The 130914-nt window shown below is 47.6% G+C and overlaps 2 protein-coding genes across 3 annotated transcripts; one reads left to right on the forward strand and one right to left on the reverse strand.

Moving 5' to 3' along the window:
• Positions 1 to 5672: 5672 nt before the first annotated feature.
• On the reverse strand, positions 5673 to 26531 carry PEBP1 (phosphatidylethanolamine binding protein 1). The gene is made up of 4 exons (XM_038763233.1): positions 26339 to 26531; positions 17880 to 17989; positions 14139 to 14239; positions 5673 to 6018 (listed from the first exon to the last, which is right to left on the reverse strand). Exons 1-4 carry the CDS (start codon positions 26474 to 26476, stop codon positions 5801 to 5803), a joined length of 567 nt encoding a protein of 188 aa, XP_038619161.1. The 5' UTR covers positions 26477 to 26531; the 3' UTR covers positions 5673 to 5800.
• Positions 26532 to 47361: 20830 nt separating this feature from the next.
• On the forward strand, positions 47362 to 118763 carry WSB2 (WD repeat and SOCS box containing 2). Of its 2 annotated transcripts, XM_038763341.1 has the most exons (9): positions 47362 to 47406; positions 66638 to 66806; positions 77416 to 77645; positions 77738 to 77869; positions 86218 to 86318; positions 96447 to 96619; positions 100700 to 100813; positions 111077 to 111184; positions 118477 to 118763. In XM_038763341.1, exons 1-9 carry the CDS (start codon positions 47379 to 47381, stop codon positions 118637 to 118639), a joined length of 1218 nt encoding a protein of 405 aa, XP_038619269.1. In that variant the 5' UTR covers positions 47362 to 47378; the 3' UTR covers positions 118640 to 118763. The 2 variants fall into 2 exon arrangements, with proteins under 2 accessions (XP_038619269.1, XP_038619270.1); XM_038763342.1 differs by lacking the exon at positions 100700 to 100813.
• Positions 118764 to 130914: the final 12151 nt, after the last annotated feature.

The raw sequence follows: 130914 nt of genomic DNA on the forward strand, positions 1-130914 counted from the left end.
AGCTCTCAGGAGGGATTTGAAGGGAGGAAGCGAGCGAGCTTGGCGGATGTGCGGAGGGAGGGAATTCCGGGCCACGGGAAGGACGTGGGCCGGGGGTCGACGGCGGGAAGGGTGAGAATGAGGCCCGGTGAGGAGGTGAGTGGTGGCAGAGGAGCAGAGCGGGCGGGATGGGCTGGAGAAGGACAGAAGGGAGGTAAGTAGACATGACTAGAAATAAATAGCATTTGATGATGGTGATGGTTGCGGTGTTTGTTAAGCGCTTACTTAAGCACTGTCCTAAGCACTGGGGAAAATAGAGATCACCATGATGGACACGGTCTGTTAGCCAATGGGGACTTGGTTATTCATTCATTCATTCATTCATTCAATCGTATTTATTGAGCGCTTACTGTGTGCAGAGCACTGGACTAAGCGCTTGCGAAGTCCAAGTCGGCAACATAGAGCGACGGTCCCCACCTGACATACATTCATTCAATCGTATTTATTGAGTGCTTACTGTGTGCAGAGCACTGGACTAAGCGCTTGGGAAGTCCAAGTCGGCAACATATATAGACGGTCCCTACCCGGCATTCATTCATTCAATCGTATTTATTGAGCGCTTACTGTGTGCAGAGCACTGGACTAAGCGCTTGGGAAGTCCAAGTCGGCAACATAGAGCGACGGTCCCTACCCGACATTCATTCATTCAGTTGTATTTATTGAGCGCTTACTGTGTGCAGAGCACTGGACTAAGCGCTTGGGAAGTCCAAGCCGGCAACATAGAGCGACGGTCCCTACCCGACATTCATTCATTCAGTCGTATTTATTGAGCGCTTACTGTGTGCAGAGCACTGGACTAAGCGCTTGGGAAGTCCAAGCCGGCAACAGATAGAGACGGTCCCTACCCGACATTCATTCATTCAGTCGTATTTATTGAGCGCTTACTGTGTGCAGAGCACTGGACTAGGCGCTTGGGAAGTCCAAGTCGGCAACATACAGAGACGGTTCCTACCCAACAGAAGGCTCACAGGCTAGAAGGGGGAGACAGACAACAAAACAAAAAAAAAATGTAATAATAACAATAATAATATAATATTCATTCATTCATTCAATCAATCATATTTATTGAGCGCTTATTGTGTGCACAGCACTGGACTAAGCGCTTGGGAAGTCCAAGTCGCCAACAGATAGAGACGGCCCCTACCCAACAGCGGGCTCACAGTCTAGAAGGGGGAGACAGACGACAAAACAAATTAACAAAATAAAATCAATAGAATAAATATGTGCAAGTAAAATAGAGTAATAAATACGTACAAAACAAATGAACAAAATAAAATAAATAGAATAAATATGTACAAGTAAAATAGAGTAATAAATCCGTACAAACATCTATACATCTATACAGGTGCTGTGGGGAGGGGAAGGAGGTAGGGCGGGGGGGGATGGGGAGGGGGCTGAGTGTGGGAAGGCCTCCTGGAGGAGGTGAGCGCTCAGTAGGGCCTTGAAGGGAGGAAGAGAGCGAGTTTGGCGGAGGGGCAGAGGGATTGGGGGCATTCCAGGCCCGGGGGAGGACGTGGGCCGGGGGTCGATGGCGGGACGGGCGAGAACGAGGCCTAACGGTGAGGAGATTAGCGGCGGAGGAGTGGAGGGTGCGGGCTGGGCTGGACAAGGACAGAAGGGACGGGAGGGACGAGGGGGCGACGGGATGGACGGCCTGGAAGCCCAGCGGGAGGAGTTTTTGTTTGATTTGTAGGCGGATGGGTGTCCGCTGGAGGTTCTGGAGAAGCGGGAAGAGCTGGCTCCGTAGCTCCTCTTCCCCTGGGAGCTGGGGGGGACGCACCTCCAGGCCGCATCCGACGGGACCCACTGGGCCCCGGCTCCCCCAGACACGGACCCGCCTCTGGGCCCCACGGTCACCCGCCCCAAACCCCTCATCAGCCCCCTTGGAGTTTCATAATTTATTAATATTTGACTCGTACCTATCTATTCTATTTATTTTATTTTGTTAATATGTTTGGTTTTGTTCTCCGTCACCCCCTTCTAGACTGCGAGCCCTCTGTTGGGTAGGGACCGTCTCTAGATGTTGCCAACATGGACTTCCCAAGCACTTAGTCCAGTGCTTTGCACACAGTAAGCGCTCAATAAATACGATTGATTGATTGATTAATAATAATCATCGTAATTGTGGTATTTGTGCAGCGCTTACCACGTGGCAGGCACTGTACTAAGCGCTGGGGTGGATCCAAGCGAATAGGGTTGGACCCGGGCTCTTTCCGCTAAGCCACGCTGCTTCCCCATAATAATTACAGTATTTGTTAAGCGCTTAAGACACGTCAGGCACCGTACTAAGCGCTGGGGCGGATACAAGGAAATCAGGTTGGACACAGTCCCTGTCCAGCATGGGGCTCGTGGTCTTCATCCCCATTTTACAGATGAGGGAACTGAATAATGACAATGATGATATCCGTTAAGCGCTTACTTCGTGCCAGGCACTGTACTAAGCGCTGGGGTGGATACAAGCAGCGTGGCTCAGTGGAAAGAGCCCGGGCTTGGGAGTCAGAGGTCATGGGTTCTAATCCCAGCTCCGCCAACTGTCACATATTTATTCGATTTATTTTATTTTGTTAATATGTTTTGTTTTGTTGTTTGTCTCCACCTTCTAGACTGTGAGCCTGCTGTTGGGTAGGGACCGTCTCTAGATGTTGCCAACTTCTACTTCCCAAGCGCTTAGTACAGTGCTCTGCACACAGTAAGTGCTTAATAAGTACGATTGAATGAATGAATGTTGGGTAGGGACCGTCTCTATATGTTGCCAACATGGACTTCCCAAGCACTTAGTCCAGTGCTCTGCACACAGTAAGCGCTCAATAAATACGATTGAATGAATGAAAAGTCACTTCACTTCTCTGAGCCTCAGTTCCCTCATCTGGAAAATGGGGATGAAGACTGTGAGCCCCCCGTGGGACAACCTGATCACCTTGTAACCTCTCCGGTGCTTAGAACAGTGCTTTGCACATAGTAAGTGCTTAACAAATACCATTATTATTATTATTATTATTATGAGCAAATCAGGTTGGACACAGTCCCTGTCCCACAGGGGGCTCCCAGTCTTCATCCCCATTTTCCAGAGGTGGTAACTGAGGCCCAGAGAAGTGAAGTGACTTGCCCAAGGTCACCCACAGCTGACAGATGGAGGAGGCAGGATTAGAACCCATGACCTCCTGACTCCCAAGCCCCGGCTCTTTCCACTGAGCCACGCTGCTTCTCATTAGTATAAATCCATCTCCGGATGGGTACTTCAGCGCTGTGGGCCGGGCGTGGGGTAGAGAAGCAGCGTGGCTCAGTGGGTAGAGCCCGGGCTCGGGAGTCCGAGGTCGTGGGTTCTAATCCCAGCTCCGCCGCTCATCAGCTGGGTGACTTTGGGCAAGTCACTTCACTTCTCTGGGCCTCAGTTACCTCCTCTGGAAAATGGGGATGAAGACTGTGAGCCCCACGTGGGACAACCTGATCACCTCGTCACCTCCCCGGTACTTAGAACGGTGCTCTGCACATAGTAAGCGCTTAACAAATGCCATTATTATTATTATTCTCTGGGCCTCAGTGACCTCATCTGTAAAACGGGGATTAAAGCTGTGAGCCCCCCATGGGACAACCTCATCACCTCGTCACCTCCCCGGCGCTTAGAACGGTGCTCTGCACATAATAAGCGCGTAACAAATGCCATTATTATTATTATTATTATTCTCTGGGCCTCAGTGACCTCATCTCTAAAATGGGGATTAAAGCTGTGAGCCCCCTGTGGGACAACCTGATCACCTCGTCACCTCCCCAGCGCTTAGAACAATGCTCTGCACATAGTAAGCGCTTAACAAATGCCATTATTATTATTATTCTCTGGACCTCAGTGATCTTACCTGTAAAACGGGGATTAAAGCTGTGAGCCCCCGTGGAACAACCTGATCACCTCGTAACCTCCCCGGCGCTTAGAATGGTGCTCTGCATATACTAACCGCTTAATAAATGCCATTATTATTATTCTCTGGGCCTCAGTGACCTCATCTGTAAAACGGGGATTAAAGCTGTGAGCCCCCCGTGGGACAACCTCATCACCTCGTCACCTCCCCGGCGCTTAGAACGGTGCTCTGCACATAGTAAGCGCTTAACAAATGCCATCATTATTATTATTATTATTCTCTGGGCCTCAGTGACCTCATCTGTCAAATGGGGATGAAGACTGTGAGCCCCCCATGGGACAACCTGATCACCTTGTAACCTCCCCGGCTCTTAGAACAGTGCTCTGCACATAGTAAGCGCTTAATAAATGCCATTATTTTTATTATTCTCTGGACCTCAGTGACCTCATCTGTAAAACGGGGATTAAAGCTGTGAGCACCCCATGGGACAACCTGATCACCTTGTAACCTCCCCGGTGCTTAGAACGGTGCTCTGCACATAGTAAGCGCGTAACAAATGCCATTATTATTATTATTCTCTGGACCTCAGTGACCTTACCTGTAAAACGGGGATTAAAGCTGTGAGCCCCCCATGGGACAACCTGATCACCTCGTAACCTCCCCGGCTCTTAGAACAGTGCTCTGCACATAGTAAGCGCTTAACAAATGCCATTATTATTATCATTCTCTGGACCTCAGTGACCTCATCTGTAAAACGGGGATTAAAGCTGTGAGCCCCCGTGGGACAACCTGATCACCTCCCCGGCGCTTAGAACGGTGCTCTGCATATAGTAAGTGCTTAATAAATGCCATCATTATTATTATTCTCTGGACCTCAGTGACTTTACCTGTAAAACGGGGATTAAAGCCGTGAGCCCCCCGTGGGACAACCTGATCACCTCCCCGGCGCTTAGAACGGTGCTCTGCACATAGTAAGCGCTTAACAAATGCCATTATTATTATTATTCTCTGGGCCTCAGTGACCTCACCTGTAAAACGGGGATTAAAGCTGTGAGCCCCCCAGGGGACAACCTGATCACCTCCCCGGCACTTAGAACGGTGCTCTGCACATAGTAAGCGCTTAACAAATGCCATTATTATTATTATTCTCTGGACCTCAGTGATCTTACCTGTAAAACAGGGATTAAAGCTGTGAGCCCCTGTGGAACAACCTGATCACCTCGTAACCTCCCCGGCGCTTAGAATGGTGCTCTGCATATAGTAACCGCTTAATAAATGCCATTATTATTATTCTCTGGGCCTCAGTGACCTCATCTGTAAAACAGGGATTAAAGCCGTGAGCCCCCCGTGGGACAACCTGATCACCACGTCACCTTCCCGGCGCTTAGAACGGTGCTCTGCACATAGTAAGCGCTTAATGAATGCCATTATCATTATTATTATTATTGTTATTATTATTATTCCCTGGGCCTCAGTGATCTCATCTGTAAAACGGGGATTAAAGCAGTGAGCCCCCCGTTGGACAACCTGATCACCTCGTAACCTCCCCAGCACTTAGAACGGTGCTCTGCACATAGTAAGCACGTAACAAATGCCATTATTATTATTCTTATTCTCTGGACCTCAGTGACCTCACCTGTAAAACGGGGATTAAAGCCGTGAGCCCCCCGTGGGACAACCTGACCGCCTCGTCACCTCCCCGGCGCTCAGAACGGTGCTCCGCACGTAGTAAGCGCTTAACAAATCCCATCATTATTATTATTAACGGACAGACGCGGGTTGATTTCCTTCACGAGACATTTATTCGAGTCGGAGCGCGAGGGAGCGGACGAAGGCGGCGAAGCATGGGTCGGCGGGTGCCCGGGAGGGCGGCGGGGGCCGGGCGGCGGGGCCGGGCCGGGCGGCCTCTACTTGCCGGCCAGCTGCTCGTAGAGCCTGGGCACGTAGTCGTCCCACTGGGCCCGGTAGCAGGTGCCGGCCGCGGGGGCGTCCAGCCCGTACTTGGCGCGGAAGGCCGACACCTTGAACCTGGCCCGGCCGTCCCCGGACCGGTTGCCCAGCACGGGCTCGTCGCAGGCGAGCGGCCCCGTCTGCTCGTACACCAGCCACACGTAGCGGTGCAGGCCTGGGCATGTGTATATTGTACATATTTATTACTCCTCTATTTATCTATTTCATTGGTACATATTTATTCTACTTATTTGGTTAATATGCTTCTAGACTGTGAGCCCACTCTTCTAGACTGTGAGCCCACTGTCTCTGTATGTTGCCAACTCGGACTTCCCAAGCGCTTAGTCCAGTGCTCTGCACACAGTAAGCGCTCAATAAATACGATTGATTGATTGATTGATTGTGAGCCCACTGTCCGGTAGGGACCGTCTCTAGATGTTGCCAACTTGGACTTCCCAGGCGCTTAGTACAGTGCTCTGCACACAGTAAGCGCTCAATAAATACGATTGATTGATTGTGAGCCCGCTGTCCGGTAGGGACCGTCTCTAGATGTTGCCAACTTGGACTTCCCAAGCGCTTAGTCCAGTGCTCTGCACACAGTAAGTGCTCAATAAATACGACTGAATGAATGAATGAATGAATGGAGTCCAATGCTCTGCGCACAGTAAGCACTCAATAAATACGATTGAATGAATTAATGAATCAGGCCCGGCCGTCCCCGGACCGGTTGCCCAGCACGGGCTCGTCGCAGGCGAGCGGCCCCGTCTGCTCGTACACCAGCCACACGCAGCGGTGCAGGCCTGGGCATGTGTATATTGTACATTTTTATTACTCCTCTATCTAGTTCATTGGTACATATTTATTCTATTTATTTTAATTGGTTAATATGCTTCTAGACTGTGAGCCCACTCATCTAGACTGTGAGTCCACTGTTGGGTAGGGACTCTCTATATGCTGCCAACTTGGACTTCCCAAGCGCTTAGTCCAGTGCTCTGCACACAGTAAGCGCTCAATAAATACGATTGATTGATTGATTGATTGATTGTGACCCCACTGTCCGGTAGGGACCGTCTCTAGACGTTGCCAACTTGGACTTCCCAAGCGCTTAGTCCAGTGCTCTGCACACAGTAAGCGCACAATAAATATGACTGATTGATTGATTGTGAGCCCGCTGTCCGGTAGGGACCGTCTCTAGATGTTGCCAACTTGGACTTCCCAAGCGCTTAGTCCAGTGCTCTGCACACAGTAAGTGCTCAATAAATACGACTGAATGAATGAATGAATGAATGGAGTCCAATGCTCTGCGCACAGTAAGCACTCAATAAATACGATTGAATGAATTAATGAATCAGGCCCGGCCGTCCCCGGACCGGTTGCCCAGCACGGGCTCGTCGCAGGCGAGCGGCCCCGTCTGCTCGTACACCAGCCACACGCAGCGGTGCAGGCCTGGGCATGTGTATATTGTACATTTTTATTACTCCTCTATCTAGTTCATTGGTACATATTTATTCTATTTATTTTAATTGGTTAATATGCTTCTAGACTGTGAGCCCACTCATCTAGACTGTGAGTCCACTGTTGGGTAGGGACTCTCTATATGCTGCCAACTTGGACTTCCCAAGCGCTTAGTCCAGTGCTCTGCACACAGTAAGCGCTCAATAAATACGATTGATTGATTGATTGATTGATTGTGACCCCACTGTCCGGTAGGGACCGTCTCTAGACGTTGCCAACTTGGACTTCCCAAGCGCTTAGTCCAGTGCTCTGCACACAGTAAGCGCACAATAAATATGACTGATTGATTGATTGTGAGCCCGCTGTCCGGTAGGGACCGTCTCTAGATGTTGCCAACTTGGACTTCCCAAGCGCTTAGTCCACTGTTCTGCACACAGTAAGCGCTCAATAAATACGATTGAATGAATGAATGAATGAGTCCAGTGCTCTGCACACAGTAAGCGCTCAATAAATACGATTGAATGAATGAATGAATCAGGCCCGGCCGTCCCCGGAGCGGTTGCCCAGCACGGGCTCGTCGCAGGCGAGCGGCCCCGTCTGCTCGTACACCAGCCACACGTAGCGGTGCAGGCCTGGGCATGTGCATATTGTACATTTTTATTACTCCTCTATCTATTTCATTGGTACATATTTATTCTATTTATTTTAATTGGTTAATATGCTTCTAGACTGTGAGCCCACTCGTCTAGACTGTGAGTCCACTGTTGGATAGGGACCGTCTCTATATGTTGCCAATTTGGACTTCCCAAAGGCTTAGTCCAGTGCTCTGCACACAGTAAGTGCTCAATAAATACGATTGAATGAATGAGTCCAGTGCTCTGCACACAGTAAGCGCTCAATACGAATGAATGAATGAACGAGTCCAGTGCTCTGCACACAGTAAGCGCTCAATACGATTGAATGAATGAACGAGTCCAGTGCTCTGCACACAGTAAGCACTCAATAAATACGATTGAATGAATGAATGAATGAATGAGTCCAATGCTCTGCGCACAGTAAGCACTCAATAAATACGATTGAATGAATAAATGAATCAGGCCCGGCCGTCCCCGGACCGGTTGCCCAGCACGGGCTCGTCGCAGGCGAGCGGCCCCGTCTGCTCGTACACCAGCCACACGTAGTGGTGCAGGCCTGGGCATGTGCATATTGTACATTTTTATTACTCCTCTATCTATTTCATTGGTACATATTTATTCTATTTATTTTATTTGGTTAATATGCTTCTAGACTGTGAGCCCACTCATCTAGACTGTGAGTCCACTGTTGGGGAGGGACTGTCTCTATACGTTGCCAACTTAGACTTCCCAAAGGCTTAGTCCACTGTTCTGCACACAGTAAGCGCTCAATAAATACGACTGATTGACTGATTGATTTGTTTTGTTGTCCGTCTCCCCCTTCTAGACAGTAAGCGCTCAATAAATACGACTGAATGAATGAATGTGCCAAGCACTGTGAGCCCGCTGTTGGGTAGGGACCGTCTCTAGATGTTGCCGACTTGGACTTCCCAAGCACTTAGTACAGTGCACTGCAGACAGTAAGCGCTTAATAAATACGATTGAATGAATGAATTAATTAATTAATTAATCCAGTGCTCTGCACAGAGGGCGCTCAATAAATACGATTGAATGAATGAATGAGTCCAGTGCTCTGCACACAGTAAGCGCTCAATAAATACGATTGAATGAATGACTGAATGAGTCCAGTGCTCTGCACACAATAAGCGCTAAATAAATACAATTGAATGAATGAATTAGTCCAGTGCTCTGCACACAGTAAGCGCTCAATAAATACAATTGAATGAATGAATGAATGAGTCCAGTGCTCTGCACACAGTAAGCGCTCAATAAATACAATTGAATGAATGAATGAATTAGTCCAGTGCTCTGCACACAGTAAGCGCTCAATAAATACAATTGAATGAATGAATGAATGAGTCCAGTGCTCTGCACACAGTAAGCGCTCAATAAATACAATTGAATGAATGAATGAATTAGTCCAGTGCTCTGCACACAGTAAGCGCTCAATAAATACGATTGAATGAATGAATGAATGAGTCCAGTGCTCTGCACACAGTAAGCGCTCAATAAATACGATTGAATGAATGAATAAATTAGTCCAGTGCTCTGCACACAGTAAGCGCTCAATAAATACGATTGAATGAATGAATGAATGAGTCCAGTGCTCTGCACACAGTAAGCGCTCAATAAATACGATTGAATGAATGAATGAATTAGTCCAGTGCTCTGCACACAGTAAGCGCTCAATAAATACGGTTGAATGAATGAATGAATTAGTCCAGTGCTCTGCACACAGTAAGCGCTCAATAAATACGACTGAATGAATGAATGAATGAGTCCAGTGCTCTGCACACAGTAAGCGCTCAATAAATACGATTGAATGAATGAATGAATTAGTCCAGTGCTCTGCACACAGTAAGCGCTCAATAAATACAATTGAATGAATGAATGAATGAGTCCAGTGCTCTGCACACAGTAAGCGCTCAATAAATACAATTGAATGAATGAATGAATTAGTCCAGTGCTCTGCACACAGTAAGCGCTCAATAAATACGATTGAATGAATGAATGAGTCCAGTGCTCTGCACACAGTAAGCTCTCAATAAATACGATTGAATGAATGAATAAATTAGTCCAGTGCTCTGCACACAGTAAGCGCTCAATAAATACGATTGAATGAATGAATGAATGAGTCCAGTGCTCTGCACACAGTAAGCGCTCAATAAATACGATTGAATGAATGAATGAATTAGTCCAGTGCTCTGCACACAGTAAGCGCTCAATAAATACGGTTGAATGAATGAATGAATTAGTCCAGTGCTCTGCACACAGTAAGCGCTCAATAAATACGACTGAATGAATGAATGAATGAGTCCAGTGCTCTGCACACAGTAAGCGCTCAATAAATACGATTGAATGAATGAATGAATTAGTCCAGTGCTCTGCACACAGTAAGCGCTCAATAAATACGATTGAATGAATGAATGAATGAGTCCAGTGCTCTGCACACAGTAAGTGCTCAATAAATACAATTGAATGAATGAATGAGTGAATGAGTCCAGTGCTCTGCACACAGTAAGCGCTCAATAAATACGACTGAATGAATGAATGAGTCCAGTGCTCTGCACACAGTAAGCGCTCAATAAATACGATTGAATGAATGAATGAATCTGGCCCAGCCGTCCCTGGGGGCAGTTGCCCAGCACGGGCTCGTCGCAGTCAAGCGGCCCCGTCTGCTCGTACACCAGCCACACGTAGCGGTGCAGGCCTGGGCATGTGTATATATTCCTTCATTCAATCGTATTTATCGATCGCTTACTGTGCGCAGAGCACTGTACTAAGCGCTTGGGAAGTCCAAGTCGGCAACATCTAGAGGCGGTCCCTACCCGACAACGGGCTCACCGCCTAGAAGGGGGGAGACGGACAACAAAACAAAGCATGTGGACAGGTGTCAGGTCATCAGAATAAATAAAAATAAAGCTAGATGCACATTATAAACAAAATAAATAGAACAGTAAATATGGACAAGTAAAATAAATACAGTAATAAATCTGTACAAATACATACAAGTGCTGTGGGGAGGGGAAACAGGTAGGGCGCTCCCCACAGCACATGTGTGTTTGTACATATTTATTACTCTATTTTATTTGTACATATTTATTCTATTTAATTTTGTTAATACGTTTTGTTCTGTTTTGTTGTCCGTCTCCCCCTTCTAGACTGTGAGCCCGCTGATCGGTAGGGACTGTCTCTAGATGTTGCCAACTTGGACTTCCCAGGCGCTTAGTCCAGTGCTCTGCACACAGTAAGCGCTCAATAAGTACGATTGATTGATTGTCGGGTAGGGACTGTCTCTAGACGTTGCCGACTTGGACTTCCCAGGCGCTTAGTCCAGTGCTCTGCACACAGTAAGCACTCAATAAGTACGATTGATTGATTGTCGGGTAGGGACCGTCTCTAGACGTTGCCGACTTGGACTTCCCAGGCGCTTAGTCCAGTGCTCTGCACACAGTAAGCGCTCAATAAATACGATTGATTGATTGTCGGGTAGGGACCGTCTCTAGACGTTGCCGACTTGGACTTCCCAGGCGCTTAGTCCAGTGCTCTGCACACAGTAAGTGCTCAATAAATACGATTGACTGATTGTCGGGTAGGGACTGTCTCTATATGTTGCCGACTTGGACTTCCCAGGCGCTTAGTCCAGTGCTCTGCACACAGTAAGCGCTCAGTAAATACGACTGAATGAATGAATGAATGGGCCGGCGGCGGAAGGATGGGGGCGGCGACAGGACGGGAGAGCGGGGTGAGAGGAGTCTATCCCACCCCCGCCAACCCACCCCGCACCCCCAAACCCCAAGAAGAAGAATCGCGGCTTATAAGCTAAGCGCTCACTACGTGCCGGGCACCGTACTGTGAGCCCCACGGGGGATGACCTGATTCCCTCCTATCCACCCCTGTGCGTACAACATTCATTCAATCGTATTTATTGAGCTCTTACTGTGTGCAGAGCACTGGACTAAGCGCTTGGGAAGTCCAAGTTGGCAACATCGAGGGACGGTCCCTACCCGACAGCGGGCTCACAGTGCTTGGCACATTCATTCATTCAATCGTATTTATTGAGCGCTTACTGTGTGCAGAGCACTGTGCTAAGCGCTTGGGAAGTCCAAGCTGGCAACATATTCATTTTTCATTCATTCAGTCGTATTTATTGAGCACTGACTGTGTGCAGAGCACCGTACTGAGCGCTTGGGAAGTTCAAGTTGGCAACGTATTCATTTTTCATTCATTCAATCTTATTTATTGAGCACTGACTGTGTGCAGAGCACTGTACTAAGCGCTTGGGAAGTCCAAGCTGGCAACATATTCATTTTCACTCATTCAATCGTATTTATTGAGCACTGACTGTGTGCAGAGCACTGTACTAAGCGCTTGGGAAGTCCAAGCTGGCAACATATTCATTTTTCATTCATTCAATCATATTTATTGAGCGCTTGCTGTGTGCAGAGCACTGTACTAAGTGCTTGGGAAGTACAAGTTGGCAACATCCAGAGCCGGTCCCCACCCGACAGCCTAGTCTAGAAGGAGAAGCGTGGCTCAGTGGGAAGAGCCCGGGCTTTGGAGTCAGAGGTCGTGGGTTCAAATTCCGGCTCCGCCAGTTGTCAGCTGGGTGACTTTGGACAAGTCACTTAATAATAATAATAATAATGACATTTATTAAGCGCTTACTATGTGCCAAGCACTGTTCTAAGCACTGGGGAGGTTACAAGGTGATCAGGTTGCCCCATGGGGGGGCTCACAGTCTTCATCCCCATTTTCCAGATGAGGTAACTGAGGCCCAGAGAAGTGAAGTGACTTGCCCAAAGTCACACAGCTGACAGTTGGCGGAGCCGGGATTTGAACCCCTGACCTCTGACTCCAAAGCCCGGGCTCTTTCCACCTAGCCGCGCTGCTTCACTAACTTAACGTCTCTGGGCCTCAGTTCCCTCATCTGGAAAATGGGGATGAAGAATGTGAGCCCCCCGTGGGACAACCTGAACACCTTGTATAATCCCTCTAGTGCTTAGAACAGCACTTTGCACATAGTAATAATAATAAGAAGAATGGTATTTATTAAGCGCTTACTATGTGCAAAGCACTGTTCTAAGCGCTGGGGAATTTACAAGGTGATCAGGCTGTCCCACGGGAGGCTCAGTCTTCATCCCCATTTTCCAGATGAGGGAACTGAGGCCCAGAGAAGTGAAGTGACTTGCCTGAAGTTATACAACTGACAACTGGCGGAGCCGGGATTTGAACCCATGACCGCTGACTCCAAAGCCCGGGCTCTTTCCGCTGAGCCGCGCTGCTTCCCTAACTTCACTTCTCTGGGCCTCAGTGACCTCATCTGGAAAATGGGGATGAAGACTGTGAGCCCCCCGGGGGACAACCTGATCACCTTGTATCCCTCCCCTAGCGCTTAGAACAGTGCTTTGCACATAGTAAGCGCTTAATAAAGGCCATTAATAATAACAGAAGGGGGAGAACCCGTGACCTCCGCCTCCAAAGCCCGGGCTTTCTCCACTGAGCCTCGCTGCCCTAAGTAGAACAGTGCACAACCTGATCACCCTGTATCACCCCCTTAGCGCTTAGAACAGTCCTTTGCACATAGTAAGCGCTTAATAAATGCCACTAAACTAAGCGCTTAGTACAGTGCTCTGCACACAGTAAGCGCTCAATACGATTGATGATGATTAATAATAATAGAAGGGGGAGAACCCGTGACCTCTGACTCCAAAGCCCGGGCTTTTTCCGCCTCTCTTCCTGCCGGCGCCTCGCTGCCCTAAGTAGAACAGTGCTTGGCACAGAGTGGGCGCTTAAGAAACACCATTATTATTATTATTATTATTAGAGAATATTATTATTCTCTAATTATTATTAGAGAAGCAGCGTGGCTCAGTAGGAAAGAGCCCGGGCTTTGGAGTCAGAGGTCACGGGTTCAAATCCCGGCTCTGCCAACTGTAAACTGTGTGACTTTGGGCAAGTCACTTAACTTCTCTGTGCCTCAGTTACCTCATCTGTAAAATGGGGGTTAAAACTGTGAGCCCCCCCCCGGGACAACCCGATCACCTTGTGATCTCCCCAGCGCTTAGAACAGTGCTTTGCACATAGTAAGCGCTTAACAAATACCATCATTATTATTATTATTATTATTATTGTTATTATTATTATTATTATTATTAATCGGACCGGTCTGAGAGGCGGGGGAGCCGCCCGGCCCCGCTCTCACCTGTCCCCTTGGGAGGCCCGGAGCCGATGTAATCCGACAGGACGCGGCCACTGCCGATGTCGCTTCCTTTCATGTTCACCACCAGGAAATGGTGCCATTCCCTGGCCGGGAGAAAGAGGAAGACGGGAATGTCAGGAACGCCGCCGTCCCACCCTCCTCCCCTCATTCATTCATTCAGTCATATTTATTGAGCGCTGACTGTGTGCAGAGCACTGTACTAAGCGCTTGGGAAGCCCAAGTTGGCCACATCTAGAGACGGTCCCTACCCGACGGCGGGCTCACGGTCTAGAAGGGGGAGAACGTGCCGCACAATCCGGCGTCCATCAGCGGTGCCTCCTTCTCCCCCGTCCCGCCGTCGACCCCCGGCCTCCCCCCCGGGCCCGGAATGCCCTCCCTCCGCGCATAGGAGAAGCGGCGTGGCTCAGTGGGAACAGCCCGGGCTTTGGAGTCAGAGGTCATGGGTTCAAATCCCGGCTCCGCCAATTGTCAGCTGGGTGGCTTTGGGCAAGGCACTTCGCTTCTCTGGGCCTCAGTTACCGCATCTGTAAAATGGGGATGAAGACTGTGAGCCCCGCCATGGGATAACCTGATCACCTTGTAACCTCCCCAGCGCTTAGTACAGTGCTTTGCACACGGTAAGCGCTTAATAAATGCCATCATTATCATTATTATCCGCCAAGCTAGCTCTCTTCCTCCCTTCGAAGCCCTACTGAGAGCTCACCTCCTCCAGGAGGCCTTCCCACACTGAGCCCCCTCCTTCCCCTCCGCATCCCCCCCGCCTTACCTCCTTCATCTCCCCACACCACCTGTATATATATAAATATATTATATTATATTATATATTATGTATATTTATAAATATATTTGTACATATTTATTACTCTATTTTACTTGTGCATATTTATTCTATTTATTTTATTCATTACTATGTTTGGTTTTGTTCTCTGTCTCCCCCTTCTAGACTGCGAGCCCGCTGTCGGGTCGGGACCGTCTCTAGATGTTGCCGACTTGGACTTCCCAAGCGCTTAGTACAGTGCTCGGCACACAGTAGGCGCTCAATAAGTACGATTGAATGAATGAATGAATGAATCAGACAGTCAGAGAGACAGAAACAGAGACAGAGAGACAAACAGAAAGAGTGAGAGATTCATTCATTCATTCCATCGTATTTATTGAGCGCTTACTGTGTGCAGAGCACTGTACTAAGCGCTTGGGAAGTCCAAGTTGGCAACATCTAGAGACGGTCCCGACCCGACAGTGGGCTCACAGTCGAGGAGGGGGACAGAAGCAGGGAGAGAGAGACAGAGGCGGCTGAGAGGCAGACAGAGAAACAGAGGCGGAGAGACGTCAGAGAGAGTCAACTTGTCCTTCCCAAGCGCTTACTACAGTGCTCTGCACACAGTAAGCGCTCAACAAATACGACTGAATGAATGAGTGAATGAGAGGACACTCCGACGGCGTCGGGGGACGCGTTCCCTGCCCGCGGGGGGACAGAGAGAAATTACGAAAAGTGCTTTGGACACAGGAAGCGCTCGGTAAATACGAGCGAATGGTATAGGCCGAAGTAATAATAATAATTTGCTAAGCGCTTACTATGTGCGAAGCGCCGTTCTAAGCGCTGGGGAGGTTACAGGGTGATCAGGTTGTCTCGCGTGGGGCTCCCAGTCTACATCCCCATTTTCCAGATGAGGGAACTGAGGCCCAGAGAATAATAATGATAATGATAATAATGGCATTTATTAAGCGCTTACTATGTGCGAAGCGCTGTTCTAAGCGCTGGGGAGGTCACAGGGTGATCAGGTTGTCTCACGTGGGGCTCCCAGGCTTCATCCCCATTTTCCAGATGAGGGAACTGAGGCGCAGAGAAGTGAAGTGACTTGCCCAGAGTCACCCAGCTGACAAGTGGCGGAGCCGGGATTTGAACCCATGACCTCGGACTCCCAAGCCCGGGCTCTTTCCACCGAGCCACGCTGCTTCTCTAAGTACCGTGGGGCCGAGGGGGCAAACGGTATTACCCGATAGAGCCAGGCCCGGCCCCGGACGGCAGCATGAGTCAGAAGGACCCGGGTTCTAATCCTGCTGTGACGCTCGTCTGCTGTGTGACTATGGGCAAGTCACCTCTCTGGGCCTGAACTCCCTCCTCTATAAAATGGGGGTGAAGCCCGTGAGCCCCACGGGGGACGGGGACTGTGTCCAACTTATCTTGTATCTTGGATAATAATAATAATAATGTTGGTATTTGTTAAGCGCTTACTATGTGCCAAGCACTGTTCTAAGCGCTGGGGAGGTTCTAAGGAGATCAGGTTGTCCCCCGGGGGGGCTCACAGTCTTCATCCCCATTTGACAGATGAGGGAACTGAGGCACCGAGAAGTGGCTTGCCCAAGGTCACGCAGCTGACAAGGGGCTGAGCAGGGATTCGAACCCATGACCTCTGACTCCCAAGCCCGGGCTCTTTATACTAAGCAGCTGTGTGACTTTGGACAAGTCACTTCACTTCTCTGTGCCTCAGTTCCCTCATCTGGAAAATGGGGATGAAGACTGTGAGCCCCCCGTGGGCCAACCTGATCACCTTGTCACCTCCCCAGCGCTTAGAACGGTGCTTTGCACATAGTAAGTGCTTAATAAATGCCATCATTATTATTATTATTATTATTATTATTACCTGAAAAATGGGGATGGAGACTGTGAGCTCCCCGTGGGACAACCTGATCACCTTGTAACCTCCCCAGCGCTTAGAACAGTGCTTTGCACGCAGTAAGCGCTTAATAAATGCCATTATTATTATTATTACCTGATAAATGGGGATGAAGACTGTGAGCCCCCCGTGGGCCAACCTGATCACCTTGGAACCTCCCCAGCGCTTAGAACAGTGCTTTGCACGTAGTAAGCGCTTAATAAATGCCATTATTATTATTATTATTACCTGAAAAATGGGGATGAAGACTGTGAGCCCCCCGTGGGACAACCTGATCACCTTGTAACCTCCCCAGCGCTTAGAACGGTGCTTTGCACATAGTAAGCGCTTAGCAAATGCCATCTTTATTATTATTATAAGGAGCTTGGACAGGTTTAGGTGGAGAAATGGCACGGCCTAATGGCAACAATCCACGCCTGGGCGTCGGAAGGTCATGGCTCCGCCACTTCTCTGCTGTGTGACCTTGGGCAAGTCAGTTGGTCTCTCTGGGCCTCATCTGCAAAAGGGGGATTCATTCATTTATTCACTGTACTTCCCCAGCGCTTAGTCCAGCGCTCTGCACACAGTAAGCGCTCAATAAATACAATCGAATGAATGAATGAATTCAATCGTATTTATTGAGCGCTTACTGTGTGCAGAGCGCTGGACTAAGCGCCGGGGAAGAACAAGTTGGGAACCCGCGAGCCCCACGCGGGACAGGGACCGCGTCCAAACCCGTTTGTTTTGGGCAGGCTCAGCTCGAGGAGTCGGTGGGACACCCAAGGGGAGCTGTCATTCATTCATTCATTCATTCAATCGCATTTATTGAGCGCTTACTGTGTGCAGAGCACTGTACTAAGCGCTTGGGAAGTCCAAGTCGGCAGCAGATAGAGATGGTCCCTACCCGACAGTGGGCTCACAGTCTAGAAGGGTGTCCTGAAGGCAGGAGGAAACGGGAGACTGCGGAGCGAGGGAGAGGGCTCAGGGATGGAGATTCGGGCGTCCAGCGCAGAGGCGGGAGTTGGAGGAGGCAATATTTGGGGTGCGCCCCACGCCCCCGACTCACCTGAACTTGGGGTCCTGGCGGCTTGGAGCGTCCGGGTCCGTGAGCACGAGAGTGTACAGTTTCTGCGGGTCGCAGCCTTCCCACGCAATGCTCACCGGCCTCTGCTGCACCTGAAACCATTACTCTACTTTACCTTTTTTTTTTTAAATGGCATTTATTAAGCGCTTACTATGTGCAAAGCACTGTTCTAAGCGCTGACATACTTACTATTGTATTTTGTTAATAATGCGCCTATAGCTATCATTCTATTTCTTCTGACAGTTTGGCCCCCTGCCATGCTTTGTATCGCAGCCTTCCTACGCGATGCTCACCGGCCTCTGCTGCACCTGAAACCACTACTCTATTTTATTTTATTTTTTTAATGGCATTTATTAAGCACTTACTATGTGCAAAGCACTGTTCTAAGTGCTGACATATTTACTACTGTATTTTGTTAATAACGTGCCTATAGCTATCATTCTATTTCTTCTGACAGTTTGGCCCCCTGCCATGTTTTGTATCGCAGCCTTCCCACACGATGCTCACCAGCCGCTGCTGCACCTGAAACCATTACTCTGTTTTCCTTTTTCTTTTTAATGGCATTTATTAAGCGCTTACCATGTGCAAAGCACTGTTCTAAGCGCTGACATATTTACTACTGTATTTTGTTAATAATGCATGTATAGCTATAATTCTATTTCTTCTGACAGTTTGGACACCTGTACACCCGTCTCCATGCTTTGTATCGCAGCCTTCCCATGCGATGCTCACCGGCCTCTGCTGCACCTGAAACCGTTACCCTATTTTATTTTATTTTTTTAATGGCATTTATTAAGCACTTACTATGTGCAAAGCACTGTTCTAAGCGCTGACATATTTACTACTGTATTTTGTTAATAACACGCCTATAGCTATCATTCTGTTTCTTCTGACAGTTTGGACACCTGTCTCCATGTTTTGTATCGCAGCCTTCCCACGCGATGCTCACCTGCCACTGCTACACCTGAAACTGTTACTCTATTTTCCTTTTTTTTTTTTAATGGCATCTATTAGGCGCTATGTGCAAAGCACTGTTCTAAGCGCTGACATACTTACTATTGTATTTTGTTAATCATGCACCTATAGCTATCATTCTATTTCTTCTGACAGTTTGGCCCCCTGCCATGTTTTGTATCGCAGCCTTCCCACGCGATGCTCACCGGCCGCTGCGGCACCTGAAACCGTTACTCTATTTTATTTTATTTTAATAGCATTTACTAAGCGCTTACTATGTGCAAAGCACTGTTCTAAGCACTGACATATTTACTACTGTATTATGTTAATAACGCGCCTATAGCTATCATTCTATTTCTTCTGACAGCTTGGCCCCCTGCCATGTTTTGTATCGCAGCCTTCCCACGTGATGCTCACCGGCCGCTGATGCACCTGAAACCGTTACTCTATTTTATTTTATTTTTTAATGGCATTTATTAAGCGCTTACTATGTGCAAAGCACTGTTCTAAGCGCTGACATATTTACTACTGTATTTTGTTAATAATGCGCGTATAGCTATAATTCTATTTCTTCTGACAGTCTGGACACCTGGACACCCGTCTCCATGTTTTGTATCACGGCCTTTCCACGCGATGCTCACCGGACGCTGCTGCACCTGAAACCATTACTCTATTTTATTTTATTTTTTTAATGGCTTTTATTAAGCACTTACTATGTGCAAAGCACTGTTCTAAGCGCTGACATATTTACTACTGTATTTGGTTAATAACGCACCTATAGCTATCATTCTATTTCTTCTGACAGTTTGGACACCTGTCTCCATGTTTTGTATCGCAGCCTTCCCACGCGATGCTCACCGGCCGCTGCTGCACCTGAAACCATTACTGTATTTTATTTTAATAGCATTTATTAAGCGCTTACTATGTGCAAAGCACTGTTCTAAGCGCTGACATATTTACTACTGTATTTGGTTAATAATGCGCCTATACCTATCATTCTATTTCTTCTGACAGTTTGGCCACCTGCCATGCTTTGTATCGCAGCCTTCCCACGCGATGCTCACTGGCCGCTGCTGCACCTGAAACTGTTACTCTTTTATTTTATTTTTTAATGGCATTTATTAAGCGCTTACTATGTGCAAAGCACTGTTCTAAGCGCTGACATATTTACTACTGTATTTTGTTAATAACGCGCCTATAGCTATCATTCTATTTCTTCTGACAGTTTGGACACCTAGACTCCCATCTCCACGTTTCGTATCACAGCCTTCCCACGCGATGCTCACCGCGTATGTAAACAAAACATATTAACCAAATAAAATAAACAGAATAAATATGTACAAGTAAAATAAATAGAGTAATAAATATGTACAAACATATATCCAGATGTCAGCTGTGTGACTTTGGGCAGGACTCCCCCAAGGGCTTAGCACAGTGCTCTGCGGCTCAGTGGAAAGAGCCCGGGCTTTGGAGTCAGAGGTCACGGGTTCAAATCCCGGCTCCGCCACTTGTCAGCTGGGTGACTTTGGGCGAGTCACTTCACTTCTCTGGGCCTCAGTTCCCTCATCTGCAAAATGGGGATGAAGACTGCGAGCCCCACGGGGGACAACCTGATCACCTTGTATCTCCCCCAGCGCTTAGAACAGTGCTTGGCACATAGTAAGCGCTTAACAAATGCCATCATTATTATTATTATTCACTGTGAGCCCCCCGTGGGACAACCTGACCACCTTGTATCTCCCCCAGTGCTTAGAACAGTGCTTGGCACATAGTAAGCGCTTAACAAATGCCATTATTATTATTATTATTATTCACTGGGAGCCCCCCGTGGGACAACCTGACCACCTTGTAACCTCCCCAGCGCTTAGAACGGTGCTTTGCACATAGTAAGCGCTTAATAAATGCCACCATTATTATTATTACTATTAAGTGCTCAGTACAGACCACCGAGTCACTGCAGAGAATTACGGCTGCCGCTTTAAACACGCAGCCCGGGGCTCACGTGGGGCGGGTCTGGCCTTGAGCGAGGGGGCACGGGGGTTGCAACGCAGGGAGTTGTGCAAATAGTGGCAGAGAAGCAGCGTGGCCTAGTGCCCAGACTCCCCGCCTGGGAGTCCGAAGGTCACGGGTTCTAATCCTGCCTCCGCCACTTCATTCACTCATTCGTTCGTTCGATCGTAGTTATTGAGCGCTTACTGTGTGCACAGCACTGGACTGAGCGCTTGGGAAGTCCAAGTTGGCAACATAGAGAGACGGTCCCTACCCAACAGCGGGCTCACGGTCAGTCCGTTTCTCCGGGCCTCAGTTCCCTCTCCTGTAGAATGGGGATCAATCAATCAATCGTATTTATTGAGCGCTTACTGTGTGCAGAGCACTGGACTAAGCGCTTGGGAAGTCCAAGTTGGCAACATCTAGAGACGGTCCCTACCCAACAGTGGGCTCACAGTCTAGAAGGGGGAGCCAGAGAACAAAACCAAACATACTAACAAAATAAAATAAAAATAGAATAGATATGTACAAGTAAAATAAATAATAATTAATAAATACTAATAAATAAGAGTAATAAATACGTACGAACATATATACATATATACAGGTACTGTTACATATATACAGAATGGAACCAGTGAGCCCCCCACTATGGGACAGGGACTGTGTCCATCTCCATTTGCTTTGTGTCCACCCCAGCGCTTAGTACAGTGCCCGGCACCAAGTAAGCGCTTAACAAATACCATCATTATTATTAGTAGTAGTAGTAGTAGAATTATTATTATGCGAATCCCGGCTCCGCCACATGTCTGCTGTGTGACCTTGGGCAAGTCACTTCACTTCTCTGGGCCTCAGTTCCCTCATCTGTAAAATGGGGATTAAGATTGTAAGCCCCAAGTGGGACAACTTGATCACCCTGTATCCCCCCCAGCCCTTAGAACAGTGCTCTGCACATAGTAAGCGCTTAATAAATGCCATTGTTATTACTGTTATTATTATTAAAATGGGGATGAAGACTGTGAGCCCCCCATGGGACAACCTGATCGCCTTGTATCCACCCCGGTGCTTAGAACAGTGCTTTGCACATAGTAAGCGCTTAATAAATGCCATCATTATTACTGTTATTATCATTAAAATGGGGATGAACACTGTGTGCCCATGTGGGACAACCTGATCACCTTGTATCTACTCCAGTGCTTAAAACAGTGCTTTGCACATAGTAAGCGCTTAATAAATGCATTATTATTATTGCTAAAATGGGGGTGAAGACTGTGAGCCCCCCGTGGGACAACCTCATCACCTTGTATCTACTCCAGCACTTAGAACAGTGCTTGGCACATAGTAAGCGCTTAATAAATACCATTACTATTATTATTGTTATTAAAATGGGGGTGAGGACTGTGAGCCCCACGTGGGACAACCTGATCACCCTGTATCTCCCCCAGCGCTTAGAACAGTGCTTGGCACATAGTAAGCGCTTAATAAATACCATTATTATTACTACTATTAAAATGAAGTTGAGGACTGTGAGCCCCACGTGGGGCAACCTGATCACCTTGTATCTACTCCAGCGCTTAGAACAGTGCTTGGCACATAGTGTTGTCCACAGCGGACTTGACATGACTGACTCCATTTTGTATACGCTGACAGTAACCCTCCATTTCTGCAGGCTGAGAGAACAAGTCTGTTAACAGATGCCTTCAAGGCCATCCACAAGTAACCCCCATCCGAAGAGAATTTACACCCCTATTACCTACCTATGCAAGTCCATAGGGCACAAGAATTTACATCCCTATTACCTACCTATGCAAGGCCATAGGGCACAAGAATTTACATCCCTATTGCCTATCTATGCAAGGCCATAGGGCACAAGAATTTACATCCCTATTACCTATCTATGCAAGGCCATAGGGCACAAGAATTTACATCCCTATTACCTATCTATGCAAGGCCATAGGGCACAAGAATTTCCATCCCTATTGCCTATCTATGCAAGGCCATAGGGCACAAGAATTTACATCCCTATTACCTACCTATGCAAGGCCAAAGGGCATAAGAATTTACATCCCTATTACCTATCTATGCAAGGCCATAGGGCACAAGAATTTACATCCCTATTACCTATCTATGCAAGGCCATAGGGCACAAGAATTTACATCCCTATTGCCTATCTATGCAAGGCCATAGGGCACAAGAATTTACATCCCTATTACCTACCTATGCAAGGCCATAGGGCACAAGAATTTACATCCCTATTACCTATCTATGCAAGGCCATAGGGCACAAGAATTTACATCCCTATTACCTATCTATGCAAGGCCATAGGGCACAAGAATTTACATCCCTATTGCCTATCTATGCAAGGCCATAGGGCACAAGAATTTACAACCCTATTACCTGTCTATGCAAGGCCATAGGGCACAAGAATTTACATCCCTATTACCTATCAATGCAAGGCCATAGGGCACAAGAATTTACATCCCTATTACCTACCTATGCAAGGCCATAGGGCACAAGAATTTACATCCCTATTACCTACCTATGCAAGGCCATAGGGCACAAGAATTTCCATCCCTATTGCCTATCTATGCAAGGCCATAGGGCACAAGAATTTCCATCCCTATTGCCTATCTATGCAAGGCCATAGGGCACAAGAATTTCCATCCCTATTGCCTATCTATGCAAGGCCATAGGGCACAAGAATTTACATCCCTATTACCTATCTATGCAAGGCCATAGGGCACAAGAATTTACATCCCTATTGCCTATCTATGCAAGGCCATAGGGCACAAGAATTTCCATGCCTATTACCTGTCTATGCAAGGCCATAGGGCACAAGAATTTCCATCCCTATTACCTATCTATGCAAGGCCATAGGGCACAAGAATTTCCATGCCTATTACCTGTCTATGCAAGGCCATAGGGCACAAGAATTTACATCCCTATTACCTGTCTATGCAAGGCCATAGGGCACAAGAATTTACATCCCTATTACCTATCTATGCAAGGCTATAGGGCACAAGAATTTACATCCCTATTACCTATCTATGCAAGGCCATAGGGCACAAGAATTTACATCCCTATTACCTATCTATGCAAGGCCATAGGGCACAAGAATTTACATCCCTATTACCTATCTATGCAAGGCCATAGGGCACAAGAATTTACATCCCTATTACCTATCTATGCAAGGCCATAGGGCACAAGAATTTACATCCCTATTACCTATCTATGAAAGGCCATAGGGCACAAGCCTTTACATCCCTATTACCTATCTATGCAAGGCCATAGGGCACAAGCCTTTACATCCCTATTACCTATCTATGCAAGGCCATAGGGCACAAGCCTTTACATCCCTATTACCTATCTATGCAAGGCCATAGGGCACAAGCCTTTACATCCCTATTACCTATCTATGCAAGGCCATAGGGCACAAGCCTTTACATCCCTATTACCTATCTATGCAAGGCCATAGGGCACACGAATTTACATCCCTATTACCTACCTATGGAAGGCCATAGGGCACAAGAATTTACATCCCTATTACCTACCAATGCAAGGCCATAGGGCACAAGAATTTACATCCCTATTACCTACCTATGCAAGGCCATAGGGCACAAGAATTTACATCCCTATTACCTATCTATGCAAGGCCATAGGGCACAAGAATTTACATCCCTATTACCTATCTATGCAAGGCCATAGGGCACAAGAATTTACATCCCTATTGCCTATCTATGCAAGGCCATAGGGCACAAGAATTTCCATCCCTACTGCCTATCTATGCAAGGCCATAGGGCACAAGAATTTACATCCCTATTACCTATCTATGCAAGGCCATAGGGCACAAGAATTTACATCCCTATTGCCTATCTATGCAAGGCCATAGGGCACAAGACTTTACATCCCTATTACCTATCTGTGCGAGGCGTGGGAACTGAGAACAAAGATAGTTTGTGTAATATCCTGCCGGTCCCAATTCCTGAAATTTCCAAATGCCCCACTCCCATGTTGCTATAACTCAATAAAAGACACAGTGATATTGGGATGGGGGCTGCTTGTCACTCGTCCCTCTCCAGGGAGGTGAAGGGGCAGGGAGCCACTTTCCTTCTTTCCTGCTCTATCTGAACTCCTGTCTCCGACTCATTTTTCCTCTCTGCGTCACCACCCTGGGTTCAAGAACCCTGCGGCCGATTTACACCGATTAACCTATTTTGCACCCTACTTGTCGATAACACATAGTAAGCGCTTAATAAATGCCATTAGTGTTGTTATTATGAAGACCTTGAGCCCCACGTTGAACAACCTTCTGCTTCACCTTGATCCACTCGTTTTGCTCTTTCCCCCCTCCCCACAGCACTTAATGCGTATATCTATAATTCTATTTATATTGATGCCTGCTTACTTGTTCTGATGTCTGTCTCCCCCCCCAACCCTGCCACCCCCAAGACTGGAAACCCATTGCGGGCAGGGAATGTCTTTATTAATCAATCAATCAATCGGATTTATTGAGCGCTTACTGTGTGCAGGGCGCTGGACTAAGCGCTGGACTTTATTAATCAATCAATCGGGTTTATTGAGCGCTTACTGTGTGCAGGGCGCTGTACTAAGCGCTTGGGAAGTCCAAGTTGGCAGCACATAGAGACGGCCCCTACCCAACAGTGGGCTCACAGTCTAGAAGGGGGAGACAGAGAACAAAACCAAACATACTAACAAAATAAAATGAATAGAACAGATATGCACAAGTAAAATAAATAAATAGGGTAATAAATATTGTAATAAAAGTTGTATAATACAATTTATTATTGTATTGTGCTTTCCAAGCGCTCAGTCCAGCGCTCTGCCCACAGTAAGCGCTCAATAATTTTACTCTATTTATTGATTTATTTTTTTTGTACCTATCTATTCTATTTATTTTATTTTGTTAGTATGTTTGGTTCTGTTCTCCGCCTCCCCCTTTTAGACTGTGAGCCCACTGTTGGGTAGGGACCGTCTCTAGATGTTGCCAATTTGTACTTCCCAAGCGCTTAGTACAGTGCTCCGCACATAGTAAGCGCTCAATAAATACGATTGATGACGACTGACGATGATGATAAATATCACTGTGGCTCAGTGGAAAAAGCCCGGGCTTTGAAGTCAGAGGTCATGGGTTCGAATCCCGGCTCCGCCACTTGTCAACTGTGTGACTCTGGGCAAGTCACTTCACTGGGCCTCGGTTCCCTCATCTGTAAAATGGGGATGAAGGCGGTGAGGCCCACGTGGGTCAACCTGATCACCTTGTAGATTCCCCAGCGCTTAGAACAGTGCTCTGCACATAGTAAGCGCTTAATAAATGCCATTATTATTATTATTACTGAATGAATGAATGAACCTGATCGCCTTGCATCACCCCCAGAGCTTAGAACAGTGCTTGGCACGTACTAAGCGCTTAATAAATACCATTATTATTGCTATTCTCAGCATCATCCTGCTGCTGGTCCCCAGGGTGGGAGGGTTACCTGGGTGGGGGTGAGCACCTGTCCCAGCTGGGTCACCTCCGCGGTGCTGTACTGGACGCGCAGAGGGACCCTGGGCCTTTCGTCCACGTCGTGGAGGCTCAGAGGCCCCGACCACTGCTCGCCCTGGCTGGACCACATGGCTACTGACCACTGGCCACTGCAAGCCCAGTCCTGCTCTGCAATGACAGGCCAAACCCCACTGCGCAGGCGCGAGAGCAGCACAATCCCTCCCTCCCCACCCACGCACGCACGTACGTCCTTACGCACGCACGTACATCCTTATGGACGCACGTACGTCCTCACGCACGCAAGTACATCCTTACGGACGCACGTACATCCTTACGGACGCACGTACATCCTTACGGACGCACGTACATCCTTACGGACGCACGTACATCCTTACGGACGCACGTACATCCTTACGGACGCACGTACATCCTTACGGACGCACGCACTTACGTCCTGACGCACGCACTGACGCCCTGACGCACGCACTGACGCCCTGACGCACGCACCGACGCACGCCCATCCTCCCAAAAGGCCGTCGGAATCCCCGGATGCTCCCTCTCTGATTGGTCGAGCGGCGCCCCGCCTTCCCGGACTCAACCAATGGGAGCGCGACGCTCCCGCCCCGCCCTTCGCGCCTCAGCCCGGCCTCTGCAGCTGGTCCGCAGCGCCCCCTCGCGCGCATTCATGGACTCGCAGGTGGAGGGGCAGGCCAGGGCGGGGACTTGGTTTTTTTAATTCATTCAATCGTATTTATTGAGCGCTTACTGTGTGCAGGGCACTGTACTAAGCGCTTGAGAAGTGCATTCATTCATTCAATCGTATTTATTGAGCGCTTACTGTGTGCAGAGCACTGGACTAAGCGCTTGGGAAGTCCAAGTTGGCAACATAGAGAGACAGTCCCTACACAACAGAGGGCCCACAGTCTAGAAGGCATTTAATGGCATTTAATAATAATAATAGCAATAATGATAATAATGGCATTTATTCGTTCAATCAATCGTATTTATTGAGCGCTTCCTGTGTGCAGAGCACTGGACTAAGCGCTTGGGAAGTCCAAGTTGGCAACATAGAGAGACGGTCCCCACCCAACAGTGGGCCCAGATTCTAGAAGGCATTTAATGGTATTTAATAATAATAATAACAATAATAATAATAATGGCATTTATTCATTCATTCATTCAATCGTATTTATTGAGTGCTTCCTGTGTGCAGAGCACTGGACTAAGCACTTGGGAAGTCCAAGTTGGCAACATCTAGAGACGGTCCCTACCCACCAGTGGGCTCACAATCTAGAAGGCATTTAATGGCATTTAATAATAACAATAATAATAATAATAATAATGGCATTTATTCATTCATTCAATCATATTTATTGAGCGCTTACTGTGTGCAGAGCACTGTACTAAGCACTTGGGAAGCACAAGTTGGCAACATCTAGGGACGGTCCCTACCCAACAGTGGGCTCACAGTCTAGAAGGGGGAGACAGACGACCAAACAAAACATATTAACAAAATAAAATAAATAGAATAATAATGATGGCATTTAGTAAGCACTCACTCTGTGCAAAGAACTGTTCTAAGCGCTGGGGAGGTTACAAGGTGATCATGTTGCCCCATGTGGGGCTCACAGTCTTCATCCCCAGATGAGGGAACTGAGGCACAGAGAAGTTAAGTGAATAAATATGTACAAATAAAATATGTACAAGAAATACGATTGAATTCATTCATTCATTCAATCGTATTTATTGAGCGCTTACTGTGTGCAGAGCACTGGACTAAGCGCTTGGGAAGTCCAAGCTGGCAACATCTAGAGACGGTCCCTACCCAACAGCGGGCTCACAGTCTAGGAGGGGGAAACAGATGACAAAACACAACAAATTAACAAAATAAAATAAATAGAATAATAATGATGGCATTTATTAAGTGCTTACTATGTACAAAGCACTGTTCTAAGCGCTGGGGACGTTACAAGGTGATCAGGTTGTCCCCTGTGGGACTCACAGTCTTCATCCCCATTTTACAGATGAGGGAACTGAGGCACAGAGAAGTGAAGTGAATAAATATGTACAAATAAAATATGTACAAGAAATACGATTGAATTCATTCATTCATTCATTCAATCGTATTTATTGAGCGCTTACTGTGTGCAGAGCACTGGACTAAGCGCTTGGGAAGTCCAAGTCGGCAACATCTAGAGACGGTCCCTACCCAACAGCGGGCTCACAGTCTAGGAGGGGGAGACAGATGACAAAACACAACAAATTAACAAAATAAAATAAATAGAATAATAATGATGGCATTTATCAAGCGCTTACTATGTGCAATGAACCTATCTAAGCGCTGGGGAGGTTACAAGGTGATCAGGTTGTCCCACGTGGGGCTCACAGTCTTCATCCCCATTTTACAGATGAGGGAACTGAGGCACAGAGAAGTTAAGTGAATAAATATGTACAAATAAAATATGTACAAGAAATACGATTGAATTCATTAATTCATTCAATTGTATTTATTGAGCGCTTACTGTGTGCAGAGCACTGGACTAAGCGCTTGGGAAGTCCAAGCTGGCAACATCTAGAGACGGTCCCTACCCAACAGCGGGCTCACAGTCTAGGAGGGGGAGACAGATGACGAAACACAACAAATTAACAAAATAAAATAAATAGAATAATAATGATGGCATTTATTAAGCGCTTACTATGTACAAAGCACTGTTCTAAGCTCTGGAGACGTTACAAGGTGATCAGGTTGTCCCACGTGGGGCTCACAGTCTTCATCCCCGTTTTACAGATGAGGGAACTGAGGCACAGAGAAGTTAAGTGAATAATACTAATAATGGCATTTATTAAGCGCTTACTACGTGCAAAGCACTGTTCTAAGCGCTCGGGAGATTTGCCCCCAGGTCATCCTGCAGCTGAACTGTGATTAAAGCTCAGTCTCCATACCCTTGGTCCTGTCTTCTTTCCAGGAGGCTGCGTTTCACCATCAATTGCATTTATTGAGCGCTTACTATGTGCAGAGCACTGTACTAAGCGCTTGGGAAGTACAAGTTGGCAACATATAGAGACGGTCCCTACCCAACAGTGGGCTCACAGTCTAAAAGCGTTTTCCACACATCCCTCTGAGAGCCGGATAATAATTAATAATCGTGCTATTTGTTAAGCGATCTCTCTCCTTCTCTGCCGTCTTCTATATCCTCCGGCCTTGACTGTCCTGCCAACCCTTTGAATTTACCGTGTCCCAAACGGACCCCCTCGTATTAGAGAAGCAGCGTGGCTCAGTGGAAAGAGCCCGGGCTTTGGAGTCCGAGGTCATGGGTTCAAATCCCGGCTCCGCCACTCGTCAGCTACGTGACTCTGGGCAAGTCGCTTCACTTCTCTGGGCCTCAGTGACCTCATCTGTAAAACGGGGATGAAGATGAAACCTGTATATATGTATATATGTTTGTATATATACAATTGATATATATACAATTGATGATGATGATGTACATATTTGTTACTCTATTTATTTATTTATTTTGCTTGTACAGATCTATTCTATTTATTTTATTTTGTTAGTATGTTTGGTTTTGTTCTCTGTCTCCCCCTTTTAGACTGTGAGCCCACTGTTGGGTAGGGACCGTCTCTATATGTTGCCAACTTGGACTTCCCAAGCGCTTAGTCCAGTGCTCTGCACACAGTAAGCGCTCAATAAATACGATTGATGATGATGATGAGAAAATGGGGATTAAGACTGTGAGCCCCCCGAGGGACAATCTGATCACCTTGTAAATTCCCCAGTGCTTAGAACAGTGCTCTGCACATGATGATGATGATGATGATGGCATTTGTTAAGCGCTTACCATGTGCAAAGCACTGCTCTAAGCGCTGGGGGGATACAGGGTGATCAGGTTGTCCCGTGTGGGGCTCACAGTTTTAATCCCCATTTTACAGATGAGGGAACTGAGGCTCAGAGAAGTTAAGTGACTTGCCCAAGGTCACACAGCAGACATGTGGCGGAGCTGGGATTAAGGCTCCGCCTTAATGGGGATTAAGACTGTGAGCCCCCCGTGGGACAATCTGATCACCTTGTAAATTCCCCAGCACTTAGAACAGTGCTCTGCACACAGTAAGCGCTTAATAAATGCCATTATTATTATTATTATTATTATTTTATCACCCAAATCCTGTCCTCGCCCTGGCTTTTCCATCACTGTTCTTCCCAAGCCTGTTGTTGGATTGGGAACAATCTACGTTAGATAGACTGTGGGCCTGTTGTTGGGTAGGGACCGTCTCTATCTGTTGCCGACTTGTCCTTCCCAAGCGCTTAGTACAGTGCTCTGCACACAGTAAGCGCTCAATAAATACGATTGAATGAGTGAATGAATTAGTCCAGTGCTCTGCACACAGTAAGCGCTCAATAAATACGATTGAACGAATGAATGAATGAATCACCGGAGAAGCAGCGTGGCTTAGCGGCAACAGCCTGGGCTTGGGGGTCGGAGGTTGTGGGTTCAAATCCCGGCTCCGAGAAGCAGCGTGGCTCAGTGGAAAGAGCCCGGGCTTTGGAGTCAGAGGTCATGGGTTCAAATCCAGGCTCCGCCAATTGTCAGCTGTGTGACTTTGGATGAGTCACTTAACTTTTCTGTGCCTCAGTTATCTCAACTGTCAAATGGGGATGAAGACTGTGAGCCCCCCATGGGACAACCTGATCACCTTGTAACCACCCCAGCGCTAAAAACAGTGCTTTGCACATAGTAAGCGCTTAACAAATGCCATTATTATTATTATTATTATTATTATTATTATTATTGTCAGCTGTGTGACTTTGGGCAAGTCAATTTCTCTGTTGTGCCTCAGTGTCCTCATCTGTAAGATGGGGATGAAGACTTTGAACCCCACGTGGGACAACCTGATGACCTTGTCTCTCCCCCAGCGCTTAGAACAGTGCTTGGCACAGAGTAAGCGCTTAACAAATACCGTCATTATGATTATCCTTCAGCCAATCATATTTATTGAGCGCTTCCTGTGCGCAGAGCACTGGACTAAGCGCTTGGGAAGCCCAAGTTGGCAACATACAGAGACGGTCCCTACCCAACCACGGCCTCACAGTCTAGAAATTTTAAAGGTGATCAGGTTGTCCCACTGGGGACTCGCAGTCTTCATCCCCATTTTCCAGATGAGGTCACTGAGGTACAGAGAAGGGAAGCGACTCGCCCAAAGTCACCCAGCTGACAACCGGCGGAGCCGGGATTTGAACCCACGACCTCTGACTTCAAAGCCTGGGCTCTTTCCACTGAGCCACGCTGATGCTTTACAGTCTTCTAGACCATGAGCCTACTGTTGGGTATGGACCATCTGCTGCAAAGCTTTATATATTTGTTTGTACATATTTATGTTTGTACATATTTATTACTCATTTATTTATTTTACTTGTACATATCGATTCTATTTATTTTATTTTGTTAGTATGTTTGGTTTTGTCTTAGTACAGTGCTCTGCACATAGTAAGTGCTCAATAAATACGATTGATTGATTGATTGATTGTCTCCCCCTTTTAGACTGTGAGCCCGCTGTTGGGTAAGAACAGTCTCTATATGTTGCCAATTTGTACTTCCCAAGCGCTTAGTACAGTGCTCTGCACACAGTAAGCGCTCAATAAATGCAATTGATGATGATGATCTTTATATGTTGCCCTCCTCCCCATCCCCCCCCGCCTTACCTCCTTCCCCTCCCCACAGCACCTGTATATAATAATAATAATAATAATCATGGTATTTGTTAAGCGCTTACTATGTGCCAAGCACTGTTCTAAGCGCTGGGGGAGATACAAGGTGATCAGGTTGTCCCACGGGGGGCTCCCAGTCTTCACCCCCATTTTCCAGATGAGGGAACTGAGGCCCAGAGAAGTGAAGTGACTTGCCCAGAGTCACCCAGCTGACAATTGGCGGAGCCGGGATTTGAACCCATGACCTCTGACTCCAAAGCCCGGGCTCTTTCCACTGAGCCACGCTGTATATATGTATATAATGTTGTCTGTATTTATTACTCTATTTTATTTGTACATATTTATTCTATTTATTTTATTTTGTTAATATGTTTTGTTTCGTTCTCTGTCTCCCCCGTCTAGACTGTGAGCCCGCTGGTGGGTAAGGGCCGTCTCTAGATGTTGCCGACTTGGACTTCCCAATCAATCAATCAATCAATCAATCGCATTTATTGAGCGCTTACTGTGTGCAGAGCACTGGACTAAGCGCTTGGGAAGTCCAAGTTGGCAACATCTAGAGACGGTCCCTACCCAACAGTGGGCTCACAGTCTAGGAGGGGGAGACAGAGAACAAAACAAAACATATTAACAAAATAAAATAAATAGAATAAATATGTACAAATAAAATAAATAAATAGAGTAATAAACATGTACAGACATATATCCATATATACAGGTGCTGTGGGGAAGGGAAGGAGGTAAGATGGGGGGATGGAGAGGGGGACGAGGGGGAGAGGAAGGAAGGGGGACTTTGGGCGAGTCGCTTCACTTCTCTGGGCCTCAGTTCCCTCATCTGTAAAATGGGGATGAAGACTGTGAGTCCCCAGCGGGACAACCTGATCACCTTTAAAATTTCTAAAAGTGCTTAGTCCAGTGCTCTGCACATAGTAAGCGCTCAATAAATATGATTGAATGAATGAATGAATGAATGTTGGGTAGGGACCGTCTCTATATGTCGCCAACTTGTACTTCCCAAGCGCTTAGTCCAGTGCTCTGCACCCAGTAAGCGCTCAATAAATACGATTGATTGATTGTACTTCCCAAGCGCTTAGTACAGTGCTCTGCACACAGTAAGCACTCAATAGAAGCAGCGTGGCTCAGTGGAAAGAGCCCGGGCTTTGGAGTCGGAGGTCGTGGGTTCAAATCCCGGCTCCGCCACTTGTCAGCTGGGTGACTTTGGGCGAGTCACTTCCCTTCTCTGGGCCTCAGTTCCCTCATCTGGAAAATGGGGATGAAGACTGGGAGCCCCCCGACCCCCATGTGGGACAACCTGATCACCTTGTAACCTCCCCGGCGCTTAGAACAGTGCTTGGCACATAGTAAGCGCTTAATAAATGCCATTATTATTATTAATAATAATATTAATAAATACAATTGAATGAATTAATACTTTATTATGAGACGGTACTACCATCCTCCCCCTCTCACAAGGCGGTCACCTTGGCCTTCTCCTCCACTCCTCTCCCTCATTCAATGTATATATGGCTGTACGTATTTATTACTCTATTTATTTTACTTGTACCTATCTATTCTATTTATTTTATTTTGTTAGTATGTTTGGTTTTGTTCTCTGTCTCCCCCTTCTAGACTGTGAGCCCACTGTTGGGTAGGGACTGTCTCTAGATGTTGCCAACTTGTACTTCCCAAGCGCTTAGTACACTGCTCTGCACACAGTAAGCGCTTAATAAATACGATCGATTGATTGATTCAGCCCACATATTCAATCCGTCCCAAATCCCGTCGGTTCCACCTGCCCCTTGTCCGCTGTGTGACCTCGGGCGAGTCGCTTCACTCCTCTGGGCCTCAGTTACCTCGTCTGGAAAATGGGGAATAAGACCGTGGCGCCCATGTAGTAATAACCGCGGTACTTGTGAAGCGCTTACTACGTCCCAAGCACTGTTTTAAGAGCCGGTGTAGATGCGAGTTAATCAATCAATCATCAATCAATCAATCGTATTTATTGAGCGCTTACTGTGTGCAGAGCACTGTACTAAGCGCTTGAGAAGTCCAAGTGGGCAACATATAGAGACAGTCCCTACCCAACAGCGGGCTCACAGTCTAGAAGGGGGAGACAGACAACAAAACCAAACATATTAACAAAATAAAATAAATAGAATAGATATATACAAGTAAAATAAATAGAGTAATAAATATGTACAAACATATATACATCAATCGTATTTATTGAGCGCTTACTGTGTGCAGAGCACTGTACTAAGCGCTTAATGTATATATATATACATATATATATATATATATATATGTATATATACCCCATGGAGGCTCAGAGTCTTCATCCCCATTTTACGGATGAGGTCACCGATGGTAGTAATAATAATGACGGCATTTGTTAAGCGCTTACTATGTGCCAAGCACTGTTCTAAGCGCTGGGGTAGATACAAGGTAATCAGGTTGTCCCACAAGGGGCTCACAGACTTATTCCCCATTTTACAGAAGAGGGAACTGAGGCACAGAGAATAATAATAATAATGGCATTTATTAAGCTCTTACTATGTGCCAAGCATTGTTCACTGTTTTCAGTCATTCAGTTGTATTTATTGAGCGCTTACTGTGTGCAGAGCACTGTTAGAGAAGCAGCGTGGCTCAGTGGAAAGAGCCCGGGCTTTGGAGTCAGCGGTCATGGGTTCAAATCCCGGCTCTTCCAACTGTCAGCTGTGTGGCTTTGGGCAAGTCGCTTCACTTCTCCGGGCCTCAGTTCCCTCATCTGGAAAATGGGGATGAAGACTGTGAGCCCCCCGGGGGCCAACCTGATCACCTTGTATCCCCCTCAGCGCTTAGAACGGTGCTTCGCACATAGTAAGCGCTTAATAAATGCCATTATCATTATTATTATTCGGTCATTCTATCGTATTTATTGAGCGCTTACTGTGTGCAGAGCACTGTTAGAGAAGCAGTGTGGCTCAGTGGAAAGAGCCCGGGCTTTGGAGTCAGAGGTCATGGGTTCAAATCCCGGCTCCACCACTTGTCAGCTGTGTGACTTTGGGCAAGTCGCTTCACTTCTCCGGGCCTCAGTTCCCTCATCTGGAAAATGGGGATGAAGACTGTGAGCCCCCCGGGGGCCAACCTGATCACCTTGTATCCCCCTCAGCGCTTAGAACGGTGCTTCGCACATAGTAAGCGCTTAATAAATGCCATTATCATTATTATTATTCGGTCATTCTATCGTATTTATTGAGCGCTTACTGTGCGCAGAGCACTGTTAGAGAAGCAGTGTGGCTCAGTGGAAAGAGCCCGGGCTTTGGAGTCAGAGGTCATGGGTTCAAATCCCGGCTCCACCACTTGTCAGCTGTGTGACTTTGGGCAAGTCGCTTCACTTCTCCGGGCCTCAGTTCCCTCATCTGGAAAATGGGGATGAAGACTGGGAGCCCCCCGGGGGACAACCTCATCACCTTGTATCCCCCTCAGCGCTTAGAACGGTGCTTTGCACATAGTAAGCGCTTAATAAATGCCATTATTATTATTATTATTCAGTCATTCAATCGTACTTATTGAGCGCTTACTGGGCGCAGAGCACTGTTAGAGAAGCAGCGTGGCTCAGTGGAAAGAGCCCGGGCTCGGGAGTCAGAGGTCATGGGTTCAAATCCCGGCTCCACCACTTGTCAGCTGTGTGACTTTGGGCAAGTCACTTCACTTTTCCAGGCCTCAGTTCCCTCATCTGGAAAATGGGGATGAAGACTGTGAGCCCCCCGGGGGCCAACCTGATCACCTTGTATCCCCCTCAGCGCTTAGAACGGTGCTTCGCACATAGTAAGCGCTTAATAAATGCCATTATCATTATTATTATTCAGTCATTCTATCGTATTTATTGAGCGCTTACTGTGCGCAGAGCACTGTTAGAGAAGCAGCGTGGCTCAGTGGAAAGAGCCCGGGCTTGGGAGTCAGAGGTCATGGGTTCAAATCCCAGCTCTTCCAACTGTCAGCTGTGTGACTTTGGGCAAGTCACTTCACTTCTCTGGGTCTCAGTTCCCTCATCTGGAAAATGGGGATGAAGACTGGGAGCCCCCCGTGGGACAACCTGATCACCTTGTATCCCCCCCAGCTCTTAGAACGGCGCTTCACACATAGTAAGCGCTTAACAAATACCAAAATTATTATTATTATTGTTATTCTAAGCACTGGGGAGGTTACAAGGTGATCAGGTTGTCCCCCGGGGGGCTCACAGTCTTCATCCCCATTTTACAGGTGAGGTCACCGAGGCCCAGAGACGTGACTTGCCCAAGGTCACCCAGCGGACACGTGGCGGAGCCAGAATTAGAACCCAAGTTCATCTCCACCCACTAATAATAACACCACGGTGCATGGACTTTGTCCAACCTGATAAGCTTGTTTCTACTCCGGCGTTTAGTTCATTCCTTCATTCAATCGCATTTATTGAGCGCTTACTGTGTGCAGAGCACTGGACTAAGCGCTTGGGAAGTCCAAGTTAGCAATATCATCATCATCATCATCAATCGTATTTATTGAGCGCTTACTATGTGCAGAGCACTGGACTAAGCGCTTGGGAAGTACAAATTGGCAACATCTAGAGACAGTCCCTACCCAACAGTGGGCTCACGGTCTAAAAGGGGGAGACAGAGAACAAAACCAAACATACTAACAAAATAAAATAAATAGAATAGATATGTACAAATAAAATAAATAAATAGAGTAAAAAATATGTACAATATATAGAGACGGTCCTTACCCAACAGCGGGCTCACAGGCTAGAAGGGGGAGACAGACAACAAAACAAGACATATTAACAAAATAAAATAAATAGAATATGTACAAGCAAAATAAATAGAGTAATAAATATGTACAAACATATATACAGGTTTGGGAGTCGGAGGTCATAGGTTCGAATCCCGGCTCCGCCACTTGTCTGCTGAGTGACCTTGGGCAAGTCACTTCACTTCTCTGGGCCTCAGTTCCCTCCTTTGCAAAATGGGGAATAAGAGTGTGACTTGACACCCGTCCACCTGTTTTGTTTTGTTGTCCGTCTCCCCCTTCTATCAATCAATCAATCAATCGTATTTATTGAGCGCTTACTATGTGCAGAGCACTGTACTAAGCGCTTGGGAAGTACAAATTGGCAACACATAGAGACAGTCCCTACCCAACAGTGGGCTCACGGTCTAAAAGGGGGAGACAGAGAACAGAACCAAACATACCAACAAAATAAAATAAATAGGATAGATATGTACAAGTAAAATAAATAAATAAATAAATAAATAGAGTAATAAATATGTACAACCATATATACATATATACATATATATATATGTATATATATATATACATATATACTTCTAGACTGTGAGCCCGTTGTTGGGTAGGGACCGTCTCTATATATCACCGATTTGTACTTCCCAAGCGCTTAGTACAGCGCTCTGCACACAGGAAGCGCTCAATAAATACGATTGAATGAATGAATGAATATGTTGCCGACTTGGACTGCCCAAGCGCTTAGTCCAGTGCTCTGCACACAGTAAGCGCTCAATAAATACGATTGAATGAATGAATGAATGTGGGACAGGGACTGTGTCCAACCTTGCATCTACCCCAGTGCATAGAACAGCGCTTAGAACAGTGCTTTGCACATAGTAAGCGCTTAATAAATGCCATCATCATTATTATTATTTAACAGTTCTTGGCACACAGTAAGTACTTAATAAATGCCATCATCATTATTATTATTTAACAGTTCTTGGCACACAGTAAGCACTTAACAGCTACTACTACTATTATTATTATTATTATTATCATCATTATCATTATTATTATTATTATTATACAAGCAAATCGGATCAGACACAGTCCCTGTCCCACGTGGGGCTCACAGTCTCAATCCCCATCTTACAGATGAGGTCACTGAGGCAAATCGGATCAGACACAGCCCCTGTCCCACGTGGGGCTCACAGTCTCAATCCCCATCTTGCAGATGAGGTCACTGAGGCACCGAGAAGTGAAGTGACTTGCCCAAGTTTAGTTGGGTGCCTGGGATGTAGTAAGCGCTTAACCCACCCAAAAATGTCCTCTCCCCCTCGTCCCCCCCTCCATCCCCCCCATCTTACCTCCTTCCCTTCTCCACAGCACCTGTATATATGTATATATGTTTGTACATATTTATTACTCTATTTATTGATTTATTTTACTTGTACCTATCCATTCTATTTATTTTATTTTTGTTAGTATGTTTGGTTTTGTTCTCCGTCTCCCCCTTCTAGACTGTGAGCCCGCTGTCGGGTAGGGACCGTCTCTAGATGTTGCCAACTTGGACTTCCCAAGCGCTTAGTCCAGTGCTCTGCACACAGTAAGCGCTCAATAAATACGATTGATTGATTGATTGGTTGATTGATTGAATGCTGAGTTGAAAAGGGGGTGGCACCCCACAGAAAATGTTGGTCATCGTGTCCACGTCACGGGACCGGCGAGCTGATCTAAAAACTCCGAACTTCGCCCTTTGTCACCCGGGAGAAGCCGGAAGAATGGCTTCCAGACTGTGAACCCGCTGTTTTGTAGGGACCGTCTCTCTATGTTGCCAACTTGGGCTTCCCAAGCGCTTAGTACAGTGCTCCGCACACAGTCAGCGCTCAATAAATACGATTGAATGAATGAATGAATGGCGTGTTCTGCATCCCTGGGCCCAGAACGCAGGAGGTCCATGCCTCGTCCTTTAATAATAATGATGGCATTTATTAAACGCTTACTATGTGAGTCATCATCATCATCATCAATCGTATTTATTGAGCGCTTACTGTGTGCAGAGCACTGGACTAAGCGCTTGGGAAGTCCAAGTTGGCAACATCTAGAGACGGTCCCTACCCAACAGTGGGCTCACGGTCTAAAAGGGGGAGACAGAGCACAAAACCAAACATACGAGCAAAATAAAATAAATAGAATAGATATGTACAAGTAAAATAAAATAAATAAATAGAGTAATAAATATGTACAAGCATATATACATATATACCAGGTGCTGTGGGGAAGGGAAGGAGGTAAGATGGGGGGATGGAGAGGGGGACGAGGGGGAGAGGAAGGAAGGGGCTCAGTCTGGGAAGGCCTCCTGGAGGGGGGGAGCTCTCAGTAGGGCCTTGAAGGGAGTCTTCATCCCCATTTTCCAGATGAGGAAACTGAGGCCCAGAGAAGTGAAGTGACTCGCCCAAAGTCACCCAGCTGACAATTGGTGGAGCTGGGATTAGAACCCATGACCTCTGACTTATTCAATTCATTCATTCAATCGTATTTATTGAGCACTTACTATGTGCAGAGCACTGTACTAAGCGCTTGGGAAGTCCAAGTTGACAACATATAGAGACAGTCCCTACCCAACAGTGGGCTCACAGTCTAGAAGACTCCAAAGCCCAGGCTCTTTCCACTGAGCCATGCTGCTTCTCCACCCATTCATTGATATAATAAAAATAATAATAATAATGATGATAATAATGGCATTTATTAAGCACTTACTATGTGCAAAGCACTGTTCTAAGCGCTGGGGTAGATGCAGGGTGATCAGGTTGTCCCACGGGGGGCTCACAGCCTTAATCCCCATTTTACAGATGAAGGAACTGAGGCCCAGAGAATAATAATAATAATAATAATGGCATTTATTAAGCGCTTACTATGTGCAAAGCACTGTTCTAAGCACTGGGGAGGTTACAAGGTGATCAGGTTGTCCCTCGTGGGGCTCACAGTCTTCATCCCCATTTTACAGATGAGGTCACTGAGGCCCAGAGAAGTGAAGTGACTCGCCCGAAGTCACCCAGCTGACAATTGGTGGAGCCGGGATTCGAACCCATTACCTCTGACTCCAAAGCCCGGAATCTTTCCACTGAGCCACGCTGCTTCTCCACCTACTCATTGATATAATAATAATAATAATAATGGTATTTGTTAAGCACTTAGTATGTGCAAAGCACTGTTCTAAGTGCTGGGGGAGATACAAGGTGATCAGGTTGTCCCACGGGGGGCTCACAGCCTTAATCCCCATTTTACAGATGAGGGAACTGAAGCCCAGAGAAGTGTAGTGACTTGCCCAAAGTCACACAGCTGACAATTGGTGGAGTCGGGATTTGAACCCATGACCTCTGACTCCAAAGCCCGGGCTCTTTCCACTGAGCCACGCTGCTTCTCCACCTATTCATTGATATAATAAAAACAACAATACAATAAGAGGAGGGGCGACTTTGCTTTCCATCAATTGATCCTATTCATTGATATAATAATAACAATAATATTATCAATCGTATTTATTGAGCGTTTACTGTGTGCAGAGCACTGTACTAAGCGCTTAAATAAGAGGAGGGTGACTTTGCTTTTGATCAATCAATCCTGTTCTCCCTCCTAATCAGACTGTGAGCCCCATGTGGGACCTGATTAGCTTGTAACTGCCCCAGCGCTTAGTACAGTGCTCGCCGCCTAGGAAGCGCTCAACGAGTGCCACGATTAAGATGATGATCTCTCGGGCCTTTGCTTCCTCATCTGTAAAGTGGGTATTGTGCAAACGGAAAGGCTAAATAATAGGACTGTAATAATAATAATAATAATGATAGTGTTTATTAAGCGCTTACTATGTGCAAAGCACTGTTCTGAGTGCTGGGGAGGTTACAAGGTAATCAGGTTGTCCCACGGGCAGCTCACAGTTTTTAATCCCCATTTTTCAGATGGGGGAACTGAGGCCCAGAGAAGTGAAGTGACTTGCCCAAAGTCACACAGCTGACAAGTGGCAAGTCGCCGGGCCTCCCTCTCGTCTCTCCCTGGTAGAGGATTGGAAATGATGGTATTTGTTAAGCGCTTACTATGTGCCGAGCACTGTTCTAAGCGCTGGGGAGGTTACAAGGTGATCAGGTTGTCCCAAGGGGGGCTCACAGTCTTCATCCCCATTTGCCAGATGAGGGAACTGAGGCCCAGAGAAGTGAAGTGACTTTTAATGATGGCATTTAATGATGGCATTTATTAAGCGCTTACTATGTGCAAAGCACTGTTCTAAGCGCTGGGGAGGTAACAAGGTGATCAGGTTATCCCACGGGGGGCTCACGGTCTTCATCCCCATTTTCCAGACCCAGTCTTCATCCCCATTTTCCAGATGAGGGAACTGAGGCCCCGAGAAGGGAAGTGACTCGCCCAAAGTCACCCAGCTGACAAGTGGCGGAGCCGGGATTTGAACCCACGACCTCTGACTCCAAAGCCCGGGCTCTTTTCACTGAGCCACTCTGCTTCTCTAAGCGCTTACTATGTGTAAAGCACTGCTCTAAGCGCTGAGTACAGGGCTCCGCACACAGTAAACGCTCTGTAAACGCCACTGATTGATTGATCCATATTGATCCTTTTTTCTCTGCTCCTGTTCAGTTGTCTTGGACTCTCCCAAGAGCTCAGTACAGTGCCCTGCCCTCAGTAAGCGCTCAATAAATACCTCCGATTGGCTACATAATTAAACTAAATTTAGTGGCTAGTCCGCACCCTCTGCAATCCGGGTCAGACATTTACAGCGCTTGGTTGAGGAAGTCAGAAAGCCTTGGGAATCAATCAGTCAATCATATTTATTGAGCACTTACTGTGTGCAGAGCACTGTACTAAGCGCTTGGGAAGTACAAGTTGGCCACATATAGAGACAGTCCCTACCCAACAGCGGGCTCACAGTCTAATAATAATAATGGTATTTGTTCATTCATTCATTCAATCGTATTTATTGAGCGCTTACTGTGTGCAGAGCACTGTACTAAGCGCTTGGGAAGCCCAAGTTGGCAACATCTAGAGACGGTCCCTACCCAACAGCGGGCTCACAGTCAAGAAGGGGGAGACAGACAACAAAACAAAACTTATTAACAAAATGAAATAAATAGAATAAATATGTACGAGTAAAATAAATAAATAAATAGGGTAATAAATGTGTACAATATAGACACTATTCCTGTCTCACGTGGGGCTCACAGTCTCAATCCCCATTTTACAGATGAGGGAACTGAGGCCCAGAGAAGCAGGGAGACTTGGAGACCCTCTAGACTGTAAGCTTGATTGATTGATTGATTGATTATTCATTGCTGTTTCTCCTATCGGTCATTTTAATTTCAGATTAAGAGGGCGTCAGTAGTTCAGGGTCTAGTTATCGCCCCATATCCCTTCTACCATTCCTTCACCTATTTATTACTCTATTTATTTATTTATTTATTTATTTTGCTTGTACATATCTATTCTATTTATTTTATTTGGTTAATATGTTTGGTTTTGTTCTCCGTCTCCCCCTTCTAGACTGTGAGCCCGCTGTCGGGTAGGGACCGTCTCTAGATGTTGCCCACTTGGACTTCCCAAGCGCTTAGTCCAGTGCTCTGCACACAGTAAGCGCTCAATAAATACAATCGATTGATTGATTGATTGATTGGAGATGCAGTGTGGCTCAGTGGAAAGAGCCCGGGCTTTGGAGTCAGTGGTCATGGGTTCAAACCCCGGCTCCACCAATTGTCAGCTGGGTGATTTTGGGCGAGTCACTTCACTTCTCTGGGCCTCAGTTACCTCATCTGTAAAATGGGGATGAAGACTGTGAGCCCCCCGTGGGACAACCTGATCACCTTGTAACCTCCCCGGTGCTTAGAACAGTGCTTGGCACATAGTAAATGCTTAATAAATGCCATTATTATTATTATTGATTGATTGTAGCAGGCAGGGACCACGCCTACTGACTCTGTTGTCTTGTACTCTCCCAAAGCGCTTAGTACAGTGCTCTGCCCACAGCAAGCTCTCAATAAATACCATCGATTTCTTGGCAGGTGAGAATGGGGGAGTAGCGGCGCTAGACTGAGCGCCTTCCCCAGACTGAGCCCCTTCCTTCCTCTCCCCCTCATCCCCCTCTCCATCCCCCCCATCTTACCTCCTTCCCTTCCCCACAGCACCTGTATATATGGATATATGTTTGTACATATTTATTACTCTATTTATTTTACTTGTACATATCTATTCTATTTATTTTATTTTGTTAGTATGCTTGGTTTTGTTCTCCGTCTCCCCCTTTTAGACTGTGAGCCCACTGTTGGGTAGGGACTGTCTCTATATGTTGCCAATTTGGACTTCCCAAGCGCTTAGTCCAGTGCTCTGCACATAGTAAGCGCTCAATAAATACGACTGATGATGATGATAGTGGGGACCCTTCCTCTCTGGCTCCCGTCCTCCCACCATGCTCCGGTTACACACGTGTTTCCTATTTTAGGTCCCAGGCCCAGCCGATGCCCGCCCCATCCCAATCTTCCAGCAGACGTTTCAGGAGGCGCTTGGGGGCCACAAAGACCCCTGGATGCCATCCAGCGCTTAGAACAGTGCTTTGCACATAGTAAGCGCTTAATAAATACCATTATTATTATTATTATTATTATTATCTGGGGGGATCAGTCCAACCCACCTCCTCTCCCCTTCCCCCCCCCGCCAGCAGCCCCCCTTCTCTCTCACTGGGTGAGCGCTTACTATGTGCAAAGCACTGTTCTAAGCGTTGGGGGGGATACAAGATGACCAGGTTGTCCCACGAGGGGCTCCCAGTCTTCCTCCTCGTTTTCCCGATGAGGTCACTGAGGCCCAGAGAAGTGAAGTGACTCGCCCAAGGTCACACAGCAGACACGTGGCGGAGCCGGGATTAGAACCCATGACCTCTGACCTCCAAAGCCCGCGCTCTTTCCCGCTGAGCCACGCCGCTGCTCTAGCGCTTAGTCCAGTGCTCTGCACACAGTAAGCGCTCAATAAATACGATTGAATGAATGAATGAATGAATTCGGCAACAAACAGAGACAATCCCAGCCAACAGCGGGCTCACAGTCTTGAATGGGGGAGACGGACAACAAAACAAGTGGACAGGCATCAACAATATCAATAGAAATAGATTTATGGATGTATATTAGTAAAATAAATAGAAAAATCTGTCCATGTATACACCAGTGCTGTGGGGCGGGGAAGGGGGTAGGGCAGAAGGAGGAGGAAGGGAAAAAGGGGGCTCTTTCCACTGAACCACATAGTAAGCACTTGACAAGTATCAAACTACTACTACTACTACTAATAATAATAATAATGGTATTTGTTAAGCGCTTACTATGTGCAAAGCACTGTTCTAAGCGCTGGGGAGGTTACAAGGTGATCAGGTTGTCCCACGGGGGGCTCCCAGTCTTCATCCCCATTTTACAGATGAGGGAACTGAGGCCCAGAGAAGTGAAGTGACTCGCCCAAAGTCACCCAGCTGACAATTAGCCCACTGTTGGGTAGGGACTGTCTCTATATGTTGCCAACTTGTACTTCATCATCATCATCAATCGTATTTATTGAGCGCTTACTGTGTGCGCTTCCCAAGCGCTTAGTCCGGTGCTCTGCACACGGTAAGCGCTCAATAAATAAAATTGAATGAATTGGTGGAGCCAAAATTTAAACCCAGGACCTCTGACTCCAAAGCCCAAGCTCTTTCCACTGAGCCACGTAGTAAGCACTTGACAAGTATATTACTACTACTACTACTACTACTACTACTACTACTAGTAAGTACTTGACAAGTATACTACTACTACTACTACTACTACTACTACTGGTATTTGTTACTACTTCCCAATAATCATATAATAAGAATAATAATGGCATTTGTTAAGCGCTTACTATGTGCAAAGCACTGTTCTAAGCGCTGGGGAGGATACAAGGTGATCAGGTTGTCCCACTTGGGGCTCACAGTCTTAATCCCCATTTTACAGATAAGGTAACTGAGGCCCAAAGAAGTAACTTGCCCAAAGTCACACAGCTGACAGATAGCGGAGCCAGGATTTGAACCCATGACCTCTGACTCCAAAGCCCGGGCTCTTTCCACTGAGCCACGCTGCTTCCCAAGTACTTAGTACTTCCCAAGCGCTTAGTACAGTGCTCTGCACGCAGTAAGCTCTCAGTAAATACGATTGAATGAATGAATGAATGAAATTTGTACCTATTTATTCTATTTATTTTATTTTGTTAATATGTTTGGTTTTGTTGTCTGTCTCCCCTTTCTAGACTATAAGCCCGCTGTCGGGTAGGGACCGTCTCTAGATGTTGCCGACTTGGACTTCCCAAGCGCTTAGTACAGTGCTCTGCACACAGTAAGTGCTCAATAAATAAGATTGAACGAATGAATTATTATTATTATTATTATTATTATTATTATTATTATTCTATTATTATTACAAATCGGCAACAGATAGAGACGGTCCCTAGCCGACAACGGGAATGATCTGCACACAATCGATAAGATTGAATGCCTGAATGGAGGAATGAATGAATGAATGAATATGAAGACCCAGGTTCTAATTCCGTAGCCCTTGTCATTCATTCGTTCAATCGTATTTACTGAGCGCTTACTGTGTGCAGAGCACTGGACTAAGCGCTTACTGGTCTGCTGTGTGACCTTGGGCAAGTCACTTCCCTTCATTGGGCCTCAGTTTCCTCCTCTGTAAAATGGGGGCGGAGGGTGTGAGCCCGCCCGCCCATCGCCGCTGGGGGGAGCTGCCCGCAACCCCGCCCCATCGCGCATGCTCCGCCCACAACCCACCCACTGCGCATGCTCCTCCCACAACCCCGCCCACCTCGCATGCTCCGCCCACAACCGCGCCCCATTGCGCATGCTCCGCCCACAGCCCCGCCCCCAAACGCGTGCTCCGCCCACAACCGTCTCACCAGCCCCGCCCCGCCCACAACCCCCCACAATGCGCATGCTCTGCCTACAGCCCCGCCCCACTGCGCATGCTCTGCCCACAACCCCGCCCCTGCCCCCGCCCCACTGCGCTTGCTCCGCTCACAACACGCCTCCTGCCCCCCGCCCACAGCCCCGCCCCAACGCGCATGCTCCGCCCATAACCCCGCCCCACCGCGCAGGCTCCGCCCACAGCCCCGCCGCTAGCCCCGCCCCGCCCACAACCACGCCCCACTGCGCATGCTCCTCCCACGACCACGCCTCCTGCCCTGCCCCGCCCACAACCCCGCCCCACTGTGCACGCTCCGCCCACATCCCCGTCCCACTGCGCATGCTCCGCCCACAGCCATGCCCCCTGCCACCGCCCCGCCCACAGCCCCGCCCCATAGCGCATGCTCCGCCCATAGCCCCGCCCAGCCCACAACCACGCCCCATGCGCATGCTCCGCCCACGACCACGCCTCCTGCCCTGCCCCGCCCACAACCCCGCCTCACCGCGCATGCTCCGCCCACAACCCCGCCCCACCGCGCATGTTCCGCCCACAGCCACGCCCCCCCCCGCCGCCCCGCCCACAACCCCTCCCCAATGCGCATGCTCCGCCCGCAAGCCCTCCCACTGCGCTTGCTCCGCCCCTAGCCCCTGCTCTAGCCCCGCTCCCTAACCCCGCCCCTATGCTCACGCAACCCCCATAACCATTCATTCGTTCTTTTAATCGTATTTATTGAGCCCTTACTGTGTGCGGAGCACTGCACTAAACGCTTGGGAAGTCCAAGTTGGCAACAAATAGAGACGGTCCCTACCCGGCAACGGGCTCACGGTCTAGAAGGGGGAGACTGACAACAAAACAGAGTATGTGGACGGGTGTCAAGTCATCGCAATATGGTCCTGCCCCGCCCCTAACCACGCCCCTAAGAGCGTGGATCGCCCTTAAGCCCGCCCACTGCTCTAGCCCCGCCTACAACCCCTCCCCACCCCGCCCACAGCTCCGCCCCACTGCAGATGCTCCGCCCACAGCCCCGCCCCGACGCGCATGCCCCGCCCCAGCCCCGCCCCACCGCGCATGCTCCGCCCACAGCCCCTCCCCACCGCCCCGCCCCGACGCGCATGCTCCGCCCCAGCCCCGCCCCTCTGCAGGCCCGCCCACAGCCACGCCCCCCACGCGCACGCACCGCCCTCCCACTCCGCCCTCCTCGCGCGCCCTCACGTGACGGGCCCCGCCCCTCCCCGCCCCCGCTCTGCCCGTTGCCCGGCCCCGCCCCCTCCGCCGCGGCCCCCGCCCCCCGGGCCGCCGAGCCCTCCCTATTGGCCCGCTCCGGCCCCGCCCCCCCGCCCCCCCGAGCCCCCCTATTGGCCCGGCCCCGGCACGGGCCCGCCCCCCGCCCCCCGAGCCCCCCTATTGGCCCGGCCCCGGCCCGGCCCGGCCCCGCCCCGCCCCTCTCCTCTCCCCTCCCCGCGGGCGGTGTCACGTGACCGGAAGCAGCTGCCGGGCGGCGGGGCCCGAGCGGGAGCCCGGAGGCCCGCCGGGAGGAGGAGGAGGAGGAGGAGGAGGAGGCTGAGGAGGAGGGGCGGTCCGGTCCGGTCCGGTCCGGTCCGTCCCGTCCCGCCGTCATGGAGCCGCCCCCCGCGCTGCCCGGAGGTGACACCGGGGACCCCCGACCCCCCCCGTCCCCCCTCCATCCTCTTCCCTTCCTTCCCCCCTTTCCCTTTGGCCTCTGTTTTCCTGCCTCAGTTTCCCCCCGGGCCTCCGTCTTTGTCCCCCCTTTCCCCCCGGGCCTCTGTCTCTGTCCCCCCCTTTCCCCGGCCTCCGTTTCCCCCCCCAGGCCTCTGTCTCTGTCCCCCCCTTCCCTTGGCCTCCGTGTGCCTGTCCCCCCTTTCCCCGGCCCCAGTTTCCCCCCGGGCCTCTGTCTCTGTCCCCCTCTTTCCCCGGCCTCAGTTTCCCCCCGGCCCCTGTCTCTGTCCCCCTCTTTCCCCGGCCTCAGTTTTCCCCGGGCCTCTGTCTCTGTCCCCCTCTTTCCCCGTCCTCAGTTTCCCCCCCGGGCCTCTGTCTTTGTCCTCCTCTTTCCCCCCGGCCTCTGTCTCTGTCCCCCTCTTTCCCCCCGGCTTCTCTGCCCCCCTTTTCCCCGGCCTCAGTTTCCCCCCGGGCTTTTCTCCGTCTGTCCCCTCTTTCCCCGGCCTCAGTTTCCCCCCGGGCCTCAGTCTCTGTCCTCCTCTCCCCCCGCCGGCGTCTCTGTCCCCCTCTTTCCCCGGCCTCAGTTTCCCCCCGGGCCTCTGTCCCTGTCCCCCTCTTTCCCCCCCGGCCTCTTTGTTCCCCTCTTTCCCTGGCCTCAGTTTCCCCCTGGGCCTCTGTCTCCCTCTTTCCCCCCCGGCATCTCTGTTCCCCTCTTTCCCCGGCCTCAGTTTCCCCCTGGGCCTCTGTCTCTTCCCCCCGGCCTCTCTGTCCCCCTGTTTCCCCGGCCTCAGTTTCCCCCCGGGCCTCCGTCTCTGTCCCCCTCTTTCCCCCCGGCCCCTGTCTCTGTCCCCCTCTTTCCCCGGCCTCTGTTTCCCCCCCAGGCCTCTGCCTCTGTCCCCCCCCGTCCCTTCGGCCTCTGGGTCTGTCTGCCCCCCTCTTTCCCTCGGCCTCGGTGTCCCCCCGGGCCTCCGTCGTTGTCCCTCTCTTTCCCCCCGGCCTCTGTCTCTGTCCCCCTCTTTCCCCGGCCTCAGTTTCCCCCCGGGCCTCCGTCTCTGTCTGTCCCCTCTTTCCCCCCGGCCTCTCTGTCCCCGTCTTCCCCCGGCCTCAGTTTCCCCCCGGGCCTCTGTCTCTGTCTGTTCCCCTCTTTCCCCGGCCCCAGTTTCCCCCCGGGCCTCCTTCTCTCCCCCCCCCCCCCGCCCCCAGCCTCTCTGTCCCCCTGTTTCCCCCTGTTTCCCCCCGGCCTCTCTGTCCCCCTGTTTCCCCGGCCTCAGTTTCCCCCCGGGCCCCCGTCTCTGTCCCCGCCTTTCCCCCCGGGCCTCTGTCTCCCCCACCCCCGGGCTTCTGTCTGTCCCCCCCCCCCCCCGGGCCTCTGTCTGTCCCCGTTTTTCCCTGCCTCTGTTTCCTCCTCCCGAGGCCTCTGTGTCTCCCCCGCTATTCCCCCCCCGGGCCTCTCTCTCTGCCTGCCCCCCTCTTTCCCCTGCCTCTGTTTCCCCCCGGGCCTCTGTCTCTCCCCCTTTTTCCCCGGCCTCTGTCTCTGTTTCTCCCCCTCTTTCCCCAGCCTCTGTCTCCGTCTGTCCCCTCTTTCCCCCGGGCCTCTGTCTCTGGCCCCCTCTTTCCCCGGCCTCAGTTTCCCCCCGGGCCTCTGTCCCTGTCCCCCTCTTTCCCTTCGACCTCTGTCTCTCCCCCCGGCCTCTCTGTCCCCCTCTTTCCCCTGCCTCTGTTTCCCCCCCCCTCCGGGCTTTTGTCTTCCCCCCCAGCCTCTCTCTCTGCCTGCCCCCCTCTTTCCCCTGCCTCTGCTTCCCCCCGGGCCTCTCTCTCCCCCTTTTTCCCCGGCCTCTGTCTCTGTTTCTCCCCCTCTTTCCCCCAGCCTCCCTGTCTCTACCTGTTGCCCTCTTTCCCCGGCCTCAGTTTCCCCCCGGGGCCTCTGTGTCTGTCCCCCTTTTTCCCCGGCCTCTGTCTCTTCCCCCAGCCTGTCTGTCCCTGTCTGCCCCCCACCTTTCCCTGGCCTCTCCCCCCCCCCCCCAGGCCTCTGTCTTCCCCCCCTTTCCCTTCGGCTTCAGTATCTGCCCCCCCACCTTTCCCCGGCCTCTGTTTCCCCCCTGGGCTTCTGTCTTCCCCCCAGCCTCTCTCTCTGTCTGTCCTCCTCTTTCCCCCGCCTCCATTTCCCCCCGCGTCTCTGTCTCTGTCTCTGTCTGACCCCCTCTTTCCCCGGCCTCTGTTTCCCCCCCGGGCCTCTCTGTCCCCCTCTTTTCCCGGCCTCCATTTCCCTCGGGCCTCTGTCTCTCCCCTTCTTTTCCCAGCCTCTGTCTCCGTCTGTCCCCTCTTTCCCCCGGGCCTCTGTCTCTGTCCCCCTCTTTCCCCAGTCTCAGTTTCCCCCCGGGCCTCTGTCTCTGTCCCCCTCTTTCCCTTCGAGCTCTGTCTCCCCCCAGCCTCTCTGTCCCCCTCTTTCCCCAGCCTCTGTTTCCCTCCTGGGCCTCTCTGTCCCCCTCTTTCCCAGCCTCAGTTTCCCCCCGGGCCTCTGCGCCCCTCCTTCCCTTCGATCTCTGTCTCTCCCCCAGTCTCTCTGTCCCCCTCTTCCCCCAGCCTCTGTTTCCCCCCTGCCCTCTGTCTCTCCCCCCGCTTTCCCTTCACCCTCTGTGTCTGTGTGTCCCCCTTTTTCTCCGGCCTCTGTTTCCCCCCAGGCCTCTGTCTCTGTCCCCCCACACTTTCCCTTCGGCTTCTGTGTCTGTCTGTCCCCCTCTTTTCCTGCCTCTGTTCCCCCCCCAGGCCTGTCTTTGTCCCCCGCTTTCCCTTCGGCCTCCGTGTCTGTCTGCCCCCCTCTTTCCCCGGCCTCAGTTTCTCCCCGGGCCTCTGTCAGTCCCCCTCTTTCCCTGCCTCTGTTTCCTCCCCCCCGAGGCCTCTGTCTCTCCCGCTCTTTCCCTCCCGGGCCTCTGTGTCTGTGTCTCCCCCTCTTTCCCCGGCCTCTGTTTTCCCCCCCTAGGCCTCTGTCTCTGTACCTCTTTCCCTTCAGCTTCTGTGTCTGTCCCCCTCTTTTCCTGCCTCTGTTTCCCCCCCAGGCCTGTCTTTGTTCCCCTCTTCCCTTCGGCCTCCGTGTCTGTCTGTCCCCCTCTTTCCCCGGCCTCAGTTTCTCCCCAGGCCTCTGTCTGTCCCCCTCTTTCCCTGCCTCTGTTTCCTCCCCCCGAGGCCTCTGTCTCTCCCACTCTTTCCCTCCCGGGCCTCTGTGTCTGTGTGTCCCCCTCTTTTCCTGCCTCTGTTTCCCCCCCCCCCCCCGGCCTGTCTTTGTCCCCCTCTTTCCCTTCGGCCTCCGTGTCTGTCTGTCCCCCTCTTTCCCCGGCCTCAGTTTCTCCCCGGGCCTCTGTCTGCCCCCGTCTTTCCCTGCCTCTGTTTCCTCCCCCCGAGGCCTCTGTCCCTCCCGCTCCTTCCCTCCTCCCGGGCCTCCGTGTCTGTGTGTCCCCCTCTTTCCCCGGCCTCTGTCTCTGCCTCGCCCCCTCTCCCCAGCCCCTTTCCCCCCATTTCTCCTCTCTTCCCCCCATCTCCCAGGCATCCCAACCTTTCCCGCAGGGCCCCCCTCTTCCTTCCCCTTCTCCATCCTTTTCCCCCCCTCAATTCCCCCAGTCTTCCACTGCCCCCCGGTTCCAGGGAAACATTCCCAGTTGGGAGGAGAGGGGAATGGGCCCAGGGGGACCCATCATCCTGATCCGGCCAGGTGGGCCAGGAGCCCGACCCCCCAACCGGGGCCCGTCGGACCCCCCGAGACCCCCAGGATGTTCCGCAGCCCCTTAAGCTTTGGTCCAGGGCCCTTTGGGGAAAGAAGACGGCCATGGAGCCAATCAATCAATCAATCAATCGTAATTATTGAGCGCTTACTGTGTGCAGAGCCCTGTACTAAGCGCTTGGGAAGTCCAAGTTGGCAACATATAGAGACAGTCCCTACCCAACAGTGGGCTCACAGTCTAAAAGGGGGACCCTTTAGTGACGATGGCATTTGTTAAGCGCTTAGTACGTGCCAAACACTGTTCTAAACCCTGGGGTAGATCCAAGGTCATCAGGTTGCCCCACGGGGGGCTCACAGTCTTCATCCCCATTTTCCAGATGAGGCCCAGAGAAGTGAAGTGACTCAGTTCCCTCATCAGTGCTTTGCACATAGTAAGCGCTTAATAAATGCCATTGTTATTATTATTATCATTATTATTATCAGGAAAATGGGGATGAAGACTGTGAGCCCCACGTGGGACAACCTGATTCCCTCATCTGTAAAATGGGGGTGAAGACTGTGAGCCCCCCATGGGACAACCTGATCACCTTGTATCTCCCCCCCCAGTGCTTAGAAGAGTGCTTCGCGCTAGAGAAGCAGCGTGGCTCAGTGGAAAGAGCCCGGGCGTTGGAGTCACAGGTCACGGGTTCAAATCCCGGCTCCGCCACTTGTCAGCTGTGTGACTTCGGGCGAGTCACTTCGCCTCTCTGGGCCTCAGTGACCTCACCTGGAAAACGGGTACTGTGAGCCCCCGCGGGACAACCTGGTCACCTTGTAACTTCCCCAGCGCTTAGAACAGTGCTTTGTACATAGTAAGCGCTTAATAAATGCCATTATTATTATTATAACAGTGCTTTGCACATAGTAAGCGCTTAATAAATGCCATTATTATTATTATTATTCGCACATAGTAAGCACTTAACAAATACTATTATTATTATTATTATTATTATTATTATTAAGCTCAGTGGGGGCGAGGAACGTAGCCACCGTCTCTGATCTGTTGTCCTCTCCCAAGCGTGTAGCTCAGTGCTCCGCACACGGTAAGTGCTCAGTAAGGACGATCGGTTTGAACGCTCACCGTGCAGAGGAGGAGGGATTCTTCTAGACTGTGAGCCCACTGTTGGGTAGGGACCGTCTCTAGATGTTGCCTATTTGGACTTCCCAAGCGCTTAGTACAGTGCTCTGCACACAGGAAGCGCTCAATAAATAGGATTGAACGAATGAGGGATCACTAGGAGCTTGCGGTTGAAAATCTGGGCTCTCCCCTGGGGAACGTCGCTCCTGAATTCGGGAGTTGGTCTTTCCTTTGTGTGGCGGTTCGGGAAATAGCCCACAGGCCGCGTAATACTAGAAGTAATGATAATAATAATGGCATTTGTTAATAATAGTAACGATAATAATTAGTAATTTTGGGATTTGTTAAGCACTTACTATGTGCCCAGCACTGTTCTGAGCGCTGGGGGAGATACAAGGTGGTCAGGTTGTCCCACGTAATAATGGGATATATGTATATATGTGTGTACAGATTTATTACTCTATTTTACTTGTACATATTTATTCTATTTATTTTATCTTGTTAATATGTTCTATTTTGTTGTCTGTCTCCCCCTTCTAGACTGTGAGCCCATTGTTGGGTAGGGACTGTCTCTAGATGTTGCCTATTTGGACTTCCCAAGCGCTTAGTCCAGTGCTCTGCACATAGGAAGCGCTCAATCATCTTCAATCGTATTTATTGAGCGCTTACTGTGTGCAGAGCACTGTACTAAGCGCTTGGGAAGTACAATTTGGCAACATATAGAGACCGTCCCTACCCAATAGTGGGCTCACAATAAATATGATTGAATGAATGAGGGATTACTAGGAGCTTGCGGTTGAAAATCTGGGCTCTCCCCAGGGGAACGTCGCTCCTGAATTCGGGAGTTGGTCTTTCCTTTGTGTGGCGGTTCGGGAAATAGCCCACAGGTCGCGTAATACTAGAAGTAATGATAATAATAATGGCATTTGTTAATAATAATAACGATGATAATTAGTAATTTTGATATTTGTTAGGCGCTTACTATGTGCCCAGCACTGTTCTGAGCGCTGGGGGAGCTACAAGGTGGTCAGGTTGTCCCACATAATAATGGGATAGATGTATACATGTTTGTACAGATTTATTACTCTATTTTACTTGTACATATTTATTCTATTTATTCTATCTTGTTAAAATATCGATTATGTATGCATTATACAGTGCTTACATATACAATGCATTATACAGTTTCATTTGTACATATTTATTCTATTTATTTTATTTTGTTAATATGTTTTGTTCCATTCTCTGTCTCCCCCTTCTAGACTGTGAGCCCGCTTTGGGTAGGGACCGTCTCTATTTTTTGCCGACTTGGACTTCCCAAGTGCTTAGTCCAGTGCTCTGCACACAGGAAGCGCTCAATAAATAGGATTGAACGAATGAGGGATCACTAGGAGCTTGCGGTTGCAAATCTGGGCTCTCCCCAGGGGAACGTCCCTCCTGAATTCGGGAGTTGGTATTTCCTTTGTGTGGCGGTTCGGGAAATAGCCCACAGGTCGCGTAATACTAGAAGTAATGATAATAATAATGGCATTTGTTAATAATAGTAACGATAATAATTAGTAATTTTGGGATTTGTTAAGCACTTACTATGTGCCAAGCACTGTTCTGAGTGCTGGGGGAGATACAAGGTGGTCAGGTTGTCCCACGTAATAATGGGATATATGTATATATGTGTGTACAGATTTATTACTCTATTTTACTTGTACATATTTATACTATTTATTTTATCTTGTTAATATGTTCTGTTTTGTTGTCTGTCTCCCCCTTCTAGACTGTGAGCCCGCTGTTGGGTAGGGACCGTCTCTAGATGTTGCCTATTTGGACTTCCCAAGCGCTTAGTCCAGTGCTCTGCACATAGGAAGCGCTCAATCATCATCAATCGTATTTATTGAGCGCTTACTGTGTGCAGAGCACTGTACTAAGCGCTTGGGAAGTACAATTTGGCAACATATAGAGACCGTCCCTACCCAACAGTGGGCTCACAATAAATATGATTGAATGAATGAGGGATCACTAGGAGCTTGCGGTTGAAAATCTGGGCTCTCCCCTGGGGAACGTCGCTCCTGAATTCGGGAGTTGGTCTTTCCTTTGTGTGGCGGTTCAGGAAATAGCCCACGGGTCGCGTAATACTAGAAGTAATGATAATAATAATGGCATTTGTTAATAATAGTAACGATAATAATTAGTAATTTTGGGATTTGTTAAGCACTTACTATGTGCCCAGCACTGTTCTGAGCGCTGGGGGAGATACAAGGTGGTCAGGTTGTCCCACATAATAATGGGATAGATGTATACATGTTTGTACAGATTTATTACTCTATTTTACTTGTACATATTTATTCTATTTATTTTATCTTGTTAAAATATCGGTTATGTATGCATTATACAGTGCATACATATACAATGCATTATACAATTTCATTTGTGCATATTTATTCTATTTATTTTATTTTGTTAATATGTTTTGTTCCATTCTCTGTCTCCCCCTTCTAGCCTGTGAGCCCGCTGTTGGGTAGGGACCGTCTCTAGGTGTTGCCTATTTGGACTTCCCAAGCGCTTAGTACAGTGCTCTGCACCCAGGAAGCGCTCAATAAATACGATTGAATGAATGAGGGATTACTAGGAGCTTGCGGTTGAAAATCTGGGCTCTCCCCTGGGGAACGTCGCTCCTGAATTCGGGAGTTGGTCTTTCCTTTGTGTGGCGGTTCGGGAAATAGCCCACGGGTCGCGTAATACTAGAAGTAATGATAATAATAATGGCATTTGTTAATAATAATAACGATGATAATTAGTAATTTTGATATTTGTTAGGCGCTTACTATGTGCCCAGCACTGTTCTGAGCGCTGGGGGAGCTACAAGGTGGTCAGGTTGTCCCACATAATAATGGGATAGATGTATACATGTTTGTACAGATTTATTACTCTATTTTACTTGTACATATTTATTCTATTTATTTTATCTTGTTAAAATATCGGTTATGTATGCATTATACAGTGCATACATATACAATGCATTATACAATTTCATTTGTGCATATTTATTCTATTTATTTTATTTTGTTAATATGTTTTGTTCCGTTCTCTGTCTCCCCCTTCTAGCCTGTGAGCCCGCTGTTGGGTAGGGACCGTCTCTAGATGTTGCCTATTTGGACTTCCCAAGCGCTTAGTACAGTGCTCTGCACCCAGGAAGCGCTCAATAAATACGATTGAATGAATGAGGGATTACTAGGAGCTTGCGGTTGAAAATCTGGGCTCTCCCCTGGGGAACGTCGCTCCTGAATTCGGGAGTTGGTCTTTCCTTTGTGTGGCGGTTCGGGAAATAGCCCACGGGTCGCGTAATACTAGAAGTAATGATAATAATAATGGCATTTGTTAATAATAATAACGATGATAATTAGTAATTTTGATATTTGTTAGGCGCTTACTATGTGCCCAGCACTGTTCTGAGCCCTGGGGGAGCTACAAGGTGGTCAGGTTGTCCCACATAATAATGGGATAGATGTATACATGTTTGTACAGATTTATTACTCTATTTTACTTGTACATATTTATTCTATTTATTTTATCTTGTTAAAATATCGGTTATGTATGCATTATACAGTGCATACATATACAATGCATTATACAATTTCATTTGTGCATATTTATTCTATTTATTTTATTTTGTTAATATGTTTTGTTCCGTTCTCTGTCTCCCACTTCTAGACTGTGAGCCCGCTGCTGGGTAGGGACTGTCTCTATATGTTGCTGACTTGGACTTCCCGAGTGCTTAGTACAGTGCTCTGCACACAGTAAGCGCTCAATAAATACGATTGAATGAATGAATAATAATAATAATGGCATTTATTAAGCGCTTACTCTGTGCAAAGCACTGTTCTAAGCGCTGGGGAGGTTACAGGGTGATCAGGTTGTCCCACGGGGGGCTCACAGTCTTCACCCCCATTTTGCAGATGAGGGAACTGAGGCCCAGAGAAGTCAAGTGACTCGCCCAAGGTCACCCAGCAGACAAGTGACGGAGCCGGGATTAGAACCCACGACCTCCGACTCCCAAGCCCGGGCTCTTTCCACCGAGCCACGCTGCTTCTTTACCCTCCGGGACAACGGGGCCACTGGCCCTACCTGCTTTGCTCCTACTAATCATCATCAGTCGTATTTATTGAGCGCTTACTGTGTGCAGAGCACTGTACTGAGCGCTTGGGAAGTACAAATTGGCAACATATAGAGACGGTCCCTACCCAACAGTGGGCTCCCAGTCTAATCTGGGAGAAGCCCCTGTTTGCGGGTTTTTCAAAAATCACTTAGCCATAAACAGTCACTTCTGGCCTTCAGTGCTATTTATTGAGCGCTTACCGGGTGCAGAGCACTGGGCTGAGCACTTGGGATAGCGTTGGTGGACGGAATCCCTGCCGTCGAGGAGCTGACAGTCGAGAGGGGGAGACGAGCATTTAACCTTAAGTTTAGAGAAGCAGCGTGGCTCAGTGGAAAGAGCCCGGGCTTTGGAGTCAGAGGTCATGGGTTCGAATCCTGCCCCGCCGCTTGCTGGCTGGGTGGCTTTGGCCAAGTCGCTCCTCTGGGCCTCAGTTCCCTCATCTGTCAAATGGGGATGAAGACTGGGAGCCCCCCGTGGGACAACCTGACCACCTTGTAACCTCCCCAGCGCTTAGAACAGCGCTTTGCACATAGTAAGCGCTTAATAAATGCCATCATTATTATTTAAGTTGCTTACAGGGGACGGGACCGCGTCTAATGAGCTGTATTTATCGAGTCCCTCTGCATGAAATGCAGATTTTTCATTTACGAGATAGTCTTCTTTGAGGCGTCTTTTATTGGGTCCATGTCCTAAAATAATAGGTTTTAATACCAATAACGGTATTTGTTGAGCGCTAACTATGTGCCAAGCACTTTTCTAAGCGCCAGATAGTAATTATGGTATCCGTTAAGCGCTTACTATGTGCCAAGCACTGTTCTAAGCGCTGGCTGGTAATCATGGTATGTTGAGAAGCAGCGTGGCTCAGTGGAAAGATCCCGGGCTTTGGAGTCAGAGGTCATGGGTTCAAATCTCTGCTCCGCCAATTGTCAGCTGTGTGATTTTGGACAAGTCACTTCATTTCTCTGGGCCTCGGTTCCCTCATCTGTCAAATGGGCATTAATGTGAGCCCCCCGTGGGACAACCTGGCCACCTTGTAACCTCCCCAGCGCTTAAAATAGCGCTTTGCACATAGTAAGCGCTTAATAAATGCCATCGTTATTATTTAAGTTGCTTACAGGGGACGGGGCCGCGTCTGATCAGCCGTATTTTATCGAGTCCCTCTGCACGAAATGCAGAGTTTTCATTTACGAGATAGTCTTCTTTGGGGCGTCTTTTATTGGGTCCATGTCCTAAAATAATAGGTTTTAATACCAATAACGGTATTTGTTGAGTGCTATGTGCCAAGCACTTTTCTAAGCGCTGGATAGTAATTATGGTATCTGTTAAGCGCTTACTATGTGCCAAGCACTGTTCTAAGCGCTGGCTGGTAATCATGGTATGTTGAGAAGCAGCGTGGCTCAGTGGAAAGATCCCGGGCTTTGGAGTCAGAGGTCATGGGTTCAAATCTCTGCTCTGCTAATTGTCAGCTGTGTGACTTTGGACAAGTCACTTCACTTCTCTGGGCCTCAGTTCCCTCATCTGTCAAATGGGCATTAATGTGAGCCCCCCGTGGGACAACCTGGCCACCTTGTAACCTCCCCAGCGCTTAGAATAGCGCTTTGCACATAGTAAGCGCTTAATAAATACCACCGTTATTATTTAAGTTGCTTACAGGGGACGGGGCCGCGTCTGATCAGCTGTATTTATCGAGTCCCTCTGCACGAAATGCAGAGTTTTCATTTACGAGATAGTCTTCTTTGGGGCGTCTTTTATTGGGTCCATGTCCTAAAATAATAGGTTTTAATACTAATGATGTTATTTGTTAAGCGCTAACTATGTGCCAAGCACTTTTCTAAGCGCTGGATAGTAATTATGGTTTCTGTCAAGCACTTACTATGTGCCAAGCACTGTTCTAAGCGCTGGCTGGCAATCATGGTATGTTGAGAAGCAGCGTGGCTCAGTGGAAAGATCCCGGGCTTTGGAGTCAGAGGTCATGGGTTCAAATCTCTGCTCCACCAATTGTCAATCAATCAATCAGTCGTATTGAGCGCTTACTGTGTGCAGAGCACTGTACTAAGCACTAAGTCGGCTGTGCGACTTTGGACAAGTCACTTCACTTCTCTGGGCCTCAGTGACCTCATCTGTAAAATGGGGATGAAGACCGTGAGCCCCCCGTGGGACAACCTGATCACCTTGTATCCCTCCCAGCGCTTAGAACAGTGCTTGGCACATAGAAAGCGCTTAACAAATGCCATCATTATTATTATTATTCTCTGTACCTCAGTTCCCTCATCTGTAAAATGGGGATGAAGACTGTGAGCCCCACGAGAGACAACCTGATCACGTTATATCCCTCCCAGCGCTCAGAATAGTTCTTTGCACATAGTAAGTGCTTAACAAATACCATTATTATTATTATTATTATTATTTCACTTCTCTGAGCCTCAGTTCCCTCATCTGTAAAATGGGGACTGAGACTGTGGGCCCCATGTGGGACAACCTGATCACCTTGTAAATGCTCCAGCGCTTAGAACAGTGATCAATGTCATTATTATTATTATTATTATTACTACTGCTACAAGTTGGCAACATATAGAGATGGTCCCTAATAATAATGATGATGGCATTTATTAAGCGCTTACTATGTGCCAAGCACTGTTCTAAGCGCCGGGGAGGTTCCAAGGTGATCAGGTTGTCCCACGGCGGGCTCCCAGTCTTCATCCCCATTTGACAGATGAGGGAACTGAGGCACAGAGAATTATAATCATACTAATAATGATGGTATTTGTTAAGCACCTACTATGTGCTTAACAGTGCTCTGCACATAGTAAGCGCTCAATAAATACGATTGATGATGATGTGCAAAGCACTGTTCTAAGCGCCGGGGAGGTTACAAGGTGATCAGGTTGTCCCACATGGGGGGGGGTCCCAGTCTTCATCCCCATTTAACAGATGAGGGAACTGAGGCCCAGAGAATTATAATAATAATAATAATGATGGTATCTGTTAAGCGCTTACTATGTGCAAAGCACTGTTCTAAGCGCCGGGGAGGTTACAAGGTGATCAGGTTGTCCCACAAGGGGCTCCCAGTCTTCATCCCCATTTAACAGATGAGGGAACTGAGGCCCAGAGAATTATAATAATAATAATAATAATAATGATGGTATTTGTTAAGCCCTTACTATGTGCAAAGCACTGTTCTAAGCACTGGGGAGGTTACAAGGTGATCAGGCTGTCCCACATCGGGGAGCTCACAGTCTTCATCCCCATTTTCCAGATGAGGGAACTGAAGCCCAGAGAAGTGAAGCGACTGGCCCAAAGTCCCACAGCCGACAAGTGGCGGAGCCGGGATTTGAACCCACGACCTCTGACTCCCAAGCCCGGGCTCTCTCCACTGAGCCACGCTGCTTCCCTACCCAACAACGGGTCGCTGACAGCCCCGTGCCACGCCTGGTCTCTGCCCATCATGTGGTATTTGCCTCATGGTGTTGCCAACTTGTACTTCCCAAGCGCTTAGTACAGTGCTCTGCACCCAGTAAGCGCTCAATAGATACGATTGAATGAATGAATGAATGAATGAATTTATCTCCTCCTCCAGTCCAGCCCGTGCCCCTCGCTTGCCCAATGCCAACCTTTGTACTTCCCAAGCGCTTAGTCCAGTGCTCTGCACCCAGTAAGCGCTCAATATATGCGATTGAATGAATGAATGAATGAATCTATCTCCTCCTCCAATCCAGCCCACGCCCCTCGCTCACCCGGTGGCAACCTTTGTACTTCCCGAGCGCTTAGTACAGTGCTCTGCACCCAGTAAGTGCTCAATAAATATGATTGAATGAATGAATGAATGAATTTATCTCTTCCTGCAATTCAGCCCACACCCCTCGCTCATCCAGTGCCAACCTTTGTACTTCCCAAGCGCTTAGTACACTGCTCTGCACCCATTACACGCTCAATAAAGACGATTGAATGAATGAATGAGTGAATTTATCTCTTCCTGCAATTCAGCCCACACCCCTCGCTCGTCCAGTGCCAACCTTTGTACTTCCCAAGCGCTTAGTACAGTGCTCTGCACCCAGTAAGCGCCCAATAAAGACAATTGAATGAATGAATTTATCTCCTCCTCCAATCCAGCCCACGCCCCTCGTTCGCCCAGTGCCAACCTTTGTACTTCCCGAGTGCTTAGTACAGTGCTCTGCACCCAGTAAGCGCTCAATAAATACGATCGAATGAATGAATGAATGAATTTATCTCCTCCTCCAGTGCAGCCTCGCTCATCCAGTGCCAACCTTTGTACTTCCCAAGCGCTTAGTACAGTGCTCTGCACCCGTAAGCGCTCAATAAATGCGATTGAATGAATTTATTTCCTCCTGCAGTCCAGCCCGTGCCTCTCGCTTGCCTAGTGCCAACCCTTGTACTTCCCAAGCGCTTAGTACAGTGCTCTGCACCCGTAAGCGCTCAATAAATACGATTGAATGAATTTATTTCCTCCTCCAGTCCAGCCCACGCCCCTCGGTCGCTCTGTGCCAACCTTTGTACTTCCCAAGCGCTTAGTACAGTGCCCTGCGCCCAGTAAGTGCTCATTAAACACGATTGAATGAATGAATGAATGAATGAATTTATTTCCTCCTCCAGTCCCGCCCGCGCCCCTCGCTCGCCCAATGCCAACCTTTGTACTTCCCAAGCGCTTAGTACTTCCCTCCTCCCCACCCCCCCCGCCTTACCTCCTTCCCCTCCGCACAGCACCTGTATAGATGGATATATGTTTGTGTGGATTTATTATACTATTTATTTTATTTGTACCTATTTATTCTATTTATTGTATTATGTTAATATGTTTTGTCTTGTTGTCCGTCTCCCCCTTCTAGACTGTGAGCCCGCTGTTGGGTAGGGACCGTCTCTAGATGTTGCTGACTTGGACTTCTCAAGCGCTTAGTACAGTGCTCTGCACCCAGTAAGCGCTCAATAAATACGATTGAATGAATGAATGAATGAATTTATCAGCTCCTCCAGTCCAGCCCGCACCCCTCGCTTGTCCAGTGCCAACCCTTGTACTTCCCAAGCGCTTAGTACAGTGCTCTGCACCCAGTAAGCGCTCAATAAATACGATTGAATGACTGAATGAATGAATTTATCTCCTCCTCCAATCCAACCCGCGCCCCTTGCTCGCCCAGTGCCAACCCTTGTACTTCCCGAGCGCTTAGTACAGTGCTCTGCACCTAGTAAGCGCTCAATAAATACGATTGAATGACTGAATGAATGAATTTATCTCCTCCTCCAATCCAGCCTGCGCCCCTTGCTTGCTCACCCAGTGCCAACCTTTGTACTTCCCAAGCGCTTAGTACAGTGCTCTGCACCCAGTAATTCGCTCAATAAAGACAATTGAATGAATGAATGAATGAATTTATCTCCTCCTCCAGTCCAGCCCGCGCCCCTCGCTTACCCAGTGCCAACCCTTGTACTTCCCAAGCGCTTAGTACAGTGCTCTGCACCCAGTAAGCGCTTACTTTTAGACTGAGCCCACTGTTGGGTAGGGACTGTCTCTATATGTTGCCAATCTGTACTTCCCAAGCGCTTAGTACAGTGCTCTGCACATAGTAAGTGCTCAATAAATACGATTGATTGATTGATTAATAAATACGATTGAATGAATGAATGAATTTATCTCCTCCTCCATTCCGGCCCGCGCCCCTCGCTCGCCCAATGCCAACCTTTGTACTTCCCAAGCGCCTAGTACAGTGCTCTGCACCCAGTAAGCGCTCAATAAAGACAATTGAATGAATGTATGAATTTATTTATTTCCTCCTCCAGTCCAGCCCGCGCCCCTCGCTCGCCCAGTGCCAACCTTTGTACTTCCCAAGTGCTTAGTCCAGTGCTCTGCACCCAGTAAGTGCTCAATAAATACGATTGAATGAATGAATGAATGAATTTATTTCCTCCTCCAGTCCCACCCACGCCCCTCGCTCGCCCAATGCCAACCTTTGTACTTCCCAAGCGCTTAGTACTTCCCTCCTCCCCATCCCCCCCGCCTTACCGCCTTCCCCTCCCCACAGCACCTGTATAGATGTATATATGTTTGTACGGATTTATTACTCTATTTTATTGTACTTATTTATTATATTTACTTTATTATGTTAATATATTTTGTCTTGTTGTCTGTCTCCCCCTTCTAGACTGTGAGCCCGCTGTTGGGTAGGGACCGTCTCTAGATGTTGCCGACTTGTACTTCCCAAGCGCTTAGTACAGTACTCTGCACACAGTAAGCGCTCAATAAATACAATTGAATGAATGAATGAATTAGTACAGTGCTCTGCACACAGTAAGCGCTCAGTAAATACGATTGAATGAATGACTGAATTAGTCCAGTGCTCTGCACCCAGTAAGTGCTCAGTAAATACGATTGAGTGAATGAATGAAGTAGTCCAGTGCTCTGCACCCAGTAAGCACTCAGTAAATACGATTGATTGAATGAATGAATGAATTAGTCTAGTGCTCTGCACACAGCGCTCAGTAAATATGATTGAATGAATGAATGAATTAGTCCAGTGCTCTGCACCCAGTAAGCGCTCAATAAATATGACTGACTGAATGAATGAATTAGTCCAGTGCTGTGCACCCAGTAAGCGCTCAATAAATATGATTGAATGAATGAATTAGTACAGTGCTCTGCACCCAGTAAGTGCTCAATAAATATGATTGAATGAATGAATGATTCAGTCCAGTGCTCTGCAACCAGTAAGTGCTCAGTAAATACGATTGAATGAATGAATGATTCAGTCCAGTGCTCTGCAACCAGTAAGCGCTAAGTAAATACAATTGAATGAATGAATGAATTAGTCCAGTGCTCCGCACCCAGTAAGTGCTCAATAATTACGATTGAATGAATGAATGAATTAGTCCAGTGCTCTGCATCCAGTAAGGGCTCAATAAATATGATTGAATGAATGAATGAATTAGTCCAGTGCTCTGCACACAGTAAGTGCTCAATAAATCTGATTGAATGAATGAATTAGTACAGTGCTCTGCACCCAGTAAGCGCTCAGTAAATACAATTGAATGAATGAATAAATTAGTCCACAGTAAGAGCTCAATAAATACGATTGAATAAATGAATGAATTAGTCCAGTGCTCTGCACCCAGTAAGCACTCAATAAATACGACTGAATGAATGAATGAATTAGGCCAGTGATCTGCCCCCAGTAAGCGCTCAATAAATACGACTGAATGAATGAATTAGTCCAGTGCTCTGCACCCAGTAAGTGCTCAATAAATACGACTGAATGAATGAATGAATTAGTCCAGTGCTCTGCACCCAGTAAGTGCTCAGTAAATACGACTGAATGAATGAATGAATTAGTCCATTGCTCTGCACACAGTAAGTGCTCAGTAAATACAATTGAATGAATTAGTCCACAGTAAGCGCTCAATAAATACGATTGAATAAATGAATGAATTAGTCCAGTGCTCTGCACACAGTAAGTGCTCAATAAATCTGATTGAATGAATGAATTAGTACAGTGCTCTGCATCCAGTAAGTGCTCAGTAAATACAATTGAATGAATGAATGAATTAGTCCACAGTAAGCGCTCAATAAATACGATTGAATAAATGAATGAATTAGTCCAGTGCTCTGCACCCAGTAAGCGCTCAATAAATACGACTGAATGAATGAATGAATTAGTCCAGTGCTCTGCACCCAGTAAGCGCTCAATAAATACGATTGGATGAATTAGTCCAGTGCTCTGCACCCAGTAAGTTTTCAATAAATATGATTGAATGAATGAATGAATGAATGAGTCCAGTGCTCTGCACCCAGTAAGCGCTCAGTAAATACGATTGAATGAATGAATGAATGAGTCCCTCGATCTCGCCGCCGACCCGTCACCCCCGGACCCGGAACGCCCTTCCTCCTCTTATCTCCGCCGGACGATGACTCTCCTCCTCCTCTTCCTCCTCCTCCTCGAAGCCTTATCGGCGGCCCGTCTCCTCCGAGAGGCCTTCCCTGATTAAACCCTCCTTTCCTCTCCTCCCCCTCCCTCGGCCCCGCGCCAATTACGTCCCTCTTTGCGACTTATTTATTTATCCGACTGTCTAGACTATAGGCTGGAGGAGAGAAGCAGCGTGGCTCAGTGGAAAGAGCCCGGGCTTGGGAGTCGGAGGTCGCGGGTTCAAATCCCGGCTCCGCCAATTGTCAGCTGGGTGACTTGGGGCAAGTCACAACTTCTCTGGGCCTCAGCTTAGAACAGTGCTTGGTACATAGTAAGCGCTTAACAAATGCCAACATTATCGTTATTCTCTGCCTCAGTGACCTCATCTGGAAAATGGGGATTAAGACTGCAAGCCCCATGTGGGACAACCACATGTATCTAGAACAGTGCTTGAGCACGTAGTAAGCACTGATCACTTTGTATCCCCCCAGTGCTTAGAACAGTGCTTGGTACTTAGTAAGCGCTTAACAAATGCCATCATTATTATTATTCTCTGCCTCAGTTACCTCATCTGGAAAATGGGGATGAAGACTGTGAGCCCCCCGTGAGACACTCCCAGCCAACAACGGGCTCACAGTCTTGAATGGTGGAGACAGACAACAAAACAAGTGGACAGGCATCAACAGCATCAATAGAAATAGATTTGTAGATGTATGTACATCAGTAATCAAATAAATGGAAAAATCTGTCCAGGTATACACCAGTGCTGTGGGGCGGGGAAGGGGGTAGGGCAGAGGGAGGAGGAGAGGAAAAAGGGGGCTCCGTGTGGGAAGGCCTCCTGGAGGAGGGGAGTTCTCAGGAGGGCTTTGAAGGTTTGCGGAGGTGGTGGGGGGGAGTGTGCTGTCTATCTGCCTGGGACGTCTGAATGATCAATGCTTCTCTCTCCCTCCCTCCCTCCGTCCATCCCATCCTTCCCTCCCTCTTTCTCTTCCCTCTCTCCTCTTCTCTCCCTCTCTTTTCCCTCTCTCCCTCCTCTTCTCGCCCTCTCTTCCCTCCCTCCGTCTTCCCTCTCTCCCTATCCTTCTCTCCCCCTCTTCCCTCCTTCCCTTCTCTCCCCCTCTTCGCTCCCTCTCTTCCCTCCTTCTGTTCTCTCCCTCTCTTCCCTCCTTCTCTTCTCTCCCTCTCTCCCTATCCTTCCCTCCTTCTCTTCCCTCCTTCCCTTCTCTCCCTCCTTTCTCTCCCTCTCTTCCCTCCTTTCCTTTCCTTCTCTTCTCTCCCTCCCTTCCCTCCCTTTCTCTCTTCCCTCCCTCTCTTCCCTCCCCCCTTCCCTCCCTCTGTCCCTCTCTCTCCTTTCCCTCCTTCTCTTCTCTCCCTCTCTTCCCTCCTCTTCTTTCGTCTTCCTTCCTTCTCTTCTCTCCTCTTCCCTCTCTCTCTTCCCTCCTACTCTCCCTCTCTCCCTCCTTCTCTTCTCTCCCTCTTCCCTCCTTCTCTTCTCTCCCTCTCTCCCTCCTCTTCTCTCCCTCTCTTCCCTTCTCTTCTCTCCCTCCCTTCCCTCCCTTTCTTCCCTCCTTCTCTTCTCTCCCTCTCTCCACTCCCCCTTCCCTCTCTCCCTCCTCCTCTCTCCCTCCTCCTCTCTCCCTCTCTCTTCCCTCCCTCCATCCCTGTCTTCTCCCTTTCCCTTCTTCCCCGCGGCCCATTCCCTCTTCCCTCCTTCTCTTCCCTCCTTCTCTTCCCTCCTTCTCTTCCCTCCTTCTCTTCCCTCCCTGTCTTCTCTCTCTCCCTCCCTCCCCACCTTCCCTCCCTCCATCCTTCCCTCTCTTCCCTCCTTCCCTCTTTCCCTCCTTCTCTTCTCTCCCTCTCTTCCCTCCTTCTCTCCCTCTCTCCCTCCTTCTCTCTCTCCCTCTTCCCTCCTTCTCTTCTCTCCCTCTCTTCCCTCCTTCTCTTCTCTCTCTCTCTTCCCTCCTTCTCTTCTCTCCCTCTCTTCCCTCCTTTTCTTCACTCCCCCTTCCCTCCCTCCATCCCTCCCTCTCCCTCCTTCTCCTCTTTCCCTCTCTTCCCTCTCTCTTCCCTCCCTCTATCTCTCTCTGTCTTCTCCCCTTCCCTTCCTCCCCGTGGCCCATTCCCTCTTCCCTCCTTCTCTTCCCTCCTTCTCTTCCCTTCCTGTCTTCTCTCTCTCTCTCTCTCTCTCTCTCTCTCTCTCTCTCTCTCTCTCTCTCTCTCTCTCTCTCTCTCTCTCTCTCTTCCCCTCTTCCCCTCTTCCCCTCTTCCCCTCTTCCCACCCTCCATCCCCTTGTCCCATTCCCGGTCCCCAGAGGCTCCGGTGCTGCTGGCGGAGCTGAAGCCAGGCCGACCGCCCCGGCTGGACTGGAAGTCAAGCTGTGAGACGTGGAGCGTGGCCTTCTCCCCCGACGCCTCCTGGTTCGCCTGGTCTCAGGGTCACTGCCTGGTCAAGCTCATCCCCTGGCCCCTGGACGAGCCCTTGTGAGTGTCTCTCGCGGAGAGGAGGAGGAGGAGGAGGAGGAGGAGCAGATAATAATATAATAATAATAATAATGATGTTGGTATTTGTTAAGCGCTTACTGTGTGCCAAGCAGTGTTCTAAGCGCTGGGGAGGTTACAAGGTGATCAGGCTGTCCCCTGGGGGCCTCGCGGTCCTCATCCCCATTTTCATAATAATAGTAATAATAATAATTTTGGTATTAAGTGCTTACTATTTGCAAAGCACTGTTTTAAGTGCTGGGAGGTTACATGGTGATCAGGCTGTCCCCCTGGGGGGCTCGCAGTCCTCATCCCCATTTTAATAATAATAATAATAATAATAATTTTGTTATTAAGCGCTTACTATTTGCAAAGCACTGTTCTAAGTGCTGGGAGGTTACATGGTGATCGGGCTGTCCCCCTGGGGGGCTCGCAGTCCTCATCCCCATTTTAATAATAATAATAATAATTTTGGTATTAACCGCTTACTATGTGCAAAGCACTGTTCTAAGCGCTGGGGAGGTTACAAGGTGATCGGGCTGTCCCCCGGGGGGCTCGCAGTCCTCATCCCCATTTTAATAATAATAATAATTTTGGTATTTGTTAAGTGCTTACTGTGTGCAAAACACTGTTCTAAGCACTGGGGAGGATACAAGGTGATCCGGCTGTCCCCCGGGGGGCTCGCAATCCTCATCCCCATTTTAATAATAATAATAATTTTCGTATTTGTTAAGCGCTTACTGTGTGCAAAACACTGTTCTAAGCGCTGGGGAGGATACAAGGTGATCAGGTTGTCCCACGTGGGGCTCACAATCTCAATCCCCATTTTCCAGATGAGGGAACTGAGGCGCAGAGAAGTGAAGCGATTTGCCCAAAGTCACACAGCCGACAAGCGGCGGAGCCGGGATTTGAACCCATGACCTCTGACTCCAAAGCCCGGGCTCTTTCCACTGAGCCACACTATGAGAGATCTGAGGCACAGAGAAGTGAAGTGACTCGCCCAAAGTCACACAGCTGACAATTGGCGGAGCCGGGATTCGAACCCACGACCTCGGACTCCCAAGCCCGGGCTCTTTCCACTGAGCCACACCGGTGGGGTGGAGGGGAATGAGGAGCTCAAGCTGGGGAGTGGAGGGAGAAGAGCGTGGATAGTAATAATGGCATTTCCCAGGCGCTTAGTACAGTGCTGTGCACACAGTAAGCGCTCAATAAGTGCGATTGAATTTATGAAGCGATTACTCTGTGTCAAGCGCTGCTGTAAGCACTGGGGTAGATACAATTCATTCATTCATTCCTTCATTCAATCGTATTTATTGAGCGCTTACTGTGTGCAGAGCACTGTACTAAGCGCTTGGGAAGTGCAAGTCGGCAACATATATTGACGGTCCCTACCCAACAGCGGGCTCACAGTCTAGAAGGGGGAGACAGACACCAAAACACGTAGCCAGGAGGGAGGACAGAGTTCGAATCCCCGTCGTACGGATGAGGAAAGCGGTCCAGAGAAGCCAAGTGACCGGCCCAAGGTCACACAGCAAGGAGTTGAGTCCCGGGCCCGGGCTGTTTCCCTTGGGTGGGCGGGAGAGAACCGACGGAGGACCCCCAAGAGAAGCAGCGGGGCTCGGTGGAAAGAGCCCGGGCTTGGGAGCCCGAGGTCGTGGGTTCGAATCCCGGCCCCGCCACTTGTCAGCTGGGTGACTTTGGGCCAGCCACTTCACTTCCCGGAGCCTCAGTTCCCTCATCTGGAAAATGGGGATGAAGACTGGGAGCCCCCCGTGGGACACCCTGATCACCTTGTACCCTGGCTCAGTGGGAAGAGCCTGGGCTTTGGAGTCAGAGGTCATGGGTTCAAATCCCGGCTCCGCCACTTAGCTGTGTGACTTTGGGCAAGTCACTCAACTTCTCTGTGCCTCAGTGACCTCATCTGGAAAATGGGGATTAAGAGCCCGGGCTTTGGAGTTAGAGGTCATGGGTTCAAATCCCGGCTCCGCCACTTAGCTGTGTGACTTTGGGCAAGTCACTCAACTTCTCTGTGCCTCAGTGACCTCATCTGGAAAATGGGGATTAAGACTGGGAGCCCCCCTGTGGGACAACCTGATCACCTTGTACCCTGGCTCAGTGGGAAGAGCCCGGGCTTTGGAGTCAGAGGTCGTGGGTTCAAATCCCGGCTCCGCCACTTAGCTGTGTGACTTTGGGGAAGTCACTCAACTTCTCTGTGCCTCAGTGACCTCATCTGGAAAATGGGGATTAAGATTGTCAGCCCCACATGGGACAACCTGATCACCTTGTATCCTCCCCAGCGCTTAGAACAGTGCTTTGCACATAGTAAGCGCTTAACAAATGCCATTATTATTATTATCCCCCCGCCCCCTGCCGGTGCTTAAAACAGCACATGGTAAGCGCTCAACAAATGCCATTATTACCTGATCACCTTGCATCCCCCCCAGCGCTTAGAACAGTGCTTCGCACATATTCATTCATTCATTCAATCGTGTTTATTGAGCGCTTACTGTGTGCAGAGCACTGGACTAAGCGCTTGGGAAGTCCAAGTCGGCAACATCTAGAGACGGTCCCTACCCAACAGTGGGCTCACAGGCTAGAAGGGGGAGACAGGCAACAAGACAAAACATATTAACCAAATAAAATAAATAGAATAAACATGGACAAATAAAATAAATAGAGTAATAAATCAGTACAAACTTATGGAAATCTATACAGGTGCTGTGGGGAGGGGAAGGAGGTAAGGCGGGGGGGATGGGGAGAGGAAAGAGGGGGCTCAGTCTGGGACGGCCACATAGTAAGTGCTCAACAAATGCCATTATTATTATTATTATTATTATTATTATTATTATTATTATTGTTATTATTATTCAGCCACTGGGAGGGGGTTTCCACTTGATTCATTCAGTCGTATTTATTGAGCGCTGTGTGCATAGCACTGGACTAAGCGCTTAATAATGATAATAATAATAATGATAGCATTTATTAAGCGCTTACTATGTGCAAAGATGATGGTAATAATAATATGATAGCATTTATTAAGCGCTTACTATGTGCAAAGCACTGTTCTAAGCGCTGGGAAGGTTACAAGGTGATCAGGTTGTCCCACGGGGGGCTCCCAGTCTTCATCCCCATTTTCCAGATGAGGGAACTGAGGCCCCGAGAAGTGAAGTGACTGGCCCAAAGTCACCCAGCTGGCAATCGGCGGAGCCGGGATTTGAACCCACTACCTCGGACTCCAAAGCCTGGGCTCTTTCCACTGAGCCACGCTGCTTGATGCCTCCGGGGAGGTTTGGGAGCAGTGATCCGGGCGGCGGAGTGCAGTGTGGACTGGAGAGGCCGGGAGGCCGGCTAAGAGGCCGACGCAGTCCAGGAGCCGGCCGTTGAAGCCCCCGACTTAGCAGGCGGGGTGGCCTGGTGGCTAGAGTGGCGCTTAGTACAGTGCTCTGCACACAGCAAGCACTCAATACATTGCCAACTTGGACTTCCCAAGCGCTTAGTCCAGTGCTGTGCACACAGCACTCAGTACATTGCCAACTTGGACTTCCCAAGCGCTTAGTCCAGTGCTCTGCACACAGTAAGCGCTCAATAAATTGCCAGCTTGTACTTCCCAAGCGCTCAGTCCAGTGCTCTGCACACAGTACGCGCTCAATAAATCCGATTGAATGAATGAATACGATCGAATGAATGGGGCTGAGGACGCGCAGCCTGAGGAGCCTTGGTTCCGATTTCGTTCGCTCGGTCGGATCTTTAGAAGCAGCGTGGCTCCGTGGAAAGAGCCCAGGCTTTGGAGTCAGGGGTCCTGGGTTCAAGTCCCGCTCTGCCACTTGCCAGCAGGGTGACTTTGGGCAAGTCAATCAATCAATCAATCAATCGTATTTATTGAGCGCTTACTGTGTGCAGAGCACTGGACTAAGCACTTGGGAAGTCCAAGTTGGCAACATCTAGAGACGGTCCCTACCCAACAATGGGCTCACAGGCTAGAAGAAGTCACTTCTCTGGGCCTCAGTTCCCTCATCTGGAAAATGGGGATGAAGACTGGGAGCCCCCCGTGGGACAACCTGATCACCTTGTATCTCCCCAGCGCTTTAGAACAGTGCTTTGCACATAGTAAGCGCTTAATAAATTCATTCCATCATATTTATTGAGCGCTTCCTGTCTGCAGAGCACTGGACTAAGCGCTTGGGAAGGCCAAGTTGGCAACATCTAGAGACGGTCCCTACCCAACAGTGGGCTCATAGTCTAGAAGAAGTCACTTCTCTGTGCCTCAGTTCCCTCATCTGGAAAATGGGGATGAAGACTGGGAGCCCCTAATGGGACAACCTGATCACCTTGTTACCTCCCCAGTGCTTAGAACAGTGCTTTGCACATAGTAAGCGCTTAATAAATTCATTCAATCGTATTTATTGAGCGCTTACAGTGTGCAGAGCACTGGACTGAACGCTTGGGAAGTCCAAGTTGGCAGCATATAGAGACGGTCGCTGCCCAACAGTGGGCTCACAGTCTGAGCGCTTAATAATGATAATAATAATAATGATAGCATTTATTATTAAGAATAAATGCCATTATTATTGTTATTATTATTGAAGCCCGGGCCTGAGGGCCAGAGAACCGGCCTTTTAATCCCTTCTCCCGCCTCGGACGGATCACTTCTCGGTTTCTTCCACCACAGAGCGGGATTCTCATCCCCGTCCTCCCTCCCGCTTCGACTCCGGGGCTCCGTTTTATTGTACGTTTTTATGACTCTATTTTACTTGGACATATTTATTCTGTTTATTTTATTTTGTTAATATGTTTTGTTTTGTTCTCTGTCTCCACCTTCTAGACTGTGAGCCCACTATTGGGTAGGGACTGTCTCTCGATGTTGCCCACTTGGACTTCCCCAGCGCTTAGTCCAGTGCTCTGCACACAGTAAGTGCTCAATAAATATGATAGGATGAATAAAGGAGTGACGGGAATTCGCCACGGCGCTGGACGCCTGGTTTCCCAAGCGCTTAGCCCGGTGCTCTGCACACAGTAAGCGCTCAATAAATACGAGTGGATGAATGAAGCAGTGACGGGAATTCTCCACGGTGCTGGACGCCTGGTTTCCCAAGAGCTTAGTTCAGTGCTCTGCACACAGTAAGCGCTCAATAAATACAAGTGGGTAAATGAAGGAGTGACGGGAATTCGCCACGGTGCTGGACGCCTGGTTTCCCAACTGCTTAGTCCGGTGCTCTGCACACAGTAAGCGCTCAATAAATACGATTGGATGAATGAAGGAGTGACGGGAATTGGCCACGGCGCTGGTCGCCTGGTTTCCCAACTGCTTAGTCCGGTGCTCTGCACACAGTAAGCGCTCAATAAATACGATTGGATGAATGAAGGAGTGACGGGAATTCGCCACGGCGCTGGTCGCCTGGTTTCCCAAGCGCTTAGCCCGGTGCTCTGCACACAGTAAGCGCTCAATAAATACGATTGGATGAATGAAGGAGTGACGGGAATTGGCCACGGTGCTGGACTTCTGGTTTCCCAAGCGCTTAGTCCAGTGCTCTGCACACAGTAAGTGCTCAATATGAGTGGATGAATGAATGAGTGACGGGAATTCGCCATGGTGCTGGACGCCTGGTTTCCCAAGCGCTTAGTTCAGTGCTCTGTACACAGTAAGCGCTCAATAAATACGAGTGGATGAATGAAGGAGTGATGGGAATTCGCCACGGTGCTGGACGCCTGGTTTCCCAAGCGCTTCGTCCGGTGCTCCGCACACAGTAAGCGCTCAATAAATACGATCGGATGAATGAAGGAGTGACGGGAATTCGCCACGGTGCTGGTCGCCTGGTTTCCCAACTGCTTAGTCCGGTGCTCTGCACACAGTAAGCGCTCAATAAATACGATTGGATGAATGAAGGAGTGACGGGAATTCGCCACGGCGCTGGTCGCCTGGTTTCCCAAGCGCTTAGCCCGGTGCTCTGCACACAGTAAGCGCTCAATAAATACGATTGGATGAATGAAGGAGTGACGGGAATTGGCCACGGTGCTGGACTTCTGGTTTCCCAAGCGCTTAGTCCAGTGCTCTGCACACAGTAAGTGCTCAATATGAGTGGATGAATGAATGAGTGACGGGAATTCGCCATGGTGCTGGACGCCTGGTTTCCCAAGCGCTTAGTTCAGTGCTCTGTACACAGTAAGCGCTCAATAAATACAAGTGGATGAATGAAGGAGTGATGGGAATTCGCCACGGTGCTGGACGCCTGGTTTCCCAAGCGCTTAGTCCAGTGCTCTGCACACAGTAAGCGCTCAATAAATACGATTGGATGAATGAAGGAGTGACAGGAATTGGCCACGGTGCTGGACGTCTGGTTTCCCAAGCGCTTAGTCCGGTGCTCTGCACACAGTAAGCGCTCGATAAATACGATTGGATGAATGAAGGAGTGACAGGAATTGGCCACGGTGCTGGATGTCTCGTTTCCCAAGCGCTTAGTTCAGTGCTTTGTACACAGTAAGCGCTCAATAAATACAAGTGGATGAATGAAGGAGTGATGGGAATTCGCCACGGTGCTGGACGCCTGGTTTCCCAAGCGCTTCGTCCGGTGCTCCGCACACAGTAAGCGCTCAATAAATACGATCGGATGAATGAAGGAGTGACGGGAATTCGCCACGGTGCTGGTCGCCTGGTTTCCCAAACGCTTAGTCCAGTGCTCTGCACACAGTAAGCGCTCAATAAATACGATTGGATGAATGAAGGAGTGACGGGAATTCGCCACGGCGCTGGTCGCCTGGTTTCCCAAGCGCTTAGCCCGGTGCTCTGCACACAGTAAGCGCTCAATAAATACGATTGGATGAATGAAGGAGTGACGGGAATTGGCCACGGTGCTGGACTTCTGGTTTCCCAAGCGCTTAGTCCAGTGCTCTGCACACAGTAAGTGCTCAATATGAGTGGATGAATGAATGAGTGACGGGAATTCGCCATGGTGCTGGACGCCTGGTTTCCCAAGCGCTTAGTTCAGTGCTCTGTACACAGTAAGCGCTCAATAAATACGAGTGGATGAATGAAGGAGTGATGGGAATTCGCCACGGTGCTGGACGCCTGGTTTCCCAAGCGCTTCGTCCGGTGCTCCGCACACAGTAAGCGCTCAATAAATACGATCGGATGAATGAAGGAGTGACGGGAATTCGCCACGGTGCTGGTCGCCTGGTTTCCCAACTGCTTAGTCCGGTGCTCTGCACACAGTAAGCGCTCAATAAATACGATTGGATGAATGAAGGAGTGACGGGAATTCGCCACGGCGCTGGTCGCCTGGTTTCCCAAGCGCTTAGCCCGGTGCTCTGCACACAGTAAGCGCTCAATAAATACGATTGGATGAATGAAGGAGTGACGGGAATTGGCCACGGTGCTGGACTTCTGGTTTCCCAAGCGCTTAGTCCAGTGCTCTGCACACAGTAAGTGCTCAATATGAGTGGATGAATGAATGAGTGACGGGAATTCGCCATGGTGCTGGACGCCTGGTTTCCCAAGCGCTTAGTTCAGTGCTCTGTACACAGTAAGCGCTCAATAAATACGAGTGGATGAATGAAGGAGTGATGGGAATTCGCCACGGTGCTGGACGCCTGGTTTCCCAAGCGCTTCGTCCGGTGCTCCGCACACAGTAAGCGCTCAATAAATACGATCGGATGAATGAAGGAGTGACGGGAATTCGCCACGGTGCTGGTCGCCTGGTTTCCCAAGTGCTTAGTCCGGTGCTCTGCACACAGTAAGCGCTCAATAAATACGATTGGATGAATGAAGGAGTGACGGGAATTCGCCACGGCGCTGGTCGCCTGGTTTCCCAAGCGCTTAGCCCGGTGCTCTGCACACAGTAAGCGCTCAATAAATACGATTGGATGAATGAAGGAGTGACGGGAATTGGCCACGGTGCTGGACTTCTGGTTTCCCAAGCGCTTAGTCCAGTGCTCTGCACACAGTAAGTGCTCAATATGAGTGGATGAATGAATGAGTGACGGGAATTCGCCATGGTGCTGGACGCCTGGTTTCCCAAGCGCTTAGTTCAGTGCTGTGTACACAGTAAGCGCTCAATAAATACAAGTGGATGAATGAAGGAGTGATGGGAATTCGCCACGGTGCTGGACGCCTGGTTTCCCAAGCGCTTCGTCCGGTGCTCCGCACACAGTAAGCGCTCAATAAATACGATCGGATGAATGAAGGAGTGACGGGAATTCGCCACGGTGCTGGTCGCCTGGTTTCCCAAACGCTTAGTCCAGTGCTCTGCACACAGTAAGCGCTCAATAAATACGATTGGATGAATGAAGGAGTGACAGGAATTGGCCACGGTGCTGGACGTCTGGTTTCCCAAGCGCTTAGTCCGGTGCTCTGAACACAGTAAGCGCTCGATAAATACGATTGGATGAATGAAGGAGTGACAGGAATTGGCCACGGTGCTGGATGTCTGGTTTCCCAAGCGCTTAGTCCGGTGCTCTGCACACAGTAAGCGCTCGATAAATACGAGTGGTTGAATGAATGAGTGACGGGAATTCACCACGGTGCTGGACGCCTGGTTTCCCAAGTGTTTAGTCCGGTGCTCTGCACACAGTAAGCGCTCAATAAATACGATTGGACGAATGAAGGAATGACGGGAATTCACCACGGTGCTGGTCGCCTAGTTTCCCAAGCGCTTAGTCCGGTGCTCTGCACACAGTAAGCGCTCAATAAATACTGTCGGATGAATGAAGGAGTGCGGGAATTCGCCACGGTGCTGGTCGCCTGGTTTCCCAAGCGCTTAGCCCGGTGCTCTGCAATCAATCAATCAATCAATCAATCGTATTTATTGAGCGCTTACTGTGTGCAGGGCACTGTGCTAAGCTCTTGGGAAGTCCAAGTTGGCAACATCTAGAGACAGTTCCTACCCAACTGTGGGCTCACAGTCTAAAAGGGGGAGACAAAACCAAACATACTAACAAAATAAAATAAATAGAATAGATACAAGCAAAATCAATGAATCAATCAATCAATCAATCAATTGTATTTATTGAGCGCTTACTGTGTGCAGAGCACTGTACGAAGCGCTTGGTAAGTCCAAGTTGGCAACTTATAGAGACAGTCCCTACCCAACAGTGGGCTTGCAGTCTAAAAGGGGGAGACAGAGAACAAAACCAAGCATGCTAACAAAATAAAATAAATAGAATAGATATGTACAAGCAAAATAAATAATCAATCAATCAATCAATCGTATTTATTGAGTGCTTACTGTGTGCAGAGCACTGTACGAAGCGCTTGTGAAGTCCAAGTTGGCAACGTATAGAGAAAGTCCCTACCCAACAGTGGGCTCACAGTCTAAAAGGGGGAGACGGAGAACAAAACCAAGCATGCTAACAAAATAAAATAAATAGAATAGATATGTACAAGCAAAATAAATAAATAATCAATCAATCATATTTATTGAGTGCTTTCTGTGTGCAGAGCACTGTACTAAGCGCCTGGGAAGTACAAGTTGGCAACATATAGAGACAGTCCCTACCCAATGACGGGCTCACAGTCTAAAAGGGGGAGACAGAGAACAAAACCAAACATACTAACAAAATAAAATAAATAGAATAGATATGTACAAGCAAAATAAATAAATAAATAGAGTAATAAATATGTACAAACATATACGTATATACAGGTATATGCATATGTGTATACTCTGCATACAGTAAGCGCTCATTAAATACGAGTGGATTTTAGACTTTTAGACTGTGAGCCCACTGTTGGGTAGGGACTGTCTCTATATAATAATGATGGCATTTATTAAGCGCTCGCTATGTGCAAAGCACCGTTCTAAGCGCTGGGGAGGTTACAAGGTGATCAGGTTGTCCCACGGGGGGCTCCCAGTCTTCATCCCCATTTTCCAGATGAGGGAACTGAGGCCCAGAGAAGTGAGGTGACTTGCCCAAAGTCACCCAGCTGACAATTGGCGGAGTCAGGATTCGAACCCATGGCCTCTGACTCCAAAGCCCGGGTTCTTTCCACTGCGCCACGCTGCTTCCCATATATACATATCATCATCATCATCATCATCATCAATCGTATTTATTGAGCGCTTTCTATGTGCAGAGCACTGTACTAAGCGCTTGGGAAGTACAAATTGGCAACATCTAGAGACGGTCCCTACCCAACAGTGGGCTCACAGTCTAAAAGGGGGAGACAGAGAACAAAACCAAACATACTAACAAAATAAAATAAATAGAATAGATATGTACAAGTAAAATAGAGTAATAAATATGTACAAACACATATACATATATACAGGTATATGCATATATGTGTATACTCTGCACACAGTAAGCGCTCAATAAATACGAGTGGATTTTGGACTGTGAGCCCACTGTTGGGTAGGGACCGTCTCTAGATGTTGCCAACTTGGACTTCCCAAGCGCTTAGTCCAGTGCTCCGCACCCAGTCAGCGCTCAATAAATACGACTGATTGATTGATTGAGTGGATGAATGAAGGAGTGACGGGAATTGGCCACGGTGCTGGACGCGTGGTCAGCGGTCGGGAAGCGGCCCGTGAAAGGAAGGGGGGAGAGCGGCCAATACGGCAGCCGGGTGGGGGGGAGAGGGGGGTCTCCCCCATCCTCACCGCCCCCCCCAAACTCCCAGTTTCAGCAGCCCCAGGGGCTTCGAAGCCAAAAGCTGGAAAGCGGAGGGGCGAGAGCGAGGCAGCCCCAAGGAGAAGACGCTGGATTGCGGGCAGATGGTGTGGGGCCTGGCCTTCAGCCCCTGGCCCGGCCGGACGCCGCTGTGGCCCCGCCGGCCCCCGCCGGCCCCCGGCCTCGTTCTGGCCACGGGCCTCAGCGACGGGCACATCAAGGTCTGGGAAGTGCACACAGGTGAGCGGGACCCCGGCCGCGGGCTGTGGGGGGGTGGGAAGCCCCCCGGGGGGACCCCCAGACCCACGGCCCCGTCCTCCCGCCGCCCCCAGGACGGCTCCTCCTCAACCTGGCCGGACACCAGGACGTGGTGCGAGACCTCAGCTTCGCTCCCAACGGGAACCTGATCCTGGTGTCGGCCTCCCGCGATAAGACCCTGCGCATCTGGGACCTCCGCAGAGAGGGTAAGGGGACCATCATCATCATCATCATCATCATCAATCGTATTTATTGAGCGCTTACTATGTGCAGAGCACTGGACTAAGCGCTTGGGAAGTACAAATTGGCAACATGTAGAGACAGTCCCTACCCAACAGTGGGCTCACAGTCTAAAGGATAGACTGTCACAAACCTATATACACCTATATAAATAGAATAGATATGTACAAGTAAAATAAATCAATAGAGTAATAAATATGTACACACCTATATACAGGCTCCTTTAGACTGTGAGCCCACTGTTGGGTAGGGACCGTCCCTATATAATAATAATACCAATAATGTTGGCATTTGTTAAGCGCTTACTATGTGCAAAGCACTGTTCTAAGCACTTGGGAAGTACAAATTGGCAACATGTAGAGACAGTCCCTACCCAACAGTGGGCTCACAGTCTAAAAGGGACCTATACATATGTATAGCCTGTATATAGGTGTGTACATATTTATTACTCTGTTGATTTATTTTACTTGTACATATCTATTCTATTTATATAGGTGTATATAGGTTTGTGACAGTCTATCCTTTAGACTGTGAGCCCACTGTTGGGTAGGGACCGTCCCTATATAATAATAATACCAATAATGTTGGCATTTGTTAAGCGCTTACTATGTGCAAAGCACTGGACTAAGCGCTTGGGAAGTACAAATTGGCAACATCTAGAGACAGTCCCTACCCAACAGTGGGCTCACAGTCTAAAAGGGACCTATACATATGTATAGCCTGTATATAGGTGTGTACATAATTATTACTCTATTGATTTATTTTACTTGTACATATCTATTCTATTTATATAGGTGTATATAGGTTTGTGACAGTCTATCCTTTAGACTGTGAGCCCACTGTTGGGTAGGGACCGTCCCTATATAATAATAATACCAATAATGTTGGCATTTGTTAAGCGCTTACTATGTGCAAAGCACTGGACTAAGCGCTTGGGAAGTACAAATTGGCAACATCTAGAGACAGTCCCTACCCAACAGTGGGCTCACAGTCTAAAAGGGACCTATACATATGTATAGCCTGTATATAGGTGTGTACATAATTATTACTCTATTGATTTATTTTACTTGTACATATCTATTCTATTTATATAGGTGTATATAGGTTTGTGACAGTCTATCCTTTAGACTGTGAGCCCACTGTTGGGTAGGGACCGTCCCTATATAATAATAATACCAATAATGTTGGCATTTGTTAAGCGCTTACTATGTGCAAAGCACTGGACTAAGCGCTTGGGAAGTACAAATTGGCAACATCTAGAGACAGTCCCTACCCAACAGTGGGCTCACAGTCTAAAAGGGACCTATACATATGTATAGCCTGTATATAGGTGTGTGCATATTTATTACTCTATTGATTTATTTTACTTGTACATATCTATTCTATTTATATAGGTGTATATAGGTTTGTGACAGTCTATCCTTTAGACTGTGAGCCCACTGTTGGGTAGGGACCATCCCTATATAATAATAATACCAATAATGTTGGCATTTGTTAAGCGCTTACTATGTGCAAAGCACTGTTCTAAGCGCTGGGGGGGGATACAAAGTGATCAGGTTGTCCCATGTGGGGTTCATGGTCTTAATCCCCATTTTACAGATGAGGTCACTGAGGCTCAGAGAAGTTAAATGACTTGCCCAAGGTCACACAGCAGACATGTGGGGATTCGAACCCATGACCTCTGACTCCAAAGCCCGTGCTCTTTCCACTGAGCCACGCTGTTTCTCACGCTGTTTCTATTCTATTTATATATATGTATATATGTTGCCAACTGGGACTCCCCAAGCGCTTAGTCCAGTGCTCTGCACACAGTAAGCGCTCAATAAATACGATTGATGATGATATGTTTGTACATATTTATTACTCTATTTATTTTACTTGTACATGTCTGTTCTATTTATATACATGTATATATGTTTGTACATATTTATTACTCTATTTTACCTGTACATATCTATTCTATTTATATATATGTATATAGGTTTGTACATATTTATTACTCTATTTTACTTGTACATATCTATTCTATTTATATATATGTATATGTGTGTACATATTTATTACTCTATGTTACTTGTACATATCTATTCTATTTATATATATGTACATATGTTTGTACATATTTATTACTCTATTTTACTTGTACATACCTATTCTATTTATATATATGTAAAGTGCTTAGTACAGTGCTCTGCACACAGTAAGTGCTCAATAAATACGATTGATTGATAGATATATGTATATATGTTTGTACATATTTATTACTCTATTTATTTATTTATTTTACTTGTACCTATCTATTCTATTTATTTTATTTTGTTAGTATGTTTGGTTTTGTTCTCTGTCTCCCCCTTTTAGACTGTGAGCCCACTGCTGGGTAGGGACTGTCTCTATATGTTGCCAACTTGGACTTCCCAAGCGCTTAGTATGGTGCTCGGCACATAGTAAGTGCTCAATAAATGCGATTGATTGATTGATTGCTCTGCACACAGTAAGCGCTCAATAAGTACGATTGATGATGATGATGACCAAGGGAAGTGACTTGTCCAAGGTCACGCAGCAGACGAGTGGCCGAGCGGGAAGGAGAACCCGTCACCGTTTCCAGTAAAGCCACACTGCTTCTCTGAAGTATGGACTGAAGTGGGGAGAGGCCGGTGGGGAGGTCAGAAAGGAGGCTGATGCGGTCATCTAGGCGGGATATTCATTCATTCATTCATTCATTCATTCATTCATTCATTCTGTCGTATTCATTGAGCGCTTACTTAATGTGTTTTGTTTTGTTGTCCGTCTCCCCCTTCTAGACTGTGAGCCCACTGTCGGGTAGGGACCGTCTCTAGATGTTGCCAACTTGGACTTCCCAAGCGCTTAGTGCAGTGCTCTGCACACAGTAAGCGCTCAATAAGTACGATTGATGATGATGATGACCAAGGGAAGTGACTTGTCCAAGGTCACGCAGCAGGCGAGTGGCCGAGCGGGGAGGAGAACCCGTCACCGTTTCCAGTAAAGCCACACTGCTTCTCTGAAGTATGGACTGAAATGGGGAGAGGCCGGTGGGGAGGTCAAAAAGGAGGCTGATGCAGTCATCTAGGCGGGATAGTCATTCATTCATTCATCCATTCATTCATTCATTCAGTCGTATTCATTGAGCGCTTACTTAATGTGTTTTGTTTTGTTGTCCGTCTCCCCCTTCTAGACTGTGAGCCCACTGTCGGGTAGGGACCGTCTCTAGATGTTGCCAACTTGGACTTCCCAAGCGCTTAGTGCAGTGCTCTGCACACAGTAAGCGCTCAATAAGTACGATTGATGATGATGATGACCAAGGGAAGTGACTTGTCCAAGGTCACGCAGCAGGCGAGTGGCCGAGCGGGGAGGAGAACCCGTCACCGTTTCCAGTAAAGCCACACTGCTTCTCTGAAGTATGGACTGAGGTGGGGAGAGGCCGGTGGGGAGGTCAGAAAGGAGGCTGATGCGGTCATCTAGGCGGGACATTCATTCAATCGTATTTATTGAGCGCTTACTGTAGAATACTGTATTTTTTATTCTTCCTGTCAGTAGAATAAAAACGTACAAGAAAAATAAATAGAGTGACTGCACTAACGTGGTTTGGATGGAGAGGAAAGGGCGGATTCATTCATTCATTCAAGCGCTTAGTCCAGTGCTCTGCACACAGTAAGCGCTCAATAAATGCGATTGAATGAATGAATGAATGAATCCGCCCTTTCCTCTCCATCCAAACCACGTTAGTACAGTCACTCTATTTTACTTGTACATTTTTATTCTACTTATTTTATTTAATTAATATGTTTTGTTTTGTTGTCTGTCTCCCCCTTCTAGACTGTGAGCCCGCTGTCGGGTAGGGACCGTCTCTAGATGTTGCCGACTTGGACTTCCCAAGCGTTTAGTACAGTGCTCTGCACAGACTAAGCACTCAATAAATACGATTGAATGACTGTATGATCGATTATGTATGCATTATGCAATGCATGCACATACAATGTGTTATACAATTTTATTTGTCCATATTTATTCTATTTATTTTATTTGGTTAATATGTTTTGCTTTGTTGTCTGTCTCCCCCATCTAGACTGTGAGCCCGCTGTTGGGTAGGGATCGTCTCTAGATGTTGCCGCCTTGGACTTCCCAAGCGCTTAGTACAGTGCTGTGCACACAGTAAGTGCTCAATAAATACGATTGAATGAATGAATTTATTAAACGCTTACTATGTGCAAAGCACTGTACTGAGCGCTGGGATTTGCAGCGTGGCTCAGTGGAAAGAGCCCGGGCTTGGGAGTCAGAGGTTGTGGGTTTTAATCCCGGCTCCGCCAATTGCCAGCTGGGTGACTTTGGATAAGTCACTTCTTCTCTGGGCCTCGGTTCCCTCATCTGGAAAATGGGGATGAATCAATCGTATTTATTGAGCGCTTACTATGTGCAGAGCACTGTACTAAGCACTTGGGAAGTACAAATTGGCAACACGTAGAGACAGTCCCAAACCAACATTGGGCTCACAGTCTAAAAGGGGGAGAAAGAGAACAGAACCAAACATACCAACAAAATAAAATAAATAGGATAGAAATGTACAAGCAAAATAAATAAATAAATAAATAAATAGAGTGATAAATATGTACAACCATATATACATATATACAGGTGCTGTGGGGAAGGGAAGGAGGTAAGATGAGGGGGTGGAGAGGGGGACGAGGGGGAGAGGATGAAGACGGTGAGCCCCCTGTGGGGCAACCTGATCACCTTGTATCCTCCCCAGTGCTTAGAACAGTGCTTTGCACATAGTAAGCACTTAATAAATGCCATCATTATTATTCTCTGGGCCTCAGTTCCCTCATCTGGTAAGTGGGGATGAAGACCGGAAGCCCCCCGTGGGACAACCTGATCACCTTGTAACCTCCCCAGTGCTTAGAACAGTGCTTTGCACATAGTAAGCGCTCAATAAATGCCATTATTATTATTATTATTATTATTATTATTATTCTCTGGGCCTTGGTTTCCTCATCTGGAAAGTGGGGATGAAGACCAGGAGCCCCCCCGGGGACAACCTGATCACCTTGTAACCTCCCCAGTGCTTAGTACAGTGCTTGGCACATTAGTAAGTGCTTAATAAATGCCATCATTATTATTATTATTATTATTATTCTCTGGGCCTTGGTTCCCTCCTTTGTAAAATGGGGATGAAGACCAGGAGCCCCCCAGGGGACAGCCTGATCACCTTGTAACCTCCCCAGTGCTTAGAACAGTGCTTGGCACATAGTAAGTGCTTAATAAATGCCATCATTATTGTTAAGACTGTGAGCCCCCCGTGGGACAACCTGATCACCTTGTAACCTCCCCAGCGCTTAGAACAGTGCTTTGCACATAGTAAGTGCTTAATAAATGCCGTCATTATTATATTTTGATGCGATTGATGCCTGTCTACTTGTTTTGTTTCATTGTCTCCCCCTTCTAGACTGTGAGCCCGTTGTGGGCAGGGACCGTCCCTATCTGTTCCCAAACTGTCCTTCCCAAGCGCTCAGCCCAGTGCTCTGCACACAGTAAGCGCTCAATAAACACGATTGAATGAATGAATGAATAATAATAATAATGATGGCATTTGTTAAGCGCTTACTATGTGCCAAGCGCTTACTATGTGCCAAGCACTGTTCTCAGCCCTCAGGGAGATACCGGGTAATCGTGTTGTCCCCCGTGGGGCTCACAGTCTTCATCCCCATTTGACAGATGAGGGAACCGAGGCCCAGAGAAGGGAAGTGACTCGCCCAAGGTCCCTCAGCAGACAAGCGGCGGAGCCGGAATTAGAACCCACGACCTCTGACACCCAAGCCCGGGCTTTTTCCATAAAGCCCTCGAGAAGCAGCGTGGCTCAGTGGAAAGAGCCCGGGCTTTGGAGTCAGTGGTCATGGGTTCAAATCCCGGCTCCACCACTTGTCGGCTGTGTGACTTTGGGCGAGTCACTTCACTTCTCTGGGCCTCAGTTCCCTCATCTGGAAAATGGTCATTCATTCATTCATTGTCGTATTTATTGAGCACTTACTGTGTGCAGAGCACTGGACTAAGCGCTTGGGAAGGACAAGTTGGCAACATCTAGAGGCGGTCCCTACCCAACAGCGGGCTCACAGTCTAGAAGGGGGAGACAGACGACAAAACAAAACATAGTAACAAAATAAAATAAATAAATATGTACAAATACAATTGTCTAGAAGGGGGAAGGTTATTAATCAATCGTATTTATTGAGCTCTTACTGGGTGCAGAGCACTGTACTAAGCGCTTGGGAAGTCCAAGTTGGCAACATATAGAGACCGTCCCTACCCAACAGCGGGCTCACAGTCTAGAAGGGGGAGAAAGACAACAAAACAAAACATATTAACAAAATAAAATAAATAAATATGTACAAATACAATTGTGTAGAAGGGGGAAGGTTATTAATCAGTCGTATTTATTGAGCGCTTACTGCGTGCAGAGCACTGTACTAAGCGCTTGGGAAGTCCAAGTTGGCAACACAGAGAGACGGTCCCTACCCAACAGTGGGCTCACAGTCTAGAAGGGGGAGATGGAGAACAAAACCAAACACATTAACAAAATAAAATAAATAGAATAGATACGTACAAGTAAAACGAATAAATAAATAGAGTAATAAATATGTATAAACATATATCAATCAATCGTATTTATTGAGCGCTTACTGTGTGCAGAGCACTGGACTAAGCGCTTGGGAGGTCCAAGTCGGCAGCATCTAGAGACGGTCCCTACCCGACAGCGGGCTCACAGTCTAGAAGGGGGACACAGACAACAAAACAAAACATACTAACAAAATAAAATAAATAGAATAAATATGTACAAATAAAATTGTATGATACATTGTATATGTATGCATTGTATAATGCGTACATAATCGATCATACAGCCATTCATTCAATCGTATTTATTGAGTGCTTACTGTGATTGTCTAGACTGTGAGCCCACTGTTGGGTAGGGACCGTCTCTATATGTTGCCGACTTGTACTTCCCAAGCGCTTAGTACAGTGCTGTGCGCACAGTAAGCGCTCAATAAATACGATTGATTTTTTTTAATGGCATTTGTTAAGCACTTACTATATGCAGAGCACTGTTCTAAGCGCTGGGAGGATACAAGGTGATCAGGTTGTCCCACGTGGGGCTCCCAGTCTTCATCCCCATTTTCCAGATGAGGTCACTGAGGCTCAGAGAAGTGAAGTGACTTGCCCAAGGTCACACAGCAGACAAGTGGCAGAGTCGGGATTCGAACCCATGACCTCCGGCTCCAAAGCCCGGGCTCTTTCCACCGAGCCACGCTGACTGTCAGCTGTGTGGCTTTGGGCAAGTTTCTTCTCTGGGCCTTATCTGGAAAATGGGGATGAAGACTGTGAGCCCCCTGTGGGACAACCTGATCACCTTGTATCCCCCTCAGCACTTAGAACAGTGTTTGGCACATAGTAGGCGCTTAATAAATGCCATTATCATTATTATTATTATTATCAAGGCCCTACTGAGAGCTCACCTCCTCCAGGAGGCCTTCCCAGACTGAGCCCCCTCCTTCCTCTCCCCCTCGTCCCCCTCTCCATCCCCCCATCTTACCTCCCTCCCTTCCCCACAGCACCTGTATATATGTTTGTACAGATTTATTACTCTATTTATTTATTTTATTTGTACGTATCTATTCTATTTATTTTATTTTGTTAGTATGTTTGGTTTTGTTCTCTGTCTCCCCCTTTTAGACTGTGAGCCCACTGTTGGGTAGGGACCGTCTCTAGATGTTGCCAACTTGGACTTCCCAAGCGCTTAGTCCAGTGCTCTGCACACAGTAAGCGCTCAATAAATACGATTGATATATGTTTATACATATTTATTACTCTATTCATTTTAGTTGTACATATCTATTCTATTTATTTTGTTTTGTTAATGTGTTTGGTTTTGTTGTCCGTCTCCCCCTTCTAGCCTGTGAGCCCACTGTTGGGTAGGGACCGCCTCTCTATGTTGCCAACTTGGACTTCCCAAGCGCTTAGTCCAGTGCTCTGCACACAGTAAGCGCTCAATAAATACGATTGATTGATTGATACCTATTCTATTTATTTTATTTTGTTAATATGTTTTGTTTTGTTGTCTGTCTCCCCCTTCTAGCCTGTGAGCCCGCTGTCGGGTAGGGACCGTGTCTAGATGTGGCCAACTTGGACTTCCCAAGCGCTTAGTCCAGTGCTCCGCATACAGTAAGCGCTCAGTAAATACGATTGATTGATTGATTGATTATTATTACAAGGTGATCTTGTTGTCTCTGTCTCCACCCGCCAGGGAAGCAGATCCAAGTATTGCTCGGCCACCTGCAGTGGGTGTATTGCTGCTCCATCTCCCCCGACTGCAGCATGCTGTGCTCTGCTGCCGGAGAGAAGTCGGTAAGTACCAAAGCGCGTCCGGGGTTGTGGGTTCGAATCCCAGTTCCGCCGCTCGTCAGCTGGGTGACTCCTCTAGAGCAGAGTTCTCTAGACTGGGAGCCCGCTGTCGGGTCGGGATCATCTCTATCTGTTGCCAACTTGGACTTCCCAAGCGCTTAGTCCAGTGCTCTGCACACGGTAAGCGCTCAATAAATACGATTGAATGAATGAATGAGGGACTCGGGGCAAGTCATGTCCCTTCGCTCATTCATTCATTCACTCATTCAGTCGTATTTATTGAGCGCTTACCGTGTGCAGAGCACTGGACTAAGCTCTTGGGAAGTACAAGTTGGCAACACATAGAGATGGTCCCTACCCAACAGTGGGCTCACAGTCTAGAAGGGGGAGACAGAGAACAAAACAAAACAAATTAACAAAATAAAATAAATTATTGAGCGTTTACTTTGTGCAGAGCACTGGACTAAGCGCTTGGGAAGTACAAGTTGGCAACATATAATAATAATAATAATAATGATGGCATTTATTAAGCGCTTATTATGTGCAAGGCACTGTTCTAAGCGCTGGGGGAGATACAAGGTGATCAGGTTGTCCCACAGGGGGCTCACAGTCTTCATCCCCATTTGACAGATGAGGGAACTGAGGCTCAGAGAATAATAATAATAATAATGATGGCGTTTATTAAGCGCTTACTATGTGCAAAGCACTGTTCTAAGCGCTGGGGAGGTTACAAGGTGATCGGGTTGTCCCACGGGGGGCTCACGGTCTTCACCGCCATTTGACAGATGAGGGAACTGAGGCTCAGAGAATAATAATAATAATAATAATGGCATTTATTAAGCGCTTACTATGTGCAAAGCACTGTTCTTAGTGCTGGGGAGGTTACAAGGTGATCGGGTTGTCCCACAGGGGGCTCACAGTCTTCATCCCCATTTGACAGACGAGGGAACTGAGGCCCAGAGAAGTGAAGTGACTGGCCCAAAGTCACACAGCTGACAAGTGGCGGAGCCGGGATTTGAACCCATGACCTCTGACTCCAAAGTCCGGGCTCTTTCCACTGAGCCACACTGCTTCCCCAGGCGCTTAATACAGTGCTCAATAAATATGATTGAATGAATGAATGAATGACTTTGGGCAAGTCACGTCCCTTCATTCATTCAATCATATTTATTGAGCACTTACTGTGTGCAGAGCACTGGACTAAGCGCTTGGGAATTACAAGTTGCCAACATCTAGAGACAGTCCCTACCCAACAGCGGGCTCACATCTCTGGGCCTCATTCATTCATTCATTCATTCATTCATTTAATCGTATTTATTGAGCGCTTACTGTGTGCAGGTTCATTCGTTCAGTTGTATTTATTGAGGGCTTACTGTGTGCAGAGCACTGTTCTAAGCGCTTGGGAAGTACAAGTTGGCAACATATAGAGACGGTCCCGACCCAACAGCGGGCTCATATCTCCAGGCCTCATTAATTAATTAATTAATTCATTCATTCATTTAATCATATTCATTGAGTGCTTACTGTGTGCAGGATCATTTGTTCAGTCGTATTTATTGAGCGCTTACTGTACAGAGCACTGTACTAAGTAAGCACTTCATAAGTCCAAGTTGGCAACATATAGAGACGGTCCCTACCCAACAGCGGGCTCACATCTCCAGGCCGCATTCATTCATTCATTTCATCTTATTTATTGAGCGCTTACTGTGTGCAGGTTCATTCATTCAGTTGTATTTATTGAGCGCTTACTGTGCGCAGAGTACCGTACTATCCGGGCTTCATTCATTCATTCATTTAATCATATTTATTGAGCGCTTACTGTGTCCAGGTTCATTCAGTCAGTCGTATTTATTGAGCGCTTACTGTGCGCAGAGTACTGTACCATCCGGGCCTCATTCATTCATTCATTCATTTAATCGTATTTATTGAGCGCTTACTGTGTGCAGGCTCATTCATTCAGTCGTATTTATTGAGCGCTTACTGTGCGCAGAGTACTGTACCATCCGGGCCTCATTCATTCATTCATTCATTTAATCGTATTTATTGAGCGCTTACTGTGTGCAGGCTCATTCATTCAGTCGTATTTATTGAGCGCTTACTGTGTGCAGAGCACTGTACTAAGCGCTCGGGAAGTCCAAGTTGGCAACATCTAGAGACGGTCCCGACCCGACAACGGGCTCACGGTCTAGAAGGGGGAGACGGGCGACAAAACAAAGCAGGTGGACGGGTGTCAAGTCGTCGGAACAAATAGAATTAAAGCTAAATGCCCATCGTTCACAAAATAAATAGAATAGAGTGACTTCATCTGGAAAATGGGGAGGAAGACTGTGAGCCCCCCGTGGGACAACCTGATCACCTTGTAGCTCCCCCGGCGCTTAGAACAGTGCTGGGCACATAGTAAGCGCTTAATAAATGCCATTATTTTATTATTATTCCTCTTGCCCTTTCTGTTCATCTTGGGCGGGTGGAGGGAGCCAGTGGTGTCCCCTCCCTTGACCAGCAAAGAATCAATCAATCGTATTTATTGAGCGCTTACTGTGTGCAGAGCACTGTACTAAGCGCTTGGGAAGTACAAGTTGGCAACATATAGAGACAGTCCCGACCCAACAGTGGGCTCACAGTCTAAAAGAATCGATCGGAAGTGTTTGTTGAGTGCTTTCTCTAATAATAATAATAATAATAATAATAATAATAATAATGGCATTTGTTAAGCGCTTACTATGTGCAAAACACTGTTCTAAGCGCTGGGGAGGTTACAAGGTGATCAGGTTGTCCCACGGGGGGCTCACAGTCTTAATCTCCATTTTACAGATGAGGGAACTGAGGCACAGAGAAGTGATGTCCCACATGGGGCTCACGGTCTTCATCCCCGTTTTACAGATGAGGGAACTGAGGCCCGGAGAAGTGAAGGGACTTGCCCAAAGTCACCCAGCTGACAAGTGGCAGAGCCGGGATTCGAACCCATGACCTCCGACTCCAAAGCCCGGGCTCTTTCCACTGAGTCACGCTGCTTCTCTGTGACGAGCAGCGGACTGAGCTCTTGGGACAGTAGAGTTTCTCAGCCCGATACCGGTCCTTGCGTGGGTCGCGGTCCAACGGAGGAGGTGGGGGCGAAATAATAATAATAATGGCATTTATTAAGCGCTTACTATGTGCAAAGCACTGTTCTAAGCGCTGGGGGGAACACAAGGAGATGAGGTTGTCCCCCGTGGGGCTCACAGTCTTAATCCCCATTTTACAGATGAGGGAGCTGAGGCACAGAGAAGTGAAGTGACTTGCCCAAGGTCACCCAGCAGACATGTGGGGGAGGCGGGATTCGAACCCGTGACCTCTGACTCCCAAGCCGGCGCTCTTACCACTGAGCCACGCTGCTTCAATATTCATGATGGTATTAAGCGCGTACTGTGTGCGAAGCACTGTTCTAAGCGCTGAGCACTGTTCTGAGCGCTGAGGGATGAAGACGGTGAGCCCCCCGTGGGACAACCTGATCACCTTGTATCTCCCCCAGCGCTTAGAACAGTGCTTGGCACATAGTAAGCGCTTAACAAATGGGCCTCAGTGACCTCACCTGGAAAACGGGGACTGCGAGCCCCCCGCGGGACAACCTGATCACCTTGTAACTTCCCCAGCGCTTAGAACAGTGCTTTGCACATAGTAAGCGCTTAATAAATGCCATTATTATTATTATTATTAGTAGTAGTAGTAGTAGTAGTAGTAGTAGTAGTAGTAGTAGCAGTACTACCAGTCTTCATCCCACTTTCCTCCTCTTCATCCTCCTTCTCCTCCTCACCCCACAGCGGCAATGTCGCGGGTGTGGTGTTCTGCCGGCTGTGTGACTTTGGGCAAGTCACCTCACTTCTCTGTGCCTCAGTTCCCTAATCTGTAAAATGGGGATGAAGACTGGGTGCCCCCCCGTGGGACCACCTGATCACCTTGTAACCACCTCCCCCCCAAGTGCTTAGAACAGTGCTTGGCACATAGTAAGTGCTTAATAAATGCCATTATTATTATTATTATTATCATTATTGTTGTTTGGTTTGGATTTGGTAGAGCGTATTTGTCGACTGCTTACTACGTGCAGGGAACTGTACTAAACGCTCCTGAGAGGACAGTAAAGCAATAAACGGACACAGTCCCTGCCCAGAAAGGGCTCAAAAGAAGCAGCGTGGCTCAGTGGAAAGAGCCCGGGCTTTGGAGTCAGAGGTCATGGGTTCTAATCCCAGCTCTACCAGAACAGTGCTTGGCACATAGTAAGCACTTAATAAATGCCATTATTATTGTTATTATTAATAATAATTGTCAGCTGTGTGATTTGGGGCAAGTCTCTTCTCGGGGCCTCAGTTCCCTCATCTGGAAAATGGGGATGAAGCCTGTGAGCCCGCCATGGGACAACCTGATCACCTTGTAACCTCCCCAGCGCTTAGAACAGTGCTTGGCACATAGTAAGCGCTTAATAAATGCCATCATTATTACTGTCTCTTTTGGATTTGGTCGAGCGTATTTGTCGACCGCTTACTACGTGCAGGGAACTGTACTAAACGCTCCTGAGAGGACAGTAAAGCAATAAACGGACACAGTCCCTGCCCAGAAAGGGCTCAAAAGAAGCAGCGTGGCTCAGTGGAAAGAGCCCGGGCTTTGGAGTCAGAGGTCATGGGTTCAAATCCCAGCTCTACCAGAACAGTGCTTGGCACATAGTAAGCACTTAATAAATGCCATTACTATTATTATTAATAATAATTGTCAGCTGTGTGATTTTGGGCAAGTCTCTTCTCGGGGCCTCAGTGCCCTCATCTGGAAAATGGGGATGAAGCCTGTGAGCCCGCCGTGGGACAACCTGATCACCTTGTAACCTCCCCAGTGCTTAGAACAGTGCTTGGCACATAGTAAGCGCTTAATAAATGCCATTATTATTACTGTCTCTTTTGGATTTGTTCGAGCGTATTTTTCAACCGTTTACTATGTGCAGAGAACTGTACTAAACGCTCGGGAGAGGACAGTAAAGCAATAAACGGACACGTTCCCTGCCCACAAAGGGCTCAAGAGAAGCAGCGTGGCTCAGTGGAAAGAGCCCAGGCTTTGGAGTCAGAGGTCGTGGGTTCAAATCCCAGCTCTGCCAGAGCAGTGCTTGGCACATAGTAAGCGCTTAATAAATGCCATCATTATTATTATTATTAATTGTCAGCTGTGTGATTTTGGGCAAGTCACTTCACTTCTTGGGGCCTCAGTTCCCTCATCTGGAAAATGGGGATGAGGCCCGTGAGCCCACCGTGGGACAACCTGATCACCTTGTAACCTCCCCGGCGCTTAGAACAGTGCTTGGCACATAGTAAGCGCTTAATAAATGCCATTATTATTACTGTCTCTTTTGGATTTGTTCGAGCGTATTTTTCAACCGCTTACTATGTGCAGAGAACTGTACTAAACGCTCGGGAGAGGACAGTAAAGCAATAAACGGACACGTTCCCTGCCCACAAAGGGCTCAAGAGAAGCAGCGTGGCTCAGTGGAAAGAGCCCAGGCTTTGGAGTCAGAGGTCGTGGGTTCAAATCCCAGCTCTGCCAGAGCAGTGCTTGGCACATAGTAAGCGCTTAATAAATGCCATCATTATTATTATTATTAATTGTCAGCTGTGTGATTTTGGGCAAGTCACTTCACTTCTTGGGGCCTCAGTTCCCTCATCTGGAAAATGGGGATGAGGCCCGTGAGCCCACCGTGGGACAACCTGATCACCTTGTAACCTCCCCGGCGCTTAGAACAGTGCTTGGCACATAGTAAGCGCTTAATAAATGCCATTATTATTACTGTCTCTTTTGGATTTGTTCGAGCGTATTTTTCAACCGCTTACTATGTGCAGAGAACTGTACTAAACGCTCGGGAGAGGACAGTAAAGCAATAAACAGACACGTTCCCTGCCCACAAAGGGCTCAAGAGAAGCAGCGTGGCTCAGTGGAAAGAGCCCGGGCTTTGGAGTCAGAGGTCCTGGGTTCAAATCCCAGCTCTGCCAGAACAGTGCTTGGCACATAGTAAGCGCTTAATAAATGCCATCATTATTATTATTATTAATTGTCAGCTGTGTGATTTTGGGCAAGTCACTTCACTTCTTGGGGCCTCAGTTCCCTCATCTGGAAAATGGGGATGAGGCCCGTGAGCCCACCGTGGGACAACCTGATCACCTTGTAACCTCCCCGGCGCTTAGAACAGTGCTTGGCACATAGTAAGCGCTTAATAAATGCCATCATTCTTACTGTCTCTTTTGGATTTGGTCGAGCGTATTTGTCGACCGCTTACTACGTGCAGAGAACTGTACTAAACGCTCGGGAGCGGGCAGTAAAGCAATAAACGGACACGTTCCCTGCCCACAAAGGGCTCAAGAGAAGCAGCGTGGCTCCGTGGAAAGAGCCCGGGCTTTGGAGTCAGAGGTCCTGGGTTCAAATCCCAGCTCTGCCAGAGCAGTGCTTAGCACATAGTAAGCACTTAATAAATGCCATCATCATTATTATTATTGTTATTAATAATTGTCAGCTCTGTGATTTTGGGCAAGTCTCTTCTCGGGGCCTCAGTTCCCTCATCTGGAAAATGGGGATGAAGCCCGTGAGCCCCCCGTGGGACAACCTGATCACCTTGTAGCCTCCCCAGGGCTTAGAACAGTGCTTGGCACATAGTAAGCGCTTAATAAATGCCATTATTCTTACTGTCTCTTTTGGATTTGGTCGAGCGTATTTGTCGACCGCTTACTACGTGCAGAGAATCAATCAATCAATCATATTTATTGAGCGCTTACTATGTGCAGAGCACTGTACTAAGCGCTTGGGAAGTACAAATTGGCAACATATAGAGACAGTCCCTACCCAACATTGGGCTCACAGTATAAAAGGGGGAGAACTGTACTAAACTGTACTAAACGCTACAGTAAGCGCTTAATAAATGCCATTATTATTATTATTATTATCATTATTATTATTATTATTAATTGTCAGCTGTGTGATTTTGGGCAAGTCTCTTTTCGGGGCCTCAGTTCCCTCATCTGGAAAATGGGGATGAAGCCCGTGAGCCCCCCGTGGGACAACCCGATCACCTTGTAACCTCCCCGGCGCTCAGAACAGTGCTTTGCGCAGAGTAAGCGCTTAATACATGCCATCGTTATTATTATCGTTTCCCCGAAAACGGGATCCGGCTCCGGAAAAAGGCATTCCGTGAATGTTTCCGGGCTAGGGATAGAAATTCCGAGCCTCTTCGTTTTCACCGTGGAATTCCGAAGGAGACCAACCGTGGCGGAAAACCCAGAAAATCAGGTTTAGGACGTCGGAGGAGCGTGATTCCGTTCGGACCTTCCCACCGGGAAAGAGGCCGGCGCCGTCGGATCGGGAGAAAGTGAAATCTCTCCTCCCCCGGAAAGCCCAAGAAGCAGCCTGGCCTAGTGGCTAGAACTCGGGCCCGGGGCTCGGGAGGTCGTGGGTTCGAATCCCGGCTCTGCCACGCGTCCGCTGCGTGGCCTTGGGCAAGTCGCTCCACTTCTCCGGGCCTCAGTTTCCTCCTCTGTCAAACGGGGGTTGAGACCGTGAGGGACTGCGCCCAACCCGATCTGCCGGTCTCCACCCCGGCGCTTAGTACAGCGCCTGGCACATAGTAAGCGCTTAACAATAGCCATCATTATCAATCCCAGCTCCCGCCCTTGTCTGCTGCGTGACCTAGGGCGAGTCACTACTTCTCCGGGCCTCGGTTTCCTTGTCTGTCAAATGGGGATGATGAAGACCGTGAGCCTCCCGGGAGATAATCAATCAATCAATCGTATTTATTGAGCGCTTACTGTGTGCAGAGCACTGTACTAAGCGCTTGGGAAGTCCAAGTTGGCAACATATAGAGACGGTCCCTACCCAACAGTGGGCTCACAGTCTAAAACGGGGAGATGGGATAGAGACCGGTCTCCACCCCAGCGCTTAGTACAGTACCCAGCACGTGGTGGGCGCTGAGAAGCAGCGTGGCTCAGTGGAAAGAGCCCGGGCTTTGGAGTCAGAGGTCTTGGGTTCAAATCCAGTTGGCAGCTGGGTGACTTTGGGCAAATCACTTCTCTGGACCTCAGTGACCTCATCTGTACAATGGGGATGAAGACTGGGAGCCCCCCGTGGGACAACCTGATCACCTTGTATCTATCCCAGCGCTTAGAACAGTGCTTGGCACATAGCAAGCGCTTAATAAATGCCATCGTTTTTATTAACGAATCCCATCACGATGATCATTAGTACGATTATCAGGCTTTGGAGTCAGAGGTCATGGGTTCAAATCCCGGCTCTGCCACTTGCCAGCTGGGTGACTTTGGCAGGTCACTTCACTTCTCTGGGCCTCAGTTGTCTCATCTGTAAAATGGGGATGAAGAGTGGGAGCTCCCCTGTAGGACAAACTGATCACCTTGTAACCTCCCCAGTGTTTAGAACAGTGCTTTGCACATAGTAAGCGCTTAAGAAATGCCATCATTATTATTAACAAATCCCATCACGATTATTATTAGTATGATTGTCAGGCTTTGGAGGCAGAGGTCATGGGTTCAAATCCCGGCTCCGCCACCTGCCAGCTGTGTGACTTTGGGCAAGTCACTTCTCTGGGCCTCAGTTCCCTCATCTGCAAAATGGGGATGAAGACTGGGAGCCCCCCGTGGGACAGCCTGATCACCTTGTATCTATCCCAGCGCTTAGAACAGTGCTTTGCACATAGCAAGCGCTTAATAAATGCCATCATTTTTATTAACGAATCCCATGACGTTTCTTATTAGTGTGATTATCATGCTTTGGAGTCAGCGGTCATGGTTTCAAATCCCTGCTCCGCCACTTGCCAGCTGAGTGACTTTGGGTAAGTCACTTCACTTCTCTGGGCCTCAGTTCCCTCACCTGTCAAATGGGGATGAAGACCGTGGGCCCCACGTGGGACAACCTGATCACCTTGTAACCTCCCCAGCGCTTAGAACAGTGCTTTGCACATAGTAAGCGCTTAACAAATGCCATCATTATTATCAACAAATCCCATCACGATTATTATTAGTATGATTGTCAGGCTTTGGAGTCAGAGGTCATGGGTTCAAATTCCAGCTCCGCCACTTGCCAGCTGTGTGACTTTGGGCAAGTCACTTCCCTGGGCCTCAGTTCCCTCATCTGTAAAATGGGGATGAAGACTGGGAGCCCTCCGTGGGACAACCTCATCACCTTGTATCCATCCCAGCGCTTAGAACAGTGCTTGGCACATAGCAAGTGCTTAATAAATGCCATCATTTTTATTAACGAATCCCATGACGATTCTTATTAGTGTGATTATAATGCTTTGGAGTCAGCAGTCATGGGTTCAAATCCTGGCTCTGCCACTTGCCAGCTGGGTGACTTTGGGCAAGTCACTTCACTTCTCTGGGCCTCAGTTCCCTCACCTGTCAAATGGGGATGAAGACTGTGAGCCCCCCGTGGGACAACCTGATCACCTTGTAACCTCCCCAGCGCTTAGAACAGGGCTTTGCACATAGCAAGCGCTTAACAAATGCCATCATTATTATGAACAAATCCCATCACGATTATTATTAGTATGATTATCAGGCTTTGGAGTCAGAGGTCATGGGTTCAAATCCCGGCTGCGCCAACTGTCAGCTGGGTGACTTTGGGCAGGTCGCTTCACTTCTCTGGGCCTCAGTGACCTCATCTGTCAAATGGGGATGAAGCCCGTGAGCCCCCCGTGGGACAACCTGATCACCTTGTAGCCTCCCCAGCGCTTAGAACAGTGCTTTGCACGTAGTAAGCGCTTGTATATATGTTTGTACATATTTATCACTCTATTTTACTTGTACCTATCTATTCTATTTATTTTATTTTGTTAGTATGTTTGGTTTCGTTCTCCCTTTTAGACCGTGAGCCCACTGTCGGGTAGGGACCGTCTCTAGATGTTGCCCACTTGGACTTCCCAAGCGCTTAGTCCAGTGCTCTGCACACAGTAAGCGCTCAATAAATGATTGATTGATTAAATGCCATTATTATTATTATTATTATTATTATTATTATTATTATTATTATTATTATCGTGGCGTGCTTCTCCCCGACGGGCCCCCCGTCCCGGCCCTGGGAGGGGGGGTGCGGACGTTGAGGAGGCCCGGGTCCCGACAGGCGTTGCTGTGGAGCATGCGGTCCTACACGCTCATCCGAAAACTGGAGGGACATCGAGGCAGCGTCGTCTCCTGCGACTTCTCCCCCGACTCCGCCCTGCTCGTCACCGCCTCCTACGACACCGACGTCATCATGTGGGACCCCTACACCGGGGAGAGGCTGCGGACCCTCAGGTGAGCACCCCCTCACCCCCGGCCCAACTGTTGGGTAGGGACCGTCTCTAGGCGTTGCCGACTTGGCCTTCCCAAGCGCTTAGTCCAGTGCTCTGCACACAGTAAGCGCTCGATAAACACGATCGATTGACCCCTGACCCTGGGGTCAGGCCCTCTCGTTCCCAAGACTGTGAGCCCCTTGTCGGGTAGGGACCGTCTCTATATGTCGCCGACCTGTCCTTCCCAAGCGCTTAGTCCAGTGCTCTGCACACGGTAAGCGCTCAATAAATTGCCAGCTTGTACTTCCAAAGCGCTTAGTGCAGTGCTCTGCACACAGTAAGCGCTCAATAAGTTGCCAGCTTGTACTTCCCAAGCGCTTAGTCCAGTGCTCTGCACACAGGAAGCGCTCAATAAATTGCCAGCTTGTACTTCCCAAGCGCTTAGTCCAGTGCTCTGCACACAGTAAGTGCTCAATAAATTGCCACCTTGTACTTCCCGAACGCTTAGTCCAGTGCTCCACACACAGTAAGCGCTCAATAAGTTGCCAGCTTGTACTTCCCAAGCACTTAGTCCAGTGCTCTGCACACAGTAAGCGCTCAATAAATTGCCAGCTTGTACTTCCCAAGCGCTTACTCTAGTGGTCTGCACACAGTAAGCGCTCAATAAATTGCCAGCTTGTACTTCCAAAGCGCTTAGTGCAGTGCTCTGCACACAGTAAGCGCTCAATTGCCAGCTTGTACTTCCCAAGCGCTTAGTCCAGTGCTCTGCACACACTAAGCGCTCAATAAATTGCCAGCTTGTAATGTAATAATGGCATTTGTTAAGCGCTTACTATGTGCCAAGCACTGTTCTAAGCGCTGGGGGGGATACAAGGTGATCAGGTTGTCCCACGGGGGGCTCACAATCTTAATCCCCATTTTACAGATGAGGGAACTGAGGCTCAGAGAAGTTAAGTGACTTGCCCAAGGTCACACTGCAGACATGTGGCAGAGCCGGGATTTGAACCCATGACGTCTGACTCCCAAGCCCGGGCCCTTTCCACTGAGCCACGCTGCTTCTCTTCTTGTACTACTTCTTGCTTCTTGGACTTCCCAAGTGCTTAGTCCAGTGCTCTGCACACAGTAAGCGCTCAATAAGTTGCCAGCTTGTACTTCCCAAGTGCTTAGTCCAATGCTCTGCACACAGTAAGCGCTCAATAAATTGCCAGCTTGTACTTCCCTAGCGCTTAGTCCATTGCTCTGCACACAGTAAGCGCTCAATAAATTGCCAGCCTGTACTTCCCAAGCACTTAGTCCAGTGCTCTGCACACAGTAAGCGCTCAATAAATTGCCAGCTTGTACTTCCCAAGCGCTTAGTGCAGTGCTCCGCACACAGTAAGCGCTCAATAAATTGCCAGCTTGTACTTCCCAAGCGCTTAGTGCAGTGCTCCGCACACAGTAAGCGCTCAATAAATTGCCAGCTTGTACTTCCCAAGCGCTTAGTCCAGTGCTCTGCACACAGTAAGTGCTCAATAAGTTGCCAGCTTGTACTTCCCAAGCACTTAGTGCAGTGCTCTGCACACAGTAAGCGCTCAATAAATTGCCAGCTTGTACTTCCCAAGCGCTTAGTCCAGTGCTGTGCACACAGTAAGCGCTCAATAAATTGCCAGCTTGTACTTCCCAAGCGCTTAGTCCAGTGCTCTGCACACACTAAGCGCTCAATAAATTGCCAGCTTGTAATGTAATAATGGCATTTGTTAAGCGCTTCCTATGTGCCAAGCACTGTTCTAAGCGCTGGGGGGGCATACAAGGTGATCAGATTGTCCCACGTGGGGCTCACAATCTTAATCCCCATTTTACAGATGAGGGAACTGAGGCTCAGAGAAGTTAAGTGACTTGCCCAAGGTCACACAGTACATGTGGCAGAGCCGGGATTTGAACCCATGACCTCTGACTCCCAAGCCCGGGCTCTTTCCACTGAGCCACGCCGCTTCTCTTCTTGTACTTCTTCTTGGTTCTTGTACTTCCCAAGCGCTTAGTCCAGTGCTCTGCACACAGTAAGCGCTCAATAAGTTGCCAGCTTGTACTTCCCAAGCGCTTAGTCCAGTGCTCTGCACACAGTAAGCGCTCAATAAATTGCCAGCTTGTACTTCCCAGGCGCTTAGTGCAGTGCTCTGCACACAGTAAGCGCTCAATAAGTTGCCAGCTTGTACTTCCCAAGCGCTTAGTCCAGTGCTCCGCACACAGTAAGCGCTCAACAAATTGCCAGCTTGTACTTCCCAGGCGCTTAGTGCAGTGCTCTGCACACAGTAAGCGCTCAATAAGTTGCCAGCTTGTACTTCCCAAGCGCTTAGTCCAGTGCTCCGCACACAGGAAGCGCTCAATAAATTGCCAGCTTGTACTTCCCAAGCGCTTAGTGCAGTAGGCGCTCAATAAATACGATTGATTGATTTATTACTCTATTTTATTTGTACGTGTTTATTCTATCGATTTTATTTGGTTTATATGTTTTGTTTTGTTGTCTGTCTCCCCCTTCTAGACTGTGAGCACGCTGTCGGGTAGGGACCGTCTCTAGATGTTGCCAACTTGGACTTCCCAAGCGCTTAGTACAGTGGGAAGCACACGGGAAGCGCTCAATAAATACAATTGATTGATTTATTACTCTATTTTATTTGTACATGTTTATTCTATTGATTTTATTTTGTTAATATGCTTTGTTTTGTTCTGTCTCCCCCTTCTAGACTGTGAGCCCGCTGTTGGGTAGGGACCGTCTCTATATGTTGCCAACTTGGACTTCCCAAGCGCTTAGTACAGTGCTCTGCACACAGTAAGCGCTCAATAAATACGATTGAATGAATGGATGCTCTGCACACAGTAAGTACTCAATAAATTGCCAGCTTGGACTTCCCAAGCGCTTAGTGCAGTGCTGTGCACACAGTAAGCGCTCAATAAATACGATTGAATGAATGAATATGATTGAATGAGGACGCACAGCCTGAGGAGCCTTGGTTCAGATTTCGTTCGTTCGGTCGGATTTTTAGAAGCAGCGTGGCTCAGTGGAAAGAGCCCGGGCTTTGGAGTCAGTGGTCATGGGTTCAAATCCCGGCTCCGCCAATTGTCAGCTGGGTGACCTTGGGCAAGTCGCTTCACTTCTCTGGGCCTCAATCAATCAACCAATCAATCGTATTTATTGAGCGCTTACTGTGTGCAGAGCACTGGACTAAGCGCTTGGGAAGTCCAAGTTGGCCACATATAGAGACGGTCCCTACCCAACAGCGGGCTCACGGTCTAGGAGGGGGAGACAGACAACAAAACCAAACATATTAACAAAATAAAATAAATAGAATAGATATGTACAAGTAAGATAATAATAATAATAATAATAATAGCATTTATTAAGCGCTTACTATGTGCAAAGCACTGTTCTAAGCATTGGGGGGGATACAGAGTGATCAGGTTGTCCCACGCGGGGCTCACAGTCTTCATCCCCATTTTACAGATGAGGGAACTGAGGCTCAGAGAGGTGAAGTGACTTGCCCAAGGTCACACAGCAGACGTGGCGGAGCCGGGATTCGAACCCATGACCTCTGACTCCAAAGCCCGGGCTCTCTCCACTGAGCCACGCTGCTTCTCTAAGATAAATACATAAATAGAGTAATAAATATGTACAAACATATATCCATATATCCAGGTGCTGTGGGGAAGGGACCTCAGTTCCCTCATTTGGAAAATGGGGATGAAGGCTGTGAGCCCCCCGTGGGACAACCTGATCACCTTGTAACCTCTCCGGTGCTTAGAACAGTGCTTGGCACATAGTAAGCGCTTAATAAAATCAATCAATCGTATTTATTGAGCACTTAGTGTGTGCGGAGCACTGTACTTAGCGCTTGGGAAGTCCAAGTTGGCAACACATAGAGACAGTCCCTACCCAACAGCGGGCTCACAGTCTAGAAAGCGCTTAATAAATGCCATCGTTATTATTATTATTATTATTATTGTACTTCCCAAGCGCTTAGTCCAGTGCTCCACACACAGGAAGCGCTCAATAAATACGATCGAATGAATGAATGAAATAGCAGAATGATGATGACGATGCTGATGATGACCATCCTCTCTCCTTCAGCCACGTGGCCGCCCACCCCGTGGTGGACGTGGGCGGCGACGTCCACGACAGCGCCCTGAGGTCCGTGTGCTTCTCCCCCGAAGGATTGTATCTCGCTACGGTGGCGGACGACAGGTACACAGTTTGGACGCCCCCCCTCCGCCCCCCATCTTGGCATTGCCGAGCCCCGACTCCGGATCCTGGACCAGCCCTGGGAAAGGACGGCCCCCCCTGGATCTGACCCAAATCCCCTTAGCGGGCCCGTTGTTGGGAAGGGACCGTCCCTAAACGTTGCCAACTTGTACTCTCCAAGCGCTTAGTCCAGTGCTCTGCACACAGTAAGCGCTCAATAAATACCATTGAATGAGTGAACAGTCAATCAATCATATTGAGCGCTTACTGTGTGCAGAGCACTGGACTAAACGCTCGGGAAGTCCACGTTGGCAACAGCTAGAGGCGGTCCCTACCCAACAGCGGGCTCACGGTCTTAATAATTCATTCAGTCATATTTATTGAGCGCTTACTGTGTGCAGAGCACTGGACTAAGCGCTCGGGAAGTCCACGTTGGCAACAGCTAGAGGCGGTCCCTACCCAACAGCGGGCTCACAGTCTTAATAATTCAATCATTCAGTCGTATTTATTGAGCGCTTCTGTGTGCAGAGCACTGGACTAAGTGCTCGGGAAGTCCATGTTGGCAACAGCTAGAGGCGGTCCCTACCCAACAGCGGGCTCACAGTCTTAATAATTCATTCAGTCGTATTTATTGAGCGCTTACTGTGTGCAGAGCACTGGACTAAGCGCTTGGGAAGTCCAAGTCGGCAACATGTAGAGGCGGTCCCTACCCGACAGCGGGCTCACAGGCTAGAAGGGGGAGACAGAGAACAAAACAAAGCATGTTAACAAAATAAAATAAATAGAATAAAATCTGTACAAATAAAATGGAGTAATAAATCCGTACAAATATATATACATATATACAGGTGCTGTGGGGAGGGGAAGGAGGTAAGGTGGGGGGGATGGGGAGAGGGAGGAGGGGAAGAGGAGGGGTGGGTAGTAATAATGATGGCGTTTATTAAGCGCTGACTATGTGCCAAGCACTGTTCTAAGCGCTGGGGAGTTTCCAAGGTGATCAGGTTGTCCCACGGGGGGCTCACAGTCTTCATCCCCATTTTACGGATGAGGTCACTGAGGCCCGGAGAAGTGGAGTGACTTGTCCAAAGTCCCACAGCTGACAAGCGGCGGAGCCGGGATTAGAACCCGCGACCTCCGACTCCCAAGCCCGGGCTCTTTCCACTGAGCCACGCTGATGCCATTATTTCTAGACTGTGAGCCCGCTGTCGGGTAGGGACCGTCTCTCTATGTTGCCAACTTGGACTTCCCAAGTGCTTAGTCCAGTGCTCTGCACACAGTAAGCGCTCAATAAATACGATTGAATGAATGAACAGTAATAATAATAATGATGGCATTTATTCATTCATTCATTCAATCGTATTTATTGAATGCTTACTGTGTGCAGAGCACTGGACTAAGCGCTTGGGAAGTACAGGTTGGCAGCATAGAGAGTCGGTCCCTACCCAACAGCGGGCTCACAGTCTAGAAGCAGGGGGAGACAACAAAACAAATTAACAAAATAAAATTCATTTATTAACCGCTGACTCTGTGCCAAGCACTGTACTAAGCGCTGGGGAGGTTACAGGGTGATCAGGCTGTCCCGGGGGGGACTCACAGTTTTAATCCCCATTTTACAGATGAGGGAACTGAGGCCCAGAGAAGTGAAGTGACTGGCCCAAAGTCACCCAGCTGACAGCTGGTGGAGCCGGGATTTGAACCCCTGACCTTGGACTCCCAAGCTTGGGCTCTTTCCACTGAGCCACGCTGATACCATTATTTCTAGACTGTGAGCCCACTGTTGGGTAGGGACCGTCTCTATTTGTTGCCAACTTGTACTTCCCAAGCGCTTAGTCCAGTGCTCTGCACACAGTAAGCGCTCAATAAATACGATTGAATGAACAGATGAATGGAGGAGACCACCCATTGAGAAATAACCAATCAAGGGTATTTATTGAACGCTTACTGTGTGCAGAGCACTGGCCTTAGCGTGTGGGAGAGAAAGATGGTATTTATGGAGCACTTAATAATAATAACGACATTTTTTAAGCGCTTACTATGTGCCAAGCACTGTTCTAATCACTGCGGGGGCATACAAGGTAATCAGGTTGTCCCACGGGGGGCTCACAGTCTTCATCCCCATTTTCCAGGTGAGGGAACTGAGGCGCAGAGAATAATAATAATTTTGGTATTTGTTAAGCGCTTACTATGTGCCAAGCACTGTTCTAAGCGCTGGGAAGGATACAAGGCGGTCGGGTTGTCCCACGGGGGGCTCCCAGTCTTCATCCCCATTTTCCAGATGAGAGAACTGAGGCCCAGAGAAGTGAAGTGACTCGCCCAAAGTCACCCAGCTGACAAGTGGCGGAGCCGGGATTCGAACCCACGACCTCGGACTCCAAAGCCCGGGCTCTTTCCACTGAGCCACGCTGCTTTTCGTGCTGCTCATTGTGTGTAGAGCACTGAACTAAGCGTGTGGGAGAGGACAGCGGTATTTATGGAGTACTTACTATGTGCAGAGCACTGGACTGAGCGTGGGAGAGAGGAGAGTGATATATTTTTTTTTAATGGCATTTATTAAGCGCTTACTATGTGCAAAGCACTGTTCTAAGCGCTGGGGAGGTTACAAGATGATCAGGTTGTCCCACGGGGGGCTCCCAGTCTTCATCCCCATTTTACAGATGAGGTAACTGAGGCACAGAGAAGTGAAGTGACTTGCCCAAAGTCACACAGCAGAGCAGGGGTTTGAACCCATGACCTCTGACTCCAAAGCCCGGGCTCTTTCCATTGAACCACGATATTTCTTAAGCGCATCCTCTGTGCAGAGCACTGGACTTAAGCGTGGAGGGGACCCCAGGGCTCTCACATAATTAAGCATTCAAAAAGAAATAATAATAATGATTCATTCATTCAATCGTATTATTTATTGAGCGCTTACTGTGTGCAGAGCACTGGACTAAGCGCTTGGGAAGTACAAGTTGGCAACATAATGGTATTCATTCATTTTTCAACTTGTACTTCCCAAGCGCTTAGTCCAGTGCTCTGCACACAGTAAGCGCTCAATAAATACGATTGAATAAATGAATTTATACATATTTATACATATTTATTCTATTTGTTTTATTTTGTTAATATGTTTTGTTTTGTTCTCCATCTCCCCCTTTGAGACCGTGAGCCCGCTGTTGGGTAGGGACCGGCTCTAGATGTTGCCAACTTGTACTTCCCAAGCGCTTAGTCCAGTGCTCTGCACACAGTAAGCGCTCAATAAATACGATTGAATGAATGAATGTATACATATTGATTCTATTTATTTTATTTTGTTAATATGTTTTGTTTTGTTGTCCGTCTCCCCCTTCTAGACTGTGAGCCTGCTGTTGGGTAGGGACCGTTTCTATATGTTGCCGATCTGTACTTCCCAAGCGCTTAGTACAGTCCTCTGCACACAGTAAGCGCTCAATAAATACGATTGAATGAATGAATTTATACATATTTATACATATTTATTCTATTTATTTTATTTTGTTAATATGTTTTGTTTTGTTCTCCGCCTCCCCCTTCTAGACTGTGAGCCCGCTGTTGGGTAGGGACCGTCTCTAGATGTTGCCAACTTGTACTTCCCAAGCGCTTAGTCCAGTGCTCTGCACACAGTAAGCGCTCAATAAATACGATTGAATGAATGAATGAATGAATTCAATCGTATTTATTGAGCGCTTACTGTGTGCAGAGCACTGGACTAAGCGCTTGGGAAGTACATGTTGAATGGGTGTTGACAGTGGAGAAGGTGAGATAGACTAGCCCGGCCTGCTGTGTGACCTAGGGAAAGTAATAATAATAATAATAATAATAATAATAATAATAATAATAATAATAATAATAATGGCATTCATTCATTCAATCGTATTTATTGAGCGCTTACTGTGTGCAGAGCACTGGACTAAGCTCTTGGGAGAGGACAGTTTGGCAACAGATAGAGACGGTCCCTACCCAACAATGGGCTCACAGTCTAGAAGGGGGAGACAGAGAACAAAACCAAACAAGGAGACAGGTGTCAATGCATCAGAATAAATAGAATTATAGCTGTTCATTCGTTCAGTCGTATTTATTGAGCACTTACTGTGTGCAGAGCACCGTACTAAGCGCTTGGGAGAGGACAATTTGGCAACAGAGACATTTATTAAGCGCTCACTATGTGCCAAGCACTGTTCTAAGCGCTGGGGAGGTCACAAGGTGATCAGGTTGTCCCACATGGGGCTCACAGCCCTAATCCCCATTTTCCAGATGAGGGAACTGAGACCCAGAGAAGTGAAGTGACTTGCCCAAAGTCACCCAGCTGACAAGTGGCGGAGACGGGATTTGAACCCACGACCTCTGACTCCAAAGCCCGGGCTCTTTCCACTGAGCAACGCTGCTTCTCGTGACTCGTGAAAGTCACACGACTTCTCTGTGCCCGTTTCCTTGATCGGTAAAATGAGGATTAAATCCCTGTTTTCCCTCTCCCTTAGGCCCCGAGGCCTACGTGGGCCAGGCCCAGTGTCGGCTCAGGGAGAAGCAGCATGGCTCAGTGGGAAGAGCCCGGGCTTTGGAGTCAGAGGTCATGGGTTCGAATCCCGGCTCCACCAGCTGTCAGCTGTGTGACTTTGGGCAAGTCACTTCACTTCTCTGGGCCTCAGTTTCCTCAACTGTTAAACGGGGACCGCTTAATAGGTGCAGAGCACTAGACAAAGGATGGAAGAGAAGCAACGTGGCTCAGTGGAAAGAGCTCGGGCTTTGGAGTCAGAGGTCATGGGTTCGAATCCCGGCTCCGCCGCTTGTCAGCTGGGTGACTTTGGACAAGTCATTTCACTTCTCTGGGCCTCAGTTCCCTCACTGGAAAATGGGGATGAAGACTGGGAGCCCCACGTGGGACAACCTCATCACCTTGTAATAGCGTGGCTCAGTGGAAAGAGCCCGGGCTTTGGAGTCAGAGGTCATGGGTTCAAATCCCAGCCCTGCCAATTGCCAGCTGTGTGACTTTGGGCAAGTCATTTCACTTCTCTGGGCCTCAGTGACCTCATCTGGAAAATGGGGATGAAGACTGTGAGCCCCCCATGGGGCAACCTGATCACTTTGTAACTTCCCCAGTGCTTAGAACAGTGCTTTGCACATAGTAAGTGCTTAATAAATGTCATTATTATTATTATATATTGTATATTAATATGATATATAATTTAATAATATATTATTTACATATTAATAATAATATAATAATAATAATAATAATAATAATAATAATAATAATAATAATAATGGGTAGGACAACCTGATCACCTTGTAATAATAATAATAATAATGATGGCATTTATTAAGCGCTTACTATGTGTCAAGCACTGTTCTAAGCGCTGGGGAGGTTACAAAGTTACAAGGTTGCTTGTATCCTCCCCAGCGCTTAGAACAGCGCTTGGCACATAGTAAGCGCTTAACAAATGCCATTAGTATTCTTGTTATGTGGGAGAGGATAGTGTGTTTTAGAAGCAGCTTAGCTTAGTGGCAAGACCCTGGGCTTTGGAGTCAGGGGTCGTGGGTTCTAATCCCGCCTCCGCCACTTTTTCATTCATTCATTCAGTCGTATTTATTGAGCGCTTACTCCATGCAGAGCACTGGACTAAGCTCTCGGGAAGTACAAGTTGGCAACATATCAGCTGGGTGGCTTTGGGCAAGTCGCTTCACTTCTCTGGGCCTCAGTTGCCTCATCCGTCAAATGGGGATGAAAAGCGCGAGCCCCGGGTGGGACGATCTGATGACCTTGTGTCTCCCCCAGCGCTTAGAACGGTGCTTGGCACATAGTAAGCGCTCAACAAATATCATCATTATGATTAATGATCATGCAGTGCTCTGCACATAGTAAGCGCTCAATAAATACGATTGATGATTATTATTTGAGCGCTTAATATGGGAGAGCCCTGGACTAAGCAACTGGGAGAGGACAATGGTGTTTATCGAGCGCTCGCTCTGTGCAGAGCACTGTACTAAGCGCTTGGGAGAGGACAGAACAACAGAGTTAGCAGACACATTCCCTGCCCGTAACGAGCTTCCAGTTTAGATGATAATAATAATAATAATAATAATAATGGCATTTATTAAGTGCTTACTGTGTGCAAAGCACTGTTCTAAGCGCTGGGGAGGTAACAAGGTGATCAGGTTGCCCCACGGGGGGCTCACAGTCTTCATCCCCATTTTACAGACGAGGGAACTGAGGCCCAGTGAAGTGAAGTGACTTGCCCAAAGTCACTCAACTGACAATTGGCGGAGCCGGGATTTGAACCCATGACCTCTGACTCCAAAGCCCAGACTCTTTCCACCGAGAGGAGATACTTAAGCGCTTCGTCCAGTGCTCTGCCCACAGTAAGCGCTCAATAAATATGATTGAATGAATGAATACTGAGGAGTTGTACAAGTTCCAGCTTGTACTTCCCAAGCGCTTAGTCCAGTGCTCTGCACGCAGTAAGCGCTCAGTAAATACGATTGAATGAGTGAATGAGTTTCTGATGAGGTAATCAATCAGTGGTATTTGTCGAGCGCTTACTGCGTGCAGAGCACTGTACTAAGCGGTTGGGAGAGTGTAATGTAGGAGAACAGGCAGACGTGTTCCCTGCCCTTTTAACGAGCTGAGAGTGTAGGGGAAATTCATTCATTCATTCATTCAGTCGTATTTACTGAGCGCTTCCTGTGTGTAGAGCACTGTACTAAGCGGTTGGGAGAGCGTAGTACAGCAGAACAGGCAGATGTGCTCCCTGCCTTTTTAACGAGCTGAGCGTGTAGGGGAAATTCATTCATTCATCCAATCGTATTTATTGAGCGCTTACTGTGTGCAGCAATTCATTCATTCATTCAATCGTGTTTACTGAGCGCTTACTTTGTGCAGAGCACTGTACTAAGCAGTTGGGAGAGTGTAGTATAGCAGAACAGGCAGACGTGTTCCCTGCCCTTTTAATGAGCTGAGAGTGTAGGGGCAATTCATTCATTCATTCAATCGTATTTATTGAGCGCTTACTGTGTGCAGCAATTCATTCATTCATTCAATCGAATTTACTGAGCACTAACTGTGTGCAGAGCACTGTACTAAGCGGTTGGGAGAGTGTAGTACAGCAGAACAGGCAGACGTTTCCCTGCCCTTTTAACGAGCTGAGAGTGTAGGGGAAATTCATTCATTCAATCGTATTTATTGAGCACTTACTGTGTGCAGCAATTCATTCATTCATTCAATCGTATTTACTGAGCGCTTACTGTGTGCAGAGCACTGTACTAAGCGGTTGGGAGAGTGTAGTATAGCAGAACAGGCAGACGTGTTCCCTGCCCTTTTAACGAGCTGAGAGTGTAGGGGCAATTCATTCATTCATTCATTCAATCGTATTTATTGAGCGCTTACTGTGTGCAGCAATTCATTCATTCATTCAATTGTATTTACTGAGCGCTTACTGTGTGCAGAGCACTGTACTAAGCGGTTGGGAGAGCGTAGTACAGCAGAACAGGCAGATGTGCTCCCTGCCTTTTTAACGAGCTGAGCGTGTAGGGGAAATTCATTCATTCATCCAATCGTATTTATTGAGCGCTTACTGTGTGCAGCAATTCATTCATTCATTCAATCGTATTTACTGAGCGCTTACTGTGTGCAGAGCACTGTACTAAGCGGTTGGGAGAGTGTAGTATAGCAGAACAGGCAGACGTGTTCCCTGCCCTTTTAACGAGCTGAGAGTGTAGGGGCAATTCATTCATTCATTCATTCAATCGTATTTATTGAGCGCTTACTGTGTGCAGCAATTCATTCATTCAATCAATTGTATTTACTGAGCGCTTACTGTGTGCAGAGCACTGTACTAAGCGGTTGGGAGAGCGTAGTACAGCAGAACAGGCAGATGTGCTCCCTGCCTTTTTAACGAGCTGAGCGTGTAGGGGAAATTCATTCATTCATCCAATCGTATTTATTGAGCGCTTACTGTGTGCAGCAATTCATTCATTCATTCAATCGTATTTACTGAGCGCTTACTGTGTGCAGAGCACTGTACTAAGCAGTTGGGAGAGTGTAGTATAGCAGAACAGGCAGACGTGTTCCCTGCCCTTTTAATGAGCTGAGAGTGTAGGGGCAATTCATTCATTCATTCATTCAATCGTATTTATTGAGCGCTTACTGTGTGCAGCAATTCATTCATTCATTCAATCGAATTTACTGAGCACTAACTGTGTGCAGAGCACTGTACTAAGCGGTTGGGAGAGTGTAGTACAGCAGAACAGGCAGACATGTTCCCTGCCTTTTTAACGAGCTGAGCGTGTAGGGGAAATTCATTCATTCATTCATTCATTCATTCAATCGTATTTATTGAGCGCTAACTGTGTGCAGGGCACTGGACTAAGCGCTTGGGAAGTACAAGTCGGCAACATAGACGGTCCCTACCCAACAGCGGGCTCATCAATCATATTTATTGAGTGCTTACTGTGTGCAGAGCACTGTACTAAGCACTCGGGAAGTCCAAGTTGGCAACAGATAAGAGACGGTCCCTATCCAACAGCGGGCTCATCAATCGTATTTATTGAGCGCTTACTGTGTGCAGAGCACTGTACTAAGCGCTTGGGAAGTACAAATTGGCAACATAGAGAGACGGTCCCTACCCAACAACGGGCTCACGGTCTAGAAGGGGGAGACACACAACAAAACAAAACATGTGGAAAGTTGTCAATTCGTCAGAACAAATAGAATTAAAATGGTTCCAGGCCCGGAGCAGTTTCTGCTGAGGAGATGCTTCCGTCCCCGAGGGGTTACAAGTCACTTGTATATATTTGTACATATTTATTACTTTATTTTATTTGCACATCATTCAGTCGTCATTCAATCGTATTTATTGAGCGCTTACTGTGTGCAGAGCAGTGGACTAAGCACTTGGAAAGTACAAGTCGGCAACATAGAGAGACGGTCCCTACCCAACAGCGGGCTCATCAATCGTATTGATTGAGCGCTTACTGTGTGCAGAGCACTGTACTAAGCGCTTGGGAAGTCCAAGTTGGCAGCATCTAGAGACGGTCCCTACCCGACAACGGGCTCACAGTCTAGAAGGGGGAGACACACAACAAAACAAAACAAAACCAAACATGTGGACGGGTGTCAAGTCATCAGAACAAATAGAATTAAAATGGTTCCAGGCCTGGAGCAGTTTCTGCTGAGGAGATGCTTCCGTCCCTGAGGGGTTACAAGTCACTTGTATATATTTGTACATTATTTATTACTCTATTTATTTTTTTTGCACATATTTCATTCATTCAGTCGTATTTATTGAGCGCTTACTGTGTGTGCAGAGCACTGTACTAACCGCTTGGGAAGGACAAGTTGGCAACATATTTATTACTCTATTTTATTAATGATGTGTGTACAGCTCTAATTCTATTTATTCTGACGGTATTGACACCTGTCCACCTGTTTTGTTTTGTTGTCTGTTTCCCCCTTGTAGACTGTGAGCCCGTTGTTGGGTAGGGACTGTCTCTATGTGTTGCCGACTTGGACTTCCCAAGCGCTTAGTACAGTGCTCTGCACACAGTAAGCGCTCAATAAATACGATTGAATGAAGATAGCGAGAAGCAGCGTGGCTCAGTGGAAAAGAGCCCGGGCTTTGGAGTCAGAGGTCATGGGTTCAAACCCCGGCTCCGCCAATTGTCAGCTGTGTGACTTTGGGCAGGTCGCTTAACTTCTCTGTGCCTCAGTTACCTCATCTGTAAAATGGGGATTAAGACTGTGAACCCCACGTGGGACAACCTGGTCACCTTGTAACCTCCTCAGCGCTTAGAGCAGTGCTTTGCACATAGTAAGCGCTTAATAAATGCCATTATTATTATTATTATTTTTTTTATAGCTTTAATTCTGCTTGTTCTGACGACTTTGGCACCGTTCTCCATGTTTTGTTTCGTTGTCTGTCTCCCCCTTCTAGACTGTGAGCCTGTTGTTGGGTAGGGACCGTCTCTCGATGTTGCCAACTTGGACTTCCCAAGCGCTTAGTCCAGTGCTCTGCACACAGTAAGCGCTCAATAAATACGATTAAATGAATGAACAGCTATAATTCTACTTATTCTGATGCATTTACACCTGTCTCCTTGTTTTGTTTTGTCGTCCGTCTCCCCCTTCTCGACTGTGAGCCCGCTGTTGGGTAGGGACCGGCTCTAGATGTTGCCGACTTGGACTTCCCAAGCGCTTAGTCCAGTGCTCTGCACACAGTAAGCGCCCAATAAATAGGATTGAATGAATGAAGGAAGTGACGATTTTCCTCCCCCTAGATTCCTCCGGATCTGGGCCCTGGAGCGGAGGGATCCCATTGCGTTTGCTCCCATGACCAACGGACTGTGTTGCACGTTCTTCCCCCACGGTGGGATCATCGCCACTGGGTATGTACCTCCTGTCCCCACCGAGTGCTTAACAACCGCCATTATTATTTATTATTATTATTATTATTATTATTATTATTATTATTATTATTATTATTATTATTGTGTTTGGAGAGAAGCCGAGCGCTTAACAACCGCTATTATTATTATTATTATTATTATTATTATTGTTTGGAGAGAAGCCAAGCGCTTAATTATTATTATTGTGTTTGGAGAGAAGCCGGGCGCTTAACAACCACCATTATTATTATTATTATTATTATTGTGTTTGGAGAGAGGCCGAGCGCTTAACAACCACCATTATTATTATTATTATTAGTATTATTATTGTGGTTGGAGAGAAGCCGAGCGCTTAACAACCGCTATTACTATTATTATTATTATTGCTGTTGTGTTTGGAGAGAAGCTGAGCGCTTAACAACCATTATTATTATTATTATTATTATTATCATCATTGTGTTTGGAGAGGCTGAGCGCTTAACTGCTATTATTATTATTATTATTATTATTATTATTATTATTATTATTATTGTTGTGTTTGGAGAGAAGCCGAGCGCTTAACAACCACCATTATTATTATTATTGTTGTTATTGTTATTATTGTGTTTGGAGAGAGGCCGAGCGCTTAACAACCACCATTATTATTATTATTATTATTATTATTGTGGTTGGAGAGAAGCCGAGCGCTTAACAACCGCTATTACTATTATTATTATTATTGCTGTTGTGTTTGGAGAGAAGCTGAGCGCTTAACAACCATTATTATTATTATTATTATTATTATCATCATTGTGTTTGGAGAGGCTGAGCGCTTAACAACTGCTATTATTATTATTATTATTATTATTATTATTATTATTATTATTATTATTATTATTGTTGTGTTTGGAGAGAAGCCGAGTGCTTAACAACCACCATTATTATTATTATTGTTGTTATTGTTATTATTGTGTTTGGAGAGAAGCCGAGCACTTAACAACCATTATTATTATTATTATTATTATTATTATTATTATTGTTATTATTATTATTATTGTGTTTGGAGAGAGGCCGAGCGCTTAACAACCACCATTATTATTATTATTATTATTATTATTATTATTGTGGTTGGAGAGAAGCCGAGCGCTTAACAACCGCTATTACTATTATTATTATTATTGCTGTTGTGTTTGGAGAGAAGCTGAGCGCTTAACAACCATTATTATTATTATTATCATCATTGTGTTTGGAGAGGCTGAACGCTTAACTGCTATTATTATTATTATTATTATTATTGTTGTGTTTGGAGAGAAGCCGAGTGCTTAACAACCACCATTATTATTATTATTGTTGTTATTGTTATTATTGTGTTTGGAGAGAAGCCGAGCACTTAACAACCATTATTATTATTATTATTATTATTATTGTTATTATTATTATTATTGTGTTTGGAGAGAGGCCGAGCGCTTAACAGCTGCTATTATTAGTATTATTATTGTTGTTGTGTTTGGAGAGAAGCCGAGCACTTAACAACCGCCATTATTATTGTTATTATTATTACTATTGTGTTTGGAGAGAAGCAGCGTGGCTCAGTGGAAAGAGCCCGGGCTTTGGAGTCAGAGGTCGTGGGTTCGAATCCCAGCTCCGCCAAACGTCTGCTGTGTGACATTGGGCAAGTCACTTCACTTCCCTGAGCCTCAGTTCCCTCATCTGCAAAATGGGGAGGAAGACTGTGAGCCCCCCGTGGGACAACCTGATCACCTTGTATCCCTCCCCCAGCGCTTAGAACAGTGCTTGGCACATAGTAAGCGCTTAACAAATGCCATCACCATCATTATTATTATTACTCTGGAGGGAAAGGGAGAGGGTGGAATTTTCTCAGATAATAATGATGGCATTTGTTAAGCGCTTACTATGTGCCGAGCACCGTTCTGAGCGCCGGGGGGGATACAAGGTGATCAGGTTGTCCCCCGGGGGGCTTCCAGTCTTCATCCCCATTTTCCAGATGAGGGAACTGAGGCCCAGAGAAGTGAAGTGACTTGCCCAAAGTCACACAGCTGACAATTAGAGGAGCCGGGATTCGAACCCACGACCTCTGACTCCAAAGCCCGGGCTCTTTCCACTGGGCCACGCTGCTTCTCTGGAAAATGGGGATTGAGACCATGAGCCCCATGTGAGACGGGGGACTGCGTCCTGTCCAATTTGCTTGTATCCACCCGAGCGGGTAGTACAGTGCCCGGCCCCTAGCGAGCGCTTACCAAGTACCACAATTATTATGCTCTATTCCTCAGTTTACCTCATCTGTAGAATGGGGATGAGGACGGTGAGCCCCATGTGGGACAGGGACTCTGTCCAACCCGCTTTGCTCGGATCCACCCCAGCGCTTAGGACAGTGCCGGGCACCTAGTGAGCGCTTAACAAATACCACAATTATTACTATTATTTTCTGTTCCTCAGTTTACCCCATCTGTAGAGTGGGGATGAGGACGGTGAGCCCCATGTGGGACAGGGACTGTGTCCAACCCTCTTCGTTCATATCCACCCCAGCGCTTAGGACAGTGCCGGGCACCTAGTGAGCGCTTAACAAATACCACAATTATTACTATTATTTTCTGTTCCTCAGTTTACCCCATCTGTAGAGTGGGGATGAGGACGGTGAGCCCCATGTGGGACAGGGACTCTGTCCAACCCTCTTCGCTCATATCCACCCCAGCGCTTAGGACAGTGCCGGGCACCTAGTGAGCGCTTAACAAATACCGCAATTATTACTATTATTTTCTGTTCCTCAGTTTACCTCATCTGTAGAATGGGGATGAGGACGGTGAGCCCCATGTGGGACAGGGACTCTGTCCAACCCCCTTTGCTCAGATCCACCCCAGCGCTTAGGACAGTGTCGGGCACCTAGTGAGCGCTTAACAAATACCACAATTATTACTATTATTTTCTGTTCCTCAGTTTACCCCATCTGTAGAGTGGGGATGAGGACGGTGAGCCCCATGTGGGACAGGGACTCTGCCCAACCCACTTTGCTCAGATCCACCCCAGCGCTTAGGACAGTGCCGGGCACCTAGTGAGCGCTTAACAAATACCGCAATTATTACTATTATTTTCTATTCCTCAGTTTACCTCATCTGTAGTATGGCGATGAGGACGGTGAGCCCCATGTGGAACTAAGCGCTTAGTCCAGTGCTCTGCACACAGTAAACGCTCAATAAATGCGATTGAATGAATGAATGGAACAGGGACTCTGTCCGACCCTCTTCGCTCATATCCACCCCAGCGCTTAGGACAGTGCCGGGCACCTAGTAAGCGCTTAACAAGTACCTCAATTATTACTATTATTTTCTGTTCCTCAGTTTACCTCATCTGTAGAATGGGGATGAGGACGGTGAGCCCCATGTGGGACAGGGACTGTGTCCAACCCTCTTCGCTCATATCCACCCCAGCGCTTAGGACAGTGCCGGGCACCTAGTAAGCGCTTAACAAGTACCTCAATTATTACTATTATTTTCTGTTCCTCAGTTTACCTCTTCTGTAGAATGGGGATGAGGACGGTGAGCCCCATGTGAAACAGGGACTCTGTCCAACCCTCTTCGCTCATATCCACCCCAGCGCTTAGGACAGTGCCGGGCACCTAGTAAGCGCTTAACAAGTACCTCAATTATTACTATTATTCTCTGTTCCTCAGTTTACCTCATCTGTAAAAAGGAGATTGAGATGGTGAGCCCCTTGTGAGACAGGGACTGTGTCCAACACACTCTGCTCGGCTCCACCCCAACGCGTAGTACAGTGCCCGGCTCCTAGTGAGCGCTTACCAAATACTGCAATTATTATGCTCTGTTCCTCAGTTTACCTCATCTGTAGAATGGGGATGAAGACGGTGAGCCCCATGTGGGACGGGGACTCTGTCCAACCCACTTTGCTCGGATCCACCCCAGCGCTTAGGACAGTGCCGGGCCCCTAGTGAGCGCTTATCCCACATTTATCATTATTATCGTACAGATACCGCAGTTATCATCGTCGTCATTATTATTCATTCATTCATTCAATCGTATTTATTGAGCACTTACTGTGTGCAGAGCACTGTACTAAGCGCTTGGGAAGTATAAGTTGGCAACATAATAATAATAATATATTATATATTATTATATATTACATACTATACATTACATATTATATTATAATATGTATAATATATGTATAATATATATGTATATGTATATGTATAATATAATATATCATTATATATTATTATTATTATTATTATTATTATTTTATTATTATCATCATCTCCCCAACCCGGTTCCTAGTTTTAGGCCACCTCCGGACACCCGTCAGGCAGAGAAACTGAGTCAGAGGACGGGTCTTAGCAGCGTGTGGCTCAGTGTCTAGAGCCCGGGCTTTGGAGTCCGAGATCATGGGTTCAAATCCCGGCTCTGCCAATTGTCAGCTGTGTGACTTGGGGCAAGTCACTTCACTTCTCAGGGCCTCAGTTCCCTCATCTGTCAAATGGGGATGAAGACTCTGAGCCCCCCCGGGGGACAACCTGATCACCTTGTATCCTCCCCAGCGTTTAGAAGAGTGCTTTGCACATAGTAAGCGCTTAATAAATGCCATTATTATTATTATATAGAGCCCAGACTGTGGAGTCAGAGGCTCTTTGAGTTAATAATAATGGCATTGATTAAGTGCTTACTATGTGCAGAACACTGTTCTAAGCGCTGGTGATCAAGTTGTCCCACGGGGGGCTCACAGTCTTAATCCCCATTTTCCAGATGAGGGAACTGAGGCCCAGAGAAGTGAAGTGACTTGCCCAAAGTCACCCAGCTGACAAGTGGCGGAGCCGGGGTTTGAACCCATGACCTCTGACTCCAAAGCCCGGGCTCTTTCCGCTGAGCCACGCTGTTCTCATAATAATAATAATAATTTTTGTATTTGTTAAGCACTTACTATGTGCAAAGCACTGTTCTAAGCACTGGGGAGGATACGGTGTGATCAGGTCCCATGTGGGGCTCCCAGTCTTCATCCCCATTTTTACAGACGAGGGAACTGAGGCCCAGAGAATAATAATTATAATAATAATCATGGCATTTATTAAGTGCTTACTATGTGCCAAGCACTGAAATCCGATTGATTGAATGAATGAATGAATGAATGAATAATAATAATGGTAGTTATTAAGCGCTTACTGTGTGCCAAGCACTGAAATCCGATTGACTGACTGACTGAATGAATGAATGATAATAATGGTATTTATTAAGTGCTTACCATGTGCCAAGCACTGAAATCCGATTGAATGAATGAATAATAATAGTGGTATTTATTAAGCGCTTACTGTGTGCCAAGCACTGAAATCCAATTGATTGATTGAATGAATAAATGAATGAATAATAATAATGGTATTTATTAAGCGCTTACCGTGTGCCAAGCATTGAAATCCGATTGAATGAATGAATGAATAATAATGGTATTTATTAAGCGTTTACTATGTGCCAAGCACTGAAATCCAATTGATTGATTGAATGAATGAATAATAATAATGGTATTTATGAAGTGCTTACTGTGTGCCAAGCACTGAAATCCGATTGATTGATTGAATGAATGAATAATAATAATGATGGTATTTATTAAGCACTTACCATGTGCCAGGCACTGAAATCTGATTGATTGAATGAATGAATGAATAATAATAGTGGTATTCATTAAGTGCTGTGTGCCAAGCACTGAAATCCGATTGATTGGTTGAATGAATGAATGATAATAATGGTATTTATTAAGCACTTACCATGTGCCAGGCACTGAAATCCGATTGATTGACTGAATGAATGCATGAATAATAATAATGATGGTATTTATTAAGTGCTTACTATGTGCCAGGCACAGAAATCCGATTGATTGATTGAATGAATGAATAATAATAGTGGTATTCATTAAGCGCTTACTGTGTGCCAAGCACTGAAATCCGATTGATTGAATGAATGAATGATACTAATGGTATTTATTAAGCACTTATCATGTGCCAGGCACTGAAATCCGGTTGAATGAATGAATGAATGAATAATAATAATGATGGTATTTATTAAGCGCTTACTGTGCCAGGCACTGAAATCTGATTGATTGAATGAATGAATAATAATAGTGGTATTTATTAAGTGCTTACTGTGTGCCAGGCACAGAAATCCGATTGATTGATTGAATGAATGAATAATAATAGGGGTATTCATTAAGCGCTTACTGGGTACCAAGCACTGAAATCCGATTGATTGATTGATTGAATGAATGATACTAATGGTATTTATTAAGCACTTACCATGTGCCAGGCACTGAAATCCGATTGAATGAATGAATGAATAATAATAATGATGGTATTTATTAAGTGCTTACTATGTGCCAGGCACTGACATCTGATTGATTGAATGAATGAATAATAATAGTGGTATTTATTAAGTGCTTACTGTGTGCCAAGCACTGAAATCTGATTGATTGAATGAATGAATGAATGATACTAATGGTATTTATTAAGCACTTACCATGTGCCAAGCACTGAAATCCGATTGAATGAATGAATGAATAATAATAATGATGGTATTTATTAGCGCTTACCATGTGCCAGGCACTGAAATCCAATTGATTGATTGAATGAATGAATAATAATAGTGGTATTTATTAAGCACTCACCGTGTGCCAAGCACTGAAATCCGATTGATTGATTGAATGAATGAATGATAATAATGGTATTTATTAAGCGTTTACCATGTGCCAGGCACTGAAATCCAATTGATTGAATGAATGAATGACTAATAATAATGATGGCATTTATTAAGCGCTTACCATGTGCCCGGCACTGAAATCCGATTGATTGAATGAATGAATGAATAATAATAGTGGTATTCATTAAGTGCTTACTGTGTGCCAAGCACTGAAATCCGATTGAATGAATGAATGATAATAATGGTATTTATTAAGCACTTACCATGTGCCAGGCACTGAAATCCAATTGATTGAACGAATGAATGAATGACTAATAATAACGATGGCATTTATTAAGCGCTTACCGTGGGCCAGGCACCGAAATCCGACATTGATTGAATGAATGAATGATGCTAATGGTATTTATTAAGCGCTTACCATGTGCCAGGCACTGAAACCCGATTGATTGAACGAATGAATGAATGACTAATGATAACGATGGCATTTATTAAGCGCTTACCGTGTGCCAGGCCCCGAAATCCGATTGATTGATTGATTGATTGATTGATTGAATGAATGAGGCCGCGTCTCACGGGCGCTCGGGTCTGCGTGTCTCCCGGCAGGACGCGAGACGGGCACGTCCAGTTCTGGACGGCGCCGCGGGCCCTGTCCTCCCTGAAGCACCTGTGCCGCCGAGCCATCCGCCGCTTCCTCACCACCTACCAAGTCCTCGCCCTGCCCATTCCCAGGAAGATGAAAGAATTCCTCACCTATCGGACCTTCTGACCCCGGGAAAACCGCCCCGGACCGACGCCGCAGTTCCCTCGCCGGCGCCTGGGGAGGAGCGGCGCGGCTCAGTGGGAAGAGCCCGGGCTTGGGAGCCGGAGGTCGTGGGTTCTAATCCCGCCCCCCGTCACCCGGGTGACCGTGGGCGAGCCGCTTCACTTCTCTGGGCCTCAGTTACCTCCTCTGTAAAATGGGGATGAAGACTGGGAGCCCCCCCGGGGGACAACCTGATCACCTTGTATCCCCCCCAGTGCTTAGAACAGGGCTTTGCACACAGTAAGCGCTTAACAAATGCCATCATTATTATTATTATTATTCTCTGGGCCTCAGTTCCCTCATCTGTAAAATGGGGATGAAGACTGGGAGCCCCCTGAGGGACAACCTGATCACCTTGCATCCTCCCCAGTGCTTAGAACAGTGCTTGGCACATAGTAAGCGCTTAACAAATGCCATCATCGTTATTATTATTCTCTGGGCCTCAGTTCCCTCATCAGTCAAATGGGGATGAAGACTGTGAGCCCCCCGGGGCACAACCTGATCGCCTTGTATCCCCCCCAGTGCTTAGTACAGTGCTCGCACATAATAATAATAATAATAAAGATGGTATTTGTTAAGCGCTTACTATGTGCAAAGCACTGTTCTAAGCGCTGGGGATCAGGAGATTGGAGAAGCAATGTCAGCTGGGTGACCGTGGGCGAGCCGCTTCACTTCTCTGGGCCTCAGTTCCCTCCTCTGGAAAATGGGAGTGAAGACTGGGAGCCCCTCGTGGGACAGCCTGATCACCTTGTATCCCCCCCAGCGCTTAGAACAGTGCTCGCACATAATAATAATAATAATAAAGATGGCATTTGTTAAGCGCTTACTATGTGCAAAGCACTGTTCTAAGCGCTGGGGGGGATACAAGGTGATTGGGGAAGCAGCGTGGCTCAGTGGAAAGAGCCCGGGCTTGGAGTCAGAGGTCATGGGTTCAAATCCCGGCTCCGCCAGTTGTCAGCTGGGTGACTTGGGGCAAGTCACTTCACTTCTCTGGGCCTCAGTGACCTCGTCTGGAAAATGGGGGATGAAGACAGGGAGCCCCCCCATGTGGGACAACCTGATCACCTTGTAACCTCCCCAGCGCTTAGAACAGTGCTTGGCACATAGTGTAAGCGCTTAATAAATGCCGTTATTATCATCAGGTTGTCCCCCGTGGGGCTCCCAGTCTTCATCCCCATTTGACACATGAGGGAACGGAGGCTCAGAGAATAATAATAATGGCGTTTATTAAGCGCTTACTACGTGCAAAGCACCGTTCTAGGCGCTGGGGAGGCTACGAGGAGATCAGGTTGTCCCATGGGAGGGCTCAGTCTATATCCCCATTTGACAGATGAGGGAACTGAGGCTCAGAGAAGTGAAGTGACTCGCCCGAGGTCACCCAGCAGGCACGCGGCGGAGCCGGGATTAGAACCCACGACCTCCGACGCCCAAACCCGGGCTCTCTCCACAAAGTAAGCGGCTTAATAAACGCCATCGTGATTCTTCGGAGACGGGCCGGCTCACGGCGTTCCCGGGTGATCCTGCCTTTCGGGGACGTCCCGACGCGGGGCAGTCGGCGATCGCTCGTCCGGAGAAGGAACCGAGGCCGAGAAGTTTCCCGTGGTGGCCAAGACGCGGCCCCCTCGGGGAATTCCAGCTTTCCGGGCCGGTCCTGACCGGGAGAAGACGCGCCGACGGCTGCCCGGTTGGGATTTCCCTCCCGCGGTTGGGGCCTGACCTCCGCCTGGACGAGGACTTTCGGATTCGGAGATCCGCTACCGTCTTCCCGTTTGGACAACGGGGGTAGCGGGGTAACACCACCGTCCGACGGCAGGCGCTCCGCTTCGTTCATTCAGTCATCTTTACAGAGCGCTTCCTGTGTGCGGAGCACTGTGCTAAGCGCTTGGGAAGCCCAAGTTGGCAACGTCTAGAGACTCACAGTCTGGAAGCTTGAACTCAGACCACGGGGGCGGGAAAGGCCAAAGACTCTGGGCTCTCAACCGGTGGATGGATGTGGGAATCATAATGTGGGAATCGCGGGAAGGATGCGTCCCAAACCGCGTGACGGTCCCCGTGCCACGGCTACGGATTTTTGGCGGTGGGTCGCCCGGCGAGCCGGCGGGCTAATTTATTTGGGCCTCCTCTTTGGACGCCCGATTGCGTCTCCTCGGCGGGCATTGAAAACGACCGGATTCGGCCAGAGCGGTTTCACGTGTGGCTTCTTTATAATCATTCAGTCATCATCATCAATCGTATTTAGTGAGCGCTTCCTGTGTGCCGAGCACTGTACTAAGCGCTTGGGAAGTACAAATTGGCAACATAGATAGACGGTCCCTACCCGCCAGAGCGGTTTCACGTGTGGCTTCTTTATAATCATTCAGTCATCATCATCAATCGTATTTATTGAGCGCTTCCTATGTGCCGAGCACTGTACTAAGCGCTTGGGAAGTACAAATTGGCAACATAGAGAGACGGCCCCTACCCAGCAGTGGGCTCACAGTCTAAAAGACTGTTCAGTCTTACAGTCTTATAGTCTTACAGTCTTACAGTCAGTGTTCAGTCGTATTTATTGACTACTTAAACTGCGTGCGGAGCACTGTACTGAGCGCCTGGGAAGTCCAAGTCAATCAATATCAGTCGTATTTATTGAGTGCTTACTGTGTAAGTCCAAGTTGGCAACGTTATAGAGACAAAGTCGGCAACAGAGACGGTCCCGCCCCAACAATGGGCTCGCAGTGTAGAAGGCGATGGTTTTAAAACTCGGACTGGTTTTCTTTTCATTCATTCAGTCGTATTTATTGAGCGCTTACTGTGTGCAGAGCACTGTACTAAGCGCTCGGGAAGTCCAAGTTGGCAACATCTAGAGACAAAGTCGGCAACAGAGACGGTCCCTCCCCGACAACGGGCTCGCAATCTTGAAGGCGATGGCTAGTTTTAAAACTCGGACTGGTTTTCTTTTCATTCATTCAGTCGTATTTATTGAGCGCTTACTGTGCGCAGAGCACTGTACTAAGCGCTCGGGCAGTCCAAGTTGGCAACATCTAGAGACAAAGTCGGCAACAGAGACGGTCCCTCCCCGACAACGGGCTCGCAGTCTTGAAGGCGATGGCTAGTTTTAAAACTCGGACTGGTTTTCTTTTCATTCATTCAATTGTATTTATTGAGCGCTTACTGTGTGCAGAGCACTGTACTAAGCACTTGGGAGGTACAAGTTGGCAACATATAGAGACGGTCCCTACCCAACAGTGGGCTCACAGTCTAGCAGATTCATTTCTTTTAATCAATCAATCGTATTTATTGAGCGCTTACTGTGTGCAGAGCACTGTACTAAGCGCTCGGGAAGTCCAAGTCGGCAACATCTAGAGACGGTCCCTACCCAACAGCGGGCTCACAGTCTAGCAGATTGATTTCTTTTACCGTACAAGACCCTAATCCTTTCTCCTTTTTAACTCCGGACTCTCTGCCCATTCCGATCCCGCCCCCCGAAAGAAATTCCTTGAAAGCAGATTTATTTTGATTTCCCTCGTGGCGTATACTGAGTTCATGCGTTCATTCGGTCGTATTTATTTCCCAAGCGCTTAGTACAGTGCTCCGCACACAGTAAGCGCTCAATAAATACGATTGAATGAATGAATGAATTTATTAAGCGCTTTGAAAGCAGATTTATTTTGATTCCCCTCGTGGCGTATACTGAGTTCATGCGTTCATTTGGTCATATTTATTAAGCGCTTTGAAAGAAGATTTATTTTGATTTCCCTCGTGGCGTATACTGAGTTCATGCGTTCATTTGGTCATATTTACTAAGCACTTTGAAACCAGATTTATTTTGATTGCCCTCGTGGCCTATACTGAATTCATGCGTTCATTCGGTCATATTTATTAAGCTCTTTGAAAGCAGATTTATTTTGATTTCCCTCGTGGCGTATACTAAGTTCATGCGTTCATTCGGTCGTATTTATTAAGCGCTTTGAAAGCAGATTTATTTTGATTTCCCTCGTGGCATATACTAAGTTCATGCATTCATTCGGTCGTATTTATTAAGCGCTTTGAAAGCAGATTTATATTTTGATTTCCCTCGTGGCGTATACTGAGTTTATGCGTTCATTCAGTCGTATTTATTTCCCAAGCGCTTAGTACACTGCTCTGCACACAGCGCTCAATAAATACGATTGAATGAATGAATGAATTTATTAAGCACTTTGAAAGCAGATTTATTTTCATATTTCCCTCATGGCGTATACTGAGTTCATACGTTCATTGTCGTATTTATTTCCCAAGCGCTTAGTACAGAGCTCTGCACACAGCGCTCAATGAATGCGATTGAATGAATGAATTTATTAAGCGCTTTGAAACCAGATTTATTTTGATTGCCCTCGTGGCATATACTGAGGTCATGGGTTCATTCGGTCATATTTATTAAGCGCTTTGAAAGCAGATTTATTTTGATTTCCCTCGTGGCGTATACTGAGTTCATGCGTTCATTCGGTTGTATTTATTTCCCAAGCGCTTAGTACAGTGCTCTGCACACAGCGCTCAATAAATACGATTGAATGAATGAATGAATTTATTAAGCGCTTTGAAAGCAGATTTATTTTGATTTCCCTCGTGGCGTATACTGAGTTCATGCGTTCATTCGGTTGTATTTATTTCCCAAGCGCTTAGTACAGTGCTCTGCACACAGCGCTCAATAAATACGATTGAATGAATGAATGAATTTATTAAGCGCTTTGAAAGTAGATTTATTTTGATTTCCCTCGTGGCCTATACTGAGCTCATGTGTTTATTCGGTTGTATTTATTAAGCGCTTTGAAAGCAGAATTATATTTTGATTTCCCTCGTGGCGTATACTGAGTTCATGCATTCATTCAGTCGTATTTATTTCCCAAGCGCTTAGTACAGTGCTCTGCACACAGCACTCAATAAATACGATCGAATGAATGAATGAATTTATTAAGCGCTTTGAAAGCAGATTTATTTTGATTTCCCTCGTGGCCTATACTGAGTTCATGTGTTCCCTTCGGTCGTATTTATTAAGCGCTTTGAAACCAGATTTATTTTGATTTCCCTCATGGCGTATACTGAGTTCAAGCGTTCATTCGGTCGTATTTATTTCCCAAGCGCTTAGTACAGTGCTGTGCACACAGCGCTCAATAAATACAACAATGAATTTATTAAGCGCTTTGAAAGCAGATTAATTTTGATTGCCCTCGTGGCATCTACTGAGTTCATGCGTTCATTCGGTCGTATTTATAAAGCGCTTTGAAAGCAGATTTATTTTGATTTCCCTCGTGGCGTATACTGAGTTCATGCGTTCATTCGGTCGTATTTATTTCCCAAGAGCTTAGTACAGTGCTCTGCACAGAGCGCTCAATAAATACGAATGAATGAATGAATTTATTAAGCGCTTTGAAACCAGATTTATGTTGATTTTCCTCGTGGCATATACTGAGTTCATGCGTTCATTCGGTCGTATTTATTAAGAGCTTTGAAAGCAGATTTATTTTGATTTCCCTCGTGGCGTATACTGAGTTCATGCATTCATTCGGTCGTATTTATTTCCCAAGCGCTTAGTACAGTGCTCTGCACACAGCACTCAATAAATACGATCGAGTGACTGAATTTGTTAAGCGCTTTGAAAGCAGATTTATTTTGATTTCCCTCGTGGCGTATACTGAGGTCATGCGTTCATTCGGTCGTATTTATTAAGCGCTTTGAAAGCAGATTTACTTTGATTTCCTTTGTGGCGTATACTGAGTTGTTGCATTCATTGTCGTATTTATTTCCCAAGCGCTTAGGACAGTGCTCTGCACACAGCGCTCAATAAATACGATTGAATGAATGAATTTAAGTGCTTTGAAACCAGATTTTGATTTCCCTCATGGTGTATACTGAGTTCATGCGTTCCTTCAGCAGTATTTATTTCCCAAGGGCTTAGTACAGTGCTCTGCACACTGCGCTCAATAAATACGATTGAATGAATGAATGAATTTATTAAGTGCTTTGAAAGCAGATTTATTTTGATATTTCCCTCGTGGTGTATACTGAGCTCATGCGTTCATTCAGTCGTATTTATTTCCCAAGCGCTTAGTACAGTGCTCTGCACACAGCGCTCAATAAATACGATTGAATGAATGAATGAATGAATGAATTTATTAAGCGCTTTGAAAGCAGATTTATTTTGATTTCCCTCGTGGCCTATACTGAGTTCATGTGTTCCCTTCGGTCGTATTTATTAAGCGCTTTGAAACCAGATTTATTTTGATTTCCCTCATGGCGTATACTGAGTTCAAGCGTTCATTCAGTCGTATTTATTTCCCAAGCGCTTAGTACAGTGCTCTGCACACAGCGCTCAATAAATACAACAATGAATTTATTAAGCGCTTTGAAAGCAGATTTATTTTGATTGCCCTCGTGGCATCTACTGAGTTCATGCGTTCATTCGGTCGTATTTATAAAGCGCTTTGAAAGCAGATTTATTTTGATTTCCCTCATGGCGTATACTGAGTTCATGCGTTCATTCGGTCGTATTTATTTCCCAAGCGCTTAGTACAGTGCTCTGCACACAGCGCTCAATAAATACGATTGAATGAATGAATGTATTTATTAAGCGCTTTGAAAGTAGATTTATTTTGATTTCCCTCGTGGCGTATACTGAGGACATGCGTTCATTCGGTCGTATTTATTAAGCGCTTTGAAAGCAGAATTATATTTTGATTTCCCTCGTGGCGTATACTGAGTTCATGCATTCATTCAGTCGTATTTATTTCCCAAGCGCTTGGTACAGTGCTCTGCACACAGCGCTCAATAAATACGATTGAATGAATGAATGAATTTATTAAGCGCTTTGAAAGCAGATTTATTTTGATATTTCCCTCGTGGCGTATACTGAGTTCATGCATTCATTCAGTCGTATTTATTTCCCAAGCGCTTAGTACAGAGCTCTGCACACAGGGCTCAATAAATACGACAATGAATTTATTAAGTGCTTTGAAAGCAGATTTATTTTGATTTCCCTCGTGGCGTATACTGAGGTCATGCGTTCATTCGGTCGTATTTATTTCCCAAGCACTTAGTACAGAGCTCTGCACACAGCGCTCAATAAATACGAATGAATGAATGAATTTATTAAGCGCTTTGAAAGCAGATTTATTTTGATTTCCCTCTTGGCGTCTACTGAGTTCATGCGTTCATTCGGTCGTATTTATTAAGCGCTTTGAAAGCAGATTGATTTTGATTTCCCTCTTCGTGTATACTGAGTTCATGTTTTCGTTCAGTCGTATTTATTTCCCAAGCGCTTAGTACAGTGCTCTGCACACAGTGCTCAATAAATACGATTGAATGAATGAATGAATGAATTTATTAAGCGCTTTGAAAGCAGATTTATTTTGATTTCCCTCGTGGCGTATACTGAGTTCATTCGTTCACTCAGTCATTAACCGCTTTGAAAGCCGATTTATTTTGATTTCCCTCATGGCATATACTGAGTTCATGCATTCATTTGGTCTTATTTATTAAGCGCTTCGAAACCAGATTTATTTTGATTTCCCTCGTGGCGGATACTGAGTTCATTCGTTCATTCGGTCATATTTATTAAGCGCTTCGAAACCAGATTTATTTTGATTTCCCTCGTGGCGGATACTGAGTTCATTCGTTCATTCGGTCATATTTATTAAGCGCTTCGAAACCAGATTTATTTTGATTTCCCTCGTGGCGGATACTGAGTTCATTCGTTCATTCGGTCATATTTATTAAGCGCTTCGAAACCAGATTTATTTTGATTTCCCTCGTGGCGGATACTGAGTTCATTCAGTCGTATTTATTAAGCACTTACTGTGTGCAGAGCACTGTACTGAGCACTTGGGAAAGTACAATAATAATAATAATAATAATGATGGCATTTATTAAGTGCTTAGTATGTGCGAAGCACTGTTCTAAGCGCTGGGGAGGTTACAAGGTGATCAGGTTGTCCCACGGTGGGGGCTCCCAGTCTTCATCCCCATTTTCCAGATGCGGTAACTGAGGCCCAGAGAAGTGAAGTGACTTGCCCAAGGTTACACAGCTGACAAGGGGCGGAGCCAGGACTTGAACCCATGATGATGATGATGATGGCATTTATTAAGCGCTTACTATGTGAAAAGCACTGTTCTAAGCGCTGGGGAGGTTACAAGGTGATCAGGTTCATTCATTCATTCATTCGAATTTATTGAGCGCTTACTGTGTGCAGAGCACTGTACTAAGCGCTTGGGAAGTCCAAGTTGGCAACGTATAGAGACGGTCCCTACCCGACAGCGGGCTCACGGTCTAGAACAGTCTACAGTCTAGGTTGTCCCACGTGGGGCTCCCAGTCTTCATCCCCATTTTCCAGATGAGGGAACTGAGGCCCAGAGAAGTGAAGCGACTTGCCCAAAGTCACCCAGCTGACAAGTGGCGGAGCCGGGATTTGAACCCATGACTTCTGACTCCAAAGCCCGGGCTCTTTCCACTGAGCCACGCTGCTTTGTTTCGTCGTCTGTCTCCCCCTCCTAGACTGTGAGCCTGCTGTTGGGTAGGGACCGTCTCTAGATGTTGCCAACTTGGGCTTCCCAAGCGCTTAGTACAGTGCTCTGCACACAGTAAGCGCTCAATAAATACGATTGAATGAATGAATGAGTGAATTCTCTGGCTTCTATTGTACAAGGCAACAATTGTGACTTTCCCTGTCCATAAGGAGCTCACATTTTGGGGGGGGGGGGGACAGGCATCAATACAAATTCATTTATTCAGTTGTATTTATTGAGCGCTTACTGTGTGCAGAGCACTGGACTAAGCGCTTAATTAAATAAAATGACAGAGGGACCTGAGTGGTGTGGGGATGGAAGTCGGGGCGACGGAGAAGAGAGGGGGAGATGAGGAAAAAGGGGAATTTAGTCAGGGAAGGCCTCTGGGAGGAGAGGGGCCTTCAGGTGGGGAGAGTCATCGTCTGTGGGATCAATCAATCGTATTTATTGAGCGCTTACTGTGTGCAGAGCACTGGACTAAGCGCTTACGTGAGAAGCAGCGTGGCTCAGTGGAAAGAGCCCGGGCTTTGGAGTTCAGAGGTCATGGGTTCGAATCCCGACTCCACCACGTCTGCTGTGTGACCTCGGGCACTTCTCTGGGCCTCAGTTCCCTCGTCTGGAAAATGGGGATGAAGACTGGGAGCCCCACGTGGGACAACTTGAGCGCCCACCGGGTGCGCAGCACTGTGCTAAGCGCTTGGGAAAGTAGATTATGAGAGCGACGGTAGACCCCATTCCTGCCCACGAGGAACTGATGACCGGTGGCCTTCCGTACGGGCCCAGCCAACTTGTACTTCCCAAAGCGCTTAGTCCAGTGCTCTGCACACAGTAAGCGCTCAATAAATACGATTGAATGAATGAATCACCTTCTATCCCCCCCCCAGGGCTTATAACAGTGCTCTGCACATAGTAACACACAGTAAGCGCTCAATAAATACGACTGAATGAATGAATCACCTTCTTTCCCCCCCAGCGCTTAGAACAGTGCTCTGCACATAGTAAGCGCTTAACAAATGCCATCATTATTATTATTGTGATGATGTGAGCGCTCAGTCCAGTGCTCGGCACTCAGTAAGCGCTCAACAAATGCCATCATTATTATGATGATGATGTGAGCGCTCAGTCCAGTGCTCGGCACACAGTAAGCGCTCAATAAATACGATTGAATGAGTGAATGTGAGGAGGGGAGGGCATTCCGGGCCGGGGGTCGATGGCGGGATGGGTGAGGATGAGGATGAGTGGCGGCGGAGGAGCGGAGGGTGCGGGCTGTGATGGACGAGGACAGAAGGGACGGGAGGAAGGAGGGGGCAGGTGATGGACGACTTAAAAAGCCAGTGGTGAGGAGACTGTGAGCCCACTGTTGGGTAGGGACCATCTCTAGACGTTGCCAACTTGTACTTCCCAAGCGCTTAGTACAGTGCTCTGCACCCAGTAAGCGCTCAATAAATACGATTGATTGAGTTTTTGTGGGAAGCGGAGAAGATTTTTGAGGAGGGGGGGATGACTTGTCCTGAATGTTTTTGTAGACGGATGATCCGAGCAGCAGAGCGAAGTCTGGGCCGGAGTGGCGACCGTGAGCCCGCCGTCCGGTCGGGACCGTCTCTAGATGTTGCCAACTTGGACTTCCCGAGCGCTTAGTCCAGTGCTCTGCACACAGGAAGCGCTCAGTAAATACGGCTGAATGAATGAATGAATGAGAGGCAGGAGGTTGGAAGGTCAGCAAGGAGGCCGATGCCGTCATCCAGGCGGGAGAGGATGTCATTGTAATAATAATAATAATAATAATGATGATGGCATGTATTAAGCGCTTACTATGTGCAGAGCACTGTTCCAAGTGCTGGGGGGAAACAAGGTGATCACGCAGGGGGCTCACAGTCTTCATCCCCATTTCACAGATGAGGTCACTGAGGCCCAGAGAAGTGAAGTGAGCCCGCTGTTGGGTAGGGAGTGTCTCTATATGTGGCCAACTTGGACTTCCCAAGCACTTAGTACAGTGCTGTGCACACAGTAAGCGCTCAATAAATACGATTGAATGAATGAATGAATGAGAGGCAGGAGGTTGGAAGGTCAGCAAGGAGGCCAATGCCGTCATCCGGGTGGGAGACGAGTCATTGTAGTAATAATAATCATAATGATGGCATTTGTTAAGTGCTTACTATGTGCAGAGCACTGTTCCAAGCGCTGGGGGGAAGGGAAGCAAGGTGATCAGGTTGTCCCACGGGGGGCTCACAGTCTTCATCCCCATTTCACAGATGAGGTCACTGAGGCCCAGAGAAGTGAAGTGAGCCCGCTGTTGGGTAGGGACCGTCTCTCTATGTGGCCAACTTGGACTTCCCAAGCGCTTAGTACAGTGATCTGCACACAGTAAGCGCTCAATAAATATGACTGAATGAATGAATGAGAGGCAGGAGGGTGGAAGGTCAGCAAGGAGGCCGATGCCGTTACCCAGGTGGGAGACGATGAGTCATTGTAGTAATAATAATAATAATGATGATGGCATTTATTAAGCGCTTACTATGTGCAGAGCACTGTTCCAAGCGCTGGGGGGAAACAAGGTGATGATGTTGTCCCACGTGGGGCTCACAGTCTTCATCCCCATTTCACAGATGAGGTCACTGAGGCCCAGAGAAGTGAAGTGAGCCCGCTGTTGGGTAGGGACCGTCTCTATATGTTGCCAACTTGGACTTCCCAAGCGCTTAGTCCAGTGCTCTGCACACAGTAAGCGCTCAATAAATACGACTGAATGAATGAATGAATGAATGAAAGTGACTAGCCCAGAGTCACACAGCTGACAGTTGGCAGAGCCAGGATTCATTCATTCAATCGTATTTATCGAGCGCTTACTGTGTGCAGAGCACTGGACTAAGCGCTTGGGAAGTCCAAGTTGGCAACATTCATTCATTTAATCAATCACGCTATCATATTTATTGAGCGCTTACTGTGTGCAGAGCACTGTCCTAAGCGCTTGGGATAATCCAAGTTGGCAACATCTAGAGACGGTCCCTCCCCAACAGCGGGCTCACAGGCTAGAAGGGGGGGACAGACAACAAAACAAAACATATTAACAAAATAAAAGAATTAGAATAAATATGTACAAACAAAATAGAGTAATAAATATGTACAAACATATATACAGGTGCTGTGGGGAGGGGAAGGAGGTAAGGCGGGGGATTTGAACCCACGACCACTGACTCCAAAGCCCGGGCTCTTTCCCAGACTGAGCCCCCTCCTTCCCTTCCCCACAGCACCTGTATATATGTTTATATGTTTGTACAGATTTATTACTCTATTTTACTTGTACATATCTATTCTATTTATTTTGTTAATATGTTTTGTTTTGTTGTCTGTCTCCCCCTTCTAGCCTGTGAGCCCGCTGGTGGGTAGGGACCGTCTCTAGATGTTGCCAACTTGGACTTCCCAAGCGCTTAGTCCAGTGCTCTGCACACAGTAAGCGCTCGATAAATACGATTGAGTGATTAATTGATTTTCCACTGAGCCACTCCACTTCCCAAGCGGTTCGGATGGAGAGGAAAAGCCGGATTTAGGGAGGTTGTGAGTGAGAGCGACGGGATTTGGTGACGGATTGGATCGGTGGGTTGAAGGAGAGCGCGGAGTCGAGGATAAGGCCAAGGTAAGGGGTTTGTGAGATGGTGGTGCTGTCTACAGTGACGGGAAAGTCGGGGAGAGGACGGGGCTTGGGAGGGAAGATGAGGATTTGTAAAG

The sequence above is a fragment of the Tachyglossus aculeatus genome, chromosome 21 (assembly GCF_015852505.1).
Source record: "Tachyglossus aculeatus isolate mTacAcu1 chromosome 21, mTacAcu1.pri, whole genome shotgun sequence".
Lineage (NCBI taxonomy): Eukaryota > Metazoa > Chordata > Mammalia > Monotremata > Tachyglossidae > Tachyglossus > Tachyglossus aculeatus.

Excerpts from the sequence above, each read along its gene's own strand:
- PEBP1 (XM_038763233.1), bottom strand. The coding sequence starts at position 26,476 with ATGTGGTCCAGCCAGGGCGAGCAGTGGTCGGGGCCTCTGAGCCTCCAC. Across the intron at positions 17,990-26,338 it reads AGGTGCTCACCCCCACCCAG|GTGCAGCAGAGGCCGGTGAG; the intron begins GTAACCCTCCCA and ends TAATGGTTTCAG. Across the intron at positions 6,019-14,138 it reads CGGGCCTCCCAAGGGGACAG|GCCTGCACCGCTACGTGTGG; the intron begins GTGAGAGCGGGG and ends ACACATGCCCAG.
- WSB2 (XM_038763341.1), top strand. The coding sequence starts at position 47,379 with ATGGAGCCGCCCCCCGCGCTGCCCGGAG. Across the intron at positions 66,807-77,415 it reads TGGCCCCTGGACGAGCCCTT|TTTCAGCAGCCCCAGGGGCT; the intron begins GTGAGTGTCTCT and ends CCAAACTCCCAG. Across the intron at positions 86,319-96,446 it reads CTGCTGCCGGAGAGAAGTCG|GCGTTGCTGTGGAGCATGCG; the intron begins GTAAGTACCAAA and ends GGGTCCCGACAG.